The 135893-nt window shown below is 61.2% G+C and overlaps 5 protein-coding genes across 7 annotated transcripts; 3 read left to right on the top strand and 2 right to left on the bottom strand.

Annotated features, from left to right (window-relative positions):
- Positions 1–16592: 16592 nt before the first annotated feature.
- ERMARD (ER membrane associated RNA degradation) lies at positions 16593–39800 on the bottom strand. The gene is made up of 18 exons (XM_028504034.2): positions 39722–39800; positions 36767–36935; positions 35356–35495; positions 34359–34460; positions 33986–34075; positions 32085–32182; positions 31510–31646; positions 30342–30456; positions 29545–29647; positions 26879–26908; positions 25667–25735; positions 24405–24578; positions 22578–22661; positions 20933–21012; positions 20154–20279; positions 19577–19795; positions 18597–18710; positions 16593–17099 (listed from the first exon to the last, which is right to left on the bottom strand). The coding sequence occupies exons 1-18, from the start codon at positions 39725–39727 to the stop codon at positions 16931–16933; spliced, it is 2025 nt and encodes a 674-aa protein (XP_028359835.1). The 5' UTR covers positions 39728–39800; the 3' UTR covers positions 16593–16930.
- Positions 39801–39859: 59 nt separating this feature from the next.
- Positions 39860–55168, top strand: DYNLT2 (dynein light chain Tctex-type 2). Of its 2 annotated transcripts, XM_028503979.2 has the most exons (4): positions 39860–40012; positions 48524–48730; positions 52454–52612; positions 54496–55168. In XM_028503979.2, exons 1-4 carry the CDS (start codon positions 39905–39907, stop codon positions 54604–54606), a joined length of 585 nt encoding a protein of 194 aa, XP_028359780.1. In that variant the 5' UTR covers positions 39860–39904; the 3' UTR covers positions 54607–55168. The 2 variants fall into 2 exon arrangements, with proteins under 2 accessions (XP_028359780.1, XP_035880890.1); XM_036024997.1 differs by lacking the exon at positions 52454–52612 and having other exon boundaries at positions 39872–40012.
- Positions 55169–58231: 3063 nt separating this feature from the next.
- Positions 58232–75122, top strand: PHF10 (PHD finger protein 10). Of its 2 annotated transcripts, XM_028504000.2 has the most exons (12): positions 58232–58400; positions 60856–60962; positions 63084–63214; positions 63825–63908; positions 64898–65031; positions 65131–65280; positions 65836–65945; positions 67319–67472; positions 69119–69274; positions 73320–73428; positions 73694–73882; positions 74940–75122. In XM_028504000.2, exons 1-12 carry the CDS (start codon positions 58314–58316, stop codon positions 75023–75025), a joined length of 1497 nt encoding a protein of 498 aa, XP_028359801.1. In that variant the 5' UTR covers positions 58232–58313; the 3' UTR covers positions 75026–75122. The 2 variants fall into 2 exon arrangements, with proteins under 2 accessions (XP_028359801.1, XP_035880888.1); XM_036024995.1 differs by lacking the exon at positions 69119–69274.
- Positions 75123–75649: 527 nt separating this feature from the next.
- C4H6orf120 (chromosome 4 C6orf120 homolog) lies at positions 75650–76839 on the bottom strand. Its single transcript, XM_028504014.2, has one exon. The coding sequence runs from the start codon at positions 76450–76452 to the stop codon at positions 75895–75897; it is 558 nt and encodes a 185-aa protein (XP_028359815.1). The 5' UTR covers positions 76453–76839; the 3' UTR covers positions 75650–75894.
- A 4935-nt stretch (positions 76840–81774) lies between these two features.
- WDR27 (WD repeat domain 27) lies at positions 81775–130242 on the top strand. The gene is made up of 24 exons (XM_036024994.1): positions 81775–81966; positions 83064–83205; positions 84782–84906; positions 85905–86018; positions 86697–86748; positions 88028–88098; positions 89300–89420; positions 90218–90338; positions 91251–91354; positions 92303–92364; positions 92665–92786; positions 93230–93312; positions 93420–93498; positions 94484–94561; positions 94759–94856; positions 95947–96036; positions 99309–99430; positions 100472–100605; positions 102050–102147; positions 103356–103477; positions 106104–106201; positions 106773–106875; positions 110011–110109; positions 129007–130242. The coding sequence occupies exons 1-24, from the start codon at positions 81778–81780 to the stop codon at positions 129055–129057; spliced, it is 2478 nt and encodes an 825-aa protein (XP_035880887.1). The 5' UTR covers positions 81775–81777; the 3' UTR covers positions 129058–130242.
- The last annotated feature ends 5651 nt before the right edge of the window (positions 130243–135893 follow it).

The raw sequence follows: 135893 nt of genomic DNA, 5'->3' as shown, positions 1-135893 counted from the left end.
TCTCCCCTGGGCTGACTGTGGCTGTTTTATCCACAATCCGGGGGCAGGCGAGGTTAAGATGAAACGCACACTTCAGAAATGTCCAGACTATGTTGTGGGAGAAGCTGGGCTTTCTTGCTTCTCGTGCTTGACCCAGTGGCACTTGCGACGGGACTGGCACTGAGGGTGCCGTGCTGGCCCCACTCGGGGATGGAGTGGACGGTGGGGAGCGGGAAACTCGTGGGGGCCACCGAGGGGGCGCAGGCAGACGGCCACGTACAGCGGGGCTCCCGGGGCCCCCACAGCCGTGGCCTGTGAGGTGCGTCGGCAGGCGTGGTCACAGAGCAGGCTGCGCCCGCCACCTCGGGGGGCGGGGGGCTGTGTGTCCAGCTGCACGGGGCCCCTCAGTCCCCTCCGCCGGCGCCCCGGGGGTGTCCGAGATGGACAGCGAGACATGGTGGCCCCCTGGCTTACCGGGCAGCACCTTGTATACAGGAGTCCCGCTCCTGCAGCCGCGGCCTCCGGCGCCCGCGCTGCGGGGTCATTAACGTGTCACACGAAACCGAGACAAACGCTGCAGAGTGGCCCCGTGTTTACGGAGTCGAGGCGTGGCTCTCAGGCAGTTCCTCGGCGCTGTTTGCACGTGGTGTAAATATTTTAAGCCCGCGCCAGTCACAGGCGTCTCTGTGTATGTGACCCAGGGTGCTCCTTCATCCGGTGGGAAGGAGCAGCGCGGGGCAGCGGATGTAAACTGTCCAAACAAACATTTGTTTCCTCCTCCAGCTGGGCGGCCGGCCCCGCGCCCTCCCGGGGTGGGTGCCCCGGGGCTGCGGCTGGGGCGGGGGCTGCGTGGGGGCTGCTCCGCTCTGTGCCGTGGCGTGGGGAGTGGCGTGGGGAGCGGCGTGGCTGCGTGTGGTTTTGTGTGGTGTGGGGAGAGGAGTGTGGCAAGCGGCTCCCGGCTGCCTCCCCGTGGCACCGTGAGGATGTTGAGGGTCCGAGTGGAGCCCTGGAAAGCTGGAGGCCCTCAGCAGAGGGGGTGCTGGGCTTGGGGGGAGGCTGGGTGGCCTGGGGCTGGGGTCACTCCGGCTCAGGCTGCGGGACCACCCTGAGCTGTTGCTGGTGGCTTCACCTCTGTCCTCTGGTTTCCTCGTCTCCGTGTCCCCTGAGCCCAGAGGGTGCCAGTTCTGTCACATGTCACAGGCGTTCTGGAGCTGCCGGCCCGGCCAGGAATAGGGTCCAAGGGTTCTCGGGCCTCGTGGCCTCACGTCAGCACCCAGCTCGGCCCGCGCTCCGAGGAGCCCTTCTCTGCCGGGACAGGAGCTCACCACGCAGCGGAGTCAGTGCACTGGGGGCAGCGAGGCCCTGCACGCACAGCACACAGAGGGAGGCCATTGTGGGGGGGCGTGGAGGGCCCCACCCGCAGCGCCCAGACACCAGAGGTCCGGGTGCAGGTTTCTGGAGGGGCGGCCGCAGGCTCCTGTCGGCCCCGGGGCTCTGACGAGCGACGCTGAGGTGCGCGGCCTCTGGTGCTCCTCAGCCGCGCCTGCCAGGATCAGCGCCGAGGCGTCGGCCGCTGCAAAGGCTCCCCCGGCCCAGGAGGACGGGGTGGGGGTGCAGTGCCAGCCTGCGCCTGCAATGGAAACGTCTGGAAAGTGGGCTCACAGCGCGTCCAGGCCTTTCATGGAGCAGGGGGAGGATCCAGCGGCCAGGAGCCGGGAGGGCGGTGGGGCAGGTGAGCTCTCACCACCACGCCCACTGGTGACGCCCTCACACACGCAGACCAAGGGGACGACCTGGGCGGACTCGATCACGGGAGGAATTGACCGGTCTTGTGCCACAGTCCTGTCGTGTCCCCTTTCTTCTCCCGACTCAGACGCCACACCCCGTGGTGGGAGCAGCCGCGGCCGGTGCTGGGCCACAGGCACAGATAGGCCGGCAGCAGCTCTCCGTGCAGGTGGGTGGCAAGGGGGCAGGCGGAACCCGGGCCTCCAGTCCCTGGAGCTTCTGCGCTCAGAGAACTCGGCGGCGGAAGCGCGGGGCTGTCCACCCCGCCCCCGCAGGCTATCCCGGGCAGCAGGACCGGGCCCCCCACACCCACGTTCTCTGAGGGTTCGGTCATACCCCTCCCTCTGTCACCCATCTGTCGGGTTCTAACAGGCAGGACCGGGTCCCAGCTTCCCTGGGACCAAGAGGCAGCGGTCCGCTTCCACCCCGAGGGCAAACCTGCATCGCCCTCCCCGGGGGCGCACACACGGAGTCAGCAGGTCTGACCGGGCCCCGGGGACGCCGCCCCGCTGGGGGGCGCACTATCCCAGCCTCACTCGGCCTGCGGGCTGACGCAGGTTCCCGGCGCCTCAGTTTCCCCCTCTGCTAAGTGGGCACACTGCAGCCGGCTGCGCACGGGTGTCCGGAGTCGGCTTTCGTGCGGCAGCCCTGGCGTCCCTGCGCCCGGGGCACCATCGTCGGGCGGGGCACCTGCTGAGCTCCGTTCACGGCCGTGGCGGCAGCGACGTGGCCGTGCGGGTGCGTGGGAGTGGGAGTGGGAGCTCGGGGAGGGGACTCAGAAGCACCTGTGGGTGGAATTTCAACCCACCAGGAGGGCGCCGGGAACGCCCACGAAGCCCCGCCCCCCGGGGCCACAGTGCTCGGAACGTCGGTCAGCCTCCCTCCCTGGAAGGGGCCGTGAGCTCCGAGGGAAGCCCCCGGGGCAGAGGGACGGCCACGTGCTTTCCGCAGGGAAAAGTGACGGCGAAGCGGGGCCGGCGGGTCAGGACGCCCCGCGGGCCTGTGCGCCCCGCGGCCACCAGGGGCGCTGCTGAGCACGTCCACTTCCAGGCGGCCTTTGGGGGTCGTGCCCTCTCGGCACTGGGGGGCGCAAGGGTGGACCCACGCCCAGGGAAAAGCTAATGGCCACTCGGAGATGAAACCCAGGCGTGACTGCCCAGGACTGGACGCGGGGGTCCGTGAACCGAGGCTCCGAAACGCCCACACACGCTCGCCGCGGGGGAGGCTGCGGGGCCGCCGCGCCGGCTCCGTCAAGGCGCCGCCCCCCGAGGCCGCCAGGCTCCGGCAGGTCCCTGCACCCCGACCGGCCTCCTCGCGCCGGTCCGGTCTGGCTCGGCGCCGTCTTCCCGCCCGCGAGGGACGTTTGGACTGGAAACAGCAACGTGTGTGTAAGCCGCCACTCCCGGGCGGCACAGGCTCGCCCTGCGCGGCTCTACCCGCCGCACCCACGCCCGCGGCAGGCGCGGCTGATGGGTGCTGGCTCTCTCCCGGGTGGCCCGAGTCTCCCTCCTGCGGGGTGGAAGCTGGGACAGCGGAAGGACCTCACTGGCTACTCCCCGCGGAGAAGCTGGAGTAAGCCACGCCGGAGGGACGCGGAGGAGACAGGCCAGGCTCAGGGAGGCTCTGAGGGCGAGACCGGCCAGACGGTCCCCTGTGAGCGCTGAGCGACCCTGTCTACCCGGAGAGCAGCTCTGCGTTACCTCCGGGGAGGGTGTGGGGGGCCTCAGTCTCCACCCATTCCCCCCCCCCCCCCCCCCCCCAGGGAGCTCAGGCAGGCAGCCTTGTGGGCGGATGCAGCCGCCCCCAGCAGGGAGCGCCCTGGGCAGAGCCGCGCTGCGGGTCCGGCCGCCTGCAGGCTCCCCGGCACCGGGCAGCAGGCTGCGGGGCCCGCGGAGCCGAGAGACCCACTCCCTGGCCCTCACGGAAACCCTGAGCTCCCCCGTTAGGAGCGACCCCGAGGCGTGCGGGCATCCAGAGCTCGCCCGGCCGGGTCTCCCCGACACGCCCGTCAGGGCCTGGCACGGGCTCAGGGCAGACGTCGGGGCCCGAGGGTGGGGAGGCTGGGCCGAGGCCGCCGCCTCTGGTCCCTGGACACGTCTGCCCCGTGGCCGCCGTCAGACTTCTCCAGGTGACACTGCAGGACGGGACACCCCTCGCGTCCCTGAAACTGGGCGTGCTGGGGCACGGTGACCTGTGGGGGTCGTCCCGGGGCGTCTCCCTCCCTGCAGACCGGACCAGCGCAGACGAGCAGCCCGTGCGCCACGCCGGCCTGTGGGGACTCCACACCCAGACTCGTCGCTGTCGGCCACGGGGGCCACGCTCGCCCTCCCTGCACCGCGGTGTCCCCGCCTGTGACGCGAGCAGAAGAGCCCCCCTCTGGACCCCGGGTGCTGGGGGAGGGGCCCTGTGCGAGGCCCAGGCCCGTGGGGTCGGCTCCGCCCTGCTGGGCGGGGAAAGGGGCGGCCCTCGCTGAGGCCGCGGCGGCCGTGCGCCAGAGGGGCCGGCAGAGCCCCCTCCCGGGCCTGCGTGAAAACCCTCATGGTGTGCGTGTGCATGCACTCAGTGTGTGTGTGACACACGTGTGACATGTGTGTGCGTGCGTGTGTGTGGGTGTAGAGAGGCGAGGGCGAAGGTGTGGGCCCCCGGGCGATCCTGGCGGCCCGCAGGTGGGATGCCTGCGGCCCAGAGAGGTGGGCGGGCACCTCGGCTGGCGTCTGGGGCCGTCTGGAGGGGCGTCCCTCCCCCCGCCCCCGGAGGGGGGGTGTTGTCATCCACCGCCGGGACGCAGCCCACCACGCCACGGGGGGCGGGTGCTCTGTGTTCATCCATCCCGTCCTCCAGGGAGGGCTCGGGGCGGAAACGCAGACGGGGCCTCGGCCCGCGGTTCTGCACTGACACTCTGGGGGCGAGCGGGGCCACCCGGGAGGACGGGCCGACCCCGGGGAGGGGTCAGCGGGGGCATCTGGGGAAGCACAGCTCGAGGTGCGTGCAGCAGGCGGCGTCAGGACCAGCAGAGCAGAGGGTTCCGGAAGCTGGAAAAGGGGGCGCCCTGGGCCCCCTCGGAAACCTCCTTCCCTGTGGCGACTGCATCCATGCTGTGAGAAAACTAGCCCCGTTTCTTTGATGAAGCTGTCGAAGGGACAAAGTCTGCCGAGGACGGAGGGACCCGCCCCCCGAATGCAGCTCATGCAGGTGTGCAGGGCCGGGGCTGCACCTGCCCACTCAGGAAGGGGCCTATGGGATTGCGGGGGCCCCACACGCGGACCCGAGGTTGGTCCTGCGTCCTGGTGACTCGAGGTGAGGATGAGTCTGTGAACAGGACTCGCAGGTGAGGTCCCGCCCTGTGCTCCCTGGGATTGGCTGTAAGACCTGCCCCTCCCCCAGCGTGGGGGATGGGGCTGAAACCGGCTCATGAACCTCTCCCCACACTGGGGGGCGTGCGACCCCCTGCAGACAGTGGGCCTGAGAAGAGAGGGCTGGCCGCTGCCTCCGAGCCCGGCCCCTGGGAGGTCTTGGCGCCCAGGGCCCGTGCTCGCTGGTTCTTCCTCCTCACTGAGGAGCCCCCCGACCCCTGTGACCCCCTGCAAGGCCCCCGAGGCACACCTGGCCACAGGTGCAGCAGGGGCTCTCACAGCAGGGGGCCACCCCGCCCCAGACCCTGGCCCCTCCCCGGCCCCAGACGAAGCACAGCAGGAGGGGGTGCAGCCCCGGGGGCTCTGTCACCCCACAGGGCCGGCCGGGCGTGGAGGGTGGTCATCACAGCCGGAGGCCTGCGCTCGGACAGGAGCGCGAGCGGGGACCTGGGGGCAGCCGGGGGGCCGGGGGCAGCGTGGGAGCCGCGGCGCCAGGACAGACGTGTTTTAATGAGCTCAGCTGTGCTCTTTGTGCGGAGATCAATAGGCAGCAGTGTGAATGGCCGTAACGAGCAAAGGTAACAGCTGTTGAATGCGGTGGCCGGAGCGCGCCTGCCGCACCGGCGCGGCCTGCTGCTGCTGGGGAGATTTGTCACACATGACAACGTGACATCACAAGGCCCAGCCTGCGGGGCGGCCGGCCTGCCCAGAGGTCGCAGCGCGGGGCTGTGGGCGGCCGGGTCCGGAAACCAGATGAGGGTCCTTACATCCTGCCCCGTGGATGCTGGGGAGCTGGCGTGTGGCTCACAGCCGGCAGGGACGCGCGGCCGAGGGGGCGGCCGGCCGGGCCGACCTCAAGGCTGGGGCCTGGGCCCAGCCTGCTGCGTGGAGGGAGCCCTTCCCTGGGAAGCCTGGGTCGGGGTGGTATGACTCTGTGAGTGACAGCCGCCCAACCTCCTGCCCGGCGGCCCTTGGAGCTGCGGTCCCACTGGGTGAAAGCCGTCACTCTCTGCCCTCGGAAATATGGAGAACAGAACGGCCCCACTGCGCAGACCAGCTTTGGGTCGGAGCCTCAGGGGAGGAGGGGCGGGGGCTTGGCCCCGTGGCCGCACCTGGTGCCGAGCCCCCGCCCGGCAGGTGCTCCTGCTCCTCAGTGAGCAGGTGCGGTGCAGGGCTGGGGGGCTGGGGGACTGGGCCCGCCCCCAGCCAGGACTGGGCAGTGGCCAGAGCTCTTGTCCAGCGGGGGACATGGTGTGGGAGGTGGGGCCGACTGAGGATGGACCTGGGGCGGGGGCGGGAGGCCTGGGAAGGGACAGGCGTCGGCTACAGAGGTCTCGTTTCTGAACTCCCTACGGAGACAGTGAGACGCCGTGTGCGCCCAGCATGGAGGGGGCGCCCACCGGAAGGGGGTGGGGGCAGGGCACGAGCCAGGGCTGCAGGCCCGAAGCTGCGGTGCACAGGGCACTGCTCACGCCGAGGTCTGAGCTCAGCGAGTGCCGTTTAGGACTCCTGACGTGTCAGACCCCCAGACGAGCGGTCGGCACTGTTTGGTCGGGCTGGGAGCGTCGCTGGGGGAGCGAGGAGCATCCCTCTCTCCTGTCCAGTTCCCGTCTGTGGGCTCTTGTGTGTTCACCGTGGACTCGGCTGCCGGGAGGGAGACTGAGCCACACCAGCCGCCCACGGGGGACGCAGCCACCGCTGCGCTTCCCGCAGGGGGAATGTGGGAATGGCGGGCGGGGCCACCTGAGCTACGGTGGTCCCTGCCAGCCCCCCACAGGCTGCCTTCTCTGCCCCCATCCCCTCCTGGCAGGGCCTCAACCTCCGAGGGGTCTGGCCCCCACACAGGTCCCTCTCTCGGCCTCCTCTTCCTCTCCGCGGTTTCAGACACTTGATCCCCGGGGACTGCCCCCAGGCCTCCGGGGTCCGTCCAGGAAAAGTGTCCTGTGGGCTGGGGGTGGGCTGCCCGTGCCCACAGGGTCCCGGCTGTTCCTGCTCAGGTGTCTGGGCGGTCTGGGGTGCAGCAGCCCAGGCAGTTGGTGGTCTAGTTACACCCCGCCCACGGGCGTGCAGACTGCGGGGTCGGCAGGGCGCTCTCCCCCCTCCGAGTGAGGCGCCGTCGGGTGGTTCTCCCCGGGGACGGGCGGCGACGGTCCCTTCCCTCTGCCGGTGAGAGGCTGGAGGCGCGGACGCGGGAGCTGGCAGAGTGCCGGGGTCTCAGGTGGGCCTGGAGGTGTCAGGGACGTGGGCATTGTCCTCGGGACCTGCCCGGGCACAACGGTCAGCACAACGGTGGGAAAGCCTCCGGCAGGCGGGTCGGCCTCCTGGAGACGGGACCAGACGGCGTGGGAGCAAACTGGCTGCGGACGACCCAGAGCATCTGGGCCTGGGGCCGAGGAGGCTGGTGTCCTTGTCATTACGGGGAGACGGCCCCCGCTGGGCTGGGGGTTTCAGCCCCCTCCCGGGGCAGCCCCAGGGTGCGGGAGGGGGGCCGAGGGACTGCGGGGGGGGGCAGCAACCACCCTGTCTCCGGGCGGGACGTTTAGACAGGCCCAGGGCCCGGTGCCCCCGACCACGGCAGGGCTCCAGAGCCCACGGCCATGACCACCAAGGAGAAACTCTGCCGAGAGCTGGTGGACGTGGCGCTCACTCTCAGTGGCTTCACCGGTGCCGACCGCTCGTCTCGGGGTCTGACACGTCAGGAGTCCTAAGCGGCGCTCGCCGAGCTCAGACCTGGGCTGAGCAGTGCCCTGTGCACCGCAGCTTCGGGCCTGCAGCCCTGGCTCGTGCCCCGCCCCCACCTCCAGAGCCAGAGGCCACAGTCCGTGGTTCTGTCTTAGGTGGCGTCCCTCCGACCCCCTCTCCTGCCACCCGCCCCGAGTGAGGCCCCTCATGGTCACACGGGGCCACCTCGAACGTCTTTGGGGCCATTAGTCTCCCATCCACACACCCGAAAAAGGAATTTTAAGGTGAAATCTCTGAAAACCACCAAGGGAAACTGTCCATGACGGCAGAAACGACCACCATCCGAGAGCCCCGAGCCTCACGCCCGCGGATGCCCCCTGACCTCCTGGTGCAGGAGAAGCTGCAGGCACCCCCACGCGGGCGGACGCGTCTCAGCTCGAAGAGTAAGTCAGAGCCGAAGATTTTAGCTTTAAAAGGTAGACTTTTCCCGACTTGTGTGTGCTTATAACAACTTACACACAGTAAGATACGCCTCTTTTGCACAATTTTAGGTTAAGTCGACGAAGGTTTTTGCCCCCAGTGGGGTGTCCTGGGCTGGCTGTGTAGTGGGCACCGAGCTCGGGGGTCCACGTGCAGCGCGCAGGGGGGTCAGCGGGGCCGTCCTCACACCAAGTCCCTCCCCAGAGGGCAGCGCACTCAGGGGGTCCAGTCCAAGGAGGGTCGGGGCGGCGCGGGAGGTCCGCCCCCAGCTGAGTCTGTGCACGGAGCCCGTGACCGGGGCCGTGCAGGCCCGGAAGGGGCAGCCGGCGGCGGTGTTCATGTCTTCCGGGCAGCTTGCCACTGCTCCCCGGTCAGCACGAGCGGCTCCGCCTTGCATGTCCACGCGGCCAGCCCCCGCCCGCCCTGCACTCCTCCCGGCAGCCCCCTCGCCTCATGCTCAGTCTTCATGGTCTCAGAGAGCGAGGGCCCGGCTTGTGGTTGGGTGTTGGTGTGTGGGAATGTGGTGGCCGCGACCACCAGTTCGTCAGCGTGCGAGGGAGCGCAGGGCGAGGCGGGAGCTGGGCCTGGGGACCTCTCTCCAGTCCTCAGGGCCGGGGGGTGGGGGGGTCGACTGCAGATTGTTGTCACACGGGCGCGGGGGGGGGGGGGCGGGAGGCAGCCACTCGGCACAGCCGGGGGGACTGGCCAGCAGCTCTGCATCTGAGTCCCCAGCGGGAGTGCCGGGCGCGGGCTCCGACCCAGCACAGCTGGCCCGTGAGAAAGGCAACACGGAACAAGAAAGATGGAGAAAAGTTCCGCTTGGACAAGCTTACCAAGAATGCCGCAACTGGAAATTCTAGGGGATTTTTAAAAATTTCATAATTTAAAGCTCATCTTGTTCCAAAACGTGTTTGCATTTGAATGACGTGTGGGACGGGGCTCATGTTTGTCCCGGGACACCCGCTCCGGCCTGCCCACTGGCCCACGGGGGCCTGCAGGGCCCTTGTTGGCCAGACAGGTGGCCACCCCTCCCTGGCCACTCTCAGGCCAGGAGCTGGTTTCCAGGGGCGGGTCCCTGTGGTCTGCCCTCAGGTCCGAGGGCTCCCAAAGCCCTTCCTGCCCAGCCCGCGGACCCAGATCCAGCTGACTGTTGACCTTGGCTGCTCTGTCCTCATCCTCACCCCACACTCCACCAGCCCTCCCCTAAGTTCACTGCCACCCCACCCAGCCTGCCACCATCTACGCCATGGCTCTGGCCACTCTGGCAGAGCCACGGGGGCTGTGGCGGGGACGAGGGTGGGGCTGGCTGCTCCTTTCGTGGTCCCGCCATTCCCGGGTACCTGTCCCTCCTGCCCCGCCCCCAGGGGCCGGCTCCTTCCCTCCCTCCTCTCCCTCGGATTTCTGGAGATCTTCCACATCTCAGCCGTGGGGCTGAGATGGAGACACCCACTGACCGAGGTCGGCCCCAAGTGCAGGGAGAACTGACCTCTGTCTGTGCCCACTCGTCCTCACTGGCGCACTGGGGACCCCACCCCCTTGGAGTCTGGTGATGGGCGTGGAGGACCGTTTGCAGAGCCTGGGCCAATGGGAAGATGAGGTGGGGAGTGCTGGGCATCGCAGGCTCACACCCTGGGGCCAGAGCGGCTGGAATCCTGTCCCAGGCGCTGAGGGACAGAAGCAGGATGTGGAGGACATTCCCCTTCAGGGATAGGCGAGGAGGGGGGAGGCTGGTGGGGCCAGGACAGACCGGGCCAAGGCAGGCGGGGACATGGCCAGCAGCAGGGAGGGAGACGTGGGGTCAGGACAGGTGCATGATGCGTGGGGATTCCCGGCGTTGGCGTGGCTGCGGCAGGGATGCCGGGTACACAGTGAGTGGAGGAGAAGTGGTTACCGCAGGGCTGGAGCCGTGCACCTGGGGAAGGTCACGGGGGCGCCAGGAGCTCAGACTGCAGGCCCCCTGCGGGGAGTCGTGGGGGGAGGGGGGCTGGTTGCAGCTTGAGCAGCCCTGGGTGGGCCCTGCGTCCTGGTCAGAGACCCCGTCGGTCTGGCGCTGCCAACCCGACACCTTAACCACTGACTGTGTGTGGGCGTCGTCGTCCCGGAAGCCGAGCGTCCAGCCTCGGGTGGTGGCCGCCGTTTCCATCTGTCGAATGCTCGGCCACGTGTCTGCAAGCGTGGAGATTGAGGGGACGAGCGGGTGGCACTTCTGGGGCCCGGTCTGTGCTGTCCTGTGGGTGTCTGGTGTCTTCTGAGAATGCAGGACGGTCACACTGCGCCAGCCTGGGACGCGGCTGAGCGAGCGTAGGCTCGGGGCGAACGCAACCCACGTGGGCTTCCCGGCAGCGGCGGCTCTCAGGAAGCCATTCCGGGTCCCTGCCTCCCGCCTCTGCCCAGCCGCGCCACCCTGGGACACCCAGTCCACTCACCCGGTCTGCTCACACCCCACGGTTCCCACAGACACGCGACCTTCCTGGGAGGGCGTCACTGTCCTGACGCCACCCTGGGGCTGGGGGCAGCGACCTGGCCCAGCACCGCTGTCCCTGTCCTTCCGGGTCAGCGCCCTCGGTTGCTCGAGGGCCAGCTGTCTGCCCTGCGCCCCCTGTAGACCCGCCAGGGCGCCGCAGCCGAAGTGTGCAGTCGGGCTGCGGAGACGCCACGAGGGACCCAGCACCCCGCTCTGCGGGCGGCTTCTGTCGCCGCGGGCGGCGCTGGCTCGTTCTCTTCGGGAGACGGCAGTGCGAGGCTTTGAAGCCCACGCCCCCCTACGCAAGAGTCGGGGTTTGACAGGCACCCACGGGAGAGGGAGAGAGTGAACCTCGGGCGCCCATTCCAGACCCTGGGCGAGCTCCTAGTGAGCTCCGTGCACCCTGCCAGACCCGCACCACTTCAGACCCCGCCGGGGGGCGCTGCCCTGTCCAGCTGCTTTGGACCGGGCAGCTCCGGGAGGGAAACACCCTAACAGGCCTCGGTGTGGTGACCGCCCCACCCGCCTCCCCGCCTCCCCGGGGGAGGGGTTCAGTGCCTCTGCTCTGCAGACGGACAACCCCGGTGTCCGCACCCGCGGGCCACTCACAGGCCCCTCCCCCCAGGACACGCGCTGCGTCGTCGGGATCCGTGTGCTGGACGCGCGGCGGCGGACGGACAGGTCCCGGCTCAGTGTGGGCTCCGGCGCCAGCGGAGGCTGGGGAGGGATGCGCGCCACGGAACGCCCGCAGACCGCACCCCCAAAGGAGCGCGCCCCCTCTGCCTGGGAGGTGGAGCTCCCGGCCACCACCGAGTCGGCGTCTGCGGAGCTGACAGGTGACACGGCGGCCGCGGGGGGTTTCAGAGAACCAACCGGCTGGGCTGCGGCTCAGCCCCCGCGAGCTCGCCTCCGCTGTCACCATGGAGACCGGCGCGGGCAGGTCGGGCTGACAGCGGGCGCCTGTGGGTGTGGGTCGCCTACCTGCTCGCCTTCCTGCTCATTTATTTTGTTTCCGGGAGGATTTAAACAGTGTGCACCACGTCCACTTACATTTACCGGCAATGTGTATCCCTTCAATCCACTGCCTACACCCAGCCTGCACCCACACCCCTGCCCGTGTGGCTTTGTTCGGGAAAGGCGAGATGCTGATGACGGCCTGCTTTTCAACAGCGGCACGCCTGCACCAGCTCGCGGCTTTTCTGCTGTGGTATTTGCTCAGCGAGTCCGAGGCGCTGCTGCGGGGCAGCAGGCATGGCCGCAGGGAAGGTCCCGGTGGAGCCCAGGGCTCTGAGCCGCCCCCATGCCCGCCCCCCATCACAGGGCCGGTACCCACTGAACTCCGCAGCAGGTGGTCTAGAAGCTGCTGTTGGTGTTTGGTGTTTGTTTTATCTTGCAGCAGGTCCGAGGATTTGAAAAAGCAGAAGCAGTTTTATAGAGGCTGGGAAAGATAAAACTCAGCTTTATAAACTTCAGTAAAATAAGGTTAGATAACTATTCCCTCACCATGGTAAGATACAGCCCCAAAGGCAATAACTGCAGACAAAAAAGAGCTGAGTAAGACACCAGGGTATGAAATTCACACGGGGAAACCAACAGCTTTAGAAGCTCTGATAGGAGAAACCGCCCCCATTGACCGGGCCAAAGACTCGAGAGGAACCAAAGTTAGGGCCTGTGGGGGCAGCATCTCTAAATGCCCTTGAAAGTTCACATAAAAAACAACGTAAGTGGAAACGTACTATGCCACTCGTTAGGAAGATTCAGCATCTAGAATGTTCTTTTCTCCAACTTATTCTGTAAGTTAATGCTGTCACCACACCCGTAATAGACACCCAGGCTTTTCCGCATCTGTGTTTCTGTGTCTGCCACGGGGCGAGGACTGGGCAGTCTGACCCTGGGGTTCAGACGGACAAGAAAACCGACAGGAGCAGACAGAAAACCCTGTGACGCCCAAGTCACGGTGTGGGGGAGGCCCCTGTCAGCTCCCACCCAAACTGCGTGGGCACAGTCAGTCCCAACTATGACATGGCCGCGCCGAAACATGGCTGCGGTTCGGGGGCCCCGCCGACGTGGGCTCTCGGTGCCTCGCACTGGGGTCGAGTCCCCGAGGAAAACCCCCTCCACCCTGGCCGGCGCCAGGTCCGAGACCCGCCAAAGCCCTGAGCGCGCCAAGGTTGGCCACCTCGTGGGGTGGGAGCGAGGACCAGGTGTGACGGCACACGAGACAGGTACAAGGTACAGATAGAGACCCTGCGTCCACACCACACCTTCTGCCGGGTGGGCCCCCTGCCGTGGCCGCTGTCCGTGCCCCTCGCTGAGGAGGCCAGCCTGGCCCCAGCCTGCCTGCCAAGCCCCGAGCACCCTGCCCCCTCCCCTTGGCCACCTGCTGGCTCTGCCGCTCGTCCCCTGACCTCGGTGACTTCTGCATCCCGAAGGAAGCTGGGCCTGCCCTCGGGTAAGTTCTAGAAGAGGTGGGGGTGGGGAGAGAGAGCTCTGAGAGCCACATGGAAGATGCCCAGGGGACGGGGGGCAGGGGTTGGGGGGAGTCAGCTGCTGCCTCCCGGGCTCTGCACGCACCGTGTCCCCCTGGACCGCCGGGGGGTGTGGCTGGCTGGCAGCTGCCAGGTGATGCTGAAGAGCAGGGGCTGGAAATGCCAGGTCCCAGGTGCCCGAGGCTGCCGGGCTGGCCTTTGCTCGCAGGACAGGGCACAAAGTGGGGTGCCCACTGGGATTCCTGCTGGGCAGGGGGAGGAAGGCCAGGGGAGGGGTGCGGTGGGGCCCCCAGGGCGTGTGAACACAGTGGTGTGGCTGGGTGTCCCGGCGGCCATCTGGACACAACTGGACTTTAAAGGAAGCCATGTTGCCACCATTTGTCTCTGTCTGCTGGACGTTGCACCTCCAAGCTCCAGCCCAGGTCCCTGCAACTCACACCTTCTGGTTTGTCCCCGGTGGGTAAACACGGCGAGGCAAATGGGTGGCCCGCCCCCTGCCCCGGCCCGACAGCCTGTTTCTGAGTGCTGGGGTTGGGGGGGCCCTGCTGAAGGAGGGCACGCCTGCACGGCTCCTCTGCGGGTGAGTGAATGTCGTCCGTCTTCGAGACACTCGGGGCCGGGGCCAGTGGATGGACCCCACCCTGCGGGGAGATGGATGGACGGACAGACAGATGGACGGCTCCCTGCACATGGAGAGTGGCCCGCACCCCAGGCCGAGCTCTGGCCCCCCCCAGCCCCTCCGCTCCTTTAAAATCGGCTCTCCCAGTTTTGTCAACGTAACTCCCTCACACGCGCTCCCCCCTGCCCCCTACCGCCAGGCCCCGTGAGGTCAGCCCCGGCACATCAGCCTCCCCTGCCGCCTGGCCCAGGGCACGGCTCTCCGGCTGCACTTTCTCCCGAGGGGAGGCCCCCACTGCCTCTCGCAGCACTGTGCCCGGTCCCCCGGGGCGCAGGGGCCGAGGGTGGACTGTCCGTGTTCCTGGCCCTCTCGCTCAGCACGACCTTCCCATTGCCAGGGCATGTGGAGCCCACATGCTTTCTCAGGCCCCGTCCTGCCCCGTCCAACCGCCAGGGCCTCCCTCCCTCCGGCTGGTCCTTCCCAGGCTCCCGTCCTCGCCCTCTTCTCAGGTGCAGGTCTGTGCGGTCTCCTCTGTGATGACACCAGTCGTCCGGTCCCGACCGCCGTGGAGGGAGGGGGAGCCAGGAGCGGCCGCGGTGGCTCCCAGGTACCTCGGTGTGACCCTCCCTGTAACCCTCCCCGAGGGCTCAGGGGTGCTCCCTCCCGGACGAGAGCAGTTCTCGAGGGCCGTGCACCTAGGGCGTAGGTGACCTCGCACATGACAGCGGCGGGGGACATCTGTGACGGCGAGTCTGGGCCTGCCGGCCTCACAAACCGGGACGGTCGGTGCGGGCTCAGCTCAGTGGCCGGCTTCTCTGACCTCGCCCTGAAACACGCGCGTGTCAGGGTGAGCACGTGACACGTCGGAGGACTTCCCGCGTCCACCCCGGTGGGATCTGGTCAGGGCGGCACTGTATCCGTGCCTGCCGCCATGGCCCCAAACTGGCTCACGTGGGTGGTGCCACCCCCTCCGAGGCCCCCGCTGGCTCCGGAGGCACCGGCGCGGGATGTGGCCGCAGCTGACAAGGGCGACTCCGTTGCATGGGAACCGCCCCCCCTGCCCGTGCAGACCGGCACGCACACCGCGAGGGGGCCACGGGCCCGGGCGGCTGCGGCTCTGCAGCTGGTGCAGAGGAAGCGGCTGTACGACGATTTCCACAGCGAGCCTGGCCCGGGTGCTCCCCCACCCCCAGGAAACCACTCGAGGTCCTTCCAACAGAAGCCCCCCCCCCCCCCCCCCCCCCCACCCCAGTGGCCTGTGCTCTGTGTGATGAGCGGGCTCTGCCCAGCGCAGCACCCGGCGGCCGGAGCCCTGCTGGCTCTCCCGGGGCAGTCCCCCCGCACCCGTGTGCCCTCCGAGCCGCCGGGCAGAGCTGCACACCTCTCGCCTCCCACTGATACACGAGTCAACCAGCGGTGGGTCCGCACCCCAGCGAGGCCCCTCCGTCAGCAGCGGAGCGAGAAAGAGCGCGTCCTCCCCGACCTGGGGCCGCAGGGCCGCCTCCTCCAGCGGGCTGTCATCCGGCCGCAGCCCAGGTGGACAGGCGTCCCCATCGGAGCCTTGCTAAAGGGCGCCCCCCGGCGGCTGGCTGGAGAAAACGCAAGCGCGGAGTCCCCGCAGCACCTGCGGAAGGTTCACGGGCCCGGGGCCCCACGGAATCGCTGGGAAACCACAGGAGCCACGAGTTGCCGCGGGTTTCTCCATCAGCAGTACCGAGCCCGCGACCTGGGGGGCTGTCCTACACACCCTGCCCCTGTCTGTGGCGGCAGACACCGGGTGCCCACGGCGAGGGGCATGGGGGCAATCCGACTGCACTTCTCAGGGGAACCTCAGGGCCTCTCAGCTCTAACCCCAGACGGTCACCCGGCCGTGCCTGTGGGGAGGACCCGCCCAGCCAGGGCGGCGGGAGCAGCTGCCCAGGAAGGCGAAGGGCCAGGAGCCATCGGTGCAGCTGCTCCTCCGGCCGTCACAGCCCCGTGTCTCCACCCGGCCTCCCAGCACTGCCCTCGCCCAGCACGGCCCGCCTGGCCCTGGGTCGTCTGCCCCTTCCGGCTGCAGCCGCTCCTGCTTTTAGAGCCTGTTCTGAGCTGGAGACAGACCCCTGCTGCCCGGCACCATTTCTAGAACTCTCTCCCACGTGGCTGGCTGGGCTCGCCCTGCAGGTGTCCACCACTTGCCCGGTCGCCGTGTCCGGGGACAGAGTCGGGGTGGGACCCCAGGGCTCACGGTCCACTCGGCGGGAGAGCCGGTGGGGATGTGGGTGAGCAGCAGCCGATGTGTGTTTATGGCCGACCTGCACGCCGGGGCGCAGGCTCTTGGGTCAGACTGTGTCTCTCCTGGCCTCAAGGAGCAATTGGGGCCCCTGAGCTCCGGCCTCCTGCTCTGTGCCCACTTCCTGCGTCTCCTGCAGGACGGACCAGTCGCTGCTCCCGACAGAGACACGTAGCCGGCCTCGTCCACGGGCTGCTGGGGCCTGATTCCCCTGTGTGCATGCGGTGACAGCAGGTCCCCGGGCTGCGGCGTGCTCAGCACGCACTGTCAGTGAGCTGGAGAAGACCGGGACGTGCCCCCCGACCACGGTAGCCTGTCAGGAAGTGACCGTCCTCCCCCCGCCCGCCTCACCACACGTGTGCTGAACGGCAGGGACTGTCCGCTTAAACACCCCTTTCAATGCGCTCAGCATGGCCAGAGGGAGTATCTCTTCCCAGAGGAATGGTGACAAACACAGAAGACGGGGCAGAAATAGTGCCCTTTTATACGGCCCAACGCTGGTCCATTCCGTGGGACTCGTCGACAGGAGCCGCAGGGTGGGAGGGGGTGTTCGAGGGCGCCGTCACTGCCCGAGTAGTGTCCTCTGTGGTGAAGTCCAGGCCGTCCGCCTCCCCCAGGAGCTGAGTCTCCCAGCACCCGGGAGGGGACAAGCGGACGGAACGTGTCCCCTGGTGCACGGATCGAGGGGGACACGGCCTCACGCAGGGGGACCGTGTGTCCTGGGAACCGCCCACCCCTGCATCTCCGGTTGGCACGCCGCAGAAGTCCTGTCCAGATGGGGCCCTGGCCGGTGCCTCCTGGGGCCGCTCACTCGGGCTCCTCGGCCAGGTGGATCAGCATCTGCTTCCTCTCACCGAAAGCCCGGATCCTCAGCAGCGCCGCGTGCGTGAGCGCCACCACCTTGCCCCACTGGTTCCTCCCGAGGCCGCTCTGCACCTCCAGGTTCTCCGTGAACTGCAGCACCGCCTTCAGGAACCTGCTCAAAACGGGCATCGCTGTGTGTGCTCCTCGAGAACGTGACGACGGCCGAGCGCTCCCTCTTCCTCTGCAGCTGCGAGTCCGAGGAGAACGGGGGTGCACGCGGGGGGGGGGAGGACGGAGGACACAAGTCACGCGGGGGCGGCCCCTGCGGAGGTGCTGCTGCCACCCACCAGGCAGGTGGGACCCAGGGGTTCCGCGCACCCTGCCTCTCGGGTCCAGACGTGCCCTCGGGTCCCGGCCGGGCGTGTGTGCACATTGAGCCTCCGCTTCCTGCGTGGCGGGGAACGGCCCTCCACGCACGGAGAGACCGTGTCCGCCCTGCCCGTCAGCTCTCACCCTCCCGGCAGGGGGTCCCCTTGTCCTGGGGGACCCCCACTTGGAGACAGCTCTGGTCTCACTGCGTGTTTCACTAACGATCCTACCAACTTCCCACAGAGGGCACCCTCTGGCGGGAGTGGGGCCCCTAGGTTTTCTGAGCTCCGCTCACAGCTCCCCGAGAAGTTCCCCGAAGTTCCCTCAGAGTCTGAAGTCGTCGGGTGAGCTCTAACTGAGAAGCCGAAAGAATAACTCGAGGACTGCCCACAGGCTTTTCTGTGACGGGAGCGGTTCCCGCCTGAGAGGGACTTTCAGTCAAGCGGGTGGCGTGTCACCCAAGCCACCCTGTGTGGGGGAGCCGCTCGGTGGCTGGGGTGCCGCCCGTCGAACCGTGCACAGGACGGCCCTCGAGCTGCCTGCTCCCCAAGGAGCTCAGGGTCAGCAAAACTCGGGGGCCTAGGGGGGCGCGTGGCGGGCTGCCCCTGGACACCGACCCCGCGCCACACTGCTGCCTGTGAGACGTGTCACACGGCGGGGGGGGGGGGGTGTCCTGCTCTCAGACCCCAGACCTGGGCCCCTGCCGAGTGGGCTCCCACGTGGGGGATGTTCGTCGTGAAGAGATTTGGTTTTGACCTCTGACCCTGACTCCGGGTGTCTGCACGTTGCTAAAAACAGCGGAGGCGCCGGCTCCGCTTCGGGAGAGATCGCTGGACGGGGCCAGGGCACCCAGAGCGTCCTCTGGTGGGCCGCCATAACTCTCCGGGAGGACGGTGCCCAGATGAGGCCCCCAATGGCTCACAGGCCCCATGAGATCCACGAAGAAAGGGCAGGGCCAAGCGGGCTGTGGGTTTTTCCCTTACCCTCCCCCAGGGACGCCCTGTCCTTGTTTTCAGAGGGAGGCAGGGAGAGAGCAGCATGGACTGGCTGCCTCCCGCATGCGCCCGGACCGGGATACCCTGTGTGTGCCTGGGCCAGGGATCCAACCTGCAGCCCGGCACGCGCCCTGACTGGGACTTGAACCCACAGCCCTCGGGTTACAGGACGCTCCAACCAACTGAGCCACACCGGCCAGGGCAGGCCGGGGGGTTTCAGAACATCACCAGAGAAAATGACCCGCGGGAATGGAGACCATTCGGCTGGACGTGGGGTCTTCCTCCCTCGGGCAGGGCGCACGCACCTGAGGTACTGCTGGTGCTCCCGGGCCGACTGCCTGTGGACCCGCTGGATGCTGAGCAGCTCCAGGGCGACGAGCAGCAGCAGCAGGGCGAGCACGGGGGACAGCAGCTTGGTGCTGGAAGGGCACGGAAGAAGTTAGTTTGTTAGATGAGATGGTTTTCAGTTTCACAGAGAAAACAGTGTTGCACCTGGCTAGCCCTTGCGCCCAGAAATCCAAGCTTTTCCAAAGAGCCCTCCGTGTCCGCCGCCGTCTCCCCGAGCGCCGCGGCGGGAATGCCCGTGGTGCGCGGGGAAGCCCGGTTGCCCGCCGGCGGGGCCCTGCCCGCCCCGCGTCCCTCTCAGGCTGCCCATGCCTCCGCCCCAGTCCGAGCCAGAGGCCCCTGCCCTCCCGAGGCTGGCACTGCCCCCCGGGACACCGTGCCGGGGCCCCAGGCCCCTGCGCGCCCCTTTCCCTCTGCACCTGTCAGCATCTTTCTCACACCCGACAGGCGGTGGGGCACGCGGGAAGACCCGGAAGCGGCTTCCGCGCGGAGCGGGCCCCACGCCTCGCAGCCCCGAGAGGCTCTAATGGAAGCGAGAAGACGCCGTCTTCCCCGAGACACGGCCAGAGGCTCCAAACCGGCCTGTTGGGGGAGGAAGTGACGTCACGAGCACCCCCTGCACACTGCCGGGCAGAGCGTGACTCGGGTGCGCGTTCCAGAGGCAACCCAGGAGCGAGCAACCTCACAGACACGCTCGATTCAAGGCCACGGGCGTCTGTCCAGGGCAGTGACGTCCCGAGGGGGCGGCGCCTTCTCAGGCCGCCGACACGCGTGGGAAGCCTCACGGCCAGCACACCTGGCGACCTGCCCTGACGCCTGCGCTCCGAGCACTCACTCGGGCCCCGTAACTTTCTCAGAAAAGAAGCGTTTCTCCGGAAGTGGGAACCAGGCCCGCACCCCAGCGCAACTCCCGCCCCCGCTGGGGGGGGGGGGCTCTCACCTGCTGCGCATGCGCACGAAGTTCCGCCGCTGACGCGAGCGCAGCGTCTTCTCCGCCCACTGTCGCTGCCGCTGCTCCAGGGAGGCGGCCACCTGCAGGGCCACCCGGGCGCAGCAGGAGCCGATGCTGCGGAGCAGGGTCAGCACCTCCAGCGCGGCTCTGGGCCAGAACAGGGTGGGGAGGCGGATGCCGCAGAGTCCAGGGAGCGGCTGGGGCCACCTGCCGGTCAGAGCGGGACACTGGTGGTCGCGCCACGGCCACCGCCCGGGGCCACCATGCCCGGACCAGCCACTAGCCCGGATCCGGGGAGCGTGGCCCCTCGCACCTGCTCTGGGTCCCTGGCGCACGGGTAATCACGGCATGGGCGCGGTCTGCGCGGGCTTGACCGTGGTGGGCGGTCGCCAGGCAGACCGGCGCGGGCACAGAGACCCCGAGGCTCGTCTGTAACTCCTCTCGGGGAGCGACAGCCAACGCCGATGCCGCCAACACGCCCGTCAAACATGCAGCGGCGAGAACAGCGGAGTCTGCGGCCCCGACCCGCTCGCCCACTGTCCAACGGTTTCAGGTTGGCACTCACTTCTCGACCGGGACGTCCTCCAAGTCCCTGGAAACGATATGATTCCCGGGGACGTGGCTGTACAGTTCACCCATGATTTCTACAATCAGAGAGCTGCAGGCGTTCACTTCAGAATTCTCCTCCAATCTGAAACAGAGAAAATACTTACATGTACACGACAGTAACGAAGATGCCCATTAGCGCCCCTGCAAATAAATACAGGGTCCGGCACAAGTAACGCCCCTCTTCTACCCCAAAACCTTTTAGTCCACAGTCACAAGCACGTCTTTCTGTAAGGAAACATCATCACACTCACGCACACCACGTGAAATCATAGGTGACACGTCCGGATCACAACTGTAAGTCATCGCACCCTTGTGCTCACCCGACCGACCACGCTCAGCAGGCCCTGCCCCCGCCACCCCCGCATCCATGTGACTGGGTCACCGAGCAAAGCACTTCGCCCGCAGCGTGGCTCTCCCAAGTGCGACCCGAGGAGCCGGCGGTGGGGCCGGCAGCGCACAGCATGCTGGGGGCGGAGACTCTGCCAGCAGACTCTGCGACTCTGCGGCCCCAAGTTTCTCCCCGGCCCCGCTGCTCTCCTGGGAGCCTCACCCCTGTGACTGCCAGCCCCCTCCCCCGCCTGTCCTGTGTGCTTCCTGCAGGTGTCCTCCATCCCCTCCCCATCCCGCCAGCACTGCGGCCTCACCATCCCTGAGGGGGGTGTTTCCCCACCCGGGGCCTCGCGGAGACTGCCCAATGATGACCTGGAGGTCCGCGCCTCTCGGGGCGGGGCTCACCTGGCTGCTTCCCTCCCGGCTTCTTCCTCTGGCAAAGGCGGCAGGGGCCAGCCCCGGACGCACTTCTCGCAGCTCAGCACCTGAGGGGGAAAGGTCTCCGTGCTTTTAAAAGTTTTCAGTGGAGTTCCAGAAAACGCTTTCACATTGTCACAGGTGCTGCAGTCTCTCTGGAAACGCGTCTGAGACGCTGTGACAGGCCCCGCACTCGGGAACCAGGCCGCGGCTGCGGTGTCAGTCACCCACCGTCTCCGGGGAGGAAGCGCAGGGGGGGGGGTCATGTCCGGAAGTTCCCCGACGCCCCCGAGGTCAGGCTCGGAGGCGAGTCTCACCCCAACCAGGGCTGGACGAGTCACCGGCAGCCGACAGAGGGCGCCAGGCCCCAGTGAAGCCACAGAGGCCGCGGCCAGCGCTAGGTTCCCCGAGATGGACGGCAGCCCCACAGCCCACCCCAAACGTCGCACGCACGGAAGGGCAGGTGAGTTAGGGGGCTGCTGTGGGCACCACTGAACGTGGGGACTTGCGAGGCGGCCGCACACAGCGAGCCGTCATCTGGAAGAGAAGAGGGTGCGAGAGCGCCTGCTGAACGGGCAGCACGCACCAGGCGGCTCAGTGAGAGCGACTGGAGAGCTCGGTGTCCCGGGGTACCCTGTGGGGGAGGGGAGGGGAGGAGTGCGGAGGGGAGGGGAGGGGGGGCGGGGCAGGAAGCAGCAGCCACAGCAACAGAGCTGGTCGCTGGCGGAAGGATGAGGCCTCCCTCCTGAAGCTCCTCCTCCTTGGAAACTGTGTCCTCTCCCTCCAGGTCTCTCTGACCTGGGTGCCCTCAGGCCGGTGTCCTGGAGGGGGGGACAAACCGGAGGTCTTGGAAGGGCAGACTCTCCCAGACCAAGAGCAACAACCAGTGCGCTGCCCTGAGAACCCTGAGAACCCGACACAGCCCATGGCCGAACCCCTCGCACCACACGGGCGGTGAGCTCGTCTCTGCGCGCCCACCGCGGAGAGGCCCTTCTCCCTGGTGTCCCTGCGCGTCAGCGGTCGCCAGGCCTGGGCTTCGCGGGGCGCCCCTCCCCTCGTCAGATCCGACGGCCAGGGCAGATGACCCTGGGCCTCTGCGCCGACCCCACGGCGTCCTCCCGGCACGGTGCAGTCTCCCCGGTGAACTTTGCCCCAGGGGCCACCTGCATGCCCTGCACCACGCAGAGTAAAGCACGACCTACGCCCGGGTCCAGACTGGAGCCGCCGGGCAGGAGTGCTTGGGAGTAAACAGGTAACGTACCAGTCAGCAAGAGCTGGTGAGAAAACGCCACGTTCTTCGTTACCCACGAGCAGCTGGTCCGGGTTAACGATAACAGTAAGAGCAGCCCCCCACCCCGCTCAGGGCCGGAACCACCCGAGGAAACACGCGCCACCCTCGCTTCAGCTGCTGCACGCGGGACCCGCGGCTCAGACGGACCGAGCGCCGGGGCCGGCTCCACGCGCCTGAGCCGGCTCGGGAGGCCAGGGACTGCGTGCCACGCCACGGCGAGGAAGCCAGATCTGCCGCCCCAGAGCCGCCGAGACGAGGCCACCAAGCCCTTCAGCCTGCGCAGTGGGGACGGGCACACGCCCTCCGCTGAGCGGCCACCGTGCCGCACGGCCAGGTCCGTACCTGCTTCCTGAGCAGAGCCGCGGGGTGGAAGCGGGAGCTGTAGCCTCCGGCGAGACGGACCAGCGACTGCACCGCCGCTCTCTCCTGGTGGGGAGGGAGCAGACACGCGTCACTGCAGCCTCTGGTCGGGCTTCTCGTCTCCCCCAGTGTCTTCAGCCGCGCAGGAGTCCGATTTCCCGTCATTCCCCGTCATTTCCCGTCATTCCCCTTCACGGGGGCCCACTCGGCTGGGGCAAAGCAACACCCTTCTTTACAGAAGGCGGCGGGGGGCAGCAGTCCCGCCACAACCAATAAAGAGACTTTAAACGAAGCCACGAACAGTGGTAAACAGGCCACGCCCACTCTTGACCACAGTGCGAGACGGCTAGAAATAAGTGAGGAAAAGATTCTAAATGTTGGGGAAACTGAACAGATCCTCCTAAAGACAGAATTAAACGTTAAGAAGTCAGTGCAACCACAAGAATTACGTAGCTCTGAAGGCCTAACTGCTGGACACGTGAGCCCCGGAGAGAGGGAAAGCACCGTTAGGTGCGGCCGACACCACGGTGAGCAGAGAGCCTGCAGCCGAGCGGGGGCTGGAAACAAGGAGTCACCGGCAGCGGCAGTGGGCGGGGTCAGCAGTGGGCGGGGTCAGCAGCCGTCCTGCGTGTGAGCGGTGGGCGCCGTGGCCCTCAGACCGACGACAAGTGGCTACACATTCCCCCCAAGTCCCTGAGGATGCATGGCAGTGGGGGTGGGGGGGCGCTGAGACGCGGTCACCAGATGCAGAAGGTGCCCTTGGGGCCCCAGTCCCGGGAGCATCCAGGACCCTTGGCTGGAAGGCCAGCGATGGCAGCCGAGAGCCAGGCCCCGGGGGTGACGCCCGGCGGCCCCTGATCAGGGGAAGCCGAGTCCCGTCTGCCTGCGGCGCTGAGGACAGGGCGAGCGGGCCGCTGGTGTTCCAGGGCCCCTCGGAGTGGTCTCCGGGGAGGGGCACGGGCTGGGACATCTTCGTCCAGTTGAGGGCAGAATGTGGGAGGCGGAGGAGTGGAGAGAGGAGAGCCCTGGGGCGGGCGGCGGCAGAGGAGCCTGCGGGCAGCACGCTGTCCCTGTCCTGAGTGGGCCGCCGGACGCCTCTTCCTGCCTGTTCTCCCCCAGGTTCCTCCCACTCCCACTGCAGTTGTTTCTGTCTCGTCGGAGCTGCTAACCGGCGTTAACAATACTTACCACACCTATCACCTGAGAAAACGAAAATATCAGTGACATTGTGACCTGAATTACTTATTTTACTACAATGAAGAATTAGTTTCCTGATAGACACCAATATGGTACCCTACCAATACAACAGACACCTGTAAAAACTTCCATTCTACTCAGGGAACCCTGCTTCATACTCTGGGTCTTGGGCTTGCAACTTCCCATGCAAACGTGTTCTTAAGAAAGGGGTTCAGGCCTTGGCTGGCGCAGCTCAGTGGACTGAGCGTGGGCTGCGAACCAAAGCATCGCAAGTTCGATTCCCAGTCAGGGCACATGCCTGGGTTGCAGGCCAGGCCCCCAGCAACCACACAATGATGTTTCTCTCTCTCTCTCTTTCTCCCTCCCTTCCCTCTCTAAAAGTAAATAAATAGAAATAAATAAAAAAAAAGAAAGGGGTTCCGTTATTTCAGATTAGACCAACGCTGACTTACTTGTTGCAGGGCCCACATCTAACTAGTTCACACCCGTCTGTCCCCACGGAGGCACGCAGCCCACCGTACAATTAAGGTGATGGACAGTGAGTTACATTAACAACAAGCTCCACCTCTCCAAGCCGAGTGGCAGCGACCTGCTCTCTCTCGGACACAGTACCTTGAACTCTGACGCGACGTCATCGTCCATGAACCTCAGCAGCAGCACGACAGAGAATGAGAGCAGCTGGGCTGCCACCCCCTTGGGGAAGTCGGGCACGCTGACCTCGCCGTGGCTCAGGTGGTCTCTGACTCGAGGGCCCTCCTGGTGGTTCAAGAAGTCCCAGAGGAACTCCTTCCGGGGAGTAGAGAGAGAAAACCCGCTGTGAGTGGTCTCAGCGGAAGGGGAGGGGGTGGCAGGGCCCCACCTGACACAGCCAAGGAGCAGAGCACAGACCGGAGGCCAGCCTCAGAGAGGCACAACTCACAGCCACCCGGCTGCAAAGAACCGGCTGAACTCTCCTTGGAACCCTCTGCTTGCTGCACCCCGCTGTCCCAGGCAGGGCTCCTCTGAGAACCCCTGTCCTTGTTGCACCCGCCACCGGGGGCCAGACTGGGAAGGAGACTGAGGAGGGGCCTGGTGCCTCAGCATGAACACAGAGCTGCGTGGGTGGGTCTGGTGCTCAGTGAAACTCACCCTTTCTTTTCTTTTTAGTTTTTACTTATTGACTTGAGAGAGAGAGAGAGGAAGGGGATGGGGAGGAAGAAAGGGAGGGGAGGAGGAGAGGAGAGGGAAAGAGAAGAGGAACCGGTGTGTTGCTCGACCCTCCCAGGCTTACTGACTGACTCTTGCACCCGTAACCTTGGTGTATGGGGATGATGCTCTGACAACTGAGCTACTGGACCTGGGAGCACCGCACCCCCTCCCGTCACCACCTCTGGCAAGGCACAGAGCTGCCGTGCCTGAGTCTGGGAGCCAGCTCTCCAGGGCAGTGGAGGAACCAAGAACCGACACCCCCCCCTCCCCACCCAGGCTGTGCCCCCGAGCAAACACAGCCCTTGCTTCTGTCTCCTCACATCCCCCCCCCCCCAGGGGCTCTCCTTTCATCTCTGATGCGAGACGAAGATGGCTGCCTCTCTCTGAACAGCCCATGCCTTGGGCCTGTCCTGCGGGTTCGAGGGGACAGGGGCCGAGCACTGCTGACCCAGGAAACCGCTGAGCACAGAGGAGTCCCAGGTGCAAGACGGCAGAGCAGGGCGCTGGACAAGGAGCTCACCACCCTCGTTTCCCGACGGCGGGAATGGGCACCCAACCCACGTGCGGCTCTGTGTCACCCAGCAGCACTGCGGCACGGAGCCCGGGTGGGGTGAACGCCACTTTGGGGACGTACCCATCACTCACACCCAGGCGAGGGCAGGAGACCGGAGCAGTCTGATACTCACCATCGCAGGCTCTCCGAGGAGCAGAGGAAGCTGGTTGAGTTCGCCGCCATTCAAGTGCTTTGCCAGGATCTGAAACACCACACACAATGAATTCAGAACTTCCGGATGGTTCTGCGAGCCCCACACAGCCAGACGAAACAAGGGCGGTTGAACAGGATGCTGCCACCGGTTCAGGGGAGGTCCTCTCGACCTGTTCGGTGACCTGAAGTGCATGCATGTCCTTAATTATGTGGGCATGCCTGTGCACACGTTTGTGTGTGCTTACATGCACACACACCTATATTATAGGTGCATTTACAGGTATCTGTGCATGTTTTTGTGTGTACTTGTATGCATACCTGTACATGTGTTCATATATATGTGTTGGTGCATGTGTTTATATATATGCCTATGCATTGAGGTGTTCTTACACCTGTGTGTATTGGTGTGTGTGTTTGCATGTATACATGGGTAAGCATGCCTAGTATCTCCCAGTTACCTCCTGACCACACAGCGCACGGACTGCGGAAGCCTGCACCCCCGCTCTCCCACAGGCCTGGCTGTGCCACCTAGTCTACCCCCCAGCACTGAATGTGCATTCTCTAACAGCGACTCATGCACCTGACGGAACAGACTGCAGGTGAGCACTTGACCTTCTTAACCCCTTGCGACCCCTTTCCTGAGGACCCACTGACTACCCTGAGGCAGCGTGGCCGGAATGCCCGAGTCCCTGCAGAGACCCTCCCCTCGCTGGCTCCTGCAGGCTGACTCCAGGTGTGTGGGAATTACCACGCAGGGCGGCACAAACAAAAGCCTTTACACTCTACGCTCTGCGAGTGACAAGAGGTGTTTTCAGCGGCAATGCTCCCTTCAGAACCCCGCCCCTGAGACGTGCAGACTGAGTGTGTCAGTGCACGCTGCGCTCCTGCAGAGGCAGCTGCCGTATGTTTCATGAGCAAGACAAGGGAGTGCCACCCTCCGCCTTGCCGCGCCCGCCTCTGCGCGGTGATCACAGCACGCAGCTTTGGCGTCTGCTGGCGACTTCCAGCGCTGCCCTCCGAAAACTGCAGGAGCTGGGCTGACCACGCTGGGGCTCGATTGGCCTGAAAACTACTCTCCACAGTGACTTCGGTCTCTCTGACTATCGGCACTGCCCTGCAGTCTCGGGAGTTAAGGCCAATCCCTAATTTTGGGTTTGTTTGAAGATGCCTTATAACTTACGAGTTTACTTACTTCGTCAAAGGTGGTGTAAAGAGCTGTTGACTTCGGAAAAGGAAAGAAAAGATACAATTAATGCAAAATACAAGCAGGACGGTACTATTCAAAGCAGGAAAAATGCTCCTACATGGCAACAATCATGAAACCTCCTTTTGAAAATAAACCTCCGCCGGCAGCACTTTGGGACGAGTGTCTGGGCCCAGCACGCGGCACGTAGGGACGGAGAACGCCACAGGCCTGGCGCTGCCCGCGTCCCGCCCCCCGCGTGTCATCCCGCTCAGACGCCCTCGCAGCCGCGTCCCGCAGCAGCGCAGACCCCCGCTCACACAGACCGAGCCCCGCGGGGGCCGGGGCTGCGCTGGAAGCCAGGACACCTGGGTGCCTTCCCCAGCCCTTCCTGCTGTCATCAGTGGAGAGTTCAGACACAGGCTCCGGCGCTGGCACCCTCAGCGTCCCGGTCCCGGCTCCCACCTCCAGTCGCTCGGGTCCCTCTGCACCACGGGGCGTGGGCGGTGCCCGGGGAGCTCAGGAAGGCTGTGCGAGTCACGGGATGAAATCAGCACCCTGTGGGAGCCGGCTGTCACGGAGCGTTCTCACTTATGTTCCGTGGTGCGTTTTCACCGAACACGACCAAGCGCCTTCAGCACTCCCCACGGTGCCCGTGACTCTGGGGGCCTGCGCCTCGGCTCCCAGACCCAGTCAGTTCTGAATGTCCCACGGCCTGCGGAGCACGCGGAGCACGCCCTCGCAGAGGCGGGGCTTCTCGCAGAGGCGGGGCTGCTCACTTGCCCGTCGCAGCTGCGTGCATGGACTTCCCACTTCCGCTCGCTCGTGCGTGGCAGGACTGCCTTCGCGCTCACCCCCCGCTGCAGAAACCTCTCAGAAGCTGAAGTCCCACCACCCTCGTGGCCTCCACGGAGCTCACGCGGACCCGCCGCCATGACAGGCTCTCAGGGAAGGCAGCAGCGTCCGTCTGCACGCCCTACTTTCACAAAGCGTGTTCACGTGTGCGTCTCCTCGCAGATAAACCGACGCTGAGCTCACTCTGCAGAGAAGCCTCGGGGGACGCCCGAGCTATTCCTCGGAAGTCACACCGTCTGCGGACACAGTCACGCGGTTTGTCTGCGCAGTCAGATGGCACGCAACCCGACGGGCTCCAGTTGCACGGCCACGTGGGGACCGCTCCCTCCCCCAGCGTCAGCTCCCGGCGGGCTGCGCTGTGCCGGCCGCGTGCAGGCCCTTTCTGCTGGAAGCTTCACCACACAGGGGGCGGTGTGAGCGCCCCCCGCCGTGCCCTCAGGGAACCGGCACCGGAGAGCGCACAGACGGCCACGCCGAAGCACGTCCGATGAAGCAGGAGGAGGAGCACCTGTGCAGACGGCGCTCTGGGCGGCCTCAGTCACAGCCTCACAGGGTCGGGGGTGACCAGTGAGGGGAGCCACGCGGTCCAGGAACGAGTGGGGAGCCGGAACGCACCGGAGAAATCAGGGGGACAAGCTGAGAGAGCCCGGGCTGGACGCCGAGACCCCCCCTCGCCGGTCAAAAGCGCAGACCCCGTGTGCGAGGCCCTGGGTGCCTCTGGGGTTCCCGAGCAGGCGGGACACAGACGACACAGGCACGTCTGTCAGTCAGACGACGGGCAGTGGCCGCGCGGGAACGGGCACAGGAGGGGGGGGCGCCACGAAGACTGCCTGGGAGGCCAGCGCAGGCGAGGCTGCAGCGTCAGGAGACGTGGCACGGAGCACATCGTGAGCCGCGTCGATGGGCGGGGCCAGCAGGCACGTGAGCGGCGTCATGGGCGGGGCCGGCGGGCACGTGAGCCGCGTCATGGGCGGGGCCGGCGGGCACGTGAGCGGCGTCATGGGCGGGGCCGGCGGGCAGCGCGGGAGACCCAGCGGCCGGCCAGGGAGAGGGAAGTGCAGGCGAAAGCACCGGAGAGCGGTCGTAAGCGCGGGCCAGAGCGACGGCGAAGACGAGGGACAGGAGGGAATTTGTGGAGACACAACAAGCCTCTTTGGAGCAAAGTCAGTTTGCGACGCTGGGCAAAACCCGCGCGAACATTCTCAGCAGACGGGCACTCAGGGGGCGGAGGGCCACGGCCGGGAGTTCCCTCGCTGCTGGGGCTTTCGTCCGCATCGGGCCCAGGAGTTGTCTCGCTGCCGCTCCCGCCGCGGTGACCACTTTAGCGTGGCGGTGGGCGGCTCCCAAGGAGCAAGTGCGGAGACAGGACAGGACGGGACTGGGGACTCGGAGGGACGTCAACGCCAAGGGGCTCGAAGGGGAAGACGAGTCGGCGACAGAAGTGAGGAGTGGGGGTGGGGCAGGGGCTGCTGCTCGCCCTGCACCACGGGGGCCCCTTTCCTCACCCGCGGGCTCCCCGACAGCCACCCAGAAACAGGGCGCAGCTCGGTTTTGACCCAAAGGAAGCAGCGCCCTTAACGAGGAGTGTGCAGTGGACCTCGGACCGCCCCACAGAGAGAGAACACGGGTCACGAGTGTTACAACACGACTGAGTTTGGAGGGCGACTTGGGAATGTTGCAGAACCACCAAAAACAGCCGTAGATAGAAAATACAAACCCTATGCAATCACGACAAGAACACGGAAGCTCGTAGCTAAGAAGCTCGTCTGATGCCGACACAGACACGCCGTTCAGAGCGTCCCTCATGCACATGCACGCACCTCGGCCGTCAGCAGTCTCCTCGGGCACCTGTTGACGGCGGCGAACACGCTCCGGAGGCCGGCCTCCAGCTGTGTCAGCAGCAACGCGGCACAGTCGGCAAACCTGCGGAAGGGAAGGGAAGGAGCACCACGTCCCCTGCCTCGGCCCAGGCATCCCGCAGACTCGCCGCTGTGTGTCCCGGGCAAGGCGGGGGGGGGAGGGGGGGTTCCTCGCTACAGTGACACAGGACACAGAAGGGGCCGTCACAGTCTCCCCAGACCGGTGGCTGTAAATTCTCCCAGGGTTCCGATGTAAGATGGGCCTTTTTGGGGCCTCAGTGGGGAAAATGTCATCCAAGTCGGCTTGATTTGTCTCCTGTCTAAAACCCCCCAAGCCCAGGACTTCAGTGGCCCTCCAGGTCGACGCACAGCTGCATCAGCAGACGTGACGTGAGGGGCCGCCGACCTCCCAAGGGCCATGCGCACACTGGCTCACCAGGGGCCTCGAGGGCTGCAGCCCTGGCTTCCTCTCGGTTTCCCAGTGCGCTGACACGGGGCACAAAAGAACGCAGAACATTTTAAAAAGCTGATTCTAGAAAATAACCATCCTCATTGACTGCACCATGGCACTGACCACATGATGCCACAACCTTTTCATCACTGCACACGGGTGTTTCCTTCACAAGCGGCCCTGCTCTCCAGCCAGCCCGCCCTGACCAGTCAGGGGCCCACAGCAACAAGGGCCGGGGGCGGAGGGTTTGGGGAAGGGCCCACCTCCAGGGTTTGCTCACCGCTGTGCGACACCACCTCTCCATTACCTGTGGGACTTGAACTTCATTAACGTGAGCTCCCAATACGGCAACATGATTTTTAACACGAACGGGGATTTCTTCGTCACTTCCTCCAACACTGAGAGCGTCTCATCAGTGACATCTGCAAGACAGCAGTGACTCAGGGCACTGTCTCTCTGATCCGCTGAAGACCCGCACACGCGGGGAGGGAGGCCGGTGAGGCCCCCTCCTCACGGAGGTGGGCTGCGGCCCTCGGACCCCAAACCGGCCCAGGGCGAGGAAGACCACCCCGAACCAAGCCGCCGCTGCAGGCGACTGCAGGGGCTAGAGGGCGGCAGACGTGGGCAGCTGCACCTCCCCAGTGACTCTGGCTAAAGCACTCTGCAGAGGAGTTCAAGGCTGACCAGCTGACCACACTGACCGAGAATAGAAGACACGGGAGCCGAGAGCGAACGCTGAGACAAACCACAAACTTCGGGTGCCTGTGCCCTGTCAGCGCAGGTTCATCCTCGGTGACTCACGCCCTGGCCGGGGGGAGGCTGAGAATACATCAGCTGGGGAGGTCAGGGTGTTCGGGAAATCTCTGTACCTCCCCCTCACTTTTGTTGTAAGCTTAAAACTTTAAAAAAGTTTTAAAGATAAATATGTTATTGGCAGTCCAGGCCATGAGAAGGGTCCACGGCACACACAGGCCGAGACTGTGAGGGTAGCAAGAGCCACACTGTCCCCTCCCCGGGCCTCACTGGCGGTTACAGTCCTCACGCCTCAGCCACCAATGTGGAGAAGAGGAGCTTGGGGCAAACCGGAGTCGAACTGCTCTTTCAGAGTTCTGGTCGCCCACCCGCACAGTTCGGCGAGCTGCTGGGCCTCGGGAAAGAAAGAGAAGGGGCAGCAGACCTCAGTGTTGCCGGCGCTCTCGGCACAGAACCTCGAGCACAAAGCACGAGCGTGAGTGGCAAGGAGCAAGTACGTGGTGAAATGGTCTGAAGCCATGTGCACGTGGGTCCACGTGAGGGACAACTAGACCCACCACTCACACTCGCATGAACCTACAGACGCCCCCGACAGCCTGGGCCTCGGCCGGAAGAGGGCGGGCCGAATTCCACCTACGGAGCTCAGGTCTGAGTCCACCCAATGGCTCACGGACATGTGTGCAGAGACACACTCGGGGGTCGGTGCTGAACTCGGAACTTGCCAGGGAAAGCAAGCAAGTCCTCGGACTCCGTGAGAGTGAGGAGGGGCCGAGGGGCCACTGTGTGCCCGGTCTGCTCAAGGTACGTCGTCAGCAGCTGGCCCAGTCCGGCTGTCAGCAGCACCATTGTTGAACAGTACCTGGTGGGAAATGCCAGAAACCTGCTATGAAAATGAATCAGTCACACGTATAGGAAGCTTCACTTTTAAGGGAAGCTCAAACCCGAGAAAGCAGAGTGAGGAGGTGCCACGTTGGTTGGGGGGAAAAGACTCTCAGACGCCCGCGAGCTGAAACCTTGGTGTCGCCCACCCTCCTGCCCTGCCAGGCAGCTGGCCCGAGTCCACGCCGCCGCCCCGCCCCCGCCCCCCGCATCGCTGAGCTGCCCTGGTGGGGGGTGTCAGCCCAGCAGGACTGTTAGCGCAGCAGGGGCCCCGCTGGGAGCGTTCAGACCTGCCTTCAGCTTTGCCGGCATGGTCCTGTCTCAGGACTCCCCCCCTTCCTTAAGACGCCCGTTTCCGGGTCGTGAAAGCACAGACTGACAGATGCCCGGGGAGAGCAGCACTCTGGCAGTGACCTACTTGGCAGGCACTTCCCGCGGCGACGCGAAGCCGTGCCACAGGACGTTGCGCAGGTTGAGGCCGCTTGGAGAGCCCACAAAGATGGTCAGCACGTGCATCTGGGCAGGGAGGGAAGCCGGCTAAGGTGAGGTAAGGTCAGGTAAGGTAGGTCACCATTCAGATGCCGAATAAAAAAAGGTTCTCCTTCTTCCGCTCCCTGAGTGGTCAGCGTGCGTATCTGTCCCCCACTCGCCCTCGGAACAGCCCCTGGGAAGCACCGCGGCCCCATGTGCAGGCGAGAGGAGCTTGGAGAAGCGGCCCCGCAGTTGGGCTGCGATCTGTCCTGGGGCTGCTGGGCCTCGGATGAGCCTGGCGTCTCCAGAAAATGACACCGACCACCACCCAGCACGGAAACACCCTGGGGGGCAGCGGGCACTTGAGTAGTGGGACAGGAAGGGCCAGTTGCAGAGGCTGAGCCGCTGAGCCACTGAGACGCCGGCCTGCCACCCGCACTTGAAGCCCCGGGGTCACCTCCACCTGCCAAGTGATGACATACCCACGACAGGGACCCAGCGTGAAGGACAGCCACGAACACGCGTTCGTGTCCACGGCAGCCTCTGGGCGTGCAGCACGCACTCCGAAGGGACTGGGAAGACGGAGTGTCCCAGACTCAGAGAGCCCAGCGCCAGGTCACGGGGGGAAGAGCTGCACCCGCAGGGCCCAGTGGAGGAAGGAGGCTGTCTCTGAGCCCCTGACGGGGGCCCTGGGGGGCCGACAGGGGCCCTCCACTCCCGCAGCACCAGGTGGAACGAGGCCAGGGCACAGACCTCGTGGAGAGGCTTCCGTGCCGTCAGAGGACTTCACAGCAGCTGCCCCGCCCGCGCGTGTGACCTTGACCCTTTAATGTCAACCGTCAGTGACTCTGACGACAGAAGTAATCTAATATTGTTGGCTTCAATGCAACGTCAACCTTGTTTAACTGTTCATACCGCCTGAGTGAGCAGAGACAGGTTGTTGGGGGACACCGCTGTGGGCCGACGAGGGCAGAGCTGCCAGCAGAAGAGGGCGGAGCGTGAGGGCGGAGCCGGAGGGACTGGCAGAGCTGCGGAGCTGCAGGACTCGGCACTCCTTGTCCACTGAGTCCGCATCACAGCGGACACTTGCACCTCACCTTCATTCATCCCACACTCTCCACAAAAAATAAAAAATAAAACAACACAAAAGCGATCCTCAAGAGGACATGGGGCAAGAAGCCCCGAAAAGCCTGGGAAGCTTTCCAGACCCAGGAGTAACGTGTCTCATCTGCATGACACCACTCAGCTGTGGCACACGTCTTCTGGCCCAGCAGCCTCCCGTTCCTCGAGACGGGGCCCGGCCTGCCTTCCCCTGGACCTGCCTCTTCCTGGGCCCTCACAGTCAGCCTCAGCCTCAGGCGGTGCTGACCTCGGGCTGGCCAGAAGGCTCTGGCGTGGTACAGAGCTCTGCAGGCTTCCTGACCGACTTGTCCACTCTGCCCACCACAGATCCGTGGGGTTGCAGCGGGCATCATCTTGTGTTAAAAATACTGACATTTCAGAATACAATTGTAATGTCTTTGAGGAGGGAGAGTCCTGTTCCAGAACAAGTCGGTGTTACAATCGTGACACGTAAGTAATGGAAGCAATGGACGTAAAGCGGCTCACGCCCCTGGCCGAGGCTGTCGCACCGCTCAGCCGAGCCTCCAGGCTCAGGATGGCAGGGGGTGTGCCTCCCAGCTTCCGGAGCAGCTGTCTTCAAAGCAGAGGTGGGAACAGGTACGCTGGAAACACTGGTGTAACTCACTTCCCCCCATCATCAGTATCTGTTTTTGAGGAACGAAAGGGCAGCTACCTGAACTGTCCCACGCCCCACCTGCCCCGCGAGCCGAGGGCCAGCAAGCTTACCACGGGCTTCCCAAAGACTTCGGCGAGCTCCTCCGACGCCAGCAGGTCTCGCAGGAGGAAGGGGCATTCCTTCCCAATCAGTAGAAACACCTGCAATCCCAACAAAACCCCCATGACAACCGCATCACAATCAGCCAAGTGATGTCTGGAAAAAAGTGACTCACCCAGCACGTTTGTGCAAATGGGGGGAGGGCGGCAAGGACCCGTGTGCTCATCTCACAATTGCTCGAAAGACACTCAAGCCCGTGCCAGGTGAGCGCAGGTTGTGGGGGAACGACAAGTAAAACCGGGGCGTCTGAGGGCGAGTGCGGAGCAGGCAACCCCCACCCAGACCCTCCGAGGGCCCGGACTCGGGGCTCTCACACGCACGTACGTCGCCCAGGGCCCGCTCCAGGCAGGACGTCAGCTTCATCAAGCTCAGGGAGATGGCAGGAGCCTGCCGGCTCGCCAGGGCATCCCAGATCTCTGGAAATAACTGTCCAGAATAAGAGACACGTTAGAGCTCACTGGCTGAATAAGGAATGTTTCTCAAAGTGACACGACTATTCATAAAACTCAAACCTCTAAAGATTTTGATTGTCATATTTTAATGACTTTCTTGGTATGGGTCAACATTTTCTACATAAATGTGACAACATCTAAATAATGAAAACTTACTATCTAAGGAGTTCTTTGAAAGTTCTTTATTTAAATGTTTATTGAAAACAATAAATGTGGCGTAACTGTAAACTGAAAAGCCAAATACTTTGACCTAAATCTTATTTCTCGTTTTGATTAGTTCCTAAGGATGGAGAAACACAAGGCAGCTGTCACTCACAGGCACCACCGCAGAGGGAGAGGCAGTGACCTTCCACACTAGACCAGGACCTTGGGGGGTGGGGGCGGGTGGGGTCCTTCCCACTGAATCACAGCTCAGGAGGTTTGCAGCCTGACCCATTAGGGTTTCTGCCACACTGCGGTGTTTAATGTCTCCCAGTGCGGTCCCAGGTGTGTGCCCACCAACCAACCAACTGAGACGGGGGGAGGGCCCCGAATGGCTGCTGTGTCCACGTCACCGTGAACGAGGCCACATCCCCTCTCCAGGCTCTGGGCCCCACTGTCTCTCTGTCCAGCCTTTTTCTCTGCAAAGGCCCACCAGACTTCTGTCCCAGAACCTGTGCCCACCGACCAAGCCCCTCCTGACACCGCACCCCTACACCACCCTTGGTCGAAGGGCTTGCTTCTCAGCTCAGGCTCGGAGGTGCTGCAGGACGGCCCCCGTTTCCCTCCCCGGCCTCTCGGCTTCTTCATGGTCGGGGGAGGCACCTCGAGGAGACCCCTTTCAAATGAGCAAGTAATACAGGTTTCTAAGAGGGACTGCAAAGGCGGACCTCTGGGGAATGTGTCCACTGGAGCCAGGGTGCATACTGAGTCCCGAACTGCGCCTCGGTCAGGGACAGCAGGTGTGAGTGGACGGCCTCACAGACGGGCCCCAGCAGCCTCACGCTTTCCTGGAAGTCCAGACCCTGGGCTTCAGGGGAGAGGAAACAGGTTAGTGTCACAGCCCAAGTGGGGAGGAGCGTGGCAGGGTCGTTGACCACACAGTGCTCTAGTTACAGAATTTCCACCCCATCAACAACCCGTTTATAAGTGAACTACAAAAAAGATACACCTACATTGGAAATAAGTGCTCAACTGATGATAAAAGAAAAATATGCCATCAGCAGAGAGTTTGGAAAATACAGAAAGGTTCACACAAGAGAAAAAATATTTTCTTCAGTTTCTTTACCTGTATATACGTTTTTACAAAATCAGGTTCATACTGTATATGTAATATTTTAATGTGAATTTTACTTAACATTATTAGACTGGGAAATTTCTGATGACCTTAGTTACTTTAGAACATATTTATAATATGAGCTTTTTCAGTAAGTTTGGGGCTGAATGTCCAGATGGTTCATGATCAGACAGAACTGAATTCTCCACTGAATTCTCCTCCCTGGAGCTGCTGCTGTTACTAATCCCTTGCGTGTATTTATAAATATTTACGCATATAAAAGCAAACGCAAATGTATGATCCTCCTTTTTTCTCTTAGCCACGTGGCTCGGAGATGCCGATACCAGAAAGCTGGGCCCTCGTCCTCCTTCTCTGCTGCCTAATACTCCTCTGAAACGGTCGTGGTTTTCTTCCCTGATCCCTGCTGCCTGACGTCTGGCTGTCTCCAGCGCTTCTGTCTTCCTGGTGGTCACAAACGACGTGGCGGGGAGAAGCCTTGCACACCCACACTTTCCTGTCCGTAAGTGTGCCAGTCTTACAAATTCCTGTGACAGACCTGCTGGCCTAAGCGCATTCTCCTGTCCTTTCTAGAACTATTGTTAAATGCCCAGGGCAACCCCCTGCTCCAAAGAACGCACAAAAATGGGTGGAGGAGATGTAAAACAGCTGTGCAGTGTGTCACTGGTCATGCACTCCTAATCCACGACTGGTGCTTTCTCCCCTTTTCCGCCCGGACTGCGGGCCTGGAGCTGAGACCCAAGCCCCCTGCAGCCCGCCGACCCTCGCCGCCTCCTGACCTCTCACCCCCGCAGGAGGCCTCCTCAGCCCAGCGTGCAGGAACTCCCTGGCGCCTCTCTGGCCTCACGTCCCCTCTTCTCACCCAACTCCTTCCCTCTCTCGAGTTAGACCAGTTTCATACCATCCTCTGACCAAACAGGGTAATCACCAGAAGGGGCGTCTCACACGTCAAGCCATTCCAAACGGAAAGCACAGACAGAGGTCTGGGGTACGGGGCAGGGGCAGACCTGGTCCCGCGTCAGCCACGCACGCTGTGATCGTCCCCCAGCACACTTCCCCATCCTGAGTGACAATGCTGTCGATGTCGCGGTTTTCTCTGAGTTCAAAGCCGAGTGTACAGATTATGTCATACACCGAGGGCGAGAGGCAGGTGGTGACAGAATCCTCTAGTGCAATCTGAAATAGAGAACACAAAAGATGCTGCTTCTCAGGAGTAAAAACAGAGGAGCACTAATTATCCATTCAACACGAGAACATTCTATTATAAGTCCAGAATATACTCAGGTATGATTACTGTTAATACTGCGGACCTTACAAGAACTGTATGTTAAAACATTGTGATTAAATAGTAATTCAAGATCCCTGGCTGGTGTGGCTCAGTGGATTGAGTCAGTGGATTGAGCACTGGCCTGTGAATCAAAGGGTCATGGGTTCAATCCCCAGTCAGGACACAGGCCTAGGATGTGGGCCAGGTCCCCAGTAGGGGGTGCATGAGAGGCAACCACACATAGATGTTTCTGTCCCTCTCTTCCACCCTCCTTCCCCCTCTCTTAAAAATAAACAAATATTTAAAAAAATAAATAGTAATTAAAGATAACTTATGTATTTTCAAATAAATATCTCACATTTAAATTTTATTAGTCAGAATATTTGTTAAGCGTGAGTTTACAAACACTCAAGTGTTTTGTGGATAGTGCACTATTCCCTTCAGCATTCCTTCCTATCCCAAAGTTATCAAAATAAGCAATTTTTTTAAAATGGGGAAAGGAAAAGCAGAAAATCAAGCATAATGAACTAAAATTGAGAAAGCAGCAACCCACACCGCTTCTCCATGAAGGGTCCCCATAGCCATCCCACATCTCACCAAGGTCTCCTGGGCCTTCACATGCTGGGTCAGGTTGCGAGGTGTTGCCTCTAACGTTGGTCATGAAGCCCCGGGGGCTCCCTAAGCTAGCAGCTGGCCAATTTAAGTCCCTGCCCTGCTCACTACCTCCCTGCCGCCCTTTCCGTCCTCTGGAAGGTTCACTTCCCTTCCTCCCTCCCCCCCCCCCCCCCCCCCTCCCCCTCTCAGCACCAGTGCAATGCCTGCAGGCCCAGCAGCTGTGCAGCTGCCCCAGACAGCTGCGTGAGTCACTCCGGGTTCTCTCTGACTCAGCGGAGCACTGCAGGTGGCCAGTGTAAGACAGCGGAGGGGCATCGGAACTTGCTCCTGCAGCCTGGGGACTTCTGTCCACTTTCTGGTCTCTGCTGTCACCCCCCTACACCAGCAGCTGAGTGGTCTGCAGGTTCCCAACCCATGCAAACCTGGCATCACCCTCATCCCACCAAACCCTCGAGTCCAGTGTGTCCCCTCAACAGTCCCTTCCAGATGGCTGAGCAGCTCAACCTCCTCCTCAGAGACCGGAGTTTCAGCTGTGAGGGACCCTCCTCTTCAGGTCTAAGTTGGAACCCGCCCTCCTTTCCCGAGGCTCCCTGGTGCTGGGGGAAGCACTGCTTCCTGCGGTGCCACCACTGGGTTTAGAAAGATCTCCTCTTATGCTTATCCAGTTAACTTTATTTTTAAAGATTTTGTTTATTTATTTTTAGACAGAGGGGAAGGGAAGGAGAAAGAGAGGGAGAGAAACATCATTGTGTGGTTGCCTCTCACGTGCCCCCCCCACCCCCCGACCAGGGACCTGGCCTGCAACTCAGGCGTGTGCCCTGACTGGGAATTGAACCATTGACCCCTTGGTTTGCAGGCCAGTGCTGAATCCACTGAGCAACACCAGCCAGGGCCAGTTAACTTCTTAGTCCAAAAACGAGTGTGGTTTGTCTCCTGACTGACACAGAAACATAATACTCTAGGGTTACACTCACATCAAAAGGGACTCTGCATTTTTAAAAAGCATGCAAACTCTAAAGGAATGAGTTGCACTTCTTCGAATCAACAAGTATCAGGCGCTGCAATACTTAAAACTACCAGTTGGGACAGATCCCCTGTCCTGTGCAACAGTGACAAGCACGGCTCTTCCCCACTGGACACAGAGCCCAGTGGGGCCGTGTGTGTACAGGCGCCTGCACCAGCTTTGCCCCGGGCTCCTTTGGGACTTCGAAGTCTCCATCAGAGCAGCACAGGGCTGTGCAGACATCCTATGTCAGACCACAAAGGCTTAAATTTTTAATTCATTCTCAGAATTTTTGTACCTCTTGCCTTGAAAAAGTTACCTCTTGCCCAGAACGTGTCTGAGCCTCAATTTAACTGCAAAGGAGTGCAAAAATATTATCCCCTTCCAGCACTGCAGTCGTTAGAGACACTTGAAGAGCACCCAGTGCGTAGTGCTAACTAGTAGACACAGCTGAAGCTGACGATGGATGTCTGACATGTAGCTGAGTGAAGGGAAATGAATAAAATCCTTATTTCGTGGCAACAGCACAGAATCCCATCTACTGCCAACAAGGTCCTTGTGACTAAGTATTTTTGTGGCCAAATTGGCCTAAAAAGGTAAGAAATGACTTTACTGTGCAAGTGTGAGCCACAGAGACCATTTCACGACGCAAGACTGCCCACAGTGCTTGGTGCACGACACAGATGGCCGCGGTGGGAATAAGCAGCAGGTGACCGGGGTCGCCCGCCGGCCCTGGCTCTCGGCGAAGAGCTCCAGGTTCCCGTAACCTCCAGGCTGTGCCCGCGTCCGAGCACCGGCGCCCTGCCCCCGCACGGCCCTTACACGGGGGACCCAAGGGGGAGTCGATCCGGGCCCGGGACAGACTGGGGTTGGGGCTGAGCTCTGGGGTTGGGGCAGGCGCCCGCCCTCAGGCTGGTCGCCGACGGAGGGCGGGCGCGGCCGCCCAGCCTCCGCCGCGGCTCCCGAGGGCGTCGCCTACGGCTGGATCCCGGCAGTCACTGCTGCGCGCCGCGCCGAGGCCCACCCGCTAGAGGCGCGCCAAGGGAACGCGAGGCAACTGCCCCCTACCCGCTCTACCTGCATGACTTCCGGCTCCCAGCCGCCGGCGCCGCGAGATGACGTACGCTCCGCCCCGCCTCCTCCGGGTTGCACTTCCGGCTGGCGCGGCGCCGGCGCGAAGTCTGAGTTCTCGCGGGAGGCGGCCCGGTCGTTCGTGGGCGGTGGAGGCGCGCTGCTGGGCGCGTCGCGGACGAGGGCGGGATGGAGAAGCGGGGCCGAGGAGGGCGGGTTCCCGCGCACCAGCCCGCTCCGCAGTCCTCGGCGACGCCTCGGAGAGACAGGCGGCCTAGCATGTTCGAGAAGGAGTCAGTGAGTGCGCGGACGGCGGGCTGCGCAGCCGGGAGGCAGGCGTCCCCGGCGGGGAGCGAACGCCCGCGCTGGAGCGGCGCGGCCGTGGCTGGCGGGGCCGCGGTTCCGTCCCTGAGACCGAGAGGTCCCGCGGAACCTAGCCAGAGCCTCTCCGGGCCTTGTCGGGTCTCCCCAGCCTCCCCGGAAGGCCCGTCTCCCGGTCACCGGAGAGGGCGGTGCGCCGAGCGCGCCCCCCCCGCCCGGACACCTTGCACCGGCCACAGGCGTAAAGAGGAAACCGCCGACTTACCGAGCAGAACGAGCAGATGCTCTCGGTTTAAAGACAGCGGTAGACTCGGTGGTTGAAGAAGGCGTCCGTTAGCGTAATTGTCTAAAACGGGGGGAACGTGCCATTCGGTTTCACTTGGCGGCGTAACGCCAGGACTTCCCTGTGGCCGTAGTTTGAAAACCCGTGTTGTAACCCAGACTTTATTTTCCATGGACACTTTAACAGGAAAGTGATTTTCCCAAGGACACAAAAAGGGTCCAAGGATAAAGCCGAGACGAGGAACTGCTCTGTTCTCTCGTCTGCCGTGGTTTCTCCCCGAAACTCCTGTGGAGGACGCGCAAGTGACATGAGGGGGAGAGAGCTCGGGGAGCGCTGCTTTTTTTTTTAATTTTTTTTAAAGACTTTATTTATTTATTTTTAGAGAGGGAAGGGAGAGATAGAGAGAGAGAGAAACATCAATGTGCAGTTGCTGGGGGTCATGGCCTGCGACTCTTGCATGCACCCTGACTGGGAATCGAACCTGCCACACTTTAGTTCGCAGCCCGCGCTCAATCCACTGAGCTACGCCAGCCAGGGCTAGAGCGCTGCTTTTGAAGGCGCTGAAACAGGTCAGACGAGAGGAGAGGACGAACTAAGGGAGGAGACGTAGGCCACGTCTGCACAGCTAGGGGCCCCAGCAGAGCGGGGCCGCGGACCTTGGCCAGTCGTAGAGTGCCTTAGCGTTCACGCCCCCCAGACTGCTGCGTTGCCAGACGGGCGGCCCGCGGGTAATGGCAGTGTCTGAGTGTCTAGGCAGCAGAGGTTCCCTGCCTGAACTTCACGCGGGATGGCGGCAAGGACCTTGAGAAGGGAGTGGGTCCCGGTCCCAGAGGAGGAAGTGCCCAGCTGCATGGTGTGTTTAGGCTGAAATCTGGGACCAAGGGGACGTGGACCAAGGCAGTTCTGGGTTGTGAGATGCCGGTGTGATTATTCATAGCTATCTTTAAAGCCCAGCAGGGCTTTAAAGGGTAAGAAGTTGGAAGGAGCCCGTAATTAGGGAGAGACTAAGTCCGAGACTGCTCACCGAGCGCACTGATGCCTCGGTTCTAACTTGCTGGCCGCTGACAATTCCCCTGTCCCAAGCACAGGAAAAATTAGGACCCACAATTTAATCCATGTAAAACTTTTGATACTGTGTGCTCTGCATCCTTACTCCCCCCTCTCGTAGCAGCACCTCGGTTTTTACTTGTAGAGTTAACTAATTCTCCCCCGCATGGAGTTCTGGTGGGGCTGTCAGTCACGTGCTCTAAGGTCGTGAAGATGAGTCGGAAACACGTTCAGTGGGTGCAGTGTTCCTGAAGGTCAAGGAGAGGACGGTGATTCGGAGCGAGGGGACAGACTGGAGCGCCCCATGTGCTGCCTGGCCCTTGAGCCGTCTCCTCCGTTCTATGGACACCCTTCCACTTCACCAAGTGTTTGCTTAACGAGAAGTCAGCTCCTACAGCTTGCAACCAAAGATTCTAAAACTTTGGATTACCAAAAATTGAAAATTTAACTAGCCTCCCTTGTGTACATACATTTGAAAACCCTACAGACTAGCAAGTAGCCGTTAGAAAGGCATTGACAGCATGGTCACGCTCACGTTTGTGCTAGGATTATAATCATGTTCAATGTAGGCAAATGCCATACAATAGGTTAAATAAGCCAGGTGGTTTTAGTTAAACGGTGATCATATTTAAAGCCTACTCCAACTTTTAGAAGGGATTATGAAGATTCTTTCTTAACAAAGGGGTAAGATGTCCTTGAGGAGGAAGTAAGGAAGAAATGGTAGAGATGTGAGTTTCCAGCATGGTAGGATCTCTTTAAGTGTCGCCTGCACACCATACCTGCATGCCCTGTCCCCAGGGGAGTCTGCAGTTGGGAGCTGCTGTCACTCACACAGTGTGGCCGTGTCCCTGAAGTATATTGTGGGGGGGAGTTGGTGATTACCCAAGGCAGAAGCATTCTCTCCGTGAAAATGTTAACAGCTTTTTTTTAAGTGGTTTAGGTAGCTAATAATGCCCCTTCCCCAGCCAAAAACATAAATCAGTTTGGCAGATGATCAAAACATATTTATTTTCTGATGAACTACTTCTAGCAGCCAGCATGGAAAAACTAACTCCTACGAGAAGCTACTGAAAATAACGCAAAATGTAGGAAGCAACTGCTTCCATGGGTTGGCTGTAAGGCAAGACAGGCCAGAGCTCTCTGAGGGAGGAGAAGCAGGGAAGGTGAGCCAGGGCAGGGCAGGGGGTACGACTCAGCAGAGCACAGAGTCAGAGGACAGCCCAACTCCCAGTGCCTGCGGAGGGCTCTCCTTGGGTCCCCAGCTTGGGGCCTTGGGGCCTTGGGAACAGGAGACTGCCCACAGGGGTAGAAGAAAAAAACTTTTGTGGCACGCAGACTAACTTGTGTTTCCACCAGCAAGAGTGGAAAACCATGCCTTTGGAGGGCACTGGTTAGAGTGCCAGGTGCGCTGTCTCAGCAGTGGGGGGTGAAAGTAGCCAGAACGTAGATTCTTCTGGTCTGGCCTGTCAAAGCTGAGAAGCAAGCCTCAAGAGGATGAAACTGTTTCCAAGTTACTACATTCTAAACTAAGGCTCAGGAATACTTAGAGGAGTACCAAAATGTGCAGCAATTAAGGTAAAATCCAGTGCTTGGTGTCACAACTAAACAGCAGACCTACCACAAAGCAGGAAAATACAATCCAAAATGAGGACAAGACACAATCAGTAAGTGCATGCAGAAAAGATAAAAGATATAATTACTGTTGAAGGACACCAAAGTAGTTATAAAACAGTTGTTGCATTACATAAGTTTTATTAACTTAGAGCACCTACATCGTTATAAAACATTGTCACAACCTGTATGTTCAAGTCTAGAGAAAAGGTTGAGCATGTCAAGTCCAAATCACACTGCTGCAGATGAGGAATAGGGTGTCAGGGCATGTAAAACAACAATCAGCAGATTCCACACCGCTGAGGAATCTGCAGTGATAAAACCTGGAAAAAATAGGATGTATCAATGAGATATGGGAAAAATTTCAGGACAAATTTTCTTGTATTTTGAGTCCCCAAGTGAAGAGATGAGGAAAGACAAAAAATGCTTGAAGAATTAATGATGGGCAATTGCCAAATTTGGTAAAAACTGTAACCCCACAAATCCAAGAGGCTCATTGAAGTTCTAGCAAAAGAAACAAAGTTCTGCTCAAACCAGTGATTCAAAAGTGTAAAAGCAAATAGAAAACATTTAAAGTACAGATGAGCACAGATGAAATGGCAAGACTTTTCATCAGAAAAATTGCAAGGCAGAAGACATTGAGTTATCTTTACGTTCCTGGAGATGCTGTAAAGGATGTTTAAAGGTGACAACACCACCAGCCCAGCCCTGCCCCACGTGGCTCCGCGGGGTGGGCTTCGTCCTGCACAGTGAGAGGTGGCCAGTTCCCAGACGGGGCACAGGCCTGGCTGTTGGGTGTGGTCCCCGTGTACGAGAGGCAGCCGATCCATGTTTCTCTCCTACATCAACTTTTCTTTCTCCCGCTTTTCCTCTTTCTGAAAATAAGTAAATAAAGTCTTTTAAAAATACCAACCTAGAATTCCATACCTAGTGAAAATATCTTCCAAGAATAAAGACAAAGTACTGGTTTTCAGACACGAAAGCTAAAAGAATTCATCAACAGACCTACATTGTCAGAAATGTTAAAGGAAGTCCTTTCAACAAAAGGAATATATAAGATATAAATTAGGAAAGGAATAGAAAACACTAGGAGTTGTGAGTGTTGATAAAAGTATAGATTTTTCTTATTTTCAAATTTATTAAAGACGATTGAGTACATCAAGAGTGATGGCATTGTTGGTTTTAAACAACGTGAGCCAGAGAGGTGGGAGGAGAGGAAGGAAGTCCACAGCTGAGCAAGGACCTGAAGGAGGACTGGGGTGAGTTGGGGACGCACTGCAAGCCCTAAACCACCTCAGGGAAAGCATATAGCTGGTGGTTTAACAAGTCACGGATGGAATCATTAAAGGTACTTAATCCAAAAGAAAGCGTAAGAAGTACAGGGAACAAAAAATGGGAGAGATAGGAAACAAGTATGGATTTCTAGAAATCATGTTAATCTCATTAAATATAAACAGCCAAATTAAGATTCAGAGGTTGTTGGATTGGTTATAAAAGCAAGGTGAAACTATATACTGTCTGCAAGAAACACTAAATATAAAGGCACAAATAGGTTAAGGAATGAAGAGGATGGAGAAAGGTATACCGTGTGAACACTAACCAAAAGAAGGTGGGAGTGTCTATATTAATACCAGAGAAGGTACGTTTTTAAATAAAATTATGACAGATAAATGGGTCATTTTATATTCTATCAGGGCAGCTCATCAGAAGGACATAATCCTAAATGTTTATGTACCTAAGCTTAGAGCTTCAAAATACAGAAAGCAAAAGTGTATTTCTTGCACAGACATCCATGATTACCGTTGTAAATTTTAACAGATGTCTCAGTAATTAATAGAAGGAGCAAACAAAAAACTACTAAGGATATAAAAGATAGCACTATAGCCCAAGTACAACTGTGGCACTTCTGTAGAACACTTGGCGCAACTGCAGTGGACTGAATGTTCTTTGGAAGCACACATGAAACGTTACTAAGATACAATGTGTCTTGGCACATAAGACAAATTCTAAGTGGATTCAGATAACGTAAATCACATTCTCTAGTCACAATGGAATAAGTTAGAAATCAGTATCACAAAAACATGGAAAATCATAAATCATCTGAAAAGTCAATGATATCCTTTTATATAACCCATGGGTAAAAGAAGAAAAAAATACCCTAAACTGAATGAAAATTTAAAAAGTTTGAAAAAATTGTAGGATGTAGCTAAAGCAATACATGAGAAAATTCATTATTTTAAATCCCTCTATTAGAGGGATTTTAAACCAGTATTTCAACTGTCAGCTGGAATTAGTGGGAAAAAAATCAAAATAAAAGTAAGCAAAAGGAGGGAGGTAATAAAAACAAATGGAAATTAATAGTGAACAAAAACAGAAAATGAAACCAATGGTATTTTGGAAAGAATAAAGTTGATAAACTTCAAGCCCAGAGGTTGGCAAACCTAACTGGTGGGTCAGATCTAGCTCACATGTTGTTTTGGTACAGCCCATGAGCTAAGAAAGGTACAGGCATTTTTATAGGGTTATTTTAAGAGGATGGAGGGTGATGAGGGAGGAAGAGATGAGGGCAGGGGGAGTAGAATGGACAGAGACCATATTTAACCCACAATGCCTGAAATACTAAAAAACAGGAAAAGTTTGTCAACCCTTGGTCAAGCTGGGCTAATCAGGAAAAAGTAAAGACAATGCCAAGAGTGACGGGGAAATCACTACAGACCCAATAAATACGTAAGAGATCAGAAGAAAGTACTAGAAATAACAGGATCATGTGTCCATCCACTTGTATGAAATGCACAAATTACTTGAAAGACCCATTGGGTGGAATTGGGTGCCCCTGGTTGTTGTATGATGACTTCACCCTGCACCTCGCAGTGTGAGCGTGTGTGGAGACAGGGTCCTTAATGATGTGACGAGGTTAAACGAGTGTTAGGGTGTGCCCTAACTCTGTCTGCCTCGTGCCCTGGTGAGCAAAGGTTAGGACGCAGACCAGGGCCCAGAGCTCAGCAGGACGGCTTTCCTGCGAAGAGGCAGCATGCACTAACAAGCACAGCTAGAAGCCAGTGCACAGAAAAATAATGGACCTGTCGGCCAACTCAGTAGTCCTGGGAGCCCTACACAGAGCAGCTAGGCAAGAAAAAGAAAGAAGCAGTATCCGGATTGGGAAGGAAGCAGTAAAACTGCCACTATTTGCATATGACGTGCTATCCAGAGAAAACCCTAAAGGCTCCACTGAAAAACTTATACCTAACAAAACCAGCAAATCCAAAACCAGTATGCTAAAATCTGGTGTGTTTCTATGCTCTAGGAATGCACTTGAAGAAAAAGGAATTCATTCCATTTACAATTGCATCAAAAAAGGATAAATATCTAAGAATAACTTGAACCGAGAAGATGAAAGACCCATACATACACTGAAAACTGTGACATTGATGAAGGAAATGGAAGACAGATCTTGGGCTGGCCAAATAGTTCTTTTGTTTTTTTTCCATGCGGTGATGATGGCACTAGTTCCGCTTAGTTGTCTTTTGTTTGTTTTTGTTTTGTTTTTTAATTGTTGTCCAAGTAAAATGCTTAGTTGTCCTTAACTTGAAACAATTTTGTTAGGTTGTAGTGACAGCTGCAAGAAACACACTAAATATAAAGTGCGTTTAAGAAAAACATCAAAAATTGGTAAGTTTTTGTGCAGCCATTTTAATATTGAAGAGGAAAAAAGATATGCAACATCTTCAGCATGTTATGCGTTATTAAGAAAGGTAATAATGCAACTGAAGTGCAGAAAGAAAGATCTGTGCAGTGTATGGAGAAGGCGCTGTGACTGATGGAACGTGTCAGAAGTGGTTTGCAGAGTTTCTTGTCCTGCTGACATTTTGGCCAAATAACCCTTTGCTGTGGGGCTGTCTTCTGCGTCGGAAGGTGTTCAGCAGCACCCTGGCCTCTGTCCACAGGCAACGCACTCAAAATATCCAAGTCAATAAAGTTGCTGGTGAAAATGAAAAATGTGTGTTTTATTTTATAGAAAAAAAATGTAATGGACTCTGGCCAACCCAATACGTGGAACTATTTTTAGAAAAATCAAGAGGTAGTAAACATTAAAATGAATAAAACTTTAACATCTGGTGCAATAGTAGTTCCATATTAAACTACTCCTAAAAACATAAAATGTGTTTTTAAGTAATCGAAAGGGAGCATCAAAATAATACATTGAAAACAGAGAGCAGTGTAACATAAAAAATTGCTAGGAAATAAACAATTCTTATATAAAGTCAGAAGTAAAGCATATTGCTGGTTAGAAAAACCATTAAAAGGTTATGAGGTTATTTATAGTTAACATTATTTGTAAAAAGCACTGTGAAGCTACCGCCTCCTGGCCCTGATGGCCCTTTAACGGGCCCACCACACAGCCGCCAGCCTGACCTTTGAAAGCTGGAACCTGTAACATCACTCACCTGCTGGGCCCTTCCCATGGCTGCCCCCTGTTCTGGGAACGAAATCCCAACTCCTTCCTGTAGTGTCTTCGCAGTCCCCACGATCGATCCCCTTGGTTGCCTTCCCTGCCTCCTCAGTCTTGTCTCCCGCCACACACGGCGGAGCCCAGCCCGCTCTCCTGGCGTGGCGGGTTCTCACTGGGGGTCTTGGCCTCCCCAGCTCCTGGCCCTTTTGGAGTTCCCCTGGGGTCCTGCCTCAGAGGGGCCGCCTCCGACCATTCTGCCTAGTCGGTCCCTCACAGCCAGGTTCTGTCACATCACATGACTTATTTTGGGAGCAACCACCACTGTCACACTCGGTTAGTCGTCCCCTATGCTCCATCCTGTGGTCCCTCAGCCCCTCCCACTAGCACGGCCACTCCAGGTGGGCTTCCGGAACAGGGGGGTGAGTGCAAGGGTGACAGCTGACGCCTGGTCACCACAGTGGAGCTCACGGCTGTGATTCAGGCCGGAGCACTTGTCCAGACCGGGTCAGGCGCTGCATGAGGATTTCCTGAAAGCGTGCTGCCTGTCACAATGCACGCAAGTCAGAAAGCATGGGGTGATGTGTGCACCAGCTCGGTCCACTTATCTTTCAACTTCATACTTATGAAAGGGTTACCTCGGTGACTGTGTCATGTATTCAAGGATAAAGTGAAATAATTAAAATTACGAGGAGATGATGAAGAGGAGTATCTCGTGACCTCGGGGCACAGAACAGGAAAGGTGTTCTGACACTCGCGTCTCCGAGCCGCCCGGACGCCCTCTCCGGGGGACACTGTCACTTCCAGTTCGTTGGCACCTGCTACGGATATTCTGAATGTGTGTGCAAATTTGTGTCCGTGTGTATTTGTGTTTTCAGACAACACACGGTAGCTAGCCAGATACTCTTTTTTCCTGGTCTTACCAAATTGACAGCAAGGGGTGAACCAGCCCACCTAGGATTTCACAGCCACATTGTCACACAGGCGCGCTGCAATGCGCTCCCAAGTGCTGTGTCGGCCTGTGCTGCCCCACCGGGGGTGCTGAGTCTGAAGTCCAGGCCACAGGCTGAAAGGCGACCCGCCCCCCTGTCTCCTCCAGTACGCACAGATTCTGAGAGAGAGGCTGCGGGATTCGCTGCACGAGGTACAGTATGTGGAGCCCCCGCTGGACGAGTCCACCGCCGACCTGGGCAAGGAGTGGAAGAGCGCCCTGGCCAGGCTGAAGTTCGCCAACACGTACCGGATGGAGCCGCCGAAGAAGTTCCAGGCCCATTCGGTGGAAACCAAAGTCCAGCGGATCCTGAAGGTAGGCGGGTGGATCCCTGCGAAGCACTGTCCCAGCTCCGGGGGGTGATGGGCTGTGCTCCCGCACACGGCAGGGTCACCGTCCCGGTCGGTCTTTCCATGGCACTTGTCTCTGGAAATGTGAAAGGGCCCTGCAGTCGGTGATCTCCACATCGGTGCCCTGAGCTACACCACGTGGGGCAGGCTCGTGTTGTTTCATTTAGCTCTGAATTACCCATAATTATTTATCCCTGTGGTTCCACGTTTCTCCCGTGGGTGCAGGGATGAGTGACCAAGTGTTACAGAACAACAGGGGCGGGGGGCAAAGCCGATACACTGTTACAGAGAGGAGCCCCCAGGTTTGCTATGTCCGCCACCTATAGGAAAGACAACTCTCAATGCCAGAGATTCGTGAAAAGGAAAGGAAATGTTTATTTAATGCTGTACAGACTTAAAGTAGGGGCCTAATGTCTTCCTCAAAATCCCAAAGTCCCTTAAACACCCACAAACACACACACAGTCCTTCCTTCCCCCTTTGCCCAGTCTGGGGTACCATATCTCAGGAAAAGAAATAGAAGTCCGTGGTTCAGGCAGCCCCCGGTTCTTCCCACTAATCCATCTTGGCTGGTCGGCCTCCCTCGGTTCCCGGCACCGTCAGCTGTGTCACCGGGATCTCTGCTAAAGCCGGGTGGTGGTTCCCCCTTCTAAAGCTGCGAGGGTCCCCACTCTGGCAAAGCCTCGAGGCTCGCTCTCCCAGGGCTGTCGCCTCTGGGTTTAAATCCCAACGCCAATCTTCCTCTGCAGCCCCATTTCCGACTCCTCCCACAATTGGCTACACTTGCCAGCACTCCCACATCCTTCCAGCTTTACTGGGCTGCCATCCCGAGTCTGGGCAGACGTGGCCCCATGTCAGGAAGCCAATCTTCTCCAAGCTCCCACGCAGGCGCTGTAACTTGGGGGAGTTGCCGCCCCGGCTCACAGCTTGGCCACAGCTATTGAACATATCTCTGCAACCAGGTAAAGGTTATAGATGTGTTAAATGACCACACCAGAGGTGAGCTGCAAGGCTGTTGCTATGCAAAACAGCTCTCAGAGGCCCTGCTCCCTGTGTCCCTTCCCCCAAACCAAACCTGTGGGGGTGAGGACATCCTAATATTTCCTGAACATCTTGAGTTCTGGACCCCATTTCAAATCCCTATTTGGGGCCCCCATCTTGGCTGTACCCTGTTACACAAGGACACACTGAACGTGCTTGTGTGTGTGTGTGTGAAAATGGGCTCCTGGCTGTGGCGAGCCATCCTCAGACTGGCCGCCTGCCCCCCTCCACCAGCCCCCGAACACCGACCAGCCACCATCGGGGTTTTTCTTCTTCCCACCAACTGGGGTGTAGAGTTGATCCCAGACAGTGATTTGAACTCGGACACACGGTCCCAGGCTCATGAGAGGCTTCCCCGCTTCACCGCATTGGCAGCGCAGCCCTGACGTTAATACCGACACCGACTTCACAGTCTGGGTGCCTGAGGGCTGCATTGCTCCGACGGAGAGAACCCCCGTCACCACCTTTCCTGATGCAGGACCCAGTCACAGGGTTTTCAATCACAGGAACCGGCTCGAGGACCACCTGTTCCGCACCCCCTTTCCATCCTGGGTCTCTTCCATCGCGGGAGGGGGACACCCGGCAGCTGGAGTTCCTGATGCCCAGACCCTGCTGGCGCTGCACCCAGGCTGGCCCCACTGTGGAAGTGGCCCTTGCTGGAAAGTGACCCCCCCAGCCTGCAAGACTCACTCCTTCAGTGACAGCGGGGGTGAGCCAGCCACTGGGGACGGGGCCTGGGCTGAGTTCAGTTTGTGTAAGTGAGGACCCTAACCCTCCTTCATTCTCTCAGCGGGTGAGCTTTCATTAGTGCAGAGGAGTGGTGAGGGGACACGCCCTCCCGCTTCCCCTCGCCATCACAGAGGCAGACACACCTCCTCACTGGCTGGTGGTCGTGGGTCACCTCCGGGGAGCGTGTCTCGGCTCCCAGCTTCAGGAAATGAAGAGATCCCACTCAACCTAAATAATTCAATAAAACACTTGCCGATGACCTTCTTCTCTGACCTGGACCCTGACTGCGGGCCCGGGTGGTGCGAGACGCTGCGTTTCGGGGTATCTCTCCCGCAGCCCCGCCTCCCGGTTGAGTCCAGACCCATGAATGTGGCAGGAGTTCCCACTGTGTTTACGTATGACAATTCAGAGACTCCCGTGGCGTGACGGGGCCACACGCAGCCTGTCAGACGTGCAGGTGGATGGCGAGGGTCTTAGAGAGGGCAGGGGTCTTCCCCTTGCGTTCGGGGAAGACTGAACGTTGATCCAGACATGGAAATAGGGCATCTTTTTTGGGTAAAGATTTTATTTATCTACTTTTAGACAGAGGGGAAGGGAGGGAGAAAGAGAAGGAGGGAAATATCCATGTGTAGTGGCCTCTCAATTGGCCCCCACTGGGGCCCTGGCCCTAAACCCCAGGCATGTGCCCTGACTGGGAATCAAACCAGCGACCCTTTGGTTTGCAGCCCACGCTCAATCCACTGAGCCACACCAGCCAGGGGGAAATAGTGTATCTTGATAGAGCTTGTGGGTGTCCTCCCATAAGATGTGCCATCATTTGTTTTAAAAAGAGCCTTTTGGGCCCTGGCCTGTGTGGCGCTGTGGGAGCATCACCCCGTGCACCAAAGGTCGGGTTGGATTCCTGGTTGGGGCACGTACCTGGGTTGCGGGTTCAGTCCCCTGATGGGGCGCATATGGGAGGCAACCAATTAATTTATGTTTCTCTGTCACATCAATGTTTCCCTCTCTAAAATCAATAAATATGTTTTAAAAAACATTTAAAGGGCCCTTAGGTAGATACAATTTTAGGCAGAGTCAGCAGAGGGGCTGTTGCCAAGTGTTCGAAAGACAGAGCCACAGCCAAATGCTGGAGAGAAACACGTGCTTCCAGACCCAGCTCTCGACCCAGAAGCACTCAGGAAGGGAACTCCAGCGAAAAGGGCCGCCTCTGTGGTTTCACCTGCCTGTAGAATGAGCTGGGAGCCCGTTTGTTACAGCCCAGAGCCCAGAACAGGGGCTAATTTGTCCCTGGTGCAAGTCAGTTATTCGGGGGCATGTGCGTCTGCTCACCAGCTGGTGGGTGTGGCGCTCCGCGGCCACACTTGTGTCCCGGCTGCATGCCAGCTGTCAACACCTGCGATGAGAAGCCCTGGGTTCCTTGGCGTCCACCCGTAGGCCACAGGAGGCCGCGGGAACAAGCACCGTGCGGGCAGCCTCGGGGAGGCGCTAGAGAGAGGCAGATGGACAGCGGGGGGCGGCGGGAGGCCGGCAGGACCTAGTGCCGCTCTTGGGCAATGGAGTCTGGGCTCTGGGAAACCCCAGATCCAGGTTTTAGCAAACACGTCAATTTTTAAAAGATCTATTTCCTCTACCTAAGAATTCCCAGGGCATTCTGTTAAAATTCCCCTTGTGTCTCCTTGGTTGTTTGATAAGAGTAATCTAATGAAGGAGAATTTACAGCTTACTAAAGAGTAAGTGAACATAATTGAAAAAACAAAATGAGTTTTCTTCAAAATTCTTACTGAAATAAATTGGTAAGCATTACATGCTTTTCATATTATTTGGTTAAAAAGCTATATGTATTACTTAGACCCATGTTTTTTACTTGAATCTTTAGAAAAGATTTGGTTAGAAAATTAATTTCTAAAAATTTTTTTAAAGGACAACCTTAAAGATGTCAAGTATGACGATAAAGTCTTCTCTCGTCTGTCGCTAGAGTTAGCAGACTGCATTATGTCAGTGGTCAAAGAATTTGGGTACCAGCGCTATAAATTCATTGTCAAGGTGTTACTTATTCAAAAGACCGGCCAGGCAATAAATGTAAGTACCCCGCCGATCCCCGTCACACCTAGTGCGGTGAGGCCCGGGTGGGTCCCCCAGAGTGGTGGGGTCAGCACTCCCCATTTCTGTGCTTTCACTGTAAATTATTTGAAAAACACTAACCTAGAAATGACAGCTTCCTATTCCTGGTTTAGTAAGTTGTACAGATAGCCTGCTTCTCAGTTGTACCTGTTTTGACAATTTAATGCCATTCGGCGAGTGACCCGTAACTTTGTTTTAGGCAGGAAAGGGTGTTAGGCGCCACCAGAGAAATGACCGAGTGACTAGGCGTGGGCCTGCGTCCCCGACAGTGCTGGCTCCCGTCGAGGGGGCGGGGCCACATAGCTCGCAGTTGGGGGAGATGAAGCGAGGCAGGCAGTGGGACAGCCAGGCGGGCGTGTGTACCCGTGGAGCCGGCCGGAGTCTGGGCAGTGACACGCACCGCTGTGGCTTGCACCGGGGCCCCACCCAGAACAGGGGTGGCGAAACCTGCCTGCCAGGGCGGTTGCGAGGGCCCAACGGGACGACTGCATTAAAGTCCTTCACGTCGTCTCCAGCACAGAGTCCCCAGGACACAGCAAGGTGATCACTGTTATTTACAGCCAAGAATGCAGGCCCACTAGGCGGGCAGGGTGCGTTCCGAAGGAGCTTGTGCGGACTCTGTCCAGGAGAGGAGTCCCCACCTAAGGGACTGGAGGCTCCTCGAGGGCGATTAGTGCTCTGGAGAGTACATCAGGCCGGCGATGTGAGCGAGTGACCGAGCGACTCACTGGGGTTGCACAGAGACAGGGAAGAGCCCTGGTAACGGAATGGCGAGGAGAACCCGGCTGTGCCGGGGATCTGGCGGAACTCCCACGGAGAGGAAGCCTGGGGTGCCCACACGCAAGGGCGGGGGTGCGTGAGTGTCTGTCTCCCAGGGGGGCCACGGTGCCTGCCGGCAGCGGAGAGTGGGGTGCTATGTCTGCAGTGATGCTGCCAGCACTATAAGCCCCTGCCTCCCTTTCCCCAGGATTCAGGATCACATCCTCTGGGGGTCAGCTTGGCCCGGACGAGTTCTTTGTCTTTTCCTTTGGACTCACGGAGGTGCTTGCGGCCACCTGGTGACTCACTCAGCTGGGCCCGGGCGTCCCAGTGGCCTTGGCCCCATGTCTGATGAGTGGTGCTGGCTGCTGGTGGAGCCCTGGGCTGCCTACACAGGAGCCGTCACCCTCTGGGGGCCGAGGGCCTCCTGCACGCCGGGTCTCCTCCCAGCATTCCTGGAAGGTGCGAGCAGACGGCCTCAGAGGCCTGGCTTGGGATGTGCGCAATGCCACACTCTTTCGCTCAAAGCGAGTCCCAACGCCCACTAATATCCAGAGTGGGAAACAGACTCGGCCTCCTTATGGGAGAGGCCAGAGACGGTCCGTGGCAGTTTTAGGTGCCGCACGGAAAGGTGGGCTGTAGTCAGACTGCAGATGGCTCTGTCAGCAAAGCGCAGGAGTGAGGCTCGTCTCTGGTGGCCTGCTCGTGTGGTCAGTGCCCTTCCTCCACTCCCGGACGAGGCCCCGGCACGTTTTCAGCTGGAACTCGTCAAGGCCGGGAAGAGGAACTCCTCGGGATGGGCTGCAGCACAGCAGGGCGCCCTGTACGCAGGGCTGCTAGACCCCAACCGTGGACAGACGGCCGGACAGACGGCTGCCTGTCTGTCTGTGCTGCAGCGGCTGGCTGTGGTGAAGGAGGAGCTGGGCCCGGAGCCCTCGGTCCCGAGTCTCTCTGGGGCAGAGCACTTGCTACATGCAGCTTCCCAGCGTGCTGCTGCATCTGTAAGAAACCAAACTCGTGCAGGCTTGAAAGTCACCTCTTCTCGTGCTTAATCTAAAGTTAAGTCTTAAACACGCCTCCAGGTCGCCAGCCAGTGGATCTGGGACGTGGCGTGGGACAGCTGGGTCGCCGCGAAGCACGAGACGGAGACCTACGTTGCGCTGGCCTTGGTGTTCGCTCTCTACTGTGAGTGACTCGCCCCAGGCCAGGCCCGCCCCCCCACATCCCGGACACGCGGGGTCCACGGACGCGTGCGTCTCCGCGGTTGTGGTTGGCCCCATCTCTGTCTGCCGTCGACCTGTCTTAGCTGTATTCTTTTAACAAGTAAAAGCTGCGTTTTTACCTTCGTACTTCCAGTTATGGTGTTTATGAATACTCTACCACCTCACAATATAAAAAGGTATATTCACATATGAATACGTGAATGATTATAGTAGATTATAGTATGGGAAAAGGATCATTCTTGGATTCAAGACAAGTATAATTGACTATAGGAAATCATGACTCAACCCTGAAAAGTATCGAATTAGGTAAATGTTCACATGAACTTTGGAACATGTCTAAAGGCAGATGTCTTCTGAGTGGTATTTTAATGCATTACATGCATTCTTTTGAAAGGAACGACCAAGTTTTAAAGAAAAATGTGAAAATATCTAATTCTGCCCTGACTAATGCCCCACACCCCAGTCACAGTGCTTACAGATGTGTGGTCTATTTGTCAGTCAGTTAGGCTCTGTTTAGATGCCAGATTAAAAAACCTAACACAGTTATTTTTAGAGTGGAAATTTGTGTTTCCCCGCATTTGATCAAGGGCCCAGCTTCCTTCTGTCCTCCGCCTCTCCGCACAGACTTCTGGGAGCCTCGGTGGGAGTCGGTAGGATTTGGTCACGTCCGTAGCTACACTGGTCGTCCATTCCCGGGGGGCGGGGGGGGGGGCTGGAGCCGTCTTCCTTGACCTTGAACACTGGCCACGCGAAGACAGTGGGTACACGGAAATCGGTGCTCTTCTAGCCAGGAGCCAAGGGCTGGGCTTGGGGGAGGAGGCGGCGCTGCCGCCTGTGACAATCCATGCGATTTTCCTCGTGAAACAGTCATGCGCTGCAGAACAGTGCTGTGAGGTGGTCCCGTGGGATGATAACGCAGCCAAAAGTTCCCGCTACCCCATGACGTGCTGCGGCGCATTACAGCTGCCCACAGCATCCGGCACGGTGACGTGCCGTGCAGGCGTGTGGACCGGGGGTGCCAGGCCGCACCACGTAGCCCAGGCGTGTAGCGCGCCCCGCACGTGCACACTGATGTCTGCGCAATAAAATCGCCTAATGACGCATTTCTCGGAGCGCACCCCGGTCTACGAGCAGCACGCGGCTGCAGAGGCAGACAGTGCAGACGCGGCGGGTCTGGCTCCAGACCTCTGCGATAAAGCAAGCCACGTGAATGTTTGGTTTCCCGGGGCATACAATATATTTACACTACATTATATTTACACTATAGTCCATTAAGTGTGCAGTAGCACTATGTCAACACAAAACAAAACAAAACAATGTACTTAATTAAAAGACACTATTGCTAAAAAATGCTGACCGTCATGTGAGCCTTCAGCTAGCCGCGATCTTTTTGCTGGTGGGAGGGTCTTGCTTCGAGGTTGACGACAACGCAGCTTCTGCAAAGCACGATAAAGCAAAGTGCGACGAAGGGAGGCGCGCCTGCACTCAGAGCTTGAAACACCGAGTCGAACTTAATTGGCAGTAAAAATACCCGTTAGTGGAATAATCTAGAAACGGGACGATGGGAAGGTGGAGGAGGGTTTTCGCTGAGGTGTCGTAATGACTGGGTGATCCGGGCCTGACAGCTCCCGGCGACACAGCAGAGACTCCTCACGAAGGGAGTGAGCAGTTGCTACCTTGCTATGGAAAACACTAGGGAGAACCAGCCAATCCGACAGGGAGGATTTGGAGCCCTCATTTGCATGAGGACAGACCAATCAGGGCCCGGGGCGGAGACCTGTTTCTACAAGCCTTTTCCCTCGGGCACTGGGCGGTGCGTTTCCTGGGCTCCCTGGGCGCAGGCGGAACTGCCCGGGAAGGTGCTGGGTCCTCCTGAGGTTGTGCCTTTCACAGCGGGGCCACTACACCATCGGTGGTGACATTGCCGAGGCACCCCCAGCAGCTTGTGTCCTGACTGGGCCGTTTGCACTGTGCCTGCAGTTGGGGCCTCCGTGGGTGTTGAGTGGAGTGGGCAGGTTCTTGAGAGGGAAATGGGGTCTTGGTGGGACTGAGAGAGCAGAGTCTAAACTGAGTGCAGTCAGAGGCGGTGCCACTTTGGGCCTGACGCTAGTGGGAGGTCGGGAGAGGGCCGGCCTGGCAGTCTGGGTGGCCGTTTGCATTAATGGCCCGGCCCGAAGTCATCCTGTGTTTCCCAACTTGTTTCTGCAGAGCGTAAGCAGAAATAACGAGTGGGAGGGCAGCGTACTGGCCCCTCAATGCAGGAATGTTCCCCAGTGCCCCGAAAGGAGTCGAGTTCCCGGCACCTTGTCATCACAGCTGTGTGCCATGCGTTAAAGCTCAGTTCCTCAGTTTTGGTTTTTTTTTTTTTAAAGATTTTATTATAGAGAGGAAGGGAGAGAGGAAAACATCCATGTGTGGTTGCGTCTCGCGCGCCCCCTACTGGGGACCTGGCCCACAACCCAGGCCTGTGCCCTGACTGGGAATCAAACTGGAGGTTCTTTGGTTCGCAGGCGGGCGCTCAAACCACTGAGCCACACCAGCCAGGGCTGTTTTTGTAAACGAAGTCCCAGAAGTGACTAAATGCGGCCTAAAAAGTTGGATCAGTAATAAATTCCTTTGCAAAGAAACAGCTCCCATTCCCTGGATGCCTTCGAGGGGCCCACCATGCACAGTGCCCTCTACAGGAACCCTGAAGATGCAGGACTTCTCCCCACTTCACAGATGAGAAAAGAGCTGAAGAGCTTGTCAAGACTGGAGTGAGCGTGGAGCCAGAACCCAAACATCAGCGTGGTCCCCAACGTCCTGGGGCCGCTGCGGTGTCCCCCAGTCGGACCCTCGTGAGGAGGCCTCCTGCAGCCCCTCGGGGCTGTCTGTCCGTCCTGTCCCGCAGGCCGGCCTGTCTTCCGTCCCGGTAGCTGCTGCACAAACCACACCCCAGCACAGACTCGCAAATGCGGGAGGAATTTCAGCTGCCTTGACGCTTTGCGCACCCGTCGCGGTGGATGTGGCGAGTCCACATCTCAGGGCAGGTGGCTCCCTGGCAGCAGACCGGCGCGCCAGCGGAGAACAAAGGCGGGCGGGGGGCGGCAGTAAGGGCTGGGGCCACGAGGGACGGGGCGGGAGCCTCCTGGGCCGGAGCCGGGGGGAGGCGGGGGAGGGGAGGGAGGGGAGGGGACCCCGGGGCTGACGTGCTGCTGGGCCGGGCCGGGGGCGCGGGGCGGGGGCGGGGCCGGGCGGGGGGCGCGGGGCGGGGGCGGGGCCGGGCGGGGGGCGCGGCGGGAGGTGGGGCGGCGCGTCGCGGGGAGCTCGGCTGGCGGCGGGTGTGCGCGGCGCAGCGGCGCGGGCTGCGGGAGCGGCGGGTGGCGGTAGCTAAGGGCGGAGCGGCGGCTGGGCGGCCAGAGCGGCGGCGCGGGGAGCAGGGGCTCAGCGGGGCCGAGCGGCAGCAGAGCCGGCCCGGCGGGCGGCGCGCGGCGCTGGCGGCGGCCATGGCGGTGGCGGCGGCGGCGCTGGCGGCCCGCGGGGCGCGCGGCGGGAGGGGCCGGCCCCCGGGCGGCGGGCGGGCGGAGGGGGCGGGGCTGGGGCGGCGGGCGGCCCGCGCGGCGGTGGCGGCGGCGGCGGCGGCGGCCGGGACCAAGCGACGGCGGCGGCGGAGGCGGCGGCGCGGGGCGCTCGGGCTGATGGCGGCGGCGGCCGGCCCCGGGACGGCGCTGTCCCCGCGGCCGTGCGACAGCGACCCGGCCACTCCCGGAGCGCAGTCCCCGAAGGTGAGGAGGCGGCCAACGGCGGCGGGCGGGGGCCCGGGCGGGGCCGCGCTCTGGGCGAGCGGCCGGCGCGGAGGGCGGGAGCGGACGGTGGGGACCCCGGCCCCTCCGCCTGCCGCCTGCCCGCCGCCGGGTGCGGACCGGAGACCCGCGTCGCGGGCCACCGTTTCCCGGCGCCGTGTGCGCCCGAGCAGATTCGGAGCTCACTTCCGGAGGCCGCGGACGCACCGACTGCGGGACGCGCGGGCTCGGGACGAGTCTGCGGGTCCGCGCGGGCTGCTCGCGCCTGCTCGGAAACGTCCTGCGGGTCGGGACTTGGGCACAAGTGCGGGAAGACCGGGTCGGCGAGGAGCCTAATCCCTAAATTCGCGCCCAGCCCTCCGATGTGTTCAGTGGAGCTGCTTACACCTAGTTTGTAGTTTCCAGGAGGTAAAATGATGCAGTGTCTTTAAGGCCCAAGGTGAGGGGGGAACAGCGAAGACGAGCGGAATGTGCTGCGTTAAACGTTCTGTTTTTAAAGTGCGGTCCGTGCGACGGGAGGCGGGGACGCCGCGCTTCCAGCTGCCGGGAGAGCTGCGCGGCGGGAGGGCAGCGGGGCCGGGCACTGAGGGTCCTCGCTTCCCGGAAGTCTGGCGGCCGCGGGGGTCGGGGCGCGGTGCTCGCTGCTGGGGGACCAGGCGCTCCCCGGGGGCTCCGGTGCCCCGAGCTGCGGGTGGGACCCGTCTCTGGAGGGGTCCCAAGTGCCCGGCCCCACGCGTGACTGCGAGCGAGTCGCTCGGCGCGCCGCCCCGCCCGGCGGGGCGTAACGCTGGCCGGCGCGCGGTGCGCACGCGCGGGCGGAGGGCTGGTCGGGCTGGTGGGGCTGCTGGAGCCTCAGCTTCGGCCTGAGATGTGCCGGGACCCTGCATCCGAGGCGGGGAGCCGCCCGACTCGGGTCTGATACAGATGCAGCAGCCTTGACACACGCACTTTCGGTCCCTGCGAGTTGTTTTAATTGAATTGTGTCCCACCAAATGTTAGGAAAGACTGGTCTAGCTGACTAGTATTCTTTTGAACGTAGTGATGCATTTGCCTAGCATCTGTAATAGTTCAAACACTAGGTATGAAGTTGTGGATTCAGGTTTTTTTAGGACATTGCACTTTTAATTTTTGTCTCTTTTTGAATGTCTCCATTTTTTAGTCAGTGGGAATGTAAACAAATTGGCAGAAATCCTTAAAATCTCAGAAACAAGTAAAGTAGAAAGAAATGATACTTGAATGCTTAAAAGGAGTTATGTTTCAAGGAGCGAATAGGAAATGTTTCCCCTGTGACCCTGTTGAATGCAAATCTTTGAAGAATAGATGTAGCCTGTTCTCCATCTCCCACCTGGTTGCTTGTCTTAATAGGAGTATTCAGAGGTCTTTAATTGAATGTTTATTTTATAGGGGCTGAAAAGGAGAATGAATATTCCGTATATTTTACTGTTTGGGAAGGAACCTGAGTAAATTCCTAAGGGCTGGAGCCATCCGAGGCTTTCCGATTATCACCATCATAACCATATTAACTGACTTCTAACGGGTATTGGACTATTCGTTAGACCTTGCTTTTCAGTGGTTGCCATGCATTCCCTGCTCTAATCCTTGCATTAGCCAAGCACTCCAGGCACTATTATTGTCTCCGCTGTGCAGATCAGGAGCAGCTCACTGAGGATAACCGCTCAGCTAGGGAAGGGCAGTGCCCGGAAAGACCCCAGGCCGCAGCTCCGGCTGCCTGTCCAAAGTACCTTGCTAGCTCTCGTGCTTTCCTGCAGGATTCCTTCCCTTTTAATATGTAGCAAGAGGACCACGGTATTTAACAAAATATTAGTCTTAGCAAGCTACATTACTTTGAGATTTGTTTGTTTTTTTTAGAAATATTTTTAAGCCTTTTACCCATTAAGCCTTAACTAAGATGGGAATAAACCAATTTCCTAACATTTGATCCTTCATTTATTTTCTTAATGTAATGGTCCATCTTTCAGCCATGATAATTATTGTTAACAATGGAAAATGTCAGTTAAAAATTTTTTTAATCCTCTCTAGTTAAACACTAAATGGTCTGCATATATTTTTCTTAGCTGGGGTAGGAGGGCTTGCTTTAACTTTAGAGCGTTACAACAATTTTGTGTGTTTGTTTAAGTTAGGAGGCATTTAACCTGGGCTGTTGTGTTGGTTGGTAAGAAAGGAAGAGTAGATTTAGACTTAGAGGTTAATTGAAATGTTTTTTTTTTAACTTTAATTGTATTGAGAATCAGTTTTTAGCACTTTCCAGGTTTCGCCCATGCCACATTCTTGGCCCCCTTTAAAATTATCGTAAAAAGCTAACATTGTATACCCAGTTGTCCTTAGAAACTCTTTATGTTGAGCCTTTTGACGAGTAGGGAAGATACCTTCTTTCCTTATTATTCTCATTATTTTTAAAAATCTTTTCACTGTACAGGATGATAATGAAGACAATTCCAATGATGGGACCCAGCCACCCAAGAGGCGGCGGATGGGCTCAGGAGACAGCTCCAGGAGCTGTGAGACGTCCAGTCAGGACCTCAGGTACCAGCCATCCTGCCCCGTGGCGCCCCCCATGGTGTGCGCTGCTGCTCCGCTCCAGCTCTCTCCTCTCGTCCCCTCCGCCCAGGCCGGGGCCGTCAGGAACAGTTGCGGGACGTTTTTTGTCGTGTTTTACAGTGTGACACCAAAGTGGCTTTTGCTCCCAGGGCAATTCAGTTTTTTAGAAGTTTTGGTAAGAGACACATACGGTCACCATTTCCCTTGTTTTTGAGTGTGTAGTTCAGTGGCATTAACCACATTCCTAGTGTTGTGTGGCCATCACCACCGTCCATTTCCAAAACGCTTTCCCTACTGGCACCAGAGAGGCCGTGACCGTCCATCACTGGGAGTTCCCACGTCCCCCTGTCTCCAGCCCCCGGGCGGCCCCCACTCTGCTGTCTGTCCTTGTGAGTGTGCCTTTTTCAGGCACCTCCTGTGAGGAGTGTTATCATTTCTCTTTAAGGCCGAACCACACCCCGTTGTACGGATATGCTGTCTCTGCTGGTGGGTTCGTCTGCGGACGACGCCTGGTTGGGCTGCACCTTTGGGCCGTGACTGGGCCCCTGCGAGTGTCGGTGGACCCCTGTGTCTGCCCAGAGTGCCCGTGTCGCGTTCCCGTGGTGCAGCCCCAGGAGCGCAGCAGTTGGGTTGCGTGGCAGCTGGTTTTCCGCAGCAGAGGCGCCGGCTCATAGTCCTGCTGAGGGTGCGCAGAGTTCCCAACTCCTCCTCCTCACGCACCGGTTTGTCGGCCGAAGGTCCTGGTGTTGATTCACCAGCAGGAACCCCCGGTGTGCGGGTCAGTGAAGAAGGAAGCTCTCTGGTGCGGAGCACACACGGTTTTTTTGTTTTGTGTTATTTTTCCCCATAAATAACGGCCGTTAGTTCTGAAAGGTGGGAAGTGCTGTCGCTGTGACTCTGATTTGAACTTCCTAACGACGCCTGACGACCTTGAGCATCTCTTTGTGTGCTTATTGGCTGCTTGTGGGTCGTCTTCTGACAAATGTCTCCTCAAGATTTTTGCCCATTTTTAAATTGGGTCGCTTGTTTTGACTTTGATTTTGAGTTGTAGGAGTTTTCCAAAAGTGTACTCTGGATATTAATCCCTTATCAGATACTTGATTCGCCCACATCTGCTCTTGTCCTGCGGGCTGTGTTGCTGCATTCTGTCGACGGTGTCCTTTCCGGCACATGTTTTGAGTTTTGCCGACTCCCTGGTTCTCCGTTTCCTTTTTGTTGGTCCTGTTTTCAGTGTCACTTGAAGCCCGTGGCCCAGTCTGAGATCATGGAGATCTCCCTCCTGTGTATGCACTTATAAGAGTTTGCTAGTTCCAGTTCTTACGTTTAAGGTTTTGATCCATTTTTGAATTAACTTTTGTGTGTGCTATGAGGTAAGGGATCCAGTTTCATAGTCTTGCATTTGAACGTCCAATTTTGATTCTCATCTTTGAGAAAACCGGTGGTTTTGTTCTTTACTGTTCATTGGGTGGTTTTGTGAAATCGTGCCCCACTCCTGCCACTGTCGTCCCTCGATGACAGGCAGAGGCTGGGCCCTCCTGGTCCCGGAAGCCGCTCAGGCATGGCGTTGGTCGGTGGTGCTCTGCCCCCACCGGACCAGCTCCGGGCTGCGTGCCGGGGTCCGCGGAGGCCGTGAATGCAAATGGTGGGGTTGCGCAGCTCAGTTCATAGAGAAATGGGATTTTAGGGTCCCGCCTCCGCAGCCTCCTGCAGCTCACTCGCACCTTGGTGGGGGAAACGGGAGGAAGAATTCGGAACCAGTGCCTCCAGCCTGTGTTGGCCGCACGGGCCTCTCAAGCTTAGAAATAAATGCCTTCATTTCCAGCACTTGTGGGTCTTGGCTCCTTACGTTGCGTGGAAAGTAGCGTTTCCCTCGCCCGTTTTCTTGGGAGCATCCAGCTGGCTGTCCCCTCCGCCCGGGCCGCCCTGTGTGGTTCCCGTGGGTGGCACAGGGGACCCTGGGAACTTCTTTGCGTGGCTGAGTCACACAGGACTGACCGAGGACGTACATAAGTAAAACAGTTTTTCAGAATCCTTAAAAGTAAAAATGCTTGCCATGCGGTGCCACGGAAGCCACGCGGCAGGCCTCACACGCAGCTCCGTGTCCAGCTTCAGCTACTACCCGGCGGAGAACCTGATCGAGTACAAGTGGCCCGCAGACGAGACCGGGGAGTACTACATGCTGCAGGAGCAAGTCAGCGAGTATCTGGGCGTGACCTCCTTCAAGCGGAAGTACCCAGGTACCCAGCCGGGGTCCGTGGGGCCGGGTGGGGCCCCTGCTGACCCACAGTCGTCTTTCTGTGGCTCCTTAACGCGCGGCCGTCCGCGTGTGGGCTGCCGGCCTGTCGCCCCCTCCGCGGCTGGTCTTCATCTTCCTCTGCCACCCACCGCCTCCCTCTGCGTCAGTTTGTTCTCCTGCTTTGTGAGCTGATGTAAAAGCAAAACGAGGAAGATAAATTTCCTGGGGAAACTTCCAGAAAAAATCCTTTCACAGCGGTGTGAACCGAGGAGTCTGGGTTCTTCCCGCTGCCCCTCGACCCGAGGCGCGGAGGCGGCCGTCCGCCCTCCCGTGCGCGGGCAGCGTTGGTGACGTCGCTTCCCTGCCGCGAACTGTCCTGTTTCCAGCTTCCTTCTAAGTTGTGTTTCTTGAATTCGTAAGGTTTTTTGTGTGTTCTCTGTAATGATACTGGGTATATGTCGTATGAAGTCCTCTTTAAAATCCTTGAAGGTGCTAACTCTGTAATGCTTTTAAAAAAGTGATTTTAGCTTTTAAAAGCTGTACAAGCGCCTAAGGTTGCAAACGCAGGCGGCCATTTTTAACAGCCTTGTTCTGTGCTTTTCTCTCTGGAGATCTAGAACGACGGGACCTGTCCCACAAGGAGAAGCTCTACCTGAGGGAGCTGAACGTCATCACGGAGACGCAGTGCACGCTGGGTAACGGCGGCCGCGGGCGCGGGCTCTGGGGGCCGAGTGGTTGTGAGGCGCGAGGGGAGCAGGGTTCCTCCTCGTTCCACATCCGTGAACTAGAGGGACTGACTGTGTGTGTGGTCACTGTGAGCGTGCGAAGGAGAACGACGGACTGCACGGAAATGCCGCTGTTCCAACGACATTCGCGACAGAACCGCCAGAGTGCACGCAGAGTTTGTCCGTGCTTCTGGCGAGGGCTGACCCTTGTGACCCCTTCAAGGCAGACGTAGTTCGGTTTTTGGTTCTGAGTGGTGGTCTCCGTGCGTCGTCTGTGACTTGCACAGACACTGAATGCAACGCGGCTACTGCTCAGCGGGGGTCCGGGGCTGCTGGTGCGGCTGGTGTGTGCATGCTGGCGCTCTCGGTGGAGTTCAGGTTATCAGACCGGAGCATCAGAATGGCAGCACGTTTCGACTTTGTTTTCCTTGCCTGCTGTTCCGTGGTGTCGCCAGCAGCTAGTAGGCGTTACCAGTTGTTTCTAGTGAAGGGAGGTGTGTTTGTGGGGTGGAGACTTATAGACAAGAAACTTTGGTGAGAAGCTGGTTTCTTTGCCTTTGTAAGTCTGGTCATTTTTTTAATGGACTTCATGTTATGAATTTCTCTTTATATTTCTTTTTTTTAAGATTTTATTTATTTTTAGAGAGGGAAGGGAGGGAGAAAGAGAGAGAGAGAAACGTCAATGTGCGGTTGCTGGGGGTCGTGGCCTGCAACCCAGGCATGTGCCCTGACTGGGAATCGAACCTGGGACACTTTGGTTCCCAGCCCACGCTCCATCCACTGAGCTACACCAGCCAGGAATTTCTCTTTATTATTTTCAAATGCACTATAAAACATTGTGCTCTGATTGATGGAAAATGTTCGAAGTGCAGAGTAGCTTGAAGGAGGTGCAGACTTTAAAAAGGGGTTTTGTTTCCTCGGCCTCAGTTGGTTTCTTTCCCCCTCTGGGCCCGGCACAGGCCTGACGGCGCTGCGCAGCGACGAGGTGATCGACCTCATGATCAAGGAGTACCCGGCCAAGCACGCGGAGTACTCGGTGATCCTGCAGGAGAAGGAGCGGCAGCGGATCACGGACCACTACAAGGAGTACTCGGTGGGTGGCGGGGCGCCCGGGGCCCAGGGGTCTGGTGTGGGGAGGGGGGGTGTTCTGTGAGGCTGCACGTGACTGCCGACCGTGGTGGTGTGGTTGCAGCAAATGCAGCAGCAGAACACACAGAAGGTGGAGGCCAGCAAAGTGCCCGAGTACATCAAGAAGGCTGCGAAGAAAGCCGCCGAGTTCAACAGCAACCTGAACCGGGAGCGCATGGAGGAGAGGAGAGCCTACTTCGACCTGCAGACGCACGTAGGGACACGCCCGCCGGCTGCGTGCCGGTGCCGAGCCGGGGCCGCCCGGCAGCTGCGGGGCCTTCCTCCCTCCCTGGAGCCCGGGGCACCGTGTCAGGGACGGCCTGCTCACGCTCAGTTTGCCCGAGCTGCACGTGTGGGGGGGGGGGCACAGGGGGCATCTTTTGCTTTCTGGGGTGTGCTGTGTGTCCTGAGGGTCGTTTTCCGAGATTTTCCACGTCAGTTCCCTTAGTTCTCTGGGCTCCGTGAGGCCGAGACCAGCGGTGTCCCCGTGTCACAGACGGGGAAGTCCAGCAGCCGAGGCTTGGCTGTCACTGGGGTCACAGTGGCCTCAGCGTGAGACCACTGTCCTTCCCCCGGGTGATGGCCGTGGGGAGGGCCGAGCAAACCCCACCTGCAGGACGGGAGACCCCGCTGTTCCCTTGGGTGGCCGCCCCTGACGCCTCCTGGCGTTGGCTCTTTGCAGGGGGGGGTGGCCGTGCAGTGACACTGGTTTCCCAGAGCCCCGGCTCCCAGCACGGGGTCAGCCTGTGTTTCTCTTGTGTGCCCACAGGTCATCCAGGTGCCGCAAGGGAAGTACCGAGTGCTGCCGACCGAGCGCACCAAGGTCAGCTCCTACCCGGTGGCGCTCATCCCCGGACAGTTCCAGGAATACTACAAGAGGTGGGCGGTGCTTATCCTTGTGTTCGTTCCTGCCCGCCGCGGCCGAGGGGGAGCCCAGTGCGGGTGCCTCCTAAAGGCCAGCTCTGTCAGTGCCTCCCGGAGACGCCTGCGGTCTGTGCCTGGGCCCTCTGTCCCCGGGCTCCCTGTCCCCGGGCTCTGGGGAAAGGCGCCCTTCAGCTGGGGCGTGGCCACCTTGGGTGGCACTTGGCTGGCGGCGCCTCGACCACCCCCCCCTCCCCTTCTGCCCAGCCTCTGAGTCTGGGGCAGGTGTCAAAGCTCCTGGCACCTTGCACCCCAGGGTGTGGTCCTGGCCATGGTGTCCCACGTGCAGCCCCGGCCCTGTGGGCTGCAGTCTGTCCCCACTTGAGCCTCCTGACCCTGGGGCAGAGGAAGTGGGGGTGCAGGGGCCTCACTGGCGGGGCCGGGGGGGAGTGGCTTCCTCTCCCGCCGCAGCCTGTGGAACTGAAGTCGGCACTGCCAGGGCCCCTCTGTGTCCGAGTCGCTGCCTCCTGCAGCCGTGACCCCAGTGCTCCTCAGGACGGAGACTGGCCTTTCCAGATTAGCGTTTAAAGTAGAGTGCAGGAAAGGGCTATTCGAAAGTCTGGCTGAAGTAGCAGGTCAGCCCATTTTAATCAAGATTCCTGGGTCAGCGTGTCACTAAAAGTGAGGGGCCAGGCACTGAGCCCTGTGGCTCTGGGTGTGAGGTCTGGGTCGGGGGAGCTGCTCGTCCAGCACCCGCTCCTGAGCAGGGCCCTTGGGCGCACTGCAGGGCCGGCGGGCAGCAGGGCACGGGCTAGCACACCCTCGGTTCCATTTCCGAGGACACGTGCTGCCCAGGTTGGTTTGTGTACCTTGTTCCTGAAAGTTCTTTCCTAACCGACATTGAGTCCCAGGCTGCTGTGGCTCGCGTGTGCCCGCTGGCTGATCGTGTCCTCACGCGGCCGCTGTTCCACGTGGCGGTGGCGAGAGCTCGCGTGGGCCGTGGCCGTGGCCCCGGGTGCATGTGTCTGTAGGGTTTTGTCCTGCTGCAGTTTCACCCGCATCTGCCGACATTTTCATTTTGGGTCTTTCCCTTGGTCGAGGGTAAAGGAGAGAGGCAGCACTTTTGGATGATGGATAATCCAACGCCTGTTTTACACTTTCAGTCTCGAGAACAAACGTTTAGGCTTTTCAGTCATTGTCCCCCCCCCCGCCCCCCGCCCTGCCCTTCACAAGGGAACGCCGTTCCCTGCCTCTACTCCGCCCTCCCGAGTGCGCCGGGTTCATGGGGGAGGTTTCCTGGCTGTTCCCGTCGCCCAGGGACACACGGCCCAGGGACACACGGCCGTGCCCACCTGGTGACGAGGGAGAGCTGACATCGCTCTGAACCGCAGGTACTCCCCGGACGAGCTGCGCTACCTGCCGCTGAACACGGCGCTCTACGAGCCGCCGCTGGACCCCGAGCTGCCCGCCCTGGACAGTGACGGCGACTCGGACGACGTGGAGGACGGTCGGGGCGAAGAGAAGAGGAGGAGCAAAGGCGCCTCGGTGAGGACCGCGGCCTCGCCCCCGGCACTCCCGCCGACCGCTTTCCCCGGCTGCGTCACCACCACCGCCCTCCCCTGGAGCCGGGACCCGGCACAGACGAGGCCCAGACAACGCGCCCCGAGAGCAGTCGCTCACTGTGGCCCTGGGTGCGGGCGGACGAGCTGGGCACGTCCGTGCTTGCGCTTGCCCTTGGCCGTCAGCGGGGGTGGCCGGGGCCCAACCGCACGGGGTGCCCTCTCGGCATGGCGGGGGCGCCTCTGCTCGGGTGCCTGTCGCCGAAGTGGCAGTTTGGGGCTTCCCACAGGACAGTGCCCGGGTCCCGGTCCTCCGTCGTGCTTGCTGGCGGATTTTCCGGAAGGTTTTGGGGCGGCAGCCATCTGCACCAGCAAGTCAGTGGGGGAGTGGGCGCGGCTGGGGCTGGAAAGGGGGCGGACCTGGGTCGCTGCCGGGCTCTGATTTCACTCAGGTCGGTGGCCGGCCCTCTGTCCCCTTTGATCCTCGTCCAGCCGGAACCCGACTGTGCCGCTGTCGCATTGCGGGGCCTGGCTTGGTTGCCAGTGGCTTCTGAAACACAGTCCGTGACAGTGCGTGTCTTATCACATGAGACTCTGTCGCGTGGGTGAAGGGGCGCACCGAGCCGTCCAGTGAGGGGGTGAGGCTGGCGGCCTCGGCCTCCCACGCCACCGGGTGAGGTCGAGGGCAACCCCGCACTTTCGGGGAGCATGGGGCAGTCTGTGCTCACACACACATGGACGGCTGTCGCTGACGGGACTCAGCCGCAGCACCTGGCTGGGCGCCGGCGCGGCTTAGGTGGAAGGCAGTGTTCGTGGGGGTGCTGACCGTGCTTTTCCTTGGTGGAAATTGGAAACACATCCAACGTCCACGGTTAGATTGGACCCAAGTGGCAGCAACTCAGTTCAGAGACCGTCCAGTCACGTGACAGAACGTGTACAGCTCGAAGTACCAGGACACACTCACACACGTGCACCCAGAGTCCTCTGTTTGTGTGTTCTAATCCACGAGGGCTGCATGGGGCGGGAAGTGTGCCTGGGCACACGTTGCAGGGAAGCTGGGCGGAGCTGCTGGTCCTGGCCGAGTCTCAGAGTGTGTACTGGGGGGCGGGGGGTGTGCACGGCCTGGTGCTGACGTGAGCAGAGCGCTTTCATCTTCACCAGAAGGGGTTGAGTTAGGAAGTGAGCTGAGCGGTCAGATGCCGGACCCCGAGATTCGGGGCCTCTCAGGCGTGTCCGATGCCCAGCGACCCAGGCCAGCCCCGGTCATCTGACACGGTCGCCAGGGCGTGTGCCGGCCCTGTTTGTTCAGGGGCCCGTGTGACTCCACGAGCCCCCGCATGGGTCCCGGCCTTTGTGTTCAGATGGCTGCTCCGTGTGGGAGGTGCCCGGTGCCCTGCACTGTGCGGGGCGGCCTTAGGCCGAGCAGGCGGCCTGTGGCCTCGGCCGGGGAGGGGCGTGACTCTTTCCCTCCCCCCCTCAGTCTCTGCTGGGGGTGTTCTCTCCTTCCGGAATTGCCTTTGTGTCTTTAAGTTGATGGGGCCCGCAGAGCTCTCTGAATATAGTGTCTGTAGTTCCCACGGCTCAGACTCCGGCCGTGGGAGTGCCTAGAGCGCCTGTGCCTCTGCCCCGCAGGACAGCTCCTCGGGCCATGCGTCCGAGGGCGAAGGCCCGCCTGACGGCCAGGAGGAGCCGCTCCAGGGGCGCGCCCGGCCCAAGGACAGAGCCGCCACCCCCAGGAAGGACGCCGCCAAGCGCTCTGGACTGTGCAAGTCAGTGCCCGGGTACAAGGTAGAAGAAAAAAGCCCCTGATCGGCCTCCTTCCCGGCCAGCTCTCCCCCCGAAGCGTTTCACCCGCGACCCTCCGCGGCGCCCCCGCCTGCCGCGCCTCTGCCGCCCGCTGGTCTCTGCCCTCTGTCGGCCCCCCCCCCCCCCCCCCCCCGCTGGCTCTGTCTCCTGGTGGCGCTCCCCCCGTGGCTGCGGTCCAGCTTCTCTTTCCTGTACGCGCACATTTCGTAGGGGGTTTGTGTTTCTTTTAGATGCTGGCCAGGCAAGTATGGGTTTTTAGAGATTGTTTCGTAGGCAGGACCTTGTACTTGGTTTCCGTGGAGTCACGGTCGCGGGAGCCAGACCCTCAGAGGCCCCGGTGGTGGGCGGGAGGACGGCACATGCCGGGCGTGCCCCGCCTTCACCGGGGAGGGTCTGGGTTTAGTCCCGGGCTCTAGGACCGGCTTGCCACGTTCAGCTCAGCCTGACAGGAAGCAGTGAAAACCCTGATTTCCACGGCGAGGCTGGGGAGCCGAGCCTCGGCAGAGGGGCCGCCGTATGGCGCTGTTTCTTCGCAAGGGCCTGGGCTCCGATACCCCAGGTGATGTTCTGGCCTGGCTGCTCGCGGAGTAGGCCGTGCGCTGGCGGCCGTGTTGTCCTCCCGGTTCCCGGCTGGCGTCGGCGCCCCCTGCAGGGCCAGGAGACCGCACACGGGCTTGTGGGGGCAGCGTGGTGGGGGGTGGTGGGGTGGCTGCGGCTCTGTGTTGTGGGTGGTGACGCGGAACGGGCAGCATCTGGGCCTGGGCCGTGCAGGACCAGCTTCTTGTCGCGGTGATGGAGATGGAGGGGTGCTGGAGGCACCTCTGGGAGTGAGGAGCTGAGAGGGTCTGTGGAGCAGAGCAGCTCACCTTGCTTGGGTGCCGGAGCTGAGACTGGGGGGGGGTGGCCCTGGGAGCTGCAGCCACGCGCCTCCCCCCAGCGCGGGACCCTGAGCGCCCCCTCCACCCAGGGAGCGGTCGGCTCAGAGCTCCCGTTTCCCGGCCCAGGGTCAGTCCAGCAGCTCGGCCTCCAGGGGCGTTAACAGGCCGTAGCTACTTGACTTTTGTGCCTGTTTTCACGCATGTAGCTCATCTGACTTTCTAAACTAAAGATTTAAGCTCACGCTTAACAATTACAAGCAAATGAACTCCAAAGATTAAGTTCTGGAAAGTCCGCCTGGCCTGTGTCTCGCGGTGGCCGTGGCTGGGGTGAGGCCGGTGACTGACCGATCGGGGCTGGAGGAAGGTGGGGACGTAGGTGTAGGCGTAGACGGTTCGGTCGGGCTGGGAGCGGAGAGCCTCCGTCCCGGCGGCGGCCACCGCCCCCCCCCCGCCCCCCCGGGGGGACTGCAGCGGCTGCAGGGCGCCCGTGTGAGGGAGACAGAGGCGCCGTCCCTGCACCAAGGGCATGTGGGTGCTTCGCAGCCGGGCGGCCAGCCCAGCGGGCAGACTCCCTGCGTCAGTGTGGACGTGCTCGCTAACAGCTGACTCTACGCAAAGTGTCGATAAGCCGTGATGTGCCTCAACGTTAGGGAGTCCGGGCTGAAGGCTGTGGGTGTGGACGTTCTGGGACACGGGGGTCAAGGAGCGGGACGACGTGTCTGCCGTCGCGTGGGACGGAGTTTAGGTTACATTAACCTGAGGTGGGTGCGCAGTCGCCGGGGTCCCCTGTGTTTGTGCTGCCACGGGCGACGCCTCCCGGTCAGCGGTTGGTTTGTAGGCAGGAGAACGAGTGAACCGTGAACCTTCTGTCTGCGACGCTCAGAACCGGTGCGCGGGTGCTGTCTCCCTGGTGGCAGTGAGACGGCGACGTGTGGCTTTTAAGGTGGACTTGACCGTCTCGGTCAGCCACGCCTGGGGCTCTGCGCATCAGTCCCCGGGGGCCTCTGCACACACTTCTCGCCCCCCTCCCCCACGTCGCAGCACACCGAGACTAGCTCCCCAGCCCGCGGCGGCTCTCCGCTGTGCCGGGTCCCGGTGCGGACAGGGCCCTGTCCGCACCTCAGGCAGCCCTGGGCCGAAGGGACGGGCGTCCGTCCACACGCTCCCCGCTCCTCCCTCCACCTCTCTCCGCTCCCTTCTCTCTCTCCCCCTCCCTTCCCCCTCCCCCTCCCCCCATCCTTGTTTTCATCAAGATGAAGAATATTGGGTAAGGAAAATTGTAAGCGGTTTAACAAAACGTGCTTTTAAGCTTAGAAGTTAAACCTGGAATTTCCTCGGTGTCCCTTCTGTCGCAGGTGCCTCCTGCACATGTTAATGATTGTGGAGCTTGAATTGATCTAGAATGTGAATGACTAGCCTTCTGTTTTACTCCTTTTGATTTTTGTAAAGGATCTCCTACGAGGAGTTCTTTTTAGGACTTTTAATATCGTGGGGTTGCTTTCCTGATTTTAGCGGGAGATGATACGAGCACTTACTGTGCCGGTATCTGCCTTCAAGCGCAAGTATTACGTAGATGCCCTTCACGCCCGGCACAGGCCGCGTAGCCCACAGGGGGCTCTTTCTCACTTCGGTGGACGGAGGGCAGCTTCCTGCTGCGCGTCCTGGCAGACCTAGCGTAACTGAGTAGAGCTTAGATCCCAGAAGTGCACTTCCTAGCTGTCGTTACTGAGGTGGAGGAGACAGGGGGACCTCACGCTTGTTAGCACGTCCCGGGGGCAGCGCAGGGGCAGCGCTCCAGGCCCTGCTGTGGTGGGGCGGGGGGGGGGGCACACTCGGGAGGCGCACACGCGGGAGGTGTAGGTTAGCTCACGTGCAGTTTTATATGTATGTCTGACTTCACGATATTTATTGTTTTGTAGAGATGTTTGTGACTGTTTAGAGTTACTGTTTTTATTATATTTATGTATAAGGTTGACTTTTTAAAATAAATAAGCCAAAAATTATTTTTGAACGCCTCTGTCATCTTTTGCAAAGAAAGACAATGGAGCCAGTGGACGCGCTGGAGGAACTGAGAACAAGGTGTTCAGGCCCCAGGATGCGGCGGTGGCAGCGAGACACCGCGGAGCTGGGGCTTCGCACGGGCCCCCCCGCGGCCCCGTCGCCGAGGACAGGGACACGAAGGCCGCGTGCGGCCCGGCTGGCGCGAGAGAGAACTTTAGTAACTCTGCTCAGACCGACTTTTCTCTCTGTCTGCACGACACGTGTGGGCCCCTGGCCCCGTCTCACGCTGGGCTGCGCTCCCTCTGTGCTCTGCCGGTGACATCCGTGTGCTCAGAGCTGGGCGGGCAGCGTTCCGTCAGGGCCGAGGCCACACTGCGTGCGCGCACGCCCGCCCTGGCGACTGCAGGCGCAGCGACCCCTTCCGCTGTCTTTTCCATGAGTTGCCTGTGTTTTTTTTTAAAGCCGTCATTGGATTGACATGTTTTTAATATGAAAAATGGATGGTGCTCAAAATGTAAGGGTGTCTCTGTATTTTTTTAAGGGACAATTTTTTTTTGTCTGAAAACTTTGAGTAGCGACTCATGCCGAATGCTTTCTCCGTGAGCACAGGCTCTCATGAAGGTGCTGGGCGCACAAAGGGAATAGCCCTCCTGGTTCCCCACTGACACGGTGCACCTCTGCATGAGCCGTCTCTCAGTTAAACGTGGTAAAACCTCAGGGTTGTAACTTAGGTTTTGTGGATCTGGTTCTACAACTCTGGAAAATATTGGTGTAAACAAAACCAGTAGATAAGCTGCTTAAAACTCTCCTCTCTTTCCTAATGAGCCTAATTGGATTCTCTCCCGATTAATGGTACGTTTGGGCGTCATGCTTAGTCCCCACCTCATGACACAGCTCTCCCCGCACGTGTGGCCTGGAGGGCGCTCCCCTGGAGTCCTGGCAGGGGGTCCCCGTGGACGGATTTTCTAAATGAAATCTGAGGCTTAGCAGCCCACGGTGTCGGGGGCAGAGTGGAGTTGTGTTTTCCAGGAAGGCCCTCATTAGCCAGGTACCGGGAGTAAAGCTGAGGCAGGGCAGCGAGCGAGTTCCTGTCGCCCCCGCCCTGAGTTCTTCCGGCCCGAATTCACAGCCCTCTTCTGCCCTTCCAGCCCAAGGCCCCTCCCAATGCCCTCTGTGGAATCTGTCTGAAGGGTAAGGAGTCCGGCAGGAGAGGCAAGGCCGAGGCCCTCATACACTGCTCCCAGTGCGGCAACAGCGGTGAGTACCACGTGCCCTCCTGCCGCTTTGACCGCCCTCGGTGTGGCGCTCTGCCAGACGTGCACCAGAGAATTACCGGTTGTCGTAGGGCAGGCGGTAAGGCTGGGTGAAGGCTGGCGTTTTCTCCCACTGTCTCTCCCTCTGGCGGTTAACCATGGTCGCCACTCTTGAGAAGTCACAAAGCCACTAGCGTCTCCTTGTGCCGTGTTACGCCGAAAGCTCCCGTGTGAACTGGTGACTCCTACTAACACTGGTTTCGGTTTAGGCCACCCTTCTTGCCTGGACATGACCGTGGAGCTTGTCTCTATGATTAAGACCTACCCCTGGCAATGCATGGAGTGTAAGACGTGCATTGTGTGCGGACAGCCCCACCACGAAGAGGAGATGATGTTCTGTGATGTGTGTGACCGAGGCTACCACACCTTCTGTGTGGGCCTCAGTGCTCTCCCGTCAGGTAAACACCGCGGAGGCGGCCGTCCGCTCCCAGGGGGGAAGGGAGCCCCCCAGTGTGCTCTCTGGGGGCCGCACAGACCCCACAGGGGTGTGCGGGGCCTGTGCTGTGGCCACTTGGGTCTGGTGTCACCCCCCCGCCCTCCGGCCCTCTTTGCCTGAGTCCCCAACTGCAGGACGAGGCCGTGCCAGGGACCCAGTCAGAGTTTGGAAGCAGAGCTCAGGTCAAGAGTGAGCCTGCTCTTCTACTGAAATAGCTAAAGCAACAGCATCAGTTCCATTTTATTTCCATGCTGTTGGTTGATACAGAAGCTTAACACAGTGACTGCTGTGCCACTGTGTGCACCAGACCGATTTCTGGGCGCTGAGGCAGCGTGACAACTCCAGGGAACTAGTGGGTGAACTGGACGTGGGAGGATCAGTCCGTAGCTGGGCCGAAACATGACACACGTGATTGCGCAACATGAGCAGTGACTTGCAGAGCTGACACCGTAGGATACTTTATAAAGTGACGCCCAGGACTGAGTTTCCTGGGAGTCAGTCACCGAGAAGCGAGCAGCCGGAACAGCGATCTGGGGTTCTGCAGGAACTCAGATCGAGTGCGTGCCGCAGCGTATCCGTGTGCCAAGTCGGGCCTGGTCCCCAGTCCCTGGTCCCCGAGGGGGGCTGAGGCACAGCGGCCAGTGAGCAGCCTTTGAGAAAAGGGCTGAAAGCAGGCGGAGCTCAGGAACGGGTTTCGTAACCATTTGTGTTGCTGACCCCTGTGAGCACAGGAGTGTTTGGATTTCAGAAAGGATTCTACTTCTAATGGCCTGTATCCTTGCTCCTGACTTGAAGACACAGCATCTGTGCCCAGCCCCCACCCGAGTGTCACATGGCATCAATCACACTGATCACCTCACCACTACGGTTTCTCCCTGATTAAGGGTCTTGGTGTTGCCCTTCCCACCACAGATCCACAGGAGTGTCATTAGTGATAGCTAAGGACGGAGAGCTGAAGGGGTTTAAAACTCAGTGCCACGTCAGTTTCTCTGTGTATTAACTAACAATTTTTCTCCTAGGTCGCTGGATTTGTGACTGTTGTCAGCGGGCCCCCCCAACACCCAGGAAAGTGGGCAGAAGGGGGAAAAACAGCAAAGAGGGATAGTTTTATGACCCTGATATTGTGATATGCATTTAAGTGAATTACTTGGTGCCAATTTACAACTCTCCTTTTTATGCCAATAAAAGATTTTTGAAATTAACTGTTCTTAGCATCTGCAAGTTGATTTATTTTTGTTCTACTTTTACCCTAGGAACCAATTTCAGGGAGAGAAATGGCTCATCTTGACGTTTTTTTTTCTCTGTAAATCAGCTTCTATTAGGCAACTTCATTTCAAGTGATTCCACTCCCCACTGTTATTTTCCTAATCTCTGTTTGTTTCTGGCCCACCCTGGGGACCGGCACAAATTTACTTAGTAACGGAATAATCTCCCTAGGCAGCCGAAGGTGGAAAACAACCCCGGAGTGAGGACACTGAGCGGCTGGGGTACAGCTGTCCTCCCGCGTGGGCGGGTGCGGGAGGCCTGGGTCCGGTCCGCAGGTGTGGAGCCAGCACCACACTCCAGACTCGGGGTCCGAGCCTTTAGCATTTCTAATGAGTGAAACTACAACGCCATCCACCTTTCAGTGCGATCTGTGCACCTGCCGGGAAGGTGCTCTACTCTTGATTCCTTTCCTACAAACCTAAGCCACCGCAGTCCTCCTTTTCTGGCACCAAACTAATCAGAGCCGGGTTCAAACATTTTATTGTACTGACTCCTCTTACAGGAATTTTAATCTTTGAAGGAAAACAGATCTCGGACAGGCTGCTGCTCCTCCTCTGCGATGATTGAGGTAACACAATTGTATGGCTTTGTTTCCCATCCTCCAGCTGGAGCAAGTGCGAGCTTCCAGCCAGGTGCGAGGAGCCCACTCAGGCGCAGGGCGGCCACCCGCACAGGGTCCCGGTCACCATCCAGGGCGCGCTCCAACCATTAGAAAAGGATTTCAAGGACCAATTTCAAAAGACCGATGAGAACCGTCCAGAGCACGGACTCCTCCTCCCGGGGCGCGCCCTCGGGGTCGTGTGCGTACTCGGCGCCGGTGCCTGCGCTGTCCGAGGGGGAGTAGTCATTGAGCGGCGCAGTGGTGTCCAGGTACACCTTCATCTCGAACTCGCTGTTGCGGTGGGACGGGTGCCCGTACACGCCGATGCCCACCGGGCGCTGGAAGTGCGCGGGCACCGCCACCACGTCGCGGCCGCAGGTGGCGGCCTGCAGCTCGTAGTCGTCGAAGCTCGGGTGCAGCGTGCGGTCGGACACGTACAGGTCCGCGTCGCCGCGCACGCTGCGCATCGCCAGCACGATCCTGCCCTCGTGGTTCAGCCGCAGGTAGCTGTAGTTGCCGGCGCCCACGTGGCCCGGGACGACGTGCAGCAGGACCCATTCCGCCGGGACGTCCACGTCCTCGTCCTCGTCCACGGAGGCGCCGCCCCAGGACGCCGCCCGCGCCGCCAGGAGCAGCAAGAGGGCGCCCTTCCAGGCGGCCGTCATGGCCGGCGGCGCCGGCGCGGGGGCCTCACCCGCTCGCCCTGCAAAGAAGCCACCGGACGCGCTGAGCGCGCTCCGGGTAGCGCGGCCACATCGGAGGCGTCCACCGCCTGTCGGAGCCTCGGCTGCGAGAGATCGCCGGCGACCCGGGAGGACGGAGGGGCCGGCCGAGCGCGGGCGCGACAGCGAGGGGCCCGGCCGGGGAGGCGAGAGCGCGCGCGGGTGGGGGCTCGGCCCGGGACAGGCTCGGGGCAGGCGGCGCGCGCGCGCGCGGCAGCCGGAGGGCAGCGCGGGTCTCCCGTCCGGGACGCAGCACCGCTCCCCGCAGGGCCCGCGGCCGCGCGGCGCGCCGGAGGAGGCGGAAGTGCGGCGGCGCCTGGAACTGAGACAAGACCCGGAAGTCGGGTGAAGCTCGGAAGTGAGGAGTAGCCGGAAGTGATGGAATCCGGGCTCTCGCGAGAACGAGAAAAGGGGCGCGGTGCTAAGCAGCGGCGGGGTTGTAACCACGGCGACGGGAAGGGGGCGGGGCGCCGCGCCAGCGGGAAGCTCTCAGCGAGTTCACCTGGACGCAGTTCCCACCCCGGGCTCTCCAGGTAGAGGTGTGTGGAGGGACCCTCGTCCCGCGCTCACCTCGACGGTTCGCCCCTCCGCGGGCCCTGGGCGGGGCCGAGCGGGCCCCCAGGTGAGCGAGCGACAGGTGCGCTGAGGGGCCCCGTTACCTGGTCTCTGTTCCCCTTAGGAACGTGGCACAGGAGTCAGGAAGCGTCTTCCAACGGGTTGCACGCACGCTCCGAGTTCCCCGTGTTTACGCGGCATTGGTGTTCGGGGACCCCTGCTGGCCACTGACCGGGAGTTCCCGACGACAGGCGGTGTGCAGTCGACTGTCGCTCCGTGGTGCAGCTTTCCGGGCTTGTGCTGGCTTTAGAACCTGTGGGGTCCCTTGGGCGGACACCCGTGGAGTTCGAACACTGAAAACACGCAGGGGGTGGCATGCGTGGGGCTGAACACAGAATTGTCACACTTGCGGTCACTTGCGGTGTGTGGCAGTACTGCGACAGCCTTAGGCTGGTTTTTGCTTTGGGTGGACTGGCCTGAAGTTGGGCGTGGCTGTTCCTGGGTGACACTGTTCTCTGGCTAATGACGGAGGTGGCACTAACGGTCTCCCATCGCTCCTGCAAGAAGGATGTGGTGCACCCGAGTGGTTCTCAGCGTGACTGCTCCACACTCCCGGCTGGCAGAGCATATCCGACTGGAGCTCGGAGAGGGGGCCCAGCCCAGGGCAGCCTCTGGGTGGACGCTGATCCCTGAAAAAAGAGGCGAGTTCACAACGTCGGCGCCCCACTGCTGTCGGCACCCCGATGCTGCTAACGGATGGCTTGTGCTCTCCTAACCAGCCACGGCCCTCGGAAGTGCGGAATTCACGGTTTGAGGACCGAGTCTGCAAAGTTGGGCTTTCCTCAGCCAAACCGACAGAGAGAGGGGATTGATTTTTCAGAAATAAAAGCAGCAAAATGAAAAGAGTACTATCTTTAAAAATATTAAATAACTTGGGCAAGGACTTGAAGACACAAACGCAGAGTATGACTCGGCACTGTTTCCGCGTCTCTGCCATCAGCCGCTGCTCTGTGTCAGGAGCTCTGCCCTGCGCAGGGCTGGCTGGCATTGGGGTGCGGGGAACTTTACCTGTTCTCCCGCTACGGAGTAAACCATGGAGGATACTTAAACTATAGTTCGCTTAGCATTTTACTGCAGAAGTTCAGCATGTTACAGAACAACCTTATCCTGTTTTTCTAACTCAAGAGTTGAACCGCATGTGTCTGGCTTGCTTCGCTTCCAGAAGAGAAAGATTTGACCTTTCCTAATCACGTGGCAGTGATTTTCCCTTCCAGAAAATGAGCACGTGTGCACACACGTGTTTTCAGGGGAAAACCCGGAAGGAAGGCGGTGCGCAGTCTCCACCAGTGGCACCGCTGGAGAAGCAGAGAATAATCACGGCTTTTCCTTGTGTGGGTTTCCTAGTTTTGTACCATTTGCAGGTGCTGCTTCTGTATCAACAAAAGGGCCTTGGATGTGCCGTCTGCCGTTCCCTGGGGCTGCTGTCTGGTTGTGTTTTCCGACGCGGCTTTAACACGGTGGTCTCTGTGGCAGCAGCTTGTCCCGCCGTTTCCTGCTGTGCGTACAGAGTCTCCGATACACTAGCATGTCACCGAAAACCGACCTGAGTGTGACCTCTCAGACGTGCTCCCGGGCTCTCGCACGCCTGCCTTGTGCGCACCCGCCTCGTGCGCTGGCCGGGCCCGGGAGTGCACGGTGAGGAGAGGAGGCCAGAAGGCGGCGAGTTTAGCCCTTCTCCCGCATTCTCAAGGGGCGCGCACTGTGTTGCTTTTGTAAGTCACAAAGTGAGGCCACTTCTGTCAGTGGGGACAGGCCGGCGCTGCGGCCGACGACCCCAGCCGGTAGTAGTGTGCCGCTTCTCGCACGGCCCTCCGTGGCTGCTCGAGGCAGACACGACTCGGGCATTTCCCCGCACGCCAGGGCCCCGAGGCCCCCTCCTCCTGCGGTTCCCCAGCCCTGAGCGCTGCCCGTCCCTTGTGTTTAGCCCGTGGGTGGAGGAAGAGAAGAGAGGACCGTGCATGGGAGGGATTTATGGGCTGGGTTTGTAGGGCCCACAGTACGTAGGCCCCAGACTCCCTGTCCCTGCGGCCCTGGCCAGCACTCGGCCCCCCCGGCACCTCGCTGCAGGGAGGCGGATCTGGTGGTTTCCAGAGGCGGAGGGAGAGCTCGGTGGTCAAGGGCAGCAGCGCCCTCCCCTGGCTTCGTCCTCACGTGGGCAGGGCAGCGAGCTCTCTGGGGTCCCGCCCCAAGGGCCCCCCCCCCCGCCCCCCCATGGCCTCATTGCTTCCCGACAGCTGCACCTCCGAGCACTCTGAGGACTAGGGATTTGCCATGTGTGTTGGGAGGGACTGGGACGTTTTGGGTGTGTGTGTGTGTGTGTGTGTGCGTGTGTGTGTGCGCAGGCTAATGGCAGCTCCGAGACACTCAGACACGAGTGTTTTGCTGTGTGTTTTCTCGTCACTTGAGGTGATTTTCCACCTCTCCGTGTGCTCTCACCCCACCCCACTCAGGCCCCCACGCCTTGTCCCGGCTGAGGGGTCTGGCCCTGTGCCGTCCGCAGCGGTGCCAGGCCGCCTCCTGCCGTGTTCAGGCACGAGCTCCTGTCCCGGCACGTGTGTCCTGCAGGGCTCCCCAGGGCGCCTGGAGCCCAGTGTGTGGCCTCTGAGCCTTAGACTCTGTCATCTCCAGTTTCGTGCTGGTGGGGAGGGGTTTTCTCAGCTAATCACAGTGAAAACACTCCATCGCCCAGCGTGTGAAATTCTTAATTACGATGATAGACAGCACGTGGTTCTGGGTGAGGCCGCAAAGCAGGCCGTGGGTAACCTGGGCCTCTGCCTCCAACGTGTGGGGCTGGGCCCTCTCTTCTGCCCCCTACAGGCACGTGTGTGGCTCCTGAGGGGGCCGGCCTGGCTGCCTTGGAAGGGCAGAGGGGTCCCAGTCTCCTCTCTCTGTCTCGGGTCCCACCCCTCCTCCCGGCCGAGGGGGACGAGGGGCCCCGGGAGACACCCGCACAGCTCCGGGGGCTGCTGAGGAGCAGCCGTTCTCCAGTGCTCTGGAAAGAACCTCACCCAGAGGCCTGGCCTGGCGCCGGGAGCCGGCAGAAAGAGGCAGTGTGGGGATGGGGTGCTGAGGTCCCCGGGCACCCTGCAAGGAAGGGCCAGCCTCCGACTCTGGAGACACCAGCACCGGACGTGGATGCAGGCCCAAGTGTCAGCACCTCGGTCCAGGTGGGACGGAGGAGACCACACTTTAAATTCCGGTTGAGGGTGCACTGTAACACGCCAGGAGATAAAGGGGGTTCTGCTGGGGATGGGGGACCAGGACTAGGTGGGTCTTCCTCCTGCCTGGGCGCCGTGAGTCCACCCAGTCAGCCGACCAGGGCAGTTTTGGTTGGTTCTGTGGCTCTCCTCCTCCTGGCCGTGTGGCGGCGCGGTGCCAGGCGTGATGCGTGGCTGCGGGTGGCAGGCAAGGGTGCCAGGCGGCTCTGCGACTGTGCCCCTGCCCCTGCTCCTTGGCATGCACCCTCGTGGGTGGGCGCTGCCTTGGAGCCAGGGACACGCAGGGACATGCAGGGGCCCCTTCCCTGTGCCGCTGTGGGTGCCCGAGGCAGGCGGGGGTGGAGACGCAGGCCTGGGTGGGGCGACCCCAGTGCTGCTGCTGCTGTCTCTGACGAACACCTGACTTGGGGAAAGAGACCAACTCTAAAGGCGTGTTGCAAGAACTGGAGGGTGTGACACTCACTGATGTTCACAGAGGCGCGTGTTAACGTCCCCAGAAGGGACTTGAGAACGGTACCTGGTTCCGAGGTGTTGCGCTGTTTCCCAGTGATCGCGCTCAGCTCTGCAGGAGTCACGGTGGCGATAAGACAGTTTGTGTTAAAGAAATGAGACAGTGTCTCATCACAATTTTATGTGTGCGTTCTCAAAAGTTTGTAAAAATGTAAGGTTTTGCACGCGGCCCTCCGTTTCCTGAGGTGCTCGAGGCTTCTGAGCAGCCGTGGCCGAGGCCTGGTGACAGTGGCTCGCGCTCAGGGACCTGGGCTGGTCCCTGTGGCAGACGCACCCCCTGTGAGCGCAGTGTCTGTGAAGGGGATCATGGGAGCTTTGATGCCTTTGCCGTTTTTTTTAACGTGAAGCTCACTGCCAGGCGTCGGCAGCTGTGAAGAACGTTAGTTGGCAGAACCAGGCTGGCGAACTGGAGAAGTCCACGTCTGACACACGTGTGTGTTCTGTTTGTGTCCCCAGCCCAGCCTGAGGCTGCCGTCTGCTGCCATCACCGGACCCGCCTGGCCAGCACAGGGGCCTGCGCACCTCCGACTACTCAGGATCCTGCGTCCGCGTGCCCAGCCGTGGGGGCGCTGGAGTGGGGGTGAGCCCGGGGCCAGGGCGGGGCTGCTGCTGCCCGAGTGTGACGTGGCCTTGGGGGGTTCACGGATGTGGGGAGCCCTCCAGGGGGGCCTGGGCTGCACAGGCCCCACTCCTGCTCTTCATACCCGGGGTGGGCTGCGCCCCGCAGGCGGGTGGGGCTGAGCCTGAGGGTGGTGTGGTCCTGGACGGGCCCTCCCAGGTGTGCAGGGGCCTCCTCTCCCCGGGAGCAGGGGGGGTCTGGGCGACGGGCCATGTGCGCCCCGTGGGCAGTCATGCACCCACGCCTGACAGACCAGCACCTGCCTGGAGCGTCACCCCGTGTCTGTGTGCTGTGCTTTCAGACCCGATGGAAGGACCACAGACTCCCTCCGCGAGGCCCGGCGGCGGCAGCGGCGGCATAGTCACCGAGACTCGCCTGGCGGGGTCCTGGCCCTGCGCCTCGCCCGTGCCGCTGGCCTGCCGCCCGCCCCTCTGCGCCTTCCCGGCGCGCGGCCCCGGCCTCTGCGTGTGGAGCAGCGCGGACCCCGAGGGCCAGGTGCGCAGCCCCGGGCCCCGGAGAGCCCCGTGTCCCTCTCCAGCCCGAGACGCCAGCGGGGCCACCCGCCCTCCGTGGGCTCCGCCGACAGCCCAGGGGAAGACGGGAACACGCCCGAGGCGTTCCGTGGAGGCGGTTTCCATGAAACGAGCCGTGCAGAGCCACTACGCTGGAAAAGTCCTTCAGAAGGAACAGGAGCGAGAGCAGGTTCATCCTCACAGTCAGGGCCAGTGGAATTTCACAGAGTCTTAACATTAACACACTTAAGGGACTTGATTAGGTCTGTCGCCGGCTCTTTTACATTAAAGGGAGAGAGTTTTGAAGACACCACCGTTTTAGAATGGTTCGTGGCTAACGTAGTTGTTTGAATCCTCTTAATAAAAACGGGTTTTGTGCAGAACGGGGAGGTAGGTTCTACCGGCGTGCCGTGGCGTCCGAGTAATCTTGGCCTCCGCCCCGGGCCTCGGCGTCGGACAGCTGCGAGTGAGGCCCGTGGGAGCCCCCGTGTGTGCTCGGGGGTTGCCCTCCAACCTGCAGTCCTCCCGGCGGTCACTGTGCTGCTGGGGGAGACCCCCCACCCCTGACGGAGGGACCCGGGCACTCTGGTCTCCTCCCCTGAGGTCACGGCTCTGCGGCCTCCCTACCCTGAGCCGCGCCACCAGCCTCTCGGCCTGGGTCTCGCCAGGTCACCTGGCTCCCTGCTGTGCAGCAGCAGTTCACCACCACGCAGGTGCAGCCCCCCGGAGCCCCCTCCTCCGGCTCTGTCCTCCGTACCCTCCTTAGCTGCAGAGCTCACACTGCCGTTTCCCCCCCTGGCCAGCAGAGGGCGCAGTGGGCGCGCACTCCGTTACTGAGGAGTGGACCAGCGGGGCGGAGGGGAGCTGGTCACTTTGCTGGTGTGTGTGGTTCCTGGTGCTGGGCAATGGCGAAATGCCTAACCTGAGAGGACCCCTTAGGGTACATGGGGACTCCAATAAACGAATGTGTGCAATCGATACATCGGGAAAACTCCATGCCTTTGATTTCTTAGTTTGAGGTTATGCTGTTACGTTCTTTCGTTTGCTACCTCTAATCTGTGATTGCTTGTGGGTGTGTAGCTCCTCGTCCTCAGAGGACACCGTGACCCGGTCACCGCCGTGGCCTTTGGGAACGCAGGGAGCCCGCTGCTGGTCTGCTCGGCGTCGCCAGACTGCGTTGTGACGTGGAGGCTGGACGAGTGCAGAGAGCAAGCCCTGCGAGGTAAATGCACAGTGAAAGCGCATTTGGAGAGTGTGCAAAGGGAACTACGTGTCCTTAAATAGAGCGGGTAACATGAGGGGCTTGGGATCCCGTCCGACCCCTGTGACCTGGACACCAGCTGTGGGGCAGGGAGCCCTGTGTGGGAACCGTGCAGGCCACGGACCACGGCCACGTGAGAAGCCGAGATCCTTCGCTCCATGGGTTTAATTGTCTGCATTTTCTTCCTTTGAAATCTGTGATTTCTGTGGGACTGGAGCCATGGGGGCAAGCTGGGGTGTCCTTTCCTCACAGAGACGGGGGTGGGGGGGCGGCCGGCGCAGAGCAGGCCACGCAGGCCAGAGGTGGTTGTGCCCTGTGGGCGGCGCAGTGGAGGGGGGCCCCTGGCAGAGGTCCTGGCGGCCGCGTGGACCAGCGTCTGAGGTGTCACTGAGCTGGGGAGACAGGAGCTGGTGGGGGGGCCTGGTGCTGGGCGGGAGGCGCAGTTTAGGCAGAGGGGGGTGGCGGGGGCCTGGGCGTGCAGAGCTTGGCCCCTCTGTGGAGCCGGGAGCGAGCCCGTGTGGGTGGGGGGTGGGGTCAGGGCTTTGTCAGGCGGCTGTGAAAGGTCGGCGGGGACCACATTATGGAGTGCCATTTGGAGTTTATAGGATTACTTTGAAATCAGGTAATTTTGGGCAACAGCCTATCTCATCCACCTCCTTTAATTTGTAGTGTGGCCACTCTGTTACGAGTGCATCACCACCAGCACCTGCACACACGCACAATACACACACGCCCACACATGCGAACACGCACGTGCATGTGCACACAACTACAACGCACGAACACACATAGCACACACGTGTGTGCACGAACACACATGTACACATTGTGCACACTGATAGGAAACACACAGAAAGGCACATGTAGCACATACACCACACAAATGTGCATGGGCGCAGTACATTCACAGTACATGCACACACATGACACAACGCACCCATTTATAGGACACAGGCACACGTATAGAAACATGTGTGCATGCACGTATAGTACTCACATGTGGCACACATGCATGTAGTGAACACCTACACAAGCACACACACGTCACGTGCACATGTGCACACACCTGTCCAGTGAACCTCATGTCCAGTACCTGCTCCCCACCCAGGTCTTTGCAAACAGGCAGTTCTGGCTGGAAGGGGTGGTGTCCCCAAAGCCCCCCTCTGAGTCTCTGGGGGCCTCACGGGGATCCTGACACGTGGTGGCCGCTCCCGGGATGGCGGGCGGCAGGAGCCCTGAGCCTGGCCCGGAGCTCCGGGGTGCCCAGGGTCCCTGCCGGGCGGGGGGTCAGCACAGGTGCACCTGCACCCCCCTCCGGGGCTGACAGGGAGGGCGCCCTCCGTGATGGGGCATCTGGGCCGTTCTGACCAGCTCCCCACGTTTCCGGGAGAGTCTTGTGTTCGCTGTTTTGACTGCTCTCGGAGAGCCGGAGTCCCGGGAAGGCCGCCGCCCTGTGGGGGGCTGCAGGGGGGCTGGCGACGCCCCCCCGGCAGGGCTGTCCCACCTCCGATACCCGACGTGACGCCTGTGCCTCCAGGGGTGGATCCGCGCGGCGCTGTCCTGGGCACCCTGCTGGGGAAGGTGCCGTGTGTGCGGTACCGTCCGGACGACCGGGCGGCCGCGGTGTGCGCTGGCAACCAGGTCCTCCTGCTGGACGTCGAGGTGAGAGTCCCCTGGGGGCGCCAGGGCCGCCCGCCGCTCGTCAGCGGTGTGTTTGGTGGGGCGGCTTTCGTGAGCACGTTCGGGGCGGTGGGCGAGCTCACGTCATTGTCTGCACTCGAGCCCGGGAACCAGGCGCTGCCCTCGGGTGTGGGCTGGGCGACCCCCGCCCGTCCCCCCCCCCCCCCCCCCCCGGGACGTCTGATGGTGGGCGGGCCTGAAACCTCCGTCTTCCTGAGGGCCGCACCCCGCGGTTGTTCCGAGGCCCGAGCAGCAGGCTCTGCTGTGGGCCCCTCCTTCTTCACAACCGTGTGTCCACGGAAGGTTCCGGGATGGCTGCGTCCCGTGTCTGACCGTGGCACGGCGTTCCCGGCCGCTGTCAGGCAGCAGGCGCAGCGTTCTGCCCCCCAGACTCATGGCCGGGTCTCGGCGTCCCGTGGAGACAGGTCACCTGGGGCCCGGAGCCGTGAGTCCCGCTCCCAGCCGTCTGCCTGCGGAGGGTCTCCTGGCTGGGGCTCGGGGACAGGACGCAGGCGTGACGTCACGTTGATGCCACACCGCGGCTGGGCGGGGCGGGGCCTGGCGTGCACTCGGGTCTCTGCACGCCGACGGGGAAACGCAGGCTCCCCCGGGGAGGTTGGGTCACGAGTGGCCTCAGCGGCCAACAGTCAGTGGACGTGTCCTCGGGCCCAGGGGCCTCCGCGGCTCGTCCTGCCGAGTGAGGCCTGGGCCGGGGCTCCGAACACCCAGCGTTTCGGGGAAGACGCCTGCTCAGACTTCGAGAAGGTCGGCCCGCCCGGCTTCCCTGTCACCACCGCCCCTGCTCCCGGCCTGCACGCTCCTGTGCGCAGCCATCGATGAGGGCCCCTGGGTGCGCACAGAGAGCGCCGGAGTGCACATGGAGGAGGGACGTGAGCTGTGTGTGCGAAGGGAGCTGCTCTGGGTGATGTGGGAGCTGCCAGCCCAGCCGCAGCGTCTGGTCCCCCCACTGTCCACCCCAGGCCCGGTCCGTGCTGGCCCAGCTGCAGGGGCACCAGGGCCCCGTGACTGCGGTGGAGTTCTGTCCTCGGCAGCCGCACGTCCTGGTCTCCGTGGCGGAGGACAGGTGCTTCAAGGTGAGGGGCGGCTCGCACGCAGGACGGGGCTGGAGCAGCTGGGCTGTGGCACAGCCGTGCAGGGCCTCACGTTGGTGGTCAGCGCCACGTCTGTGACCGTGTTCCTGCTACGCCCCGCCCTTCAGCCCGACACTGCAGCTGGGGTTGTGGGTGGGGCCCGGGATGCTGGGAGGGAGCTGGGGGCCCCGGGGGAGGAGAACGTCAGCGTACCTGCAGGGCGGCTCCGAGGGGCCGGAGCAGGAACCTCTTTCCAGGGTCGGTCGGGCTTGAGAAGAGGGGAAATTAAAACTGGAGCCGCGCCGCGCCCGCCGTGCTGTCTGGAAGCGGCGGGAGTGAGTGGCGCGATGCTGCCGGTGGCCTCCAGGAGTCGTGAGACTCGCAGGGCTGGGTGTCGGAGGCACTGAGTGCCGCGCCTGTCCCAGAGTGGGAGGCGTGAGGTCACGTGCAGGCCTCGGCCGGCTCCCCCCCCCCACCCCCCAGTCCCCGCCGGCCTCGTCCTGGGTCTTCCGAACCCTCTGGACACGCAGGGTGCGCCCGGCAGCTCTCGTGTCCGTGCGTGTCTCTCTGAGAGACCTTTCACGTAGAGTGACCGGTGCATGGCTCCCAGTGTGAGCTCACGCCGGCAGTGACGGCGGGAGTGCTGCCGCCGCTGCTGAGGAGGCCCCTGTCTGTCCGAAGGTCTGGGACAGCCGCGCGGGATGCTTGCTGCACAGCTCGCCGGTGCTCACAGGTACCGCTCCTGGGGACGCCCCTCTGGCGGCGGCTCGGGGCGCCCCGGCGCCCGTGTGACTGAAGACAAACAGCTGCTCCCCCCCCCCCCCCCCACATTCTCTTGGTTTTCGAGGGGGAAACATGGGCGTTACTTGGAGCTTTGTGAGGTGGGAGACGTGTGGTGGGTGCTGCCCCGGGAACCGGCCCAGTGCCGCGCTGGGGCAGGGCCGCCGACCCACCCTGCCGTGGGCCGGGTGAGGTTGGGGATGGCAGGGAGCACTGGTCCGGCTCCTGGGCGTCCCGGTCTCCACGTGCTCTCCTCACACCGTCCGTCCCCCGGTCACGGCTGACGTCCGCCCAGGGTCCCTTGAGGGGCCGGGGGGCTGAGCAGGGTGCACGCACTGGTCTCCCCAGGGTGGGCGACACTGTGGGGCTGGCTCGACTCCTCTGCAGGCCCCCCCCCCCCCCCCCGCCCTTTCTGCAGCTGGCGTCCCCGGAGCCTCCCGCTCCCAGGTGCAGGTTTGTGTCCTGGACAAGGGGGCTGCCTCCCCGGTGGTGGTCCGGTTGAGAACGCAGCTCTGGGAACCCGCAGGCGCCTGCCCCCGGGGGGGCAGAGCACCCTTCCTGAGGCTGCCGACCTGCGAGAAGCATCCGATGCCGGGGCGTCTCGAAGGCGTCACCGGTCGCAGCGGCAAAGCAGGTTTCTTGGAATGAAACTGGAACGACCTTCCTGAACTTACGTGGAAACGTTTGTCAAGACAACGATCACAGTCTCGACGCTGCTGTCGTTCCCAGTGCTTAGGGCGTGGGATGTTCCTGGACGGCCGTCCGTCTCCACTCCCCTCCTGAGCTCTCGGCAGCGTGGGGTCAGACACGTCTGACACGTGTGAAGTGAAACGGCCCGAGAGGCAGCGGTTTCAGACGGACGCCCGTTCCACTGCCGTTTCCACCACCACCGGCCCCGTGGTGTCACCAGTTTCGGTCTCTCCGGAGCCGCTCCTCGGGGAGCCCAGAGCTCCGGGGACGTGCTCTGTGCTCACCCTGGGCCCCGGCACGGCCAGGGGTCGGGAGGGGACGGGGCCAGGGGTGCAGGGCAGCCAGGGGAGGGTCGCCTGGACCCAGCCGGCCCCCGCCCGCCGGGTGCTCACTGGGACCCCCGCAGTCCTCGCCGGGGCCCCACCTGCCGCGAAGCCGGCACTGAGGACGGTGGGAACCTGGGTCGGAGTCGGAGAAGCGGATCCCTCCGCCCACACCATGCTGGCGCCTCGGGGGCTGAGCGAGGTCTGTTCCCCCCGCAGCCGCCCCCCTCCTAAGCCTCTGCGTGGACGAGGAGAGCCAGCAGCTGGTGGCCGGGTGTGCCGAGGGCCAGGTGAGAGCGTGACCCCGCCGCCCGCACCCGCGGCCCTGGCTGGCCCTGCTCAGAGCCCCCCCGCCCCCAGCCTCCCAGCCAGCCTCGTCCCCTCCGCAGGGTTTGAGGACCTGCAACTCGGATTTCTAGGCAAGCGGTTGAGGGTCATTTCACCGAGTCCGGGTCCTGTTCTCTTTATGCGTTGATAGAATTTGGGAACAGTGTCCCACCAGGAAGAACCCTGCTCTCCCTCTGTGTCCCCTCCCCTACCCCCTGCCCCCCGCCTGTGGGAATCTCGTTTGTTTCCACCCACAACACTCCTGACACTCCGCCCACTGAACAGGAGGCAGTTGGTCCCACACTGAGAAGTTCTCGGTGATACCAGCTGGGTGTCCTGCAGCTCATCTCAGGCCTGGGGGAGGTCCGACCCTACGGGTGAGGGGCCTGTCCCCCACAATGGGTCCCCATCCCCAGGTTCCCCCCACCTCTGCCCACGTGTCTGTGAGTCAGAGGGTCCCCAACCCTCCTTGGCTTTGACTGATCCGCCGGAGAGGCTCAGGGTCTCGAGGCTGCTCTGTGTCAGCCACCGAGTGCAGAGTCGCACCAGGTGGGCCGTGGAGGAGGGTGCGTCGGCCCCGTGAGGGCTGTGCTCGCTGGGCTGAGCCCCATCATTTTGGGATTTCCTGGAGGCCTCACCATGGGGGCACCACTGATTGAATGAATCAGTAGCCGTGGTGACGGAGCCCCAGCTCTGGCCCCTCGCCCTCCCGGGAAGTCTGGAGTGGGCTGCAGGCCACCCTGGCAGCCAGCCGCCCCTCAGGCCGCTGTGAGCCTCCCAGAGGGCCCCTGGGTTTTCAGGACTCGGTGCCGGAGCCAGACGGAGGGCCCGTGTCCTGGTGTGGAGGGTAGGGTCCTGGCGAGGCTCTCGTGGCGGGGGGAGGGGGGGCGTGTTTCCTCTGCAGCCACGTGGGTGGGGGGCCAGGTTGTCGGGGGTTGGGAGGCAGAGAAGGTCCTCTCAGGCGGGTGACGCTGGGCCTGGGGACGTCGCTGCCCCCACCGGAGGGGCAGCTTCTGCAGAGGGCGCTGGAGACCAGGCCCTGACTCTGGGCAGAGGCTCCGGGGACTGCCCCCCCAGGCCCCTGGGGCCTGGCCTCCTGCCCTGGCGGCTGCTACTCACTTGCTCGTGGGCCTTTTCCGCCTTCTGTCCCCGTCGCCCGTCCAGCTCTGTGTCTGCAGTTTGGCGGAAAGCCACCGTTACCGGTGTGTGACGCGCGTTGACCTGAGGAAGCAGGTGGAGAGCTTCCGCGCCAGGATGGCCGGGCCCAGGCTGTGCGGCTGGCCAGGTAACGGCCAGGACTCTGCCCGGGCTCTTGGAGCGACCGGCACAGGGTCCCACGTGGTGGGCGGGGCGGGGACGGCAGGGAGGGGTGAGGGCGGGCCCCCCTCCCGCCTGTGTGCCCGGGGGGGGGGGGGGGGGGAGGGTGGTCCTCACACCGGTGCACTGGCTGCCCCCTGCCCCACCCCCACCCCCTATCCTCCGGGTGCTTGGCCCAGGCTCTCCGGTCTCCGGGTGGTCGCCTGCCCCCTTGTCCGCCCGCCTGCCCGGAGCCCACGCCGCTGGAAAACGTCCAATTTCACTTTCCACCCAGCGAGCGACTCTCACGGGTGGATCCAGTCCGTTCGTTTTCCTTGCACGGCGCGTGCGTCTTCGCCGGCCTTCAGGTTTCTCATCGTCGTTGTTCTTTCAGTTTAGCTGGCGAGCCTGTGTGTTTGCCGAGGGCTTCAAGCCATTCCCTCCTAGAATAGCTCAGAAATCGCCTTTCCCCGACGTGTCCATTTCCCCTGCTGCTCTGCGTCTTGGCCCTCAGCGTTTCGCTGTCTGTGGCATCAGCTCCCGTTTGTTACAAAGTGAAGTCCATGCGGCCACGGCCGCTCGCCCCTCTGCGGTCCGCACCTGGAACCCCGCCCGCCCTCACGGCCTCGCACCCTCACCTTTCTCTGCACCCTCACCCGCTCCTCGTCGTGAGGACGCTGCCTGTCCCCCGTGGCCCCCGGTGTGCTGGCGGCAGCACGAGCTTCCGGCGACCCCCGCCGCCCGCGGCCACCTCGCCTGTCGGGTCCCCAGCGCCTCTGTTCCCAGAGGGCAGTGAGCTTCCCTCCGCAGATGCACCGGGCCGAGGGGACGCGGTGGACGCGACACTTCCCGTGCTGGGCCTGGCGCCCTGCGACCTGGCGCACCTCCGCGGTCCTGACCGGGGCCTGTGAGTCCGCTGGGCGCCGCCGGGCCCCGGGGAGGGAGCCCCTGGCGGGGGGATGGAGAGTGGTCATACCTGCAGCTGTTCCTAGGGCTGCGAGTTTTAAGTCTTGAAGCTGGCCGCTTGGTCGGTCGTTGTACACGTACTTAATGACAGAGGTGGGGCCGTTGCAATTCTGCTCGTAAAATCCAGGCGGAGCCTGCCCTCTGCCCTCTGCCCTCTGCAGTCGAGTGCCCTGCTGCCCCGGGGGGTGGTGGTCCCCCCACCCCCCGCCCGTCTGTCACGTGCAGAGCCGCCTCCCTCGAGCACGGCAGCACCAAGCTCCTCCCGGGGCCCCCGCTGTGTGCCGTCCTGCAGAGGCCGTGGCTGCAGCTCTCGTGACCTCAGAAGCAATGAAAAGGTCGCAGATCAGAGTTGAGAGGGGACCAGGTTATGACGTTTTGGGTTCCTTGTCTTCACTAGAGACTAGGTTCCTAAGAAATTCCAAACGGTTTTATTTTTTATCCTTATTTCTTTAAAAGACTTTATTTATTTTTAAAGAGAGGGGAAATGAAGGGGAAAGAGAGGGAGAGAAACATCAGTGTGTGGTTGCCTCTCACATGGCCCCCACTGGGGACCTGGGCCCCAACCCAGGCCTGTGCCCTGACTGGGAATCAAACTGGCGACCTTTGGGTTTGCAGGCAGGCACTTAACCACTGATCCACACCAGCCGGGGCCCCAAACAGGGTTAACAGGCCTGGTTGTGGGAATTACAGATCGTAGGTGGCAGGAGCCAGCTGCCTGCCACGGCCCGTGCAGGCCCTCTCGGCCTGCATGGTTGCGCTTGGAGCCACGGAGCGCTGGGGGAGGTGCGGGGACCCCGAGGCACGGAGCTGCACTAAGGTCGGCCCGGCGTTCCTGTCTCTCTCCCTCCAGCAGTCTCCCCGCTGTGAATGCCCGCGGCCTGTGGGTCGGCAGCTCCACGGGCTCTTTCGTGCTGAACTTGGTGAACTTTGAACTGGAGGCCGTGTTGCTCTACGAGGGTGAGATCCAGGTTCCGGCTCCCTCCAGCGCACCTCTCAGGCGGGTCCCGTCGGGGTTTCCCGGCTGCTCTGGGGGAGCCGGTGTCAGGGCCGAACGGCTGTCCTTTGGGTGTGGGGGCCAGGTGAGCGGCACACTCGCGACAGCCTCCTCCTCTCGGGCGGTGGGCGCTGCGGAGGCCCGGGGACCGGCGTCTGGTTCTGCCGGGGCCTGTGGTGCTGCTCCCTGTTCTCCGGCCCACTGCGCCCTCTCCCCGGCGTCCTGGCTGCGTGGGACGGCCCTGGCCCTTGGCCCTCGCCTGCCTGTCTGTCCCAAGGCTCCCCCCCGGACGTCCGTGCCTGCCCTGCGCAGACTGCCTCACAGGGGGTCCCCCTGGGCCTGTGCTGGCTGAGCTGTGGCGCCCTTCCCTCCAGTCCCGCCCCGCCCCCACGGTCTGTGCACCTGGCAGGAGGGGTCAGGACACCCCTCCTCCCTGTCAGCAAGGGCCCTGTTGGGAGGGCACCTGCCGGGACTTCCCTCCACCCCGCCCTTCCACTTCACCCCCCCTGCTGGAATTCCGAGCCCCCTTCTCCTCCTGGCTCCACAGAGACGAGCCCTGCTGCCTCGGGGCCCTGGGGCTGGGGACCAGGTGGACGCTGAGCACGGCCCAGCCCACAGCCCCCCCCCCCCCCCCCAGGGGACGCCACTCCTCCCTCTGGGCCCTGCCTCCCCCTCCTCCCGCCTCCCCCTCCTCCCGCCTCTGCCCGTCCCCCGCTCACCTGTGTGTGTGCATGTGTGTGTGCATGCGTGTGCGTGTGCGCGTGTTCGCGTGTGGCGGCCCAGCCGGCGGGCCCCATCCTGTCCCTGCGGCGTCGGGAGCTCGCTGGGCAGACGTGTTGCTGCGTGATCAGATGAGTTCCCCTTCTCGCCTTCTAAACGCTGCTGCTTTGTTTTTCCTGCTGAAAATCAAGATTTCAGGCACCTCAGCATCCAGGTTGCTGGATCCTGTGCCGTGACGAGCAGCGACGATAAGGTCGGTCCTCCCCACGCAGCACCCGGGGTCTGTGGGGGGGTGCGTCCGTCTGTCCATCCGTCCGTCCGTCCGTCCACGGGAACCGTGCTCACGTCTCCGCCCGAGCGACGCGGGCTCGGTGCCGAGGTCTGTGTGCGGAAGGCGTGGGGGTCGCGGGGCCGAGCCGACGGCCCTGACGGTCAGGCCCCGGAGCCCTCGGTGCCGGACGCACGCCTGCTGCCGGCAGAGCTGCGTGTGCGGGAGTCGGGCCTGGTGTTCTCGACCGGGTCGCAGTTACCTGCCTCTTCCCGGCCTTCGCAGGCCTTCTGCTTGCTCACCTCCATGTTTGGGGGTGAGGCCGCGCTGCTGGAGGTCGACCTGGCCGCTCTCGTGAGGTCTCAGCAGCGCCCCCTCCTGACAACGCCTCTCTCAGTGCTGCCCAGGTGGGTCTGCAGGTGGGCCTCTCCAGGTGGGTCTCTCCAGGTGGGCCTGCCCAGGTGGCTCTGCGCAGGTGGGGGCTGGGTGTGTCCGGGTGCCAGCTGGCAGCATCTGGAGTAAAGTGGTGAGCTCCCGGCTGCACTGCCCTCGTCTGGAAGAACTCACTGCGTGTCCATCCTGTCTAACACCAGGGGCGCGGGTCACGTCTGTGCGGGACACACTGCGCTCCAGGGCGGAACGCAGGGGGCAGGGCAGCAGCCCCTCCGCTGACACGCGGCTTTGGTTCTCGGGAAGACGAGCGGATGCTTGGCAGCTGCCCCCCAAACGCTGCGCGTCCCCCCCACCCCGACCCCCCTGTGCACTCCCCCCTGCACCGTGCTCGCGGCGCGAGTGGTCCAGACGGCTCTGGCGGGTGCGCCCGCCCCCTGCAGCGTCCCGTTTGTTTCAGCTCCTGTGTCTCGCCGACCTCCCCTCTGTGCTTCGGGGTCGCTGCGGAGAGACGGGCCAGGCCGGGCGGCCACAAACGCGCTGGTCAGTGTGGTGCTCTCCGGGATGCGGGAGGGAGCACAGACCTGCTCCCGAGGTCTCCCAGGTCGGTGGGAGACACCCGCCCCTCTGACCCCGTGTCCCCACCGCAGCTGCCCGGGGCGCCGTGCGGGACCAGCCCCTGGTGTTCCACAGCTCCGTCCGGTCGTCCGGCTACGCGGCCGCCCCGCAGTGAGTGTCCGTGGGCTCCAAGCGTTTGTAGGGACGGGACGTGCACCCTGCGACTCCCGGGGCTCAAATGCCCGGAGTGTGCCCTGTGGGTGCCTCCGCCCTCCCGGGGACGGGAGGCGGGCACCAGCAGCAGCTAGGGGGGGCCTGGCCCGGAGGGTCCCAGTCGCGGAGCAGCAGCAGCTTCTTCAGGAAGTGTTTGCTGAGAGCACCTGCGGTCAGCCCTCCGGCCGTGGCCTTGCGAGGTGGATGTCGCTCCCAGACCACGGCCCCGCGCTGTCGCTCTGTCGCTCTGTTGCTCAGCAGTGCAGCCCTGCGCCCAGAGGGGGCTGCCTGAGGGGGAGCGGGCCGGGGTGGGGCTGGGACCAGACGCAGTGCCTGCAGAGAGCTGCAGGTCCGGCCGCCCGGTGGCCCCGTGGGTCTCAGGAGCAGGAGGCAGACCCGCCGCCTCCCTGCTGCCGCCTCGGACCTGAGCCTGCGTCTGCTCTCCACGGGCTCCGACACGCACGGCCCCGACATGGCCCCGCTACTGGGAAGCCTGGGGGGGGTGTCCTGCAGTCAGTGGGCAGGCCGGGTGCTGGGCGCCCTGTGGCCAACCGTCCCCGCTGACCTCATGCCTTCCTTGCACCCCTGAGCGTCCCCTGGTCTCCCCATCACCCCTCCTGTCCCGGGCGCTCCCTGGGGGCCGCAGGGTGGGGCTCGTACAGAGCCCCCCGGCCTCACCCCTGCTCTTTGGCCGGACCGCTGGCTGGGTGGCCGGCACTTCATGTGCGGGAAAGCAGCACCGGGTTTGCTCCCCGGGGTTCCCAGACCCCGGTCCCCTCCCCTCCCGGCCCGACCGGCCCGACCGGCAGTGTCGGTGAGTGACCGGGAGGTGTGGTTTGCCGTGGACGTGGGTGCCAGCGGTGCTTTCGCTTGGACCTGCGTTTCCGCGGATCTCCTAAGCAGCCCCGAGCCCGTCTGAGCCCCACGTGCGGTTTTCCCACAGCGCCGCCGCGTTCTCACCGAAGACCGCCGTCAAGGGCGACCGGGGCAGGTCCTCAGGGCGCAGGAACACACACCAGCGGTACGGACCCCTCACACATCCTTGATAATTTGCACTGAAATCACCAGCATTGGGGCACCGAGGGACTCAAGTGTATTGTGAAGAGCCATCTCGTCGCTCTGGGAGCGGCACTGTGCAGACATCCGAGTCTGACGGGGTGAAACCCCCCCCGACCGTGGACCCTCTCTCTGTCTCTGCGTTCGCCCGCCCCCCTCCAGCGAGGAGTACCCTTCAGAGAAGTCCGTGCCGACCACCCTCCGCAAGCAGCTCGCCGTCCCCCAGGGCCCGGCCGCCGTGTGCTGCGTCCAGTTCTCAGGTACGGCGTCCAGGGGGGCACCGCTGCTGCTGGACTTCACTGACGCTCGGTGGCCCGAGGCTGCGCGGCACGGCCTGTGTTTAGGCAGACTAGGTGGGGGTCCGGACTCTCCCCTCGCCCGTGCGTCCGTGGGGCTGGGGCGGAGCCGGGCCGTGACCCTGGGCTCAGGGTGCAGGCTCCCAGGTCTGTGCCCCTGGTCCCCGAGTCCCCGCGCCCCCTCCCCTTCTCCTCTGGCCTGCGGGCGGCCTGGCAGGACGGCTCCCAGGGAGGAGGGGCCGGCTGAACAGATGGTGCCCTGCCCTGGATGCCGGTCACCAGGTCCCGGGGCGGGCAAAGCAGAACGCACAGGTGATGCCGCAGGCGTCCCGGCCGCGCGGCTGCTGCTCCCGCAGCCATCTGTCCCCGGGGCACCCAGACGCCTGTGTCAGATGTGCGTCCCGGCCTCCGGCTCCGGCTGTCTGCACCGGGTGGGAGCGGCGAGGGGGCAGCTCCACGGCCCGCGTGGGTCTGGAGCATGCACCTGCCAGGCCTGTCTCGTGGGTCCGGCCGGTGGAAGGAGGGCTGGGCCGCCACCCTGGAGGGTTTTCGGGACTGGTGGCTGTGCTGCATTCCCTGCTGGTCATGCAGGTCCAGCCAGAGGCGTTTTGAAGTGACCCTGGGACGTCAGGCCTGTGGCCTCACCAGCACACTAGACGTCCCCGTGACGTTCCACGTGCTCCTTGCTCAGCGAGTGGCTGTGTGGGCCGGGGCCCTCACGTCTGGAGGCGTATTCCTGTCTCCTCTAGGGGAAAAGTCTGGACGGAGCTGCTTCGGCAGAGGTGCCGCTGGAAAGTCTGCCGGCGGGACGCTGGGTGGGCGCCCAGGCCTCGGGGTGCTGCCACCCTGCTGTGCACCCTGGCTCCCGGGAGGAAGCCACGTGGCCCGCAGCGCCGGGGCCGTGCAGGCGAGGGAGGCTGGGGCCCGCTCCTCTCGGGAGTTGCGGCTTCCCGAGGCGGCGCCAGGCGGTGCCCCAGGCGTTCTGCACCCCTCCTCCTGCAGGCGCGCCTCCCGGGGGCCGCGGTCTGAGGGCCTCTCTCGTTTTCTCGAGCAGGAGACGGGCGGCGGCTGGCCTGTGGCCTGGCCAACCACGTGTTGCTGGTCTTCGGTGTCGATCTCACCGGGACACCTGCTGTTTTCTCAGGTAAGCCGTGTCCAGACCTCGGTGAACGAGCATTGGCTGGCCGGTCTCCCTTTGGCCCTGGTTGTTCGTGGCTGCAGGCCAGCTTTGCCTCCTTGAAGCGAGCGCAGAGCAGAGTCAAGGCCGGAGTTGGGGCTGAGGCGGGGGTTTAACGAGCCACACTCCACGGAGCTCTGCTGCCCCGAGAGGGCGTCCCCTGTGAGCCGGGAGCTGCGGCCGGCGGCCGGCGCCCCTGCTGGGCCTGCGGGGGCGGGTCGGGTATGAGGCTGAGTCTGGGGCCACACTGTGGGCACGCTGTGGTGGCAGGCGGGGAAGGCCGGGCTGGGCCTTCTGACTGCGGGGGGGGGGGGGGGGGCAGCTGGGTGCTGAACTGGAGCTCCCTGTGGAGCGCCCGGCCCACGGGGGCACAGCAGCGAGTTCCAGGGCGGCCAGTGACGATTGTGTCCAACTTGGTGAGGGAGTCCAGGTTTCCGCTCGGAAGGGAGATGCCCCCGCCCAGCACCACCGTCGGCGGCGCCCCCCCCCCCCCCCCCCAGGGACAAGGGCCGGGACACGCTCCATGAAAGCCCCACGGAAGGTGGAGGACGCACGGAACACCCGTCTTTGGGAAAGGAGGGCGTTCCGCTCGGGCCGCCTTGCTTCCTGACCGAGAAGCGAGGCTCTGCCTCATCCCCCGCCTGCACTCCTCCGGGGCTGGGCCCCTCCAGGGACCGGCCCTGGGTGGGGGGCTCGGGGCAGGCCTGGGGCCCGCCCACCCTGTCTGTAGGGCTGGTCACTTGTCAGGGGCAGCAGGGAGACACGCCATGACTTCCTGTCGGTGTCCCTGGGCCAGGCGCCCTTGCCCGCTCTGTGCTCTGTGCTCTGTGTGTGTGTGTGTGTGGGGGGGGGCTCAGAGTGGCCTGACCACTGTGCCAGGAAACGGAGCCGCTCACACTGCCAGTATGTCAGTACGTGCAGGCCCTGCAGCCCAACAGCTGGGCCTCCGTCCCCTGGGATGAGAGGGTGGCTGCATGGGGGCCCCTCGGCAGTGCTGGCAGTGGCGGCAGTGGTCAAGGAGCCCCCGACACACGGCCCAGTGCAAGGTCACGCTGCCCTTCCCGGCGACTGGTCAGCTAAGCAGCAGAGGTGATGGCACTCCCAGAAGTGCCCACCAGAGGGCAGCAAAGCCACTCAGATGGCCGCTGGTTCGCTGCCGGGCCCAGTTCTGGGACCGGCCCTCCTGGATCCGCCAGCTGTGTGGTTCTTCTGGTTCCCCGACACGCGTGGCCAGGGGACTGGGGGGCTCATCGCGTCCTCAGCAAACAATCGAGTGTGACTCCCCTGTGGCAGCAGCAGGGGCCAGGGCTCGTGCGGAGACCTGGGGAGGGCAGGGCGCTCACAGCCACGGGGGCTTATGCTGCACGGCTTCCCTCGCAGAGTGCGGGTTGCGGGCCCCTCGGGCGGCGCTGCCAGTGTGCCCCGTCCCCGGGCGGTGCGGGCGGCAGGGTGCCTGCTGCTCCCTCGGGCCTCGGTTGGTTTCTCTGTGATGGGGGCGCGCCCTGCACCCACGGTGGCCGGGCCCAGGCCTGTTCGCTCGACCGGCCTGACCTCCCAGCCGCCCGGTGTCCTCAGACACGACTGGCCGACGTGGTGACCATGGGCGTAAGGGCCACAGCGTCCAAGGGACCCGCTGCCTGGTCCTGGAGCCTCCTCGGGCGCTCCGGTGGGACCGGGGAGCCCGTCTCCCGTCCTCTCCAGACCCCTTCGTCTGCTCCGAGTTCCCGTGTGTTCGGGGTGCCGGGGGTGGGGGCTGTGAGATCGGCATCTGAGGTGTCGGAGCCCCCAGGGCGGCACCGTGAGGCCGGCCCTGTGGCCAGAGCTCCGTGGGGTTTCCCGACAGTCGGGTCTCGTGTGAGCACGCTCAGTGGCCCCGTGATGCTTCCCTTCAGCGTCCAAGGAAAACAGCTCCTCAGAGTGCGCTCTCGGGGCCCGCAGGCTCCTGTGCGTTGTGTCGGGTTCTTCCTCGGTTTCAGTTTTTTGTTGTTCCGCTACAGTCGTCCCCATTTCCCCATCACTCCCGCCCACCCCGCTCCCACATTCGGTTCCCCCCACCCCTTGTCCTCGTCCCTGGGCACTTGTCCACGTGCCTGGACTCGACCCTTCCCCTTCTTTGCTCTGTTGCCCCCCACCCCTCCCTTCTTGTACCGTCAGTCTTTCCGTGGTTCCACGTCTCTGGTTCTGTTTTGCTTGTTTGTTTGTTTGTTGATTGGGCTCCACTTACCGGTGAGACCACATGGTATCTGTCCCTCACCGCCTGGCTTGTTTCACTCAGCTCCATCCACGCTGTCACAGAGGGCAGGAGCGCCTTCATTCTTTCTGCTGCATAGAATTCCATTGTGTAAATGTACCACAGTTTTTTGATCCACTCATTCACTGATGGGCACCTAGGTAGCTTCCAGCACTTGGCTGTTGTAAGTTGTGCTGCTAAGAACATTGGGGTGCATAGGTTCTTTTGGACTGGTGTTTCATGGTTCTTAGGATATAATCCCAGCAGTGGAATTGCTGGGTCAAAAGGCAGATCCATTGTTAGTTTTCTGAGGAAACTCCATGCTGCTTCCCACAGTGGCTGCCCCAGTCTGCAGTCCCACCAGCAGTGCTCTAGGGTCCCCTTTTCTCCACAGCCCCTCCAACACTTGTTGTTTGTTGATGTGTTGATGATGGCCATTCTCACCAGTATGAGGTGGCATCTCATTGTGGTTCTAATTTGCGTCTCTCTGGTGGCTAGCGATGCTGAGCATCTTTTCATGTGTCTCTGGGCCCTCCGTGTGTCCTCCTTGGAGAAGTGTCTGTTCAGGTCGTTTGCCCCTTTTTTAATTGGGCTGTTTGTCTACCTTGAGTGGACTGATGTGGGTTCTTCATGTATTTTGGAGATCAAACCCTTGTCCAAGGTTTTATTGGCAAATGTGTTTTCCCATACGGTTGGTTCCCTTTTCATTTTAATCTGTTTTCTTCAGCCGTGTGGAAGCTTTTTGTTTTGATGAAGTCCCGTTTGTTTATTCTTTCCTTTACCAAAAAACTACTTGACCTAATGAGTGAACATAAGGTTCTTTTAAAACCTGTTCTCAGACGCACACAATTTTGAACTTTGTATTTTAAAAAACATGAATTTTGGGAACACGTTCTTCAGAAACCACCTAAAGCTTCACAATGAAGTTGCCGTCCCCGTGGTCTGTGGTTCCACGGGCGTCACGCTGACCGTGACCCCGGCCCCCTCCCTCCCGTGTGTCCCCCGCCAGGTCACGACGGGGCCGTGAGCACCCTGGACTGGAGCCACGATGGCCGATGGCTGCTGTCCGCCTCCCAGGACGGGACGCTGAGGCTGTGGTCGGCACGCAGCAGGGAGGCCGTCCTGTGTCTGGTAACCGAGCCGACCTCTGGGGCCCCGCCTGTGCCTGTGAGGCAGCTGGGCGGTCACCGCCCCGGGGGCCAACCTCGCCCCTCGGCGAGGGGGCGAGGAAACAGGGCCGACCAGCCGTGTGCTTCAAGGCACTGACAGTTAGTGACAGGAGCGTTTCTAAGGGCACGTGTGTGAATGCACACACATGCATGGTGGACCCGTGTGCATGACACACATGTGCACACACGCCTGCAGTTAGACACATGTTACGTTTGCTGTGGACTCAAGATGGCAAAACCGAGCACTAACCCGCGGGCACGTGTTACACGTCAGAGGGAATGGGGGCCCGGGGCGTGCCGTCGGGAGGAAGCACCTTCGGGGAGAAAACGAGCCGTTCTGGGGCATTGGTGGAGGCTGCTGGGTGGCAGACGGTGTGGGGGGGCCCTCGGGGACAGGAAGCGACGGGGTGGGCAAGGGGACGGGCCCTGGGCCCTGATGTGTCACCTCACCAGCCAGCGCATTGCCGACTTTCAAGGACTCGAGTACATTTTCTTGTGTGTGTGTGTGTGTGTGTGTGTGTGTGAGTCTCGCTGTGAGGCGGGGCCGGACACCAGGAGAGCTAACCCGGGAGGGCTCGGGCTCGGGCGGAGGAGGCGTGTGCCCAGGGGTCAGCGCCCAGGGGTCAGCGCCCAGGGGTCAGCGCCCCACGTGCGGGCTGTGCCAGGCGAGTGCAGACACCTCGCACCCGCTGTTCGAAGCCCGTTTAAGATTTTGGCTTTAGCAGAATCCTCGACAGTGACACTCTTTGCTGCCGAGTTTTAAGTCTTTCCCACTGGTTTCTGATGGCCACCCTCCCCACACTGGCGACGGACGGGAAGGTTTGACCCCATAAGCTCGTGCAGAAGGACTCGGGGAGCAGCAGCAGCAGCGGGGAGCTGAGACGTTGGCGCCTGTGGTGGGGCCCGTGCTCGGGGCTCGGGCGGACGCTCCCCACTGAGAGCAGAGGTGTCTCCACGGCGCTGCGGGCGTCACGCGGTGGTGACCGCACCGTGCGCTCCGCAGGGCCGGGCCGTGTTGGCGCAGCCCGTGCGCGCCGCCCAGTTCTACTACCTCGACGCCTTCCTGCTGCTGTCCGCGGGCCCCGAGCTGCTGCTGCTCAAGTACCGCGTGGACACGCGCAAGGACGAGATGAACAGGTCGGTGGCCGGCCCCCCGGGCTCTTCCCTCTGTAGTGACAGAAGCTGTGCTTCGTCCTACGTCACGGGTGAGGGTGTGCCCGGGTGACCCTGGGGCTGCAGAGAGCTCAGCCGGTGTCTTCTCCCAGCAGGCGGCCGTACCTGCGTCCCCAGACGTGCTCCCCCGGCTGGGTGTCCCCGGGCCTGTGTGTCACTCTCGGACCTCTAGTACCCCCAAGTCCCGGCCTCAGCTGGGCGTGGCCACTAATCCCCGAGCCCTTGGGCTCCCATTGCAGGGCCTTCACCTGGTGGCCACAGGCTGGAACACCTGTCGCCAGGCTCCTGTTCCCTCAGGTGGCGGTGGGACTGGCGGCCTGGGTCTGCACCTGCCCCGCCCTGTGACGGCAGACCCCTCCCCCACAGGGCCCGCACCCCAGCCCCCAGCCCTGGGCCACTCTTGCTGTCGGGTCGAAATGAGTGCAGCTGCTGTGGACTGACGGCGTGACATAAACCGCTCCCCTCCCCACCCCGGCCCTCAGAGCTGTTTTATCTTCACGGCTGCAGCCCGCCCCTCGCGGATCCTGCCCGCTGCCCAGGGTTTCCGCCACACGCCCTCTCACGCCCTCTCACATGACCCGTTCTCTCTCCAAGGTGCCTTCCCCCGCCTCTGTGGTCCGCAGGGCTCGGCAGCCCCCGTCACCAACTGCTCTCTGCCTGGGTGGCCGTCCTGCTGTCCCTGGACTCTGTCCTCACACCTGGGACGTCGCCCACTTTGTCCCTGGCATCTCCGTGGGGCGGTGCTCTCTGAGCTGCCCCTTCTGGTCCCTGTACGCAGGAGTCCTGTCCTGTCCTGCACCCGTGTCACCCCAGGAGCACCCACCGGGGGACCCGGACCCCACGCAGCACTGACCCGCCTGTGGAAGGTGGGGTCGGTGGCCTGGCTCGTCCTCATGGAGCCCCCAGTGCCTTGGCCCCTCACCCGCCTGTGCCCTGACCACTGGCTTAGCCCCGTGCTTCCCCGATCTCCCGCCCTCTGGACACCTGGCCCAGCCCGGTGCCGCCCTCCCAGCACTGCTGACCGGTGCCTGCGCTCTGCACGGTCATCGTTGGGGCTCAGACCACACGCTTATCAAGCCTTTAGGAAACGTGAGGAAAGCATGTTTGGACGGCAATACAAACCCTTTTTTAGCGACTGGATGTCTCATTACGTATACAGAATTACTTTAGAACTAGGAGAAAAGCGTGCTTTCTCATAGACAGCAGTGCGTTATTTTTGGCTACATACACAACGTTTCTTTCATGACGTTTTGCAAAGTAAGGTCAAGGTAGCTCATGTTTGCTCAGCGTTGGAAGACATGACTATTAGGTGAGGTGAAAACCTGTTTGATTTGGGTGATTCGTAGGTAGGACGCCTCGTTGCCGTGGAGGCGAGCAGAGCCGCTGGTTACCTTCGCCTTCTCCCCAGGTACAAACAGCGGAGCGGATGCAGCCCGGTCTTCAGGCTCCCCATGGCGGGCGCCGCGGAGATCACCTGCCTGTCCGCCGTCAACGAGTTCTACTCCCGTATCCTTCCTCCCTGAGCTCCGGGCCGTGGCCGGCACGGGGGCTGGCACGGGGGCTGGCGCGGGGCACGCAGACTCTAGATAACGGCGCAGGTGCAGCTCAACAGCGCAAAGCGCTGCACAGGGGAAAACCACCGGTGTGGCAGAGCGGCTCACCTGCTGCTTCTCCTCGGTGGGGGTGGAGCGGTGGGTAGAAACTGCTGCGTGCGCGGCTAAGTCAAGCCACGCCCACTGCGCACGCCGGGCGAAAGGTCACATTGCCCCGCCCCCCACGTGGGGGCCGCAGGGCTCACAGCAGCCGCAGTCTAAGGGATGTCAGGCTGAGCCCGAACCTGTGACGCCCTGAGGTGTTATGGCCAACAGCACACCTTTTAATGAGAAAGCTTTGATTTAAATGTACTTAAAAGCAAAAATCACAACCTCTGGGACTTTATTTTATAATATTTTAATTTATCAAAGCCCCGATTCAGATTCTTTTGAAGAGTTCTGTTGCTGAAGTTTCATAAGGACGGGTGTAAGGTGTTAGAAGGTTCTAGTGTATTCTACGAGATGTTGTCTGTATTCTAGAACCTTTGCTAAAAGCAGCACAACACCACGGCCGGGCAGAGCCTGTGGTTCCGTCCGGCAGCCGTGGAGGCGGCTCTGCCTGCTCGGGGGGCGGCGGCTGCGGCTCAGCGTCTCGGCCGGCATCGGTCTGCCGTGCACACTTCTTGGGGTTTTCGTGCATTTTTTCTGCCACGTACACTGGTCAGCATTCTCAGCTAAACACGGGCAGTTGGGTAGTTCTGGGGGCGACGTGACCCTGAGTTCGTACACCGTCCTCGTGCACCAGTTCCCTGCCGTCGGTCACGCTCCCTGGCGACGTGTCCCCTGCTCACCTGCGCAGCCTGGGCCCCGCGGGCTCTGCTGGCGTTCATCTCGGGGGAGTCTCCCGAGCCCAGCGCCTGCGCCTCCGCCTGCCGTGCTGCCCCCCGCCCCCCTCTGACCTCGCTCAGCTGTTAGGGGAGCTCCTGGACTTCTACCTCAAGATCTGCTGCACCCCGGCGTGTCCCCCTTGTCCTCCGAAGCCCCCCAAGCTCCATCGGCACCTGGAGACGAGGGGCCGGTGTGGGGCGGGGCCGTAGACCGCACCTGTCCCCGTCGCCCCCCGGGCGGCGTTCCCTCACCGTGTACACAGGGCTCGCGAGCGCTCCCTAACAAGACCCGCAGACCTGGTGCTGGCCGCCGGCCGGAACAGGGCCGTGGAAGTCTTCGACCTCAACGCCGGCCGCAGTGCTGCCATGGTCGCGGGAGCCCACACACGGCCCGTGCACCAGATCTGCCAGAACAAGGTGAGTGCTCCACGCTGCGTGTCGTGTGTGACGTGTCGCGCTGGCGCGACTCCGCCGCGGCGCTCTGAGCCTGCCGCTGCGCCGGGGGCGGAGTCTCGTGGATCGTTGCGTCGTCCCCAGCCTTGGCGTTTGACGTGCGCAGAGTTTCACGTCGCGGTGGAGGCTGAGTTTCGTATGCTGGTCTTGGGTTAGTTTAAGGCCCGATTTTGACCTCGTTTAAGTCTCACCGAGGGCACAGGTGTCCCCGCACAGAGGGCCCGAGGGACGGCCACACCGAGTCTCGGCTGCGGAGCAGCCTTCGTGCGCCCACGGCTTCTGGGTTTCGGGTGTGGCAGCTCCGCTTGTCAGAGAAATGGTTTACAAACACCCCGCGGAGGGCCCGGGGCTCAGGACGGGAGACGAGCGTGTGGGCGAGTCCCGTCTCACGGTGCAGTCTGAGGGGGCCCTGTTCCTCGGAGCGGCCGTCTGTCCCTCTGTCCATCTGGAGGCCGCGGGGTGAACCTGTGTGTGGAGCGAACACAGCTGCAGGTGCGACTTCCCGCACGTCTGGAACGGCTCTCCGGATCGAAGGCTGCCCCCCCCCCCCCCCCCCCCCCCCCCGCCCAGGGCCGGCAGGGGCCATGTCAGGGTGCAAGGGCACAGTGTTCAAAGTCAAGTCTTGCTGTGCGGGTGCAGAGACTCTCATCCGCGGTTTGAGTGCGGTGTTCCCTGTCCCTGGACGCTGCTGCTCGGTCACAGGTGTGAGCGGGAAGGAAAGCGCCGGGTCGAGGCCTCACAGTTCCTGCCGCCCCTCTGGGCGAGCGGGCCAGGGGGCAGGAGGGGGTGGGGGCGGGGGTGGGCAGCATGGGGCTGTGGGAGGGGCCCCTGCAGGTGGCAGTTTGCTCCCCAGGGGCCTCTGTGGTGTCAGATGGGGGTCTTTGAAGGCGTCTGTCTTGACTCCATCAGTGTCCCCTCAGTGTCTGATTGATTAGGACATTTCAGATTAGGACACGGGAGAGTTTTCCCAGTTCGTATGCGGAAAACATCAGCCTGGAGAGAGGCGTTGAGGAGACCATCACCTTGCTCCCTGCTCTCGGGCAGAACCGCCGCACGAGCACAGACAGAGGGACCGGAAGCCCCGCGCAGCAGGCCCTCGGGTGCACACAGCCGTCCCTGTGCTGTGTGCTGTGACTTCTGCGCGAGGCTGAGGCTGAGACGGCGACGCCAGGCCTGCGGCACTGGTCGGGCAGCTCGGCCTGCCAGGGCGGCCTCCGAGTTTTCATCCATGCCTCCGGGCCCCCCTGGGGTCTGTCTGCTTTGGTCCCTCCACCTTCCTTCTGGTCATTTTCCTGGGTGGACGCTGGTCCGCCAGCATCTCCCTGCAAAGACCCATTTATGTTGCTCTTGCTCGTCCTGTTCTTTGCGTCCTTCTGGGGTTTGCTGGGAAGCCGGTGAGACTCAGACGCCTCTGACCCTGTGCACTGCCGCCCTCTGTCGGTGGCCCGCCCTCCGGCACCTCTGGGAGGCGCTGTCACCGCTCCGACCCCACCCACCCGCCTGTCCGTGGAACTAGGGCCGAGTCTGTTCCTTTTGTGCTCAGAGCCTTGCACGCGCCCCGTGCCCAGGAGACTGGCTCCGGTGTTTGCTGACTCTGTGCTTGCTTGTGCTCGGCCTCAGGGGATACCGCCGGTCCCGCTGGCCCTGCTGTGGAGCCGGAGGCCCCGCTGATGTGGGGCGTGTGTGTGCTGCTGCCCACCTGGGGGTGGGCGTGGAGCGGTGTGCACTGCACAGGTGTGACGGGAGGAAGGGGAGGGGCTGTCTGACGGGACGGGGGGAGGGGGCGGGGCTGTCTGACGGGAGGGGGGGGGGCGGGAAGGGGCGGGGCTGTCTGACGGGACGGGGGGAGGGGGGGAAGGGGCGGGGCTGTCTGACGCAGAGGTAGGACTCAACGTGCGTGTGCGTTGTTGTTGGGTTTGTCTGAGCCTGCACTTCCGGTCACGGAGGAGCCCAACTGTGGGCCTGGGTGCAGCGTGCGCACAAGGGCCCGCGGACAGACTTCGTTGCGTCTGCCCGGGTGTTCCGGGCATTCTCCACGTGGAAGGAAGGAGATCCTCGCGAACCGTGAGACAGTTCGGTTTCCGAGCCCATGGCGGTGTGGACGTGGTGCAGTCAGTGTCCTGGTGGCCGCAGCTGCAGCCTGGGGGGCGGTGGGCCCGCGCAGCCGGGGCAGTCGGGGCCATGCCCTCGGGGTTGGCGCCAGGAGGCACATTTGGCCTCTCACCCGGGTGGTCACGGGGGTCTCGGGGCCCGGTCGTACGTCGGCAGACTGACGGCTGGATCGTGACCTGTCTTCGACCGTCAGCCGTGGAGACCGACGGCTCAGTCCTGCGGTCTCCCCCGGGTGTGTCTTTACTCCCGTCTCTGCTCCTCGGAGCGGGGGGCGTTGGCGAGTCTCGGGGTGGGACGCCCCGTCAGCAGCTGTCCCCGTGGGAGGGGGTTGGGAGTCCAGTTACGAAACTGGTGGAAAGGAGAAGGAAGTGTCCCCTCGCTTCGCTCTCCAGACCCAGCCGTGCGGCGGCCGCAGCCGGCGGGCGAGCGTGAGCGGGTCGGCACACACGCCGCCGTCCTGTCCTTTGCTTCCTCGCAGGGATCGCCCTTTGCGACCCAGCAGCCGCAGGCGTACAACCTCTTCGCCACGACAGCCGTGGGTGACGGGGTCCGGCTGTGGGACCTGAGGACCCTGAGGTGAGGCCCGCCCTGCCCGGCGGGTGGCAGCCAGGGTGGGGGCGGGGCACGCGTTGCCGTGGGCCGCAGGAGCACGGAGCTCTCACGGCCACAGGCGCGTCTGGCTGCCTCCCCAGACGTGACGAGGCTGGGCGAGCGGCTCACGCGGGCCCACGGGAGAAGGGTCTGCCGCACGCGCGGCGGGGCCCACCTTTTCACCACAAACACCTTACGCAGCACTTTATACGGAGTTGGCTGTGCAGCTTAACCTGCCTGGATAGAATGTAGCACCGCCCAAAAGTTTTTGAATCACTGATTTAAATAATTTATGATTTTAAAAGGTTAGTTTATGTTTTTTAACAATGTGTTTATCACTTAATAGTCTTCACATATAAAGCGTTCACTTGGATCTCTGAGAATTACGATTCTGGAAATCCTTTAATTTCAAAGATCCTTGCCAAGGGTTCAATATCCTCACATAGAAAAACGATCTTATTGGTGTGTCCATTTTTCGGAAGAAAAGCTGCGGGTCAGTATTTTTATCCTGAATTGTGTTAAAAATGAAGAAATCGTTTCATTTTATTTCCTGTAGGTGCGAGCGCCGATTCGAAGGCCACCCCAGCCGCTGCTACCCGTGTGGCCTGGCCTTCAGCCCGTGTGGGCGGCTCCTGGCCAGCGGGGCCGAGGACCGACACGTAGGTGCTCCTCACTGCCCCCAGGGGCCCAGCCTCGCTCCAGGGGGCGGGGGGGCCAGGGGTCTTTGGGGGCGTGCACGTTGGCTGAGACGGGATCGTGAGTCGCGAGACCCCAGCGGTGTCTTACCGACAGCGACGTGCGCGATGAGAGGCCGCAGGGGTGTGTTGAGCGAAGCGCAGAACCCCCAGCCCCACCCGCCCCTTCGTCTCTCTCTCCTGCATTTTCCGCTGCAGGAGCTGCTTGCCGAGTGTCACACACGTGCCGTGCTTTCTCTGCCTCACCAGGTAGCGGCACTCGTAATGAAGTAACGCGTACCTTCCGATAGGCCGGGAACAGACACTGACTCAGAGAGCCATTTGTCGTGTAAACCATAAAGACTCGCAGAAAGTTCCAAGAGTTCAAGGAAATCATAACGTTTATTTGGAAATAATCACCGTACAATTTGAGTCACATTTACTTTCTGAAATACTCAGTTTAACTGGTGAGAATCGAATGTAAGAATATTGAAAACTGTTTTAGGAAACTCTCAAATAGGAAAAGTTACTCGAAATTTTTCTAGCTCGTAATGATCTGTGCTCCGTTGCCATCTCTGTCACCTGCTGGGCCGGCGCTGGAGCTCATCTCTGCCTGAGGCGGTGCAGGTGCTCTTGGAGGAAGCGGTGTATTCTCAAGATTGACTACCTGCAGCTAATTAATGGTTTGCCAATTTATTAAAGCAACCTAAAATATTAAAATAAGTAGCATTTATTTGACAATATGAACTATTCGCCACCATCTTGGATATACTTTTTAAAAATTTTGCTATTATTATTATTCTTTTTGCGATTTTTGAATAAAAACTGTGCCAACATCACCACTACCATGAACAGCAACAAACTTGTGGAATTTTTGGTTTTTCCTTTAATTTGTTTCTCTGTATCCAGTCATGTACCCATGTATTCAAATTGCCTTTTGTAACATCTTATTACGTACAGTAACTTCCTGGTTTTCAGGCAGAATACAAAACCCTCGTTCGCTCAGACACACCTGTATGTTACCCAGGAAACCCCGAGACGGCCTGAGTGTGGGCTTGTTCTCTCAGAAGCCAAGCGCAAGCCCGCTGTGCACACTGGATCTCCTTGAAATTTGGGGTCCCTGTGTTTTAATTCAGCATGTGTGAGTGCAGCTTGGAAATATAACGACTGAGCTCAGGAGTGGGAAGGCCCACAGACACCGGCAGCAGGAAGACGGGCAACGAAGCTGGCGTGAGAAGACGGAGGTGTGCAGTGCACTCGAAGGCCCAACGTGTTGCCAGTGGTCACGAGGGGCATCTGGGGACCGCGGCGGCGGTCTGCACGGAACGTGTCTTCCTCCGAACCCGCGTGCCCCTCACGACAGAGTGTCAGAGCATGTGAAGCCAAAGAATCGCACTGCAGTCTGAGACGAGAGAAATGCCCTCGGTTGCAGCAGAAGATTTCACCAGCGGCTGGGAGGCCAGTCACGGCCGACCACGCTGCCTTTCTGCCCCACACTGCCTGCTGGTTCTGCAGCGTGACGCCACAGAATGCAAACACGCACGTGCTGTGTGCCCCAGGGACACCGTCCCAGTGTGCCCTGGCGTGCCTGTCTGACTTCGTCTGTGTCCTCCCGCGTGTCCTGTTTCTAGTCCACTCTAGTCCACAGTGCCGTAGGAGCTCCGTGTGGGGCCACCCTTTTCATAATACAAGATGAGGATGAACCAAAAAACGTCTTGCAGACGATGAGACCACACCAGAGAAGTGTGCCTTCCATTCCGATGAAGCCCCACAGTATAGTTGCATGTGAGCTGAGCTAAGTTAAGAAAACACAGACTTTAACAGAGCAGCCGAAGCAGAAACACGAGAGCTTGGAAGTGAAATTGCTGGACAACAGTGTGTGAGATGAAAACAGACAAATTTAGGAAAGCGAGAGAAAACACTTTTCAAAGCTCAAGACCAAGTTTGAGTGAAGGCAGTAGAAAGTACGCACGGCAGGGCGCACAGTGAGGGGAAAAAATAGATGAATAAATCTAGTCTGAGCCCAGGCTGGTGTGGCTCAGTGGACTGAGCGCCAGCCTGTGAACCAAAGGGTCGCCAGTTCAATTCCTAGTCAGGGCACATGCCAGGGTTGTCGGCCAGGTCTCCAGTAGGGGGCACATGAGAGGCAACCACACAGTGATGTTTCTCCCTGTCTCTCCATCCCTTCCCCCTCTCTAAAAATAAATAAAATCTTTTAAAAAAATAAATAAACAAAACACAAAGCCCAGCAACTGTTGGTGCACTGGGCCCCTCTCACAACCCGCATTCAGGGAGCAGATGCACTGAGCCGCCTGCCCGCACTGTTCCTGCCGCTGAGCCCTTAGAGAGCAGTCCCTGGAATCCTGTTTCAGCCAATAGGACTGGGGCTTTCCCCATCCAATCGGAGCTACCCAGCTATATCACCATTAGCATCATCACTGACCAATCAGAGTGGCTCCATGCTGACCAATGAGGACAGTGCCTTTTGGGCCAATCAAACTGAGGATTTGGCATCCTCATTTGCATGAGGACAGACCAATCAGGGGCCAGGGGCGGGGTTCCTGTGCATATATACAGGGAGTGGTCCCTTGCCTTGTGGGAGCACGCTTTCCTTTCTCACTGATACCTGGGGTTTGCGTGTTCCTGGCTGAGCTGAAGAAACCCGAGCGGAGCTGTGTAGCCAGGTGGGGGCTGAGCTGCGACACCTGGGCTGTGGCAGAACCGTGCAGCCTCACAACTGAGCTGTCCGAGCTGACTCAAGCTTTCTTCGCTGCATCCCAAGCTGGGGAATGCTTGGCAGTGAGTTGGTGCCAATGACCAGCGGTCGAGAGGCTGGAGTATAAGATTTTACTCCTTTCTTAAAATTAATCATCAGACGTGAGCAAATGTTTAAAATTGCTCACAGTATGGTGGAGGCTTGCGATAGGGTAATGAGTATAATACAGATTTGTTAACGTGAAAATCTGGAGGGAAAAGAAGCACCTTGTTTGTAAACCTAAATGTAAACCTCGGCTACGTGAGGTGCCGCTGTGGCAGTTCACGGGCACCCAGCAGACTCGGTCTCTGTGTGACGGGGCTGTTGACTCCCAACACGGGATGCCTGCTGGTTCTGTCTTCCAGGCGTACGTGTACGAGATGGGCTCCAGCACCTTCTCCCACCGGCTGTCAGGACACACGGACACCGTCACCACGGTGGCCTTCAGCCCGTCCATCCCCCAGGTATGGCCTTCCTGCGTGCCTGCGGGTGTTACCTCCTACCTGTTGGTCGTTGTTTGGGTGAGCCTTTCAGCATTTAAGATTCGTGTGAGTTTCCATTGTGTGCGTGGACACAAACGCAGGAAATGGACCTTCTGGGGGGAAAGAAAAGTCTCGAGGGCTTTCTCTGACAGAGTGTGTCGCTCCGTGCCGATGCACACCTGCTCAGCTGCAGCCAGGGGACTGCGGGGTGTCCGGGAGCGGACAGGCGGCACCAGCGCTAGTTGGCGCCGAGGGACGGATGCCGGACGACGAGCGCAGAGTCAGGACAGGATTTTGCAAATTCTCGTGGGAAGGATTTGGAGGGAGAAGGAGCACAAGTTCACAGGAACTTTCACTTGAGAAGAAGCGAAGAGAACGTGAATGGGCCGCAAGCCGGTCCTGCCGACGGTGAGTGGTCTCGCGTCAGAGCTCGGAGGAAGACTCTGTGCAGAGGATGTAAGACGTGTTACACGGTGAGGACCTGGGCGTCTCGGTTCCACTCTGTCCCCGTGAGTCCGGAGCTGCGGGCCAGAGAAGGCCGTCATCGATGTCTGCCTGCCACTGCGAGTGCGTCAGGTTCCTCGGGGAGACCAGGACGCCGATGTGTTGACTGGGGTGGCCTCTGGGCTCCGGCAGGGTCTCTGTGGAGGGAAGGGCTGCCTCCGTGTCCGTGTGCCGGGATGACCGGAGAAGGGGTGCGGGTCTCCGAGTGAGACGAGTCCCTCCCTTGCGGAGAAGAAACCCCGGCTGGGTGGGACGTGCGCCCGTAGAGCTGCCGGGGGTGCGGCCCTATGTGGGTCCTGTTCCGCCGCACCCCAGTACTGAGGCTGCTGCTCACCGGGGAAGGTCCACGCCGTGCATGGAGGGGCCCGTCCGATGGTCGGAGAGTGTGTGTGATCTGTGTCTAGTGTCTGGGGGAGGGCCCGGCGTGGACAAGACGTGACGACCCCCCTCAAAATATTAGACGAACACCGCACATCAGGATCTCACGGTGCTGGTGTGAGGGCCACAGGCAACGTTCCAGAAACCGGGAGAGGCCAGTCAGGGCCACACCTGGGCCAGCAGCCCCAGCAGAGTCCTCCCTGGGGGCTGCAGGCGGGTGGTTGGGCGGTGTGGGACTCCCTGTCTGCACTGGGACCTCCAAGGGTTGCTCGGCGTCGGGCTGCTGTTCGGGCCCTGCTTGTGGAGCCCTGAGACCTCCCTGGGGAGGGGGACGGAGCTGATCCCCCGCAGTGCCCGGTGCGGCAGCGGGACAAGCGGGCCTGGGGGCTGCAGAGCAGCAGGGGTCCCAGCAGTGACTCCCCGCGGACTCTGCCCCCTGCCCCACAGGCTGCGCCTGCCCCGGGACCTGCCGGCAGGGCTCTGGCCGCTCTGCTGCTGGGCCCAGGGAGCTGGGACTCTCCCCTGGGGCCCTTCCCCCGTCTGTCCACCCCTGGCGGCACAGAGAACTCCTTTATGTTCTCCTTCTGAGGTGTGTTCAGGGGTCACACAACCAGGGCACCTTGAGAACTTGGAAAATATGATATTTTTCTCATGGTCAGGGTTTTAAATTTTAAAATACAGGGAAAAACCCATTTTGGTTAAACTAAGTCCTTAAAAATCACGTTAACGGGAGGAGATTGCTGCCACCACGTCTATTTGAGCAGTTTTCCCTGAGTTTCCGTCTTGCTGCTGAATACGCTGTGACCACTCACACCTGACACTTTGCGTGGAAAAGAGCCTGGGAGAGCTGGCCAGGCTTCGTCCAGTCCGGGCCCCGAGCACCTGACGTACCCAGGGTCAGCGCTGCTGACAGACACCCGCTCCTCTCAGCCCTGCGCACACCCACCGCTGCCCACGGTGGCTGGGGGGCGAGGGGTGGTGTTGGTTGCCACTGTCTTGGCCCCGTTCGTCTTGTGTTTCGTGGACTCAGTGTCCTCCATCTTGGAGTCTGTGACTCTCCCCACGGGCTGCGCCCTGGACCGCAGGAGGCTGGGTGGCCAGCGCCCGCTCTGCTGAGACTGCAGGGATCGCCGGGCCCTCTGCGGCATTTGCTGTGTCCCCACGAGCTCCCTCACTGTGCACCCGTCGCCTGTGGCCTCTGTCCTCCTCTGGCATCACCCGGCGGCCTGGTGAGCTGAGACCCTCATGTCACAAGTGAGGGTCTGTGGCCCGCCCGCCTGCGCGCCCTCCCATCAGCCTCCTGCCCAGCTGCCAGCCGCCTCCGAGGAGGCGCTGTCCACGTGGCCTCCGTGATTTCCGTGAGCCTCGGTTCCAGCCACGGTCACTGACTGACACACCTGGTCCCTTCTCACACGATTGCTTGACAGTGAAGGGAAGTGCTTCAAGAGACGGCTGGTGTAATTCCGGTCGCCCCATGCGATGTGTCAGCTCGGGGGACGCGGCTCCCACGCCCCAGCGAGCTCGCCCCGGGCCTCGGTGAACAAGCAGTGAAGAGACCTGCTCCGCCCGCTCGACTGTGATTGTCACTGCGGCCCTTGGCGTGCGGTGCTGAAGTGTTGGCAATAGTGCTAAATCGTCATTTGAGCAGAAACTCGAGTGAGAAGTGGGCCGGGCTCGGGGGGGGGGGGGGGGCGGGTCAGAGGGAAGGAGACCTGCTTCTCTGCGCCGCCCCTCGCCCCCGGGGGTGCCTGGGCTCCTTCGCACTCGGAGAACTTCCAAAAGGTGCTTGACTGTGAGAAAACGTGTGTGTCCTCTGCGGAGGCTGGACGGGGATGTGGGCCGCGTGGATGAAGCGGAGCAGGACCGCAGGAGGTGACGCGAGTGCCGCTGACCGGCCCCGGACTTGCACTTCCCGCGCCTTCCTGACAGCGCGTGGGACTGTCGTCCTCCTTCCTGGCAAACAGGGAAAGGCAGGGACTGGACCGGGCCCCTTGGGCTGCGGCTGTACTCCTGCTGGGCGGCCAGGGGTCTCCACGGCAGCTCACGCGCCGTCCCTGTGACAGCCCCCCCCGTGCTGCCTGCGGCACGCGTGCAGCTGCGTGTGCTGCAGCGCTGGAGTCGTGGCCACAGAAGATGGTTCGTGTTCTCTGTAATGGCCGTTGAGCTAACTTCTGGCGCGGGGAAGGGATTTGTTCCGGATGCCTGGCAGGGCCTCCGGCCCCGCACGCTGCAGTCACGGCAGAGGAATGTGGCGGTTGGCGGTGACTGTGTTCTGCTCGGCTGCTTTGCAAGTGATTTACAAGCTCAGCTTGAGAAAGTCGTGTCGAAATCAGCTTGCTCTCCGCACACGTGTCCCATCGGTCCAGGGTTGCACAACGCCGGGAGGGCGTGCATCGCGGACACGGCCGCTGGCTGTCAGCTCGAGGGCGGGCCGTGGGCAGGGACAGCCGGGGAGCGCGGCGGAGAGCCACATAGCACCGTCCCCGGGAGAGCCACGCGGGCTCTGCCGCGTCTCCTCGGCGGTTGCCGAGTGGAATCTCAAACGCGGTGACTCACTGCAGCGAGCCTGGTCCAAAGCTCGCCTCTCTCACTGACTCCCCAAAGGGAAGCTGGAGGCGAGCTAGAAAGTGGATCACACTTCTGACTTAACGAGCGCGGTTTGGCCACGAGAAAAAGTCTCTGTCTCGGCACAAGCTGTCGAATGTGCAGCCATTGAATGGGGGATTTAAGAGGCAGACACGCAACGTGTCGGTGGAATTGTCTTTTAACTTCGGGGATGGTATTATTTCTAGATGCTTTCCCACGTTTTAAACAAACAACATATACCATTTTATTTTACTTACTTTTTAAAGATTTATTTATTTGTTTTCAGAGAGAGGAAGGGAGGGAGAAAGAGAGGGAGAGAAACATCCATGTGTGGTTGCCTCTTGTTGCCCCTCACTGGGGACCTGGCCCACAGCCTGGGCATGTGCCCTGACTGGGACTTGAACCGGCGACCCTGTGGTTCACAGGCCCGTGCTCAGTCCACAGAGCCACACCAGCCAGGGCATAAAGAAACAACATACACCGTTTTAGAAAGGAGAAAATAAACACAAACAAGACAAAGCGAATAAGTGAAAGGAGAAAAACACCAGCCCTTGGTCCTTAGCTTTTTCCCACATGCAGAGGCCACCACTGTGAGTGGGTGTGCACAGAAACTCGGTTTCCCCTGAACACGTGTGTGCAGATGTGTGGGGCACGTGCACGTGCGTGGAAAACTGCATGCCACTGCGGGTACTGTCTGAGCCTGGCGGGTCACGCCGCAGAGTTTGGTGTCGGGCCTGTGATGGACCCGGCCGGCACTTGGTTGCCGCTTGCAGGACGTGTCTGCTCGGGTGGCCAGTGCTCGCTGCGCTGTGACGGCCATCCGTGGGGACACACTTTCTGTGCCTTTGTGGTCACTTCCTGTGGTGAGTTTCGGAAGTGTCATTGTGAGTGAGTGTCCTCACTGCCTGACAGCTTTTGATAAACACTGCCCAGTTTTCTCTAAAAAGTTTGGGTCAACTCGTATGGGTGTACCTTCTAACAGGGCGGGAGAAAACCTCATCTACATCGAACAGTGAAGACTCTCGTGCTAAAACAGCTGTTGCCCAGACCGCAGGCAGGTCCCGAGCAGTGGAGGGGGCGCCAAGGGGGGTGGGGGACATCACCTCCGTTTGCCTCTGCGGCTCACGGAGGGGCGCCCCAGAGCACGGGGGTTCGGACTCCAAGCGGCAGGAGAAGGGACCGTGCTTAGTATCTTGGACTTTGGTATTTCACTTTTTTGTGGATTATTTATTCTCCCTTTTTTTTCTGTAGAGACACTTTTTAACTTGGGTGTCAGCCTCTTTCCATACGTTAGCAATAATTTTTGCGTTTCTGGTATTTTAAAAAAATCTAAGTTTTTTTAAAAATTTGATTTAGGAGAACTTCTAAGATGATACATTCACTGATAGTTTTCTAGTTTTGCTTTATATTTACATAATGTGTTCTAATGTATTTTTAATCTTGTTTAAAATATCCGTGTGCAGTTCATCTGTGCATAAGGTACTAGGTACGGCGTTTACTCATTTGTGTTTCTCTGAAAGGATGAGCAGACACCCCATTTTTCCTCAATAATCTGAAATGCCAGGTCCTTTGTGTAGTATCTTGGGTCAGCTTCTTAACATTATTTTCCGTTTCAACAGAGTCCACCAATTTTGATTATGTAGCTTTATAATAACTACACCTCAGCTGCCCTTTTCATGAAGGTTTACTCAGTCGTTCTTGCAAAGACAATCGTATGCAAACTCCCCAGTGTGTCCAGAGGTGAACCCTGGCGACCCGATGCTTCTGCCCTGCCCAGCCTGTACCTGCAGGTCCTGTGGGAGCAAATCCCAGCTGGAAATTCATCTGCAAATGTTTCAGAATGCACGTTCATTAGATCTTTTTACTGAAACATCATTTCCGTGACTTAAAATTCACCATCTTTTACTGCAATGCCTTTGGCTTGAGCGCACTCGTCTGTCGTGCAGCCCTGCTCCCTGTCTGTCCCAAGATGATGGCACCCGCCTACCCAAGAAACCCCTGCCCGCTGGCAGGCAGAACCCCACCCCCCGCACCCTTGCCCCAGGCGGACCAACCCACCCCGCGTCCACGGCCTCACCTGTTCCAACCCCTGCGTGGGTATGGCGTTTCACAACCTCTGTCTGCCGGGGCCTGGCACCTGCCTCTGAGAACGAGGGTTCCGAGGCCCGTCCACCCTGTGGCACGGCCGGTGCCTCCCTCCCGCTCCCAGCTCAGAACTGCTTTGCGGCTCGGCGAGGCCACCCTCGGCTTGCCCGTCTGCTGATGGACTCGGGGCGGTTCCTGCACTTGGGCCACACAGAGGGTGCTGCTGTGGGGATTCGTGGACCAGTCGTCTCTGAACATCTTCCCAGCCCTGCCATGCGAGCACAGACCCGGCAGTGGGTCTCCGCCTCACGCAGCGACTCGGGTCTCCAGCTGTGGGAGTGCCTGCCAGACTCCTCCGTGTGCTGCGTTCGTCCAAACTCCACGTGCAACGTGAGGGGCCCGACACCTCCACCCAGCCAGTGCCCACTGGCCCTGGTGACCTCCCGTCCTCCCTGGGGCTGCTCCCAGGGCCGTACAGCGGTGCCTCAGGATTCTGCTGAGCGTCTCCCTGATGATTAACGAGGCTGAAGGTGGCTGACGTGTTTGTCGGCCATCTGTGCATCCCTGAGTCTGGGAGAAACTCTGGTTTGGGGGAGACATTCTGTTCAAGTACTTTGCCCATTTTTAAATTGGGTTCTTTGACACTTACTGTTCGGTTTTAATAGATCGTCATATATTCTGAGCACCAGACGCTTACCAGGCGTGTAGCTGACGTCCAGTGCCCCCTTTTGTGGGCTGGCCTCACTTTCTTGACGGTATTCCTCAACACACAGGAGTTTCCATTTCGGCCAGTTCAGTTTATCTGTTTCTGGGGTGCTCGTGGTTTGAGCGTCATTCAGAGACGCATGTGCCAAAGCCACAGTTACGAAGATTTACCTCCGTGTTTTCTTTCAAGAATTTTGTAGTCTTAGCTGACCTGTCTCGGTTTTTGCATTAATGCTGGCTTAGCCAAAAAGACCGTATGTTTTTTCCATAAAATAAAGGACACATTTTTCATTTTTACCAATAACGTTATTCATTTGGACATTTAGAGTGTGTCAGCTGTCTCTGATGTGGCGTCACACTGATTGTTCTCAACTAATGTCTCAGTTTGACCACCGTCCACCCCAGCTGGTCTGCCCCCCGGGGAGCACCGCCCGGCGGGGACTCTCCAGCACGGAACTTCGCCGACCACTGCCGACACGTGCGCCCAGTCACCGCCCCTTCTCCGCTCACTGCACCCGTCTGCTTTTTTCACATCTCAGTTGTGTTTTTACCTTTCTTGAGATAATAAAGCATAACACACCACAAATGTGTATTTTCTTCCATCCTCAATATTAAAATGGCTGTACAGAAATTCACCAATTTTGATAAGTTTTTTTAAAAGCACGCTGACATGACAGCTGTCACAATACAATCTAACGAAATAGTTTCAGATCAGCTAAAGACAACTAAGTGCTACTGGATCCTTCTCATGGCAAAAACCCAATGAACATTTGGGCCCGCCCATGCGATGTGAGTCGGGGGCCCACCTGCGTGCTTCCCTGGTGCTCCAGCTGTCGCTCCATCCCGCCAGTTCACAGGACGACGACTCTCTCTCCATCGGATGGCACTGGAGCCGCTGGCAGAAACCGGTAGACCGTTCGGTCTCTCACTTCTGGGCTCCCGGTTCTCGCCCGCTCCCTGCCTGCCTGTCTCTCGGCGCCTGCCGCACTCCGAGTGCCGGTCCTCGTCGCAAGTGCCGATGCCGTGAAGTGTCCCCCGCTTCCTTCTTCTCGAGACGGCTGTGGCTCTTCGGGGCCCTGGCATTTCCATGGGGGTCTCGGGCAGGCAGTGTTTTTGTGCCTGAAAAAGAAGTTGGGGGTCTGATCGCATCGAATCTCTAGTTCAGTTTGGGGGATTTTACTGCCGTAATGACAGTGTTTTCTGTTCCGCGAGTACGGGATATTTTCCCGCTTACTCAGATCTCATTTCATTTTCTGCAGCAACAGTTCCTAGTTGTCACTGTACGAGTCATGCCCATCTTTTTAAAAAATTAAGTTCTGAGTATTTCATTCTTCTAGATGCTATTGTAAATTGAATTGTTTTCTTAATTTAATTTTGGAACATGTACTGCTGCCACGTAAACATGCAGCTAATTTCTGTTACACTGATCTTGCATCCTGCGGCCCGGGCGAGTGGTTTTATTCGCTTCGATCACTATTTTTAATGGATTTTTGGAACTTACAATGTTAAAATCACATCGTATGCCAATGGGTAGAGCTTTTATTTCTTCTTTTTCATTCTAGATAGTTTTCATGTCCTTCTCTCGGCTGACTGCTCTGGCTGGGGTGGCCCGGACAAGGCCGCACGGAGGTCCTGGGCCCGGAGGCCCCACCCAGGCTGCAGCGTGTGTGTGGGGGGGCTCCGTCTCTCGCCGCTGTGGGTGGTACTGGACGAGGGCGTGTAGATGGCTGCCGGCGGGTCTCCTCTGCGCCCGGTCTGCTGCGCGGCGTCTTCCTGAGCCGTGTGCCTTTTCCACGTTGTTTTGCTGTGTCTGTGGAGGTGACGGTATGTTTGCATTGCACTGACTGGCGTGTTCCAGGAGTTGATGTTGTGTGTTCCCGCAGCACCGCACTCACGGGGGAGGTCCCACTGGGTCGCCGTGGACGGTCCTTCTTCTGTGGCTGCGTTTGTCCTCCTGCGTTTTGAACAGAGGACTTTTGTGCCTCTCTGGTCCAGGGGTGTGGCTCTGCCGTCCCCCTCCCTTGTGGCGGTGATATCTGGCTTTTGTATCGGGGTCCTGGCCTCACAGGAGGAGTTATGGACTGTTCTCTCCTCTTCTGTCGTCTGGGAAAATTTGATAATGATTGGTGTTAGTTCTTTGTTTTTAGCCGGATCCACCAGAAAGATGTCTAGTTATCGATCATCTCTTGTGCACCGTAAGGCAACCTCTTTTGTCTCCTGGAGCAGCCTGCAGCGCACCCACGGGGCGCCGACACCCTCTCGGTGTTTCTCGGTGCTCTCGACATCGTGGGGTTTGCTTCCCTGTCGAGGCCCGTGGCCGTTACAGCTGGGGGCGATGTCACCCGCGGCCCGGCACACGAGACTTCGTGTTCCTCGCGTCCCTTTCCTGTCCTCCACAGACTTTGTTTCCAGATGGAGAGAGTCCGTCCGGCCCACCGGCCAGGCGCGATGCGTCCACCTGCTTTTCTGAAATCTCGAGTGTGCCCTTAACACGAATCCAGAGGCCACTCGAGCCGTCCCCTCCGGCATCTGTGGGGGGAAACTGAACAGATGGTTCTGCTGCCTTGCACTGTGGAACACCTCCTGTTTGCAGCCTTTAAACACGTTTTAAGTCATGTCGTTGGCGTCAGGCTGGTGTGCGGCCTGCTGGGCTTGGGGCGGGGGCTCCGGAGGGTCTCCCCGGCCACCGCCGCCCAGCCCCTGGCCCCACCACCCTGGGCTGCCTCCGGAGCAACGTGGCCGAGTGGAGGGCGGTCTGAAGCTCTACGACTGTGCTCCTGGTTCGTAGACTCGCTGGACTTGAAAGTGTGATTTTTTGTCACCCAGGATTCAAATCATGAGTGGGCTTGCAAATGCTTTTCACCTTTCCCACGTTCGCTCGTCGGAGGAGAGCGGGGGCTCATGCCTCAGGTGGCACCCACCCTGGGGCCCACGGGACAGAGTGGCTGGGGTGGCCGCCGCCTGCTTCACCCTCCTGTGGTCCTTGATCATGGTCATCGACTGTGGTCATTGATCACGGCCATCGATCGCAGTGACTTACGGGTCCCTTAGGTTCGGGAAGGCGGTGCGGCTAGTGTACAGAGAAAGCTCCCTGGCAGGTCCGTGTGTTCGGTGTTGCGTTTTTACGCAGAGTGGAAAATGGGGTGTGAAGAACCTGGTCTTTGGCACTTTTCTTTCTCGGGGGGAAAGCAGCAGCCGGAGGAGTCAAGATTTGGAGTCGGGCGACCTCAGGACGTTCACAGACTGAAGCTTCAGGGAGACGTGCTCCGCCCATTCCACGGGGAATCCGGCGGCAGCAGTGACTCGCTCGACGCGGAGTCAGAACCCCCCGCCCGGTGCGTGTGTGGGGGTCAGCGGAGTCGAGGAGAACCGGGGCCCGGGGCCCCGGACGGGGCCCGAGACGGGGGCGCCCTGTGGGCGTGACCTGCTGTGACGTCCGAGGCTTTGCGGACCTGCGGTCTGAGGTTCTGCGCAGATCACCTGCCCCGAGCGCCGGCCGCAGGGACACACCTGCCGCCTCTGCCCGCCCCGCCCCCCTCCCTCCTGCCAGCGATCGGGTCGGAAAGGGCAGGAAAGGGGGGGAAAGGCTGCTTCTGGAGGCCACGTGTCTGCATTGCGTCTCCTAAGGAAACAAGTCAAAGACCCAGAGTAGAACCTGGAAAGTCGGGTATGAAATGGGAAGAGCAGTGTTTTCAGAAGTCACGCTTTCATCGTCTTTAAAAACCCCTGCATGGCCCCATGTTCGCCTGCCCCACCCTCGCTGGCTGTGGTCACGCTTCTTGGCACAGTGGGCGGGGGAGATGCAGGGTCCCTGCTGCGGACTCGCGTCTGGGCGCACAGCGTGGGGCTGCGGGCACCTGTGTCCTGAGGAGTGTGCATCGCGTGGGGCTCAGCGGTGGCAGAGCCTGGAGCCACGCTGCTCAAGGTGGGGCCCGGCCAGCTGCCGTGTCACCCGGGCCTGGGGAGAATGCACATTCCGGGCCCCACCCTGTCCCGCCGCATCAAGGGGGCTGGGGCCCAGGGATCTGCACTGTGGCCGCCCCAGAGCACTCTGACCACAGGGGCCCCTGCGGGCAGCTGCAGGGTTGGGGCCATCCGGGCCTCTGTGCCCCTCTGCAGATGCGGGCTCGATGGGTGGGGGTCAGCCAGAGCCCCGTGCCCCAGCAGTGGCCGGGCTCCTGGGAGCAGCGGTGTTTGTGCCTGAGTTTCAGTCTCAGCTCTGCCGCCGCCGGGGAACCCCGCTCACAGGCTCAGGGTGTCGGAGCCCCGGTCCCCACGCACAGAGGGGGCCCTTGTCTGCGCCCGCCGGCACACCCGCGTCACCTGCTCCTGCAGGAGCCACCACCCCTGTGCTGCGGTGGGTGCACTGGTTTCTCTTGTCTGTCTCTGTCCCTCTGTCCAGAGAGACCTCATGCAGAGAACGGGACCCAGCAGCTGGGAGCTGGTTTTAACCGGCTGGAACTCACCAGAAGGTCGAGAATACTTTGCAATAAGCTAACGAGCAGCACAGGGTGACGAGGCTCCAAAGGGAAGTTTGCCAGGCTGAGTGCGGGAGGGACTAGCCCGGCGACCCTGTCCTCGATGGGATCTGGGTCCAACGACAGGAAAAGCAGAGGCAACGGAGGGGCCCAGGTCCCTGATTTTCTCCACGGCCATGACTGCGTGGGGGCAGTGGGAGCAGGAGCCGCCCGCCCAGAGGCCGCCGGCGCCGTGACTCAGTGTTCCAGCAGCAGCGGGACGTGCTCCCCCAGCCACAGAGCTGCCGCCGCTTTCCGCATGTGCTCTGTCATGGCCTGCCCTCCCCTCCGCCCACTCTGCCACCCGTCGGCTTTTTGACGCACAGGGAAATAAATTTACCCCCGATCCCTCTGTATCCAGCACTCGTTAACCTGTCCCCGCCGTTTCAAACCCAGTTGTCAGGAAGCCCTTCTTCCCGGAGGCCCGGGAGCTGCGTGCGCCCCACCGGAGGCGGGGCAGACGGCCCGGCTTTCCGCTTCACGGCTCTTGGCTGGAACCTCACGTCGGCTGGACGGGTCCAGGTTGAAAGTAACGGGAAAAGGGTGTTTTGTGACTGGAGTGTAACAAGAATCGGTCTTTCACTCTGCGCGGCTCTGGGCAGCCTGGGCAGGCCGGGGAGTTACAGCAGACGTTGAGAGTGCGAGGGAGCCGCCTGTGCCGGGAAGTCCCCAGCGCGTGAAGGGAGCGCATCTCAGTGCCCCACCCCCGTCAGGCCCTCTCACTCTCCTTCCAAAACAAGGAGCAGAGCAGCAGGTCACAGGGCACAGCGTGTGGGCGCTCCCAGGAGCCCCGGGGGAGAGCCCCGTGCCCGGGGCTGGCCCACTCGTGTTCCCCCCAGGACTGGTGACGCCGCCACGTGCCTGTGTGGGGAGGGCCGGTGCTCTATTGTTGGCGAGGCCGCTCCCACCCACGGGAGCGTCGGTCCACTCACAGAAGCCACGTTGCAGCTTTGTTCTAAGGAGCCAGGACACGCGGTGACAGTGATCCGGTCCCGGGCGAGGCGACGTGGCGTGGGGTGGGTGGCATTTGGGGGCGCCTGCCACGGGTGCTTTTGTCATAGTTGTGCCGCAGAAGAATGTTGATGGTTCCACCCGCGTCACCTCTCTGCTGATCCTTAGCTCCTCTCCGAGGTCGGGCAGGATGGCGACCCCACGGGTGTCTGTGAACGCGTGACCCCACAGGGCACTCGGGGGGAGGCAGATGGGCGAAGGTCCTGGTCACCTGGTTGGCGCAGAGGTCACTCTGCATCATCCAAGTGGCCGGGGGCTCACGAGGGGGCTCAGGAGGAAGGCCGAGGCCTCGGGGGAGAGACGTGATGTCGCCGGCTTTGAAGGTGCAGGAAGGGCCGGGGCCCAGGGCTGAGGCCGGTCCAACACAGGCGGCGGCCGTGCAGGCCCCGTGGTCTCCGCACCGTGAGGCCCACTCTGGACTCTGACCAACAGAACGGGGAGGTGACTGCTTTGAGCCACTGAGTTTGTGGTTGTCGTGGCGGCGGCAGCAGCAAGCAGCAGGCGCAAGCACGTGCCCAGGGAGAGGCCCGTGGCGGGGGGCCCCTCAGGATGTGCCCGTCTGTGGTCTTGTCCCGCTGTCTGTCTCCTCCACTAGCAGGGCCAGGCCCTCAGGGCGGCGGGTGGGCGTGGCTGTGTGCGGCGCTCTGCCACAGACCTGCTCCCCGGGCTCCCACCACTACGCCCACCCGACACAGGCCAGGGGTGCGGTGGGAGCGGCCGGGCAGGCGAGGCCTTCCTTCTCGGGCAGCAGCCGCTGTGGGAGTGCGGAGTCCCGGCCCACGAGTCCCGGCATCCCCACGCACCCCTCGCCGCCTTCTAACGGAGAGCGTGGCGTTTCACGGTGCGCCGGACGGCTGCCATGGGGGTTGTCCCGCGTCCCCACAGCGTGTCAGAGACGAGCTCCCCAGTGCAGAGCGGCCAGTCCTGGGGTTGCCGGCCGACTCCGCAGCCACTCAGTGCGGAGGCCACAGTCACGCGAGGACGCAGGGAGGGCACAGCTGTGGATTCCAGTGGCGACATGTGCTCCGCACCCCTCCTGCGGCTCCTGCACATGGGGCATTCCAGGGGGAACGCACCCGGGGTCCGGGCCAGCCAGCTCCGAGTCACGCGGGACGCCCGCCCCGACAGCAAGGCTGCGCGGATGGAGCCCGTGACGCCGAGTTACTGGAAGCCTGGGGGGGAGCAGCCAGGGCGCAGCCACAAAACGTTCCCACATGTTGGATCAGCAACTTTCAACGAAGTGGAAATATTTATCCTGGATTAGAGAGCTTTGAGGAGTAATGAAATTACAGAATTTAAATCTTTGGAGCGCTCAGCCTTGGCTGCACACTGGAGCCATCTGGAGAGTGTTCAGCCCTGCTGCTCAGCCCGGCCCAGCGGCGCTGAGCCAGCCGAGCAGGAGGGGGCCCGGGCCGGGTCTGCGTCTGGGAGCCGGGGGTCGGGGCCGCCACCGCCGGGGGTGCGGTGCTCCCACCGACCAGGGGCTGTGACAGACGCTTGCAGGCCGAGGGGCACGCAGTTGTCCTCACGGCGTTGCTCTCTCGGAACCTGTGAACCAGACGGGCGGTCGTCCAGCCGAAACGGGAAACGGTGGCGAGTTCTCCTGCTTCTCATCTGCGCTGGCCCGTGGAGCTTTCAGATGGGAGCCAGTTTCGGGCTCTTCCTCCAAAGTAAACCTTCTGCTCTCCGCCTTGGTCAGCGTCTGGCCCCGTCAGGGGTCTCTGCCGCCCGGGCTCCATGCAGCCCGGGCCCGGGAGGCAGCTCAGACACCCACAGGGGAGGGGGACGCGGGCCCCAGCCAGCTCTGCACCTGCACGGCCGGCTTGGCGTCCCTGCTGGCGACACCAGCACCGGGGAGTCACAGGGAGCCCACGCAGGTGACCCTGCCCATCACTGACCAGCGTTCCCCGATGGGGTCCGATCAAGTCTCCAGCAACCCAGCGTCGGAAACAGTCTCTCGGAAACAGTCAGCGGTGACGTCTCACAGGAGAGTCTGGGGACGACGAACTGGGTCGCAAGAGTCAGGTCAGGTCTGGGTCCGGGAGGCAGCCGGTAACGTCTTGCAAGGCAGAGTCTGCGGTGGCCTGAGGCTCAGCCAGAGCAGCATCCACCGGGTGTCGGCCGGCCAGCCCGCTCCTCTCGGCTGTCTCCGCCGTCCGCTCGAAGGCCTTGGCTTCCGTGCCCCCGTGTGGCACCGTGTCCTGTCAGCCCTGATCAACATGTCCTGTGCCACCTCGAGGAGCACCCGTGGTCTGTGCAGCTCCGCCGTGCGAGCTCCAACAGGGGGTGTTGGCCCCCTCCCTGCCTTCCCTGGCCCCCTGCATGCCCCAGAGGCTGCGTCACCCCCAGCCACGGCCCCCTGTGCGAGCTCTAAGTGGGGCTGTGCCGCTGGCGGTACGGGCACCTCTCAGCTCCGCCCTGCCCTCCACACGACGGACCTGGTGGGGCTCACCTGAGCCCACGGCAGCCAGGAGGGCGATGCTCCCACCCCCGGGTCCTGCTGCAGCTGAGACGCGGGCTGTCCTGGTGGACAAAGCAAGGAGTGGAAGACACACGAGAGTGAAAGGCTTGGAAGAGAAAAAAGCTCACTCTTTGCAGATGATCTGATTCGTTTAACTGGAAGTTAACACCTAGTTTCAACAGTCAATGTGCCAACAACATGAACTACAAATAAAACAAGATTTCCTTCGCGGCAGCAAACAGGACTGAGAGCTTCCAGGAGCTTAGCTGGGGAAAGCAGAACTGAGGGGGAAACGGAGAAACTCGAGTGGGCCTCGCGGACCCGGGTCTGGGGTGGCCCGTGTCCTCCCACGGCTCCCGCCGCTGCTCGGTGCGGCCGGTGGTGCACCTTCACCAGCTGCACACTCGCCACACTCTCGGCCCAGTCCCAGTGAGGCTCAGCAAACTCACCGCGAAGCACGTATGTTGGGAAAGAATAGATTTGCTGAAGGCTATCTGACCTCCCCAGTTTCTCTGCCAGGTGAGAAACACTTCGAAACCACAGAAGCAGAAGCTACTGGCACTGCTCAGAGACCCGAAGCAGCACCAGAAGTTCATGCTAGAGAACTCCGAGGTGACCAGCGTCCGTTCGGGGGCTTGGTGCACATTGAATACGGCACCATGAGACAACGGGAAAAAGGTGGATGACTTGCCATGACGTTTAAGAAAATGGCTCTATATTGAGAAAAAAACCAACCTGTATTTCTCTTTAAGCCTGTGTGTATCTGATGATCTAATCTCATAAATGTAAAGGTGAAACTGGCAGCAGGTAGGAAAAAATGTAGAATCGCTTTGTGATCTGTGCTTTGGAAAGACCTGCGAGACAAAACTTGGAAACTATGAAACATGAAACAAAACGTTGGTCCGTTTATTTTCATCAGAATTAAAGCTTTCCTTTCTGTGACAAAGTTAGTGGCCGATAACTAACAGTAACATTTAAAACTGAAAAACGAGCCTCGTTTGGAAACGTGGAACCTCGATTCGCACTGCCCCTCAGAGTCACCTGCTCAGAGTCCCCCGCGGGAGCCGCGTCTGTGCGTGGGGCCGGCGCGCGTCTGCCGGGAGCCCCCCGCACCACCCCCCCCCATCCCAGTGCAGCAGAGATTCAGGACGAGCCGCCGGGTGGGCGGGGCTGCCGCCCGCGCCGCCCTGGCTGCCGCCCTAAGCACATCGCACCTCGGGTGTGGGCGGACCCTGGTGCTCTGCGTCTCCTGGACGCTCTCTGCTCTCTCAGAGACGCCTGGATGCGCCCCTGGCTCCGGCGGTTCCAGCTTCTGTTCCTTCAGTGCCCCCTCTTCTCCATCCCCTCCCCCGGTTCTACTGGAACCACCAAATCGACGTGGGACCCGGTCAGCTGGCCTCCACGGTTCGCGTCCTGCCGCCTCGCTGAGTTGGGGCGACTCCCTCCGCAGCCCTTTCCCCTCCGCCCTCCCCAGAGCGACCGCCTGTCTGCGAGGGTGATCTGCTCCTGCTCCTGGGTTCGCTGTGGGTCCGGCCAGTCTTCCGGCTCTTCCTGGCAGCGCCTCATCCTGTGTCGTGTCTCCACCCGTTTTCCACGCGTCTCCTTCGAGGCCCTGCACGAGGGCCCGTGGTCCGCGGTGCGCTCTGCCGGGTGCTCGGGGAAGAGCGGCGGCTGAGCCCCGTGCTGCTCGTCGGTCACGTGACTCGCTCCCCTCGTCCCACGTGACGTGCTGCAGGGCGCCGGCTCTCCTGCGGGACTTCGGGGTCCTTTCCTGACCCAGGCTGAGAGACCCCGGTCTCTCCTGGGCACCTGGGGTGGCGCACGGGGCACCCCCGGCTGTCTGCTCCTCCTCATGAGCCCAAACCACGGTCGGCCTCCGTGTCTCCACGGCCACCGGAGCCCCGCCCCTGCCGCCGTCCGTGAGGACGGAGATGGGACCTACTCCAGGCCGACAGAGGGCGGCCCCGCCTGTGGCCTCCTGTGGCCCCTGCCCGCACTTTCTCGCCCGTGCAGCGGAGCGGAGGGACGAGCCCGGCCAAAGCCTCTCCGGCGGGCAGTCAGTCCTGTCCTGCCCACCGCCCTGGAGTGTGCCCTCGGCCACGGGGGACTGAGCGGCCCCGCTCCAGTGGGAACTGACCTTGCACTGCGACGGGGTGGCCTCGTCCTGTTTCGGGAAAGGAGCCCCCGTTCCCCACCGCGTGTTCCTCAGCCGCCCTGCCTCGCTGGGGCCGGCTGCCTGCGAGGCCCTGGCGGGAGCCGGGGGAGCCCTCTGCCCACTCGGACCAGAGTCTGCACGGGCGCGGAGGGGCCGCAGCTGCCATGGAAACCGGGCGGCTGCAGGGCTCTAAGGGTGTTTGGTGGGTTTTTTTTTCTTTGCTGTTTGTTTGTTTTCCTTTTTCTGACCATGTGGGCCAGAGAATGAGAACCACATGGCTTGTGCAGGGAAGGAGGGTACGGACGACATACATCACAGGTGCTGACAGGCGTGTTCTCGGGACTCTGCGGCTCCGGATCCGCGTTTGTTCTTCGGCTCCCTCCGACGTGCCAGGAACCATGTGACAAAGGGCCCATCCGCTCAGCCGGTCCAAACCGGTTCTGGCTCCCGCTACCCAGCCGCTGGCCCCGCCCTCCGAGGTCTCACGCCCCTCCTCTGTCCTCCCCTTGCCCTGTGCCGACTGACCTTTGGTCCCCTGGCTCCAACGGGCTTGTTTTGTGTCCCTGGGCCTCCTTTGAAAAGCCTCTCGTGGAGCTCTGTCCCTGGCTTCCTGGGGCGCGTTTTCCGGGCCGCTCTGGCCCCCCCGCCCCCTGCCCTGCCCCTCCAGGGTCACAGATGCACACCAGGGACGAGAGGCCTGTGTTCTGTGGAGCTCTGGCGCTGCGGGTCCGACTGCGGGACGGACGTTAGCGGGATTCTCCTGGGTGAGGGCTGATGCGTTCGCCCCTCGACTTGTCGATTCCCCTTTCCCAGTGGCTGCAGAGTTTGGAGAGGGGACGGGAGCGGTGCCCGGCTCTCGCACTGTCATCCCTGTGTCCCTCGAGACCTGCTCTGGGAAGGGCAGCGAGCGCTTCCCGGTGTCACCGGTGGGGCTCTGGCAGCCGTGTTTGCAGACGAGGGCTCCAGAGCGGGAGGACCGGTTCTACAGTCCCGGCTGTGCGTCGGCACCGCCATCGTCTCCAATACGGTCCCGGCAAAGACGCATTTAACTCGCCGGCGGCTGGCCCACGAGTGTAGAGCACTTGGGGACTCGCCCGTGAGCACAGCTTTCTCTGGCGCGAAGTCGGGCTTTGTTTTCCGGGGCCTGTTCTTTGAGATGAGAACACAGCGCCGCCCCCCAGTGGTGTCGGCTCTGAAGTGCACGGTGGGCATCACGCCGCCCCTGGCAGCGTCGTGGGGACTGGGACTGTGTCCGAAGCCCCACACCCACCTGTCACGCTTGGTTCCATCATGGCCCCACGTGGGCGCAGAGCTCCCTGGGTGCTCGGCTCCGACAGCTGCTGCTCCAGCCCTTCGGCTCCCGACAGGCGACCTTACCCTGGTCTGTTACTCAGGAGTTACCTGAACGCAGGTGGCCCAGCCTCCACTGACTCCCCACGTCGCACGGCAGACCCGAGTGGGGCCGAGCTTGGCCTCACGTCCGTGTCCCCAGTGCCCCCTCTGAAACGTGGGGTGTGTAAAATTGCTGCCGTGCTACAGAAGTTCTAGATGCTTCTCTGCGAGGCTTCTGATGGCCCTGCAGCTCTCCTCTAGTGTAGGGCAGCCGCGTCCACTCTCTGTCCATTGTCTGTCTGTCTCTGTGTCTGCGTCGACGCCAGCATGGGAGACAGGCCGCGAGAGCTCCCCTCGGCCTCGGCGGTGGGCTGGGACTCCAGGGTCGGGTGGTGCCGAGGGACCCCGCCGAGGACAGAGCACCGTGAGCCGGGCCCGGCACGGCCGGCGTTCCATGTGGGCCACCTTCCGTGACGCTGCTGGCTCTGCGGCACCTCAGCCCCGGACATGGCCCCGTCTCCAGGACCCTGGGGGCTGTTGGCCACGTCCCCGAACACTGGTTGTGGTCATACCGAGCACGCGTGCCGCCCGGCTGGGGTCAGAGGCCAGTTGCAGTGGGACGCCCACACCTCTGAGGAAGCGCAGGGGGAAGGCTGCTCCCTCACGGTGCTGCGGCCAAAGAGGGTCCCTGCCCCGTCCTCAGGTTGTGGCCCTGAGCGGACCAAGGCCTAGACCAGAGACCTCGCTGGCCCCATGACCTTGGCCCTGGCGCCTCGCTGAGCCGACGGGCTGGTGGTGGACCAGGAGCTGCCTCTGCTCGGCTGGCCCAGCGGGAGGTGGGAAGCCACCTGGGGTCCTGCATCCTGAGCAGCAGCCAGGACGGGTGGGCCTGGCCGAGGAGGGGACGGCCCCCTGGGGGTGCCTAGTGCCAGTGAGGGGCCCAAATGCTGGGATCTGTCCCTCTACTCCCGGGGGGTGGGGCGAGGGGCACTTGGGCCAGCGGAGGCTGTTCTTACCATCGTGGTCAGTGTTCTAGAAAGTGACTGACAAGAAGGCTGGCTGGACCCTCGCTCAGCTGACGGGTCTCCTTGCACCCAGCGACGGGAGGCAGCCAGGGGCTTACCCCACGCTTGTTTTCCTCACAGCTCGCCACGGCCACCCTGGACGGCAAACTTCAGCTGTTCGGAGCCGAGTGACCACTGACCTAGAGCCCGGCCCACCGGCTTGAGGACCTCAGGGCTCGGACGTGCCTGGGGTCGGTCCCCTGAGCCGCCCACTGCATCTCTGTGCCACACCACACACACCTGAGGCCTGCTCCTCAGAGGGACCCCCGCAGCCACCCTCCTGCACAGAATTCGGTCAGCTCAGAGCAGAACGTTCTTCAATAAAAATAATCTAGAGTTTGCTGCACAAACTAGACTTTGCAGAGCGAGGCTTCACTTGGGGTGGTGCTGGGCCTGCCTGACGCCCCCAGTTTTGCTCAGTGAACCGGCCTCTGCCCGTGGGCCCCATCTTTGCGTGCTGCTGCCGGGACCAGCGAGGCCGGGGCCAGCTGCCTCCTCAGACACAGCTGCCTCTGAAGGCCCCAGAAGCAAGGCCTCCCAGGATCCTGGAAGAGTAGGGAGGCTTCCGGGACGATTCCGGGTCCCATGGCCAACAACCTGGGTGCCACCCTGTTAGGGCCTCTGAGGGGAGACCCACCATCACTTGGGAAACTGGGGTGGGGGCTTCCATCCCCCAGGGCCCCACTGCCTCATCGCCCCTGCCTCCCGGGATGCAGCCTGCAGGCTCTCCACCCCGCCCCCGCCCCGGCCCCCGCCCCCCCCCAAACGTCAGACCCAGATTCCTGGGCTTCCTGTGGGCACCTTCACACACTGCCCCTGAGTGTGCACCCTTGTCCTCGCAGGGCTTTCCAGTGGCAAAACTTAGAGCAACTCATTTTCATTTTTTCTGAGATTCAGTTACCCAAACATCTTTATCCATTTACGGAACAGTAATTACATTGGTAAATTTATTTAACACGGTTAAAATAGGTAAATAAAGCAGGTTTTAGGGCAAGAAGCCCATACACTCTTATTTAACATTCTTAATTCCAGTTACATCATTTAATTTTTATTTTAAAATGTAATTCTTGATCGTGGTGAGACACATGTAACGTGATCACCATCTTAATCATTTTCACATGTGCGGTTCGGTAGCATTAACTCGGTTCACGTGTTGTGCAACCGCCCCGGCCCCCAGGGAGGCTCGCATCCCCACCCGACAGCCTGTCCCCACGCCACCCTCACACCCATCCCCCGCCCTGGCCCCAGGCGGCCGCCTGGCTGTGCTGCCCGCGGACAGCCTGTGAGTGGGTGGCTCACACAGCGTCCGCGCTGCGGGCCCGGCTGCCTTCGCCCCGCAGCGTGCTCAGGGCTCGTCCGTGTGGGAGATTCCCTTCCTCACTCACTCCCCCGTGTGGGGACCTGCCAGTTGGCCTGTGAGCTCCCCTGGCAATGCCGCCGCTGCGAACATGGGCCCCCCAATACCGGCCAGTGGGGGCAGACCCATGTGTGGCCTTGCTGCGTAGCCTGCCAGCTGTCTCTGACCTTTTGAGGGGCCCCGTGCCAGGTCCCCCACGGCCCCCTCGCTTCACACTTCGCCAGTGGCTCGCGGCAATTATGCGCCCGCTTTGCGGCAACTTTCATCGTGAACGGCAGTTTCTGTCTATACTGTCTTCATGTATTTAGGTTTTTATCTGTTTTTGTAAATTAAAAAAAATTAATTTCTTAAATATTTCCTTTATTTTCCTATACATTTTCTCCAAAGTCAGTCACAATTCCAGTTACGTTAACTATGACATTAAGAAGAAGCCCTGGCTGGCGTAGCTCAGTGGATTGAGTGTGGCCTGTGAACCAAAGTGTCGCAGGTTCAATCCCCAGTCAGGGCACATGCCTGGGTTGCAGGCCAGGTCCCCAGCAACCACACATTGCTGTTTCTCTCTCCCTCCCTTCCCCTCTCTAAAAACAAAATCTTTTTAAAAAGAAATTAAAAACTATGTAACGTCCATGCTGATAGCTAACATACCTTAGGAACACACACCCAGTTAACGTAAACGGTGGCCTCGCCTATGGAGGCACTAGGGAGCCTCACGGGGGAGAAGCCCGGACAGCCGGATCTGGAAGCGCCGCTGAGTTGCGGGAAAGGTCCGTCCAGTCCGCTTCCCAGGAGCTGCGGACAGGCCGCGCGGGGCTGCCGTGGGCGAGGCCGCACGCAGGGCGTGTGCGGCGGCAGGTGCTTCTGTAGCGGCGGCGAAGGCCGGGGTGCCGCAGCCGCGGGGCGCGCAACCATCCGCCGTGTGCTGCGGCGCGCGCGAGGCCCACGCGGCTCGGCCTTCTGAGCCGTCGGCTGTTGCCGGGCAACGAGCCCACGCGCTCCACGGCGAAGGGGGCGGTCCTCGTACCCTCCTCGGACGCCCCGAGAGGTAAAGAGCGCGACGCACTTCGGAGACCGTCTGTTTTTAGCTGGTTGCACTGCGTCAGCCTGTCCCTGTGATAATCCTGCGAGTTCGACAGGTGTCGCTGTTGCTACACTCGTTTCCCGGGACCGAGGAGTCTGTCCTCGGAAAGCCGTCCAGGGCGTCCTCTCCACCCGTGACGTCCACGGACGCAGTCAGGCCCCCGGGCGTGTGGGACGGAGGCGCCGGCGCCGGGCTTGTGACCCCCTTCGCCCTGGACAGAGGCGCTGAGCTGCTGAGCGAGCCTGGCCTCGGGCTGCGGGTCCCCTGGGTGCGCGGGAACCGGGAGGGCCAGGCGACAGTGGGGCCGCGGGGGGGCCGGGAGGATCGGAAGTGCCGGGGTGGGGCCCGAGAGGTGGGGGGCACCCCTGAGGAGAGGAGGAAGCCCCGGGGCTGCTTCCGAGGGGGCCTGCTGGGGAGGGAGCGATGGGGACGGGCCGAGAGCCCAGGGGTCCTGAGGCTGCGGGAAGACACCGCGTGGCCACACCAGGGAGCGCAGAGCCGTCCTGCAGCGTGAGCTGGCAGGCCGACCGGGCACCGTCTGGATCCCCGCGCGGGCCGTGCGAGGTGGACGGTCTCCACGGTGCAGGCCGGCACCGCTCTGTGTCGCCTGGGCGGCCCGGAGGGCTCCTTCGGTGCAGGGATGGGAACGGCACAGCGCCTCCCACCAGGCGCCTGTCCTGGCTTTGCACACTCGGGCACCCCGTGCTCTGCGGGCCGCGGAGCAGGAGTGCGGCTCGGGGGTGGTTCCAACACCCTCCGGATCAAACCGCTTCTGTCCGGCTGCGGCCGCCGCGGGGAGGCGGAAGCGCCGCGGACTGCGCGCTCCAGGGCCCAGGGGCGGTGCTCTCCGAAGGGTGGCGGTCAGGTGGCAAGTGACCCGGCCTGTGCGGCCGTGCTGCAGGACCCCCGCCTGGAGGAGCGGGTTTCCGTGGGAGCAGCAGGTACCTTGGTGTTGGCATTATTAGATTGAACCAAATAAAGTTGCCAGTGTCCAACTGTTTGATTTACTAAAATGGCAAATGCGGCTTTGCAAGCAGGGCTGCAAAACCCTGCCGCCCCTCCCTCCTCTTTTTCCTTCTCACGCCTTTTCTCCGGTGCCAACTCTGCTTCGTGCCCTAACTAAAAATAACTCACTCCAATTGTTTCCTCCTGGCCCGGTTGCAGTTTTGCTGCTGTTAATAGCTTCATGGTCCAGTGCTCGTCCCTTATCTGCAGTTTCATGTCCTGTGGCTTCAGTTACTCTCCATGAGCCGTGTTCCAAAACATTAAATGGAAATTCCAGAAATAGACAATTCACACGTTTTGAATTTCGTGCCATCCTGGGCAGCGTGGTGAAACCCTACTGGGGCACAACTCACCCCTTGACCCGGTGTCCCCACCCTGCGGGCCCTCCTGGCCTGCCGGACCCTGGGCAGGAGCCTGGGTTGTTAGGTGGCCCCTCATGGGTCGCAGGGGTGGTGCCCCAGGCACCCGCAGGTCACCCGAGTGGCCCCGAAGCGCGAGGGCGGCGGTGCTGGCGGGGCAGGTGGGACAGAGGAGGCTGGGAGCCGCCCTGAGGAGAAGGTGAAGGTTCTGGGTGTAAAAGGAAGCAGATGCACACGCTGGGGTCACTGGGGTCTGCAGCGAGAACGAGCCTTTTCCCCGAAAAGCAGTTTGAGGAAGGGCAGGTGTGGACGGGCCTGGGCTGCAGGCAGGCGGGTGGGACGCGTGGTGAGAGCTGCTCCGGCCGACGGCGGCGTGTCATGCCGGGAAACGCTGAGCCTGGATGGTGGCTTCTGCCGGATGAGTGACGCAGAGTCAGGAATCATTTTGGGCTGAAAAATATATAAGTTAGTTGGGGGGGAGACCACATTCGCATAACTTTGATTGCAGTATATTAAAATTATTCTATTGTCTCATGGGTCACTGTTGTTCTTCTCTTACCTGTGCCTGGTTTACAAACCGGACTTCACTGGACTTGAGCGTACGGAACCAGCGTGGTGCCTGTGGGGGCTGGGCCTCCCGTGGTTTCAGGCACCCCCCAGGGTCTCGGGCATGTCCCCGGGTTGAGGGCCGCCCGCCCCTGAGCACTCCGAAGCCGGGGACGGTTTGTGGCCGAGCCGGGAGCCGTGGAGAGCTGACCTGATGCCCAGGCTCCGCCGGGGGTGCCACCCTGGGGGGCAGCCGATGGGCGATGGGCTCAGCGGGAGGAGGTGCGAGGCCTCAAGCTGTGAAAGTGTCTCCCACTGACCGACCCCAAACTAAATCCGTGTGTTTCACGGGTGTGGTTCAGGGGAGCTTTTCAACAGGGCCAGATGAGCCCATGCAGGTGAAGACCCACCTTTTCCCGGTGCTCGAGGCTCAGGAGACGACACAGATGCCCGGGCAGCAGGACTGGATGGACACAGGAAGTTTGTGTCGAGGGGAGACCACGCGAGTCTGGCCAGAAACCGGGGGGGGGGGGCGTCCGTGGTGTTGAACTTAATGGCAAGAGAATCGAAGGCTGCAAGGGGAAGAGTGGGGTGGCCAGGAGGGCAGAGGGGCCCCCGGGGAGGGGAGCAGCGGTGTGGGTCCCGGCCTGCAGTGCTGGGACAAACGCGCCCCAGGGAGGTGGGGGGACTTCTTGTGCGGCCAGCAGGGGACTCGGGGAGCGTCTGCGGAAGTCGTGTCCACAGCAGACTCACACCTTCACGTGAACTCTCGTCCCCGGCTGGTCCCACACACGGGCCGTCACTCTCTCTTCGCGGGCTCGGCGGGACCCGGGTTCCTGGGGCCCTCGGTCTGCGGGGGCTCCTGCTCAGCCCCGCCTCCGCCAACCAGGCATGCTGGCTGGAGCGGAGGCCCGCCGGGAACTGTGCCTGCCGGGACCTCGGGGACGTGACCCGGGGCCTCGCAGGGCCACAGTCACTCACTGTGTGACTCGCAGGGGCAGCTGCTGCGGAGAGAAGCCCCCGGTCGAGTCCCTTGGTGCTAGAGTGGCCGTTGCCCGTCCCGTCAGCAAAACAAGCTCCCGGCAGGAAGGGAAGGACAGTCACGAGCATTCGACACTGAGCGTGACGCCACGCTGCCTCTTCCCGCTGGAACTCGAGACTCGGGGAGGGCGATGCCCACACTCGGACCCTCCAGGGCGTCGCTGTCACCCCCAGCGGCCCGGCTCCCTGCCCCTCAGGCTGGGACTCCTCGCCACGGGCTCTCCTGCGGGACCCTGCCGAGTGGCCGCCGTGTGTCCCCCCCCCCCCCCGAGCGAGGGCCCTGCGGGCCGCTGCTCCTGGTGCCCCCACGCTGTTCTCCAGCTGCTGCCTCGGCTTTCCCCACGACCTCTCCACCAGATGTCACACCGTCCTCTGGGCCCAGGACGCACCTTTTCTGTAACCGCCAGAAGAACACTCAACTTCCGGCCGAAAACCCGAAACTCGGCCCTCCAACCTGGACACCCGCAGGCGCGGCGTGGTGACGGAGGGGCCCAGGCATGTGAGGCCGCATTCCGTGGGCGCCGCGTCAGCCCTGGTGCGCGTTGCAGAGGGATGAGCAGCGCGCAAACAAGAACCGTCCTAAGTGGAACCACATTGCTCTCTCTTCTGCCGCGAAATAAATAAAACAACATTTCTCTTTCAGAGATGTGGACTGAATCCATGACTTTTGCTGTGGTGGTTTCATTCTTTTTAAAGGTTCACTTTTTAATTTTGTTTTACTTTTTAAGTATATTTAATTGAAATGGGATACAGTTGTCCCACGTTCCTCTCCCTTTTACTCTCCTCTGCTCTGCACCCCTCCCACCTGCCTTCCCCCAAGTCCATGTCCGTGGGTCGTACATATAGGTTCTTTGGCTTCTTGATTCCCTATACTATCCTAACCTCCCCCTGTCTGTTTTCTACCCACCATCTATGCTTCTTATTCCCCGTACTTTTTCCCCCTCTCTCCCCCGCCCCCTCCCCACTGATAACCCTCCATGTGATCTCCATTTCTGTGATTCTGTTCCTGTTCTAGATGTTTGCTTAGGTTTTTTTTTAGGTTTGGTTGTTGATAGTTGTGAGTTTGTTGACATTTTACTGTCCATAGTTTTGATCTTCTTTTTCTTAGATAAATCCCTTTAACATTTCATGTAATAAAGGCTTGGTGATGATGAGCTCCTTTAACTTGGCCTTATCTGAGAAGCACTTTATCTGCCCTTCCATTCTAAATGTCAGCTTTGCTGGGTGGAGTCATCTTGGATGTGGGTCCCATGGCTGGGGGACCCTTCAGGTTCAGGGGGTGTCCCTCAGAGGCCACAGCACACACTCCCCACCCTTGGGGCTGTGGGGAGCCTCCGGGGCTGCGGACCTGTTCTTCCCGTCTCTCCTGCAGTTTTCTGTTATTAAAAATGTTCTTTCTTAACTTGAGAGAGAGCGAGGAAGGGAGAGAGACGCTGGTTCATCTTCCCCTCATCCATCCTCCTCGGCTGTTTCTTGCTGGCGCCTGACCAGGGGTCAGCCTGCAGCCTTGGTGCATGGAGACCGCTCCTCCCCATGGGCCACCCAGCCAGGGCTTCCGGAAGCTTCTTGAAATGACACAGGA

The sequence above is a fragment of the Phyllostomus discolor genome, chromosome 4 (assembly GCF_004126475.2).
Source record: "Phyllostomus discolor isolate MPI-MPIP mPhyDis1 chromosome 4, mPhyDis1.pri.v3, whole genome shotgun sequence".
NCBI lineage: Eukaryota > Metazoa > Chordata > Mammalia > Chiroptera > Phyllostomidae > Phyllostomus > Phyllostomus discolor.
This window is presented reverse-complemented; position numbering and strand designations above follow the sequence as displayed.

What these genes read in the sequence shown, in the direction of transcription:
- WDR27 (XM_036024994.1), top strand. Translation starts at nt 81,778, where the DNA reads ATGGAAGGACCACAGACTCCCTCCGCGAGGCCCGGCGGCGGCAGCGGC. An exon ending in CGCGGTCCTGACCGGGGCCT is followed by an intron (nt 90,339 to 91,250) that starts GTGAGTCCGCTG and finishes TCCCTCCAGCAG; the next exon opens with TCTCCCCGCTGTGAATGCCC. An exon ending in GCGGGGCCGAGGACCGACAC is followed by an intron (nt 106,876 to 110,010) that starts GTAGGTGCTCCT and finishes TCTGTCTTCCAG; the next exon opens with GCGTACGTGTACGAGATGGG.
- C4H6orf120 (XM_028504014.2), bottom strand. Translation starts at nt 76,452, where the DNA reads ATGACGGCCGCCTGGAAGGGCGCCCTCTTGCTGCTCCTGGCGGCGCGG.
- DYNLT2 (XM_028503979.2), top strand. Translation starts at nt 39,905, where the DNA reads ATGGAGAAGCGGGGCCGAGGAGGGCGGGTTCCCGCGCACCAGCCCGCT. An exon ending in AAGTCCAGCGGATCCTGAAG is followed by an intron (nt 48,731 to 52,453) that starts GTAGGCGGGTGG and finishes ATTTTTTTAAAG; the next exon opens with GACAACCTTAAAGATGTCAA. An exon ending in AGACCGGCCAGGCAATAAAT is followed by an intron (nt 52,613 to 54,495) that starts GTAAGTACCCCG and finishes ACACGCCTCCAG; the next exon opens with GTCGCCAGCCAGTGGATCTG.
- ERMARD (XM_028504034.2), bottom strand. An exon ending in CGTGGCTGACGCGGGACCAG is followed by an intron (nt 35,496 to 36,766) that starts GTCTGCCCCTGC and finishes TCTCCCCTGAAG; the next exon opens with CCCAGGGTCTGGACTTCCAG. An exon ending in AGTGGACACATTCCCCAGAG is followed by an intron (nt 34,461 to 35,355) that starts GTCCGCCTTTGC and finishes TATTCTGGACAG; the next exon opens with TTATTTCCAGAGATCTGGGA.
- PHF10 (XM_028504000.2), top strand. Translation starts at nt 58,314, where the DNA reads ATGGCGGCGGCGGCCGGCCCCGGGACGGCGCTGTCCCCGCGGCCGTGC. An exon ending in ACGTCCAGTCAGGACCTCAG is followed by an intron (nt 60,963 to 63,083) that starts GTACCAGCCATC and finishes CTCCGTGTCCAG; the next exon opens with CTTCAGCTACTACCCGGCGG. An exon ending in ACTTCGACCTGCAGACGCAC is followed by an intron (nt 65,281 to 65,835) that starts GTAGGGACACGC and finishes GTGTGCCCACAG; the next exon opens with GTCATCCAGGTGCCGCAAGG.